General features: G+C 42.0%; 7 protein-coding genes across 9 annotated transcripts in view; 4 read left to right on the top strand and 3 right to left on the bottom strand.

The window, feature by feature from the left end:
• ptk2aa (protein tyrosine kinase 2aa) overlaps window positions 1–15,933 on the bottom strand; it is a gene marked incomplete at its 5' end in the record, with an annotated part of 49,736 nt that extends 33,803 nt beyond the window's left edge. Inside the window, 5 exon segments of the mRNA XM_079176028.1 lie at window positions 2,050–2,076; window positions 15,735–15,773; window positions 15,776–15,823; window positions 15,826–15,852; window positions 15,855–15,933. Coding sequence (XP_079032154.1) covers window positions 2,050–2,076; window positions 15,735–15,773; window positions 15,776–15,823; window positions 15,826–15,852; window positions 15,855–15,933 — 220 coding nt within the window.
• A 2,211-nt stretch (window positions 15,934–18,144) lies between these two features.
• dennd3a (DENN/MADD domain containing 3a) lies at window positions 18,145–39,296 on the top strand. The gene is made up of 30 exons (XM_079175642.1): window positions 18,145–18,235; window positions 21,446–21,556; window positions 22,220–22,375; window positions 22,531–22,666; window positions 23,798–23,913; window positions 24,022–24,152; window positions 24,266–24,377; window positions 24,524–24,643; window positions 24,894–24,992; window positions 25,130–25,249; window positions 25,883–25,998; window positions 26,349–26,504; window positions 26,688–26,784; window positions 26,879–26,982; window positions 27,415–27,620; window positions 27,703–27,862; window positions 28,375–28,531; window positions 28,788–29,010; window positions 30,494–30,573; window positions 31,198–31,377; window positions 31,501–31,671; window positions 32,413–32,542; window positions 32,811–32,918; window positions 35,001–35,098; window positions 36,541–36,695; window positions 36,823–36,889; window positions 37,055–37,127; window positions 37,228–37,346; window positions 37,447–37,584; window positions 37,669–39,296. The coding sequence occupies exons 2-30, from the start codon at window positions 21,476–21,478 to the stop codon at window positions 37,861–37,863; spliced, it is 3,804 nt and encodes a 1,267-aa protein (XP_079031768.1). The 5' UTR covers window positions 18,145–18,235; window positions 21,446–21,475; the 3' UTR covers window positions 37,864–39,296.
• Window positions 39,297–43,397: 4,101 nt separating this feature from the next.
• On the top strand, window positions 43,398–90,185 carry slc45a4a (solute carrier family 45 member 4a). Of its 2 annotated transcripts, none has more exons than XM_079176155.1 (16): window positions 43,398–43,502; window positions 45,294–45,377; window positions 60,252–60,537; window positions 77,685–77,873; window positions 81,121–81,300; window positions 81,483–81,673; window positions 81,850–82,036; window positions 82,289–82,738; window positions 82,922–83,193; window positions 83,272–83,433; window positions 83,586–83,685; window positions 84,181–84,261; window positions 84,348–84,478; window positions 84,632–84,700; window positions 84,812–84,966; window positions 85,276–90,185. In XM_079176155.1, exons 3-16 carry the CDS (start codon window positions 60,270–60,272, stop codon window positions 85,466–85,468), a joined length of 2,628 nt encoding a protein of 875 aa, XP_079032281.1. In that variant the 5' UTR covers window positions 43,398–43,502; window positions 45,294–45,377; window positions 60,252–60,269; the 3' UTR covers window positions 85,469–90,185. The 2 variants fall into 2 exon arrangements, with proteins under 2 accessions (XP_079032281.1, XP_079032280.1); XM_079176154.1 differs by having other exon boundaries at window positions 59,278–60,537.
• A 3,174-nt stretch (window positions 90,186–93,359) lies between these two features.
• LOC306708419 (G-protein coupled receptor 20) lies at window positions 93,360–95,009 on the bottom strand (the record flags this gene model as incomplete). The annotated part of the gene is made up of 4 exons (XM_079176256.1): window positions 93,360–93,944; window positions 94,048–94,180; window positions 94,293–94,549; window positions 94,830–95,009. 4 exons carry the CDS (start codon window positions 95,007–95,009, stop codon window positions 93,360–93,362), a joined length of 1,155 nt encoding a protein of 384 aa, XP_079032382.1.
• A 4,645-nt stretch (window positions 95,010–99,654) lies between these two features.
• cfap20 (cilia and flagella associated protein 20) lies at window positions 99,655–102,050 on the top strand. Its single transcript, XM_079175689.1, has 6 exons — window positions 99,655–99,821; window positions 100,519–100,598; window positions 100,702–100,813; window positions 100,953–101,141; window positions 101,245–101,358; window positions 101,923–102,050. Exons 1-6 carry the CDS (start codon window positions 99,738–99,740, stop codon window positions 101,926–101,928), a joined length of 585 nt encoding a protein of 194 aa, XP_079031815.1. The 5' UTR covers window positions 99,655–99,737; the 3' UTR covers window positions 101,929–102,050.
• A 189-nt stretch (window positions 102,051–102,239) lies between these two features.
• Window positions 102,240–115,629, bottom strand: dgat1a (diacylglycerol O-acyltransferase 1a). Its single transcript, XM_079176444.1, has 17 exons — window positions 115,216–115,629; window positions 113,926–114,013; window positions 110,066–110,106; window positions 109,353–109,438; window positions 108,740–108,792; window positions 107,771–107,876; window positions 107,331–107,459; window positions 106,682–106,756; window positions 106,478–106,581; window positions 106,325–106,363; window positions 106,132–106,173; window positions 105,929–105,973; window positions 105,525–105,637; window positions 105,175–105,240; window positions 104,910–104,997; window positions 104,671–104,733; window positions 102,240–104,588 (listed from the first exon to the last, which is right to left on the bottom strand). Exons 1-17 carry the CDS (start codon window positions 115,470–115,472, stop codon window positions 104,442–104,444), a joined length of 1,542 nt encoding a protein of 513 aa, XP_079032570.1. The 5' UTR covers window positions 115,473–115,629; the 3' UTR covers window positions 102,240–104,441.
• A 1,599-nt stretch (window positions 115,630–117,228) lies between these two features.
• LOC306708085 (TBC1 domain family member 20) lies at window positions 117,229–130,791 on the top strand. Of its 2 annotated transcripts, none has more exons than XM_079175775.1 (10): window positions 117,229–117,427; window positions 118,366–118,420; window positions 119,354–119,484; window positions 119,603–119,683; window positions 120,417–120,603; window positions 120,733–120,834; window positions 123,234–123,375; window positions 124,234–124,418; window positions 125,684–125,793; window positions 126,736–130,791. In XM_079175775.1, the coding sequence occupies exons 1-10, from the start codon at window positions 117,358–117,360 to the stop codon at window positions 126,915–126,917; spliced, it is 1,245 nt and encodes a 414-aa protein (XP_079031901.1). In that variant the 5' UTR covers window positions 117,229–117,357; the 3' UTR covers window positions 126,918–130,791. The 2 variants fall into 2 exon arrangements, with proteins under 2 accessions (XP_079031901.1, XP_079031902.1); XM_079175776.1 differs by lacking the exon at window positions 126,736–130,791 and adding an exon at window positions 126,614–126,646.
• The last annotated feature ends 8,040 nt before the right edge of the window (window positions 130,792–138,831 follow it).

The following is a 138,831-nucleotide window of genomic DNA, read 5'->3' as shown; positions in this document are numbered from 1 at the left end:
AAAGCTTAATGGTACCCTGTGTGTGTGGGTGTGTCTCTGTGTAAGTGTGTGTGTGTGTGTGTGTGTCTCATATAATTTGTGCTCAATCTCCGGCATTGGCCTTTGTTATGAAAATCTGGTGGGAGCAGGGGGTTTTAGTAGGGTGGGCGTGTGTGTGTGTGTGTGTGTGTGTGTGTACTATTGAAAGCCTTTTGTCGGAGGGCCGGATGTCGACATGAATGGGAAGCGCTCTTTTGGGACTGTACCAAATCCTCTCTCTCTCTCTCTCTCTCTCTCTCTGTGTTTATGAACACATAATTGTTTTAGCAGGGGAGGGAAACAGAACACCATCTACTGAATGCAAAATTCAAAGGTGCAGGTAAACCTCAGAGCTGTAATAGCTGCTTTGATGTCTCCTTGCGTGTGTGTTATCAGACCAATCGATGTGTTCCCTCCCATGCCTTGAAGTGGAATTTCAAAGGCTTTTTGAATTACAAACGTATTTAACTCATAAATTAAAACTTGTAATCCACGTCACTCTAAAATCTACGAGATGACTCTTTTGCTGCTTACCCTGAACTACATGGAACAATAACACTGTTTTCATACCTGCATGTTAACTACTCACAATGTCAGTTTTACAGCCCCCCCCTATTGATTTGTAATAGCTTGTAATTAAGTTTATTTGTTCTTAAAACAGACAGTTTACTGTATCAAATGCATTTTTAAACTAACTGCTGCGCCACATAACAAGCAGCACAGATGGATGAGCCTTTATGTTGTTGTTTTATGTTGTTGTCCTTCTGCGTATTTTTGTTTTTACTGTGCATTTATGGTGAGCTATATCTTGGTTTCAAATTAATTTAAAAAAATAATATAACAAAAAAAAAATTCTGTGTCAAGTGATCTTTGCTATCAACCGTTTTAACGTAATTTGATATTTCTAAATTGTATTTGCACATGCACTTGAAATGCATTCCCTTTGGACTCGCTTATAAAACAAATAAATAGCTGAATGAGTGGTCCAATGAAAAGGTAATGCCCTGCTGATGAAGGACACCTGAAAGACGTCACCTAAGGCATGAAAGAACAAAAGAGTCTTTTAATTCGGCTCACAAAACCACCGGTACACACACTGGACATACCTTTAAAACTTCCTGAACAACTTTGCTTCTGTACAGACTATTCCATTGTTATCCTCTCGCTTCCTCACAGCTGAGAACTAATGGGAACTGCAGGACACTGGAAACTTAATTCCTCCACCGGCCAGCGAGGCTTTCCTTCAGTGCCTGATGACACATACATATGCTTCGCTGCTTATTTAATGTCGTAAAACGAAAAGGGTAAAAAAAATATGTATATATATATATCGTCAGGTTATTGAGAATTATTAAACGTTGACTTTCAGCTATCTTCACAGAGCATATTTAGTCTCTGGTATCGACAGTGTGAAGATTAATCACACAGTCCCACTAACTCAATGTTCACACTCTCCCTCACCCGTCTGCACTAATTACACCAACACACCCACATGATATGCCCACTCTGTGTCTGTTTTCTCGCTTGTTTAATAGTCACACACACACACACACACACACACACACACACACACACACACACACACACACACACACACACACACACACACACACACAAGCGTATCTTCTTTGCAAAACCAATAAAACCACACATTGACCTATTTTCATGACGCATGTGTGTAATTTATAAGCTTCCCTCCAATGTTGACTCATGTTGCCACTTTACTACTTATCTGGATAAACAGTAAATGTAAGTGATCTCATGAAACTGAGCCACCTTTAATCCTCTGACGAAGACATGGTTGAAAGCTCCAGAAACAGAGAAGGCCAGTAAGCGGGCGGTGATTGATTTATCAAACTATTCCCACGGTCACTGAATGGCGTTTCACACTAATACTCCTCATTTGTTTCCCATTAAGGAGCCCGTGTGGTGACCCGCGCGCACAACAAACTCTGAATCGGTGAAAGAAGCTTCTGAGTGACCATCAGCGCTGCAGCAGGAGTGTACAAAGCACGAGGGCCAGCGGCTCACCTGTGTAGTAGACAATCCTGGTAATATCTGAAAGACAAACACAGAGATAACGTAGAGTTAGCTGGTGTGTTTAATTGTGAGCCATTGAATAAAGAAAAGCCTTCACTCTGCATCAATGCGTTATTATGCAGAAGGAACATTGTATGTACTCAATGCTACATATTTAATGATCACTATGCATACTGCATTGGAGGATGTGAAGAGAAAAGATGTTTTAAAATGCTAAATAATACACAAAATGCCCATCTGTTTGTAAGCTGATAGTATGTTTGTTTTATGTGTTTTAAATGTTTTTGTGCATCTTGTTTGAAATACTCTATTGCTGCTGTCTTGGTTCCCATGGAAAAAGAGATTTTCTCATTTTAATGGTACTTTCCTGGTAATAAAAAACTCCTGCTCTTAATATTAAGTAGCTCGGTAGACTACACTACATCGATACTACAGCTCCCAGACTCCCACAGGAAGCCCAGGAGAAGCATTTTGAGAACTTGACACTCAGACCTATCGCACCCAGTTAGAGCGGCGATATGTCTGTGTGCAGGAAGAGGTCAGGAGGATAAGTGCCTAAGTGCCTAGACACCCGGATATACACACACAAATACTGGGTGAGCACGCGCACACACACGCACACACACACACTGGGTGAAATGACAACCGGGGTTGTCAACAAAAATGATGTAACGGTAAGAAAACCCACATCCCAAAAGGAAATACCAGAAAGGTGACTCATGCTGTGTGTATTATCGATAAACCCTTTGTAACATGAAACCAGGACACTACAGTTAGTGAGTGTGTGTGTGTGTGTGTGTGAGTGGGATTCAAATACAGTAGAAAGGTTACGACATACTTGTCATGGCGTCAAATGGCCTGCAGGGAAGTCACAATGCAAGTAGAGCCAGCCTGCTGCCCCACAAAATATGCTGGCCTTCATAAGACTTTTCAAGCACCATCATTTCCTCTCATCTCATGCTGCCATGGAGCATCCTTTTTGAGGATTATGTCAAAAACAACCATATATGACCAATAAATGACTAAACCACACCCTAAACGTGTAGAATGAACCGTGATAAACTGATCTGGAGCTGCTTAAGACTCAAAAGTGTCTATAATGACATCTACAGTCGACAGATCTACAGTCGACAGATCTGAACCCTGCACACCCCATCTGTCCCATGGCTGCTCTCGCTGACTATCTTTCTGTCTCTCTTGGAAGCGTTAATGCAAGCTAAGTGCTACGTAGCCTGGCATCTTCATCTGTTGTTACAGTCTAGACTAAAAGCCGTAGGAGACGAACGTTTACACGTCTGAGAAACAAAGAATAGCACCTGAAGAGCTGGGGGGGGGGGACACTTTGCCGTCTTTATACAAATAATTAGTTAAAACACTTTTGTGTTTCATCATTAGTTATACGGTGTTGGAAAGAAAACGTTAACTTTAGCTTGCTCTGTGATTTTTCCTCTTTATAGCACATCCCACAGGAGTGCTAGCATGGTGCTAATTACATACCAATCTGTTTAACAGCCTCCACTGCACAAATATCAAAGAGGTCCATGAGTGTGTGTCTCACAAACACACACACACACACAAAACACCTGCTCCTCAAGCTGTCCTCAGGACCCAGACACACAGGAGGAGAGCAGGTATGTATTGCTCAGATCTACGGAGTAGTACCGCACAACGTAACGTGTTGTTGAAGGTACATCGTGGATAAAGCCCGGTCAGTAACTCCAACCATCCTACTGTGGCTTTGTGACCTAAACAAGCTACTGTGGAGGAGTAAAAGAAAAACACAGAAGAGATCAGGCAGCGCAACAATAGTTAGTTTCATGCCAAAAAAAACTAACAGTTGCTCTTCAGAATGATAGCTCTGTTAGCTGGAAAAGAAAGGAAAAAGAATTGCAGAATTCAATCTGTATTTGATTTTATTCTGATTTGTATTTTGCATTTGTTTAAGACTTGTTGGCACTTTACTGTCCCGGTCAACTAACTGCCATCTCAGCCACATATCTACACACACACACTCACTGTTGGATGTCTCCATGTCTGCGAGCTGTGTATAATTGTACGTTAATCACAGGTTTTTTTGGTCACTGTAATGAGACAGAATAATCCAGAGAGAGTCTGCTATGCAATGATGTCTAAAACGCTGGTCCCACATCAGTCGTTACATTCAGATTCAGTTTGAGGTCAGAGAGTCAGATGTGTTCCTTTGCTGCCGCTAGAGATGGAAACGTTTACTAATCAAAGACAATATCCTCTTAAACTGAGATTAAATAGATAGTTTTTGTCTCTCATTTGACATTAATATTGAAAAAACAAGAGGAGGAAAAGGTGTGCACAGTAGAAGAACAAATTCCCATCATTAAAATGAAATGTTAACATCACAACCAGATGTTTTTCAAGATATTTTTTAGTGAGAGCTTCCATTATATCTGGAGATTTGTGTCCAAAATTCCTTGTTCATGTCCAGATGTTATATACAAGTTATATAGAAAGGCTGAGGCAGCTGATGACTGCTGACAACAGCGTCCTTGTTCGGTAGATGGAAATAAAAGTTCAAGAGAGAAATTTAACAAAACTGTTTCTTTGCAGCTCAACGCAACAGCGAAATATCAAACCGACTCGGGAGGAACAGAGCCAGCAACACTTCTCCTGCAAGAATCAACTGAATTAACCTGATGAGAGCAGTCAGCTGCTCTGCCTCGTTGCTCTGTGTCTAATGGTTAAAGCTGAGCTGGCACACGCCTGTGTGTGTGTGTGTGTGTGTGTGTGTGTGTGTGACCCTATGGACAATGGGGCGTTACTGGAGCGTGCAGTCTTAACGACGCAACACCGTAACCCCTGAGGCACCAATCACACCTGCCAGTCACACTAACACACACACACACACACACACACACACACACACACACACACACACACACACACACACACACACACACACACACACACACACACACACACACACACACACACACACACACACACACACACAGGATTTTTTTTTGTCCTTGAAAATATATTTTGCAGAGACATGTTTTGAGGACAGTTTTGACTTTTAAAGTGACATAATGTGTTTAATAACTCTATATTATGGATGACAAATCAGTGCTTTCACTGTTTTTCATGACTTGATTTAGCGCTTGTGCAATTTCTCAATATTTACATTCAGATAAACATCGAGCAATTATTCAAAACCCATCACACAAACACCATAAAAAAACATGTTGCATGCACGCACGCACGCACGCGCGCGCACACACACACACACACACACACACACACACACACACACACACACACACACACACACACACACACACACACACACACACACACACACACACACACACACACACACACCAGATAAATCCTACACGCTTGCAACATAATAAGGTCACATGAACGCATGACTGCTCATACACATTTATCTGCAAAAGCACACACACACACATTCACTCAAGTGTGTGTAGTTCAGGTGCAGTGATAAAGCTAACAGGCCAACTGGAGCGGCACGCATGTGAATGTATCACACCAGACACACTGTGCATAATGCATCACAACAGATTTAGGACAAGTGAACTGGTGAGTATAAGCTCTAAATGTATTTTCTTTTTCAAATAAATCAAAACACGCCTGACATTAATGACCGACTCATTTGCAGTCCCTGTTGTGGGTTTCAGCCTATATTTACACGAGCATTGAAAGCATGTTTTTAGATTCAGAAGGAAATCAAATGGAACATTAAAACTTGAATTCCTCTTTCATTTTGTATGAGAGCAAACACTAGGGGACTGGTTTACATTCCTAAAAAATGAATACGCAATCCTGATTGGCTGATGAAAGCCAATCATGACTGACTCAGCTCTACGCTCGTGCAAATATATGTATAATTAACTATGATCAAATGGGTTACAACACCTTATAATTCTTCCTATTGTCAAGTTCTTTCATCACATTGATTTTTGTGGAGTTTTTCCATATCATAAACAAACACCAGGTATCTATCTTTTATCATATAAACTATTCATATTGCAATTCTATAAATCACGGTTTCATAACCATTAGAACTGAAGAAGCTGTGATGTCTACGGTCTCCTGATTCCTGCAGTGAGACACGTTGTTTGTGTGAGCATTGAATTATCCTCTTGCGCAAAGAGTGAGTGTGTGTGTGCCGGTTTGTGTTGAGTGTGTGTGTCGGTTTGTGTGTGTGTGTGCCGGTTTGTGTTGAGTGTTTGAGAGTCTTCCCACTCACCTGAAGCGTTGCTGTAAACACTCCATATCTGCCAAAGAGGGCCTAAAGTCAGCAGTGTGGGAGCATTCTGGTGATGATGACCAGGGAGTCATGTGACCCGCGGATACATAACGTAGTTTAACCGTCAGAGTGTGAAAAAAAGTTTCACTGCCCATCCTCATCTCCTAATACCCAGCAACAATATGCCATGTGAGGATGGTTATTCATGCTTTCTAGTTGCTCGTCTTATAATGATGCTTCGGGTCTGATATGGAGGTTCCATTGAGTTACACATGATATGTTCATTTGTATTCTTGTAAAATGTAGTTTGTGTATGTGTGTGTGTGTGTGTGTGTGTGTGTGTGTGTGTGTGTGTGTGGCGATGCTTCTTGTTTAGCAAATTCCCATCAATTATGAACCAAGATGGAAAAATTAAAACATAATGAAATATAATGAAATATAGATGATATAACCCAGAAAAAAAACCCCACAAGGGGGATTGTCCCTTCATGCCAACATTTACACACAGATCACCGAAACACACACCAACACCTACACAAGGAGCCATGTGTGTGTGACACTCTACAGAAGGATGCACACGTGTATGCAAACACAACCCACTAATTTGACAAACATATCATCTCACACACACAGCTTCCCACACACACACACACACACACACACACACACACACACACACACACACACACACACACACACACACACACACACACACACACACACACACACACACACACACACACACACACACACACACACACACACAGAGCTAAGCCGCTTCACTGCACATGTACACTTCAAGTTGAAGCCTCCTACATACAGTCAACCTCTTTCTCTTATCTCCTTTTTTCACACACAAACATGATCTTTCATCAGAAGGGAGGCAGACGGAGAACTAAACAGAATAAAATAATATCCAGAGAAACGCTGGAATGGCTTCAGTTCCGACTGAAAGTAGCAAACTTTCATTATTATTTGATTAATTACCTCAAGTACTCAATCAGCTGGTCTATAACATGTCAGAGAATAATAGTAAATAAATGCCTGTCTCAATTTCCAAGAGCCCAAGTTAACACCTTAAAACCAACAGTCCAAAATCTAAATATGCTTCATATACAATGATATTAAATACAGAGAGGCAACAAACGTAATACATTTGAGATTCTGAAGTCCCAAAATGTTTAGTACATAACAAATTACTGACACGATTCATCAGTTATCAAAATTGTCAATTCAATTGACAAATCATTTCTAACTCCTCCTCCTCATTACTGACATCATCGTAATTGTAACTTCATTAATCAACAATCCTTTTCTATAATACTTCTTGAAACCACTTCCTCCACCTTCTCTTTATCATCATCATCATCATCATCATCATTATAACTAGCATAAAGCTGCACTCATCAATACTTCTATACTGTAAGTCAGACAGTAAGAAACCAAAATGGACAAGCACACTAGAACTAAACCATCAGATACACACAGTTCAGATACACACAAACTCAGTCATCGTGAGTCAAACACTTAAAGGTGGTTTAAGCTCATTCATACATGTTCAAACACACATCCTGAACATACTTTGACACATGCATAAACACACACATGTATGTTTTTTTTAATCTTACCATGGTAGAGTCCTTCCATTTAAAGTCCCAAAGAGAAGAGAAGAGAGTAATCCCCCCTGACAGGCTGCTAAATTGGGAAAAGCCCAAATCCCAGGCTTCTGTGGTCTTTGGGCGAGTGTTGAGATGTGCTAGCCAGCTAACTCAGTACTGATGGCTAATGTCGGCTTAATCTCACTACCCTCCTCCTCCTCCCTCTACTACTACTGCTAGTACGCCGACTCTCAGATGCACAGTGGCAGGAGTGGGAGTAGAGAAGGGGAGAGAGAGAGAGGGAGAGAGAGAGAGAGAGAGAAGGCTTGTAGGCAGCTTATGACTGTGAAAGGGGGGAGGGAGATGCAAAAGGAGGAAGGAGGAGGGGGTGTCTTTGTCTCCCAGGAGAGGGATGGAGGGGGAGAGAGGGAGCCAGATGTACAGGAGGAGGGAGGGGAAAGCAAGGGAAAGATATGATGCAACAACTTCATGAAAAGAAGTGAGAAACAAGCAACTGAGGACGCATAAAAAACAGAGAGAACAACCAAACTATATGGGGACAAAAAGAGGAGAAAGTGAGGAGGAAATGATACAGGGGGGAGAAGACAGAGCGAGAGAGAGGGAGAGCTGTGTTGCCTTTGGCTGTTATGCCTCTCTCTCTCTCTCTCTCTCTCTTTCACAAATACACCCCCGAGGAGCTACTCAATTAGTCATAACGCAATATTCTCAACTCAACGTTGTCCGACAGAAATCATCAATCTTCAGAACAAAACCACGCCGGGAATAACAGTCGGCTGTTCCTCTGACTTTGTGTGGTGAGGGCTGCACATTTAACCCAATTATACTGACATCAGATCACATGCAGGGATACGTAGAGGGAGCTGAACCCAACGGGATACTTCATAAGTTCAATAAAGAATACGTGATTAGTTGAAAAACACTGAAGACAAGTTATAGGATGACGATGTTTGGTCCGTGCAGAAAGCTGACCTTTTGCTGTAGTTTCTACAACTCGTCACAGAGTTTCACCTTTCATTCAAAGTTGTACATGCAGCAGATTGATTATGTACATCAGACTGTCTAATCATAACGATCACAGCATGGAGTGAAAGTACGAAAACAATCAGCAACCTCTGGCGTTTGTAGTGTTTCAAACTGATTGTAAAGAATAAAGACGGGAGACAATGATGGTTGACGATATAAAACACGGGTTAAAATCTTAAGTGTGTAAGAGAGACAGACAGACCGACAGGACGAGAGTTGCTGAGGAGTAAAGCAGATTAATGGAGCACTGGATTAGGAGGCCAAGGAGTCACACACACACACACTTACACACCCCTAGTGCGCTCTGACTCTCATTTAGAGGGAGGATCTGAACTCCCATATGCTTGATCAGTTGGTGTGTTAACGTCGCCCTCTAGTGGTACATGCATTTTCAAGCGACGTCGTCTAGACTCTAGAGAGCAACCCTGTCCCGATGTTCCCTAAATATAAAGGATTAATGTGATGCTCTGCTCGGACTGAACATGAAAACAGCTCATTGTCCATCAGTGAGTTACACTTTGAGAAAGTAAACAAAGCAGCCGACTCCGCTTGTTTATAATCTGGTAAACTTCATAATGCTGCAACTTACTAAAGTTCATAAACTATCCAAACAGCAAGAAAAAAGTTATTATTAACACGGTGTATTTTTAAAATCAGCCTGTGATCGTTTTCTTGTGTTTGCCATTGCTGACATTTATGTTAAAATACTTTAAAAACCATAAAAACATTTAAGCAGACGAACAGAGACGAACGGAGAGAGGAAGACAAGACTATTCTTCAATGAACCTTTGTTACAACAGAGTCCCTGCTGGTGACTAATGACACACACACACAGACACACACTGAGGCATTATACCCACATCTGACCTCAGCAAAACTAGTTAATGGTAACACACCAGACAGTGAATGTGTGATGTCATACCTATGGCTCGTATCCAGGTGTTTCACTGCTGATCTGTGTGTGCATGTGTGTTTCCCTCTGTTCTATTATGACTGTAGTTTCTGTGTGTGTGTGTGGGATCGAGAGAAGAGATGAGGTCATATGATTGGTCAAGCAGACACCTCTCCCTCTCTCTCTCTCTCTCTCTCTCTCATTACATGTTGTTTGTATGACGTAGCTTAGCAACAATTAGCTCTGTTAATCATCTGGTGGCCGTAGCTTCATATTCAGTACAGACATGAGATCAATCTTCCCATACAACTCTTATCTTCTATTTCACAAAATATTGGACTATTCCTTTAACTACAGAAACAACGTCATTTTGTGCCTTGAACAAAGTGCCTTTGGTGTCGGACACATATCCTGAGGTATCAAAACTGGTGGCCAGCTGAACAAATGCACAGTACGGTGCAAAACAAACCTACCACAAGGCTACCGGTGATCTAAGAGAAGTCTGATCATCACATCTTACATACGCTCACGTACAATGATCACGTTTCAGTGTGTGTAAAAATCTAGGGACATAGTGCATCTTGGGACAGTTTCCTTTTGCCTCATCTCTCTATTTTGGTTTTTGCTCTCTTTTCTCTGCCCAGCTTTCTTCTCCTCCCACCTCTTTTTCTCTCTGTGTCTGTATGACAAAGCCCAACAATTACTTCTTTCTCCGTCTCCCTGTGACTCACTGCAATCTAATTACACTGACTGTCCGCTCAAACATGACACACACACACACACACACACACACACACACACACACACACACACACACACACACACACACACACACACACACACACACACACACACACACACACACACACACACACACACACACAGAGAGAGAGGGTGAGGGGCAACTTATAACAATATGTGTGGTTGTAATTGTTCTTCTCTAGTCTACAGTTCAGTCACTGCTTTGCTTTGAGAAAACTGAGGGAGAACAAGAGAGAGGTCATTTTGGTTGAGTCAAGATGTCAGTCACACACACACACACACATGCACACGCACACACTCTAGAGGGAATCGCTGTGCTCCAGTTCCATTCATCACTAGTTGACATGCCGCACCACTGACCTGCATGACCGAAGGTAGCTCGCTTTAAGTGTGCGTGCGTGCGCGTGTGTGTCCTTGTGTGTTGCATGCCCCAAGTTGGGACAAGTCATTAACTACGATGTCATTTCCTGCCATTGTAGCAAATTTCAGTGCACACAGCAAAGAATGCGTCGCTGCACAGCGGTCCATCTGCGCACAGCGATACACTGAAACAACTCTGTTTGGACAAGATTTGAAACCGTGTTAATATATTCTCTTCCATTAAACTCATGCATGTTTTAACAGCAGCTGCAGGAGAGATTATAGACTGTATATACAGTACAAAGCCACCTGCTTGGACAGACTGACATACGATTGCAACAAATCCAACAACTCACACAATCATTAAGTTACTGTTTTAGATTCAACCCCTACAGATTAGATAAATAATTAGGGATGGATCTGGTTTGTTGGGACCAAACTAAATCCCATTAGTATGAAATATTCTGCAGACATTTCATCTCTGAAATTGCTGGCCATGTATCTACAAGCAGATTAGGTCATGTATGTACAAGCAAGGTAGGGAATTCCTTATCAAATATTTGGAAAATGCCTCTGTGGGGAGTTTGACAGCTGCCATATAGACTCTTTAAGGTATGTTATTATATAATATAGCCAATCCTTCCATCACAATAAGGCCAATATCAATATACTGAAGACGGCACACACACAATGAGACTCATAACTGCACATGGTAAGTGTCCACCATCCGGGTATTATTGTCTTAATGTAAAATTCCACCTTAATTAACACAAATGCAACCGCAAGAACGCGCACACACGCACACACACACACATTACCAAACCTAGTTATTATCACAGAGATATTTTCAACTGACAAAACCCAAGACAGTGTTCGCTCGTGTTATCTCAGGTAAACACGGTCATTATCACGGCACAGACACATAAACAAACATGAACACACACACACACACACACACACACACACACACACACACACACACACACACACACACACACACACACACACACACACACACACACACACACACACACACACACACACACACACAGAGACGTCTGAACAGTGCTGCTGCTGCTGAGAGGAAGAAGGCGTTTTCCTTTCAACTCCTGAGGGACGCAGCATGCTTTAGGATGTACAGTAAGTGCTGTGTGTGTGTGTGTGTGTGTGTGTGATTGTGTGTGTGTTGGGGGGGGGGGGGGGGGACACTTCCTGAATGCAACCAATCTAGAAGCTAAGGGAATGGACGTTCATTCAGCCTCCTGTCTCCAAAAAAACATACACACACATACACACATATACACACACACACACACACACACACACACACACACTCCTTTTCCTCCACAGCTGAAACCACTTGCAGGAGGATGCAGGGGAATAAGCTCCACGGAAGACACAGTGGAAGCTAAATTTATGAGATACATACAATCACAGCCAGCATGAACATGAACACACACACACACACACACACACACACACACACACACAAAGTTAGTAACAAATGAAGTTACTGGTGCAAAACAAAGTTCACCATTTGCTTCATTCAACAGTTTTTTCGTGATTTGTTTTTTTCCGTCCTTAGAGGAGTTTGTAAACGCGATTCATAAATATGCACGAGCTGTGAGAAAACTGTTTTGCCCTCCACAGAACTGTAAGTGTACACACACACACACACACACACACACACACACACACACACACACACACACACACACACACACACACACACACACACACACACACACACACACACACACACACACACAGCAGGTATGAAGCAGCCAATTGTCGGGTTAAAAAATTGCCGCCGTGTTTGCTCGGAAACAACTTCTTTAAAAAAATAAATATTCAAACTGAAAACTGAAGAAGAGAGCTGTTCTATTCCCCATCCGTACGAATCATTTTATTTGGTTTAATGAATTCCTCATGACACGCATATTGAGGAGACACATAATCGTATTCAGGACCGACATACCTCCACACACACACACACACACACACACACACACACGTGTCTGCAGCGATTGCTAATATCACTAGTTGGAGTCATTATGAGTCACAACACACATACTGCGATCTACAGACACCAGACTGTTGGCTTTGTTAGTGTTCCCCTCTTTGTCTTTCTCTACAGTTGTTCTGTCTTCGTCTGCTCATCCATTGCACAGAACGAACTTGAGGAGAATACGAATACACACACACACACACACACACACACACACACACACACACACACACACACACACACACACACACACACACACACACACACACACACACACACACACACACACACACACACACACACAAGATTATATAGTAGATGAAAAGTAACGTAGTACCAAAGCAGAGCGAAAGAAAAATAGAAAACAGACGACAAACCGTAGAGTTATCTGCTGCCATGTAAATGAATGCTCCTGTAAGATCTCTGAGTGTAGTCAAGTGTTTCTATAAATACAGGCCTCCTGCACTGCTCTACAATTTACAAACACACACACACGCGCCTGTATTAGCCTGCTGTAGACCAGCCAAAGGTGTCAGTATTTACTCTCTGTGAAACGCATTAAGTTCTTTCTTCCAACAAAAGCTTTAAATAACTTTTCAAAATAAGAAAACACTAAAAAGTAAAGTAGAGGGTCCATATGAAGGGATTTCCCAGAGATGATGCATGTGACAAATTGAAGCAGAACAACATGCTTTTGCGCTTTGTTTCTCGCAGTAATGACATGTTTCTACACCAGATAAAAAGATTACTCTGCATCCATTTTGGTCCTATGGGGCCAAATTAGTAGACTGTGGTTGTAGTTCACCAAAAGTTCAGACAAAAACATGGACGGGACGAGTTTCAATGAAATCAGACAAACTTCACATCTATTCTGACGCACTTAAAGGCTGTTTGCTATCGTTCGTATGAATTAGTAATAAGGGGATCAGTAAGTTGTTCACTGTCCGCACAAATTCACCATCAAAGATCGCTGACAGAAGCAGTTCTGCAAGCGTTGTGGCACTCGGTCACGGCAAGTGAGCTGAATGAATGAATGAATGAATGAATGAATGCTGCTGCTGCAGTGGAACTAAACACTCATCAAGTGGATAAGCTCATTAACGGCGTGAGCCTTGTTTGCTCATTAAGAAATACCATCTCAGACCTGAGGATGTAATTTACAATCAATGACATTTAGACTAATGGTTTAAAGGGGAGACGATTTAGCAGCGTTCATGTGTTTTCAACGAGCATTTAGGACAAATCATTACAACGCTGGCTCGTAGTGGAGGAAGTAGTGTCTGCAGGACAAAAAAAATGAGCTATTCAGATGTACAATGTGTTTGCATTGTACCTACAATGTACCAAAGTGGGACTGCGATGCATCCACAACCCAAACCATGACCCTGAAGGAACTTTGCATCCCCCTATACTAACAGTCCTGGATCCCAGCGGTAAACTAAACACTGCTTTACATTCAGCTTGTCCACGGAATTGCAAATATAAGTGTGTTCCTATTAGTATACTGTAGGTCTGAGGCCTCAGTATAGCCTCAGGATACTGCAACTCATTAGCATATTCTTGCATCTTGAATATGAAGTGGAGGCAAATCAGGCTCCGGCAATCTTTCACCGTTTGTGAAAAGCGCAGAAACACAGAGCAGCATGTTTGTGAGATGGTTCACTTAAACTTTCTAGTATCTTATATCCCTTTAACCATTTTGTTCTGTCAGAGATTATATATATATAATGTTAGGGCACTTTAAGGTTCTCAAGAATAAGAATGAACTACAGCAACAGACTGTCTGTGTTAGCAGAGGCCTAGAATACGTGTTTTCCATGGATTTGATTAGTGGATTCATTGTTTCCTCTATGAAATGTGAAAAATGTCATCACATGTTCTGGGGACCCTGGCTGACGTCTTCAAATATCTTCGTTTTCTCTGAGCAACAGCCCCAAAACAACAAACATATGTTATAATAATATGATAAATGCAACATTACGGTGAGAAAAGCAGCAAATCATCACATTTGAGAAGTCAGAAATTGCCATTTCAGTTGACCGACCACCTGAAACAATTGATTGTTGCAGATTCTTACGAACTAATTCATATTTTGGCTACTTCTTTCAGCTCTGAAGTGCAGGATTACAGTTGTGGATGAATAGAAATAACGTATACAACATTGATATGCACCTGATTAACCTAATAATAACAGCAACATGAGAGGGAGTCTCATCATATCACACACCTTATTAACACCGTTATGTAGCCTTAAATAACTGGGCCGATAGATTAGCTTTATGGAAGTATTCAGAGCACATACGTGGTCCATTAGGGTAGAATGGAAGAGCTCAGTTTGTTGGGGGGGGGGTCAAGGTAATCAAACAGCCTTGAAGTCTCGACTCAGGGAACAGTAAAGCACCTGAAACAGATGTTAAATTTAGGAGCTAAATGTAGGTTAATCCGCTACCAGCACATACTTGCCATAAATTGGAGTTAATGTTTCTCCACGTTCATTCCGTGTTAATGCGGAGACGAGTTTTGGTGGCAGTTGGTCACTCTTCAACTGCTTCAACTTACTAAAAAGCTGAACTACGTTCTCGTTAAGTTGCTTTAAAGCGAAGCTCATGTATTAGTTATTTCCCAAATGTGAAAGGTTTAAAAACTGGGGAAAGGAAACAGCAAAGTGAACGTTAACGCCAGCCAGGGCGAGCGTTGAACAAACCGCATCCCATTACTTTCTTTTAGCTTTTGAAATAATCCCCCAAAACACACAATATCACTCACGTTGACTTGTTCCAGGGGACGTCCGACAGGTTTGTGTTTCTTTACCGGCGGGAGAAGCTGCCAACAGTCGGAGAAGAGTCCGTTATTTTAGTTGTGGAGCTTAGGGGTAGATATAGTTACTGTTTTTTTCGCTCATGCCTATCTCCCCCTTCTCCCTCTCCCGTCGCCTGTTCCTGCTTCCCCTCTCCACATCCAGCATTCCAATATGGCCGCTGCTGGGAGCGACACACACACACACACACACACGCACACACACACACACACACACACACCCACACACACTGAGAGAGAGAGAGAGAGAGAGCAAACTACTCCCTCAGAGGAAAGCCCTGCCTCAGGCACTGCACACATCAGCCCATGAATGAATGAATGAATGTGTAGGTAGGACCTACTTTACATGTTCAAACTATAGTAAGAGCAGAAGTAACAAGTAAGAGTTATGCATTCAAACTCTCACCAAAGTTAAGTAAAAGAGCATCAATATATCCTTACAGTATCGATAACATTATACATAATAGCCTATTTCAGATTCATATACAGGGCATTTACATGATTGGATTGTAGTTATTGATGCATTAATGTGTACATCACTTTAACGCTGCAGCTCTGTGCACAGGTACTAAGACGACACCTCGTGGCCACTACTTGTTACTGCAGTAGTAGTGTCTCAGTAGAGGCTATAACGACACTGACCTCTACACACATGATCGGTTATAACTCTTTATTCTGCTTTGTGTATGAAGGAGACATCCGGTTAGCAAGGCACATCATAGCATAGCAAGTTTTCAGTTTGCTGAGCTGCGATTAACTGTGATGGCACATCTGTTTCAGAGCTATGAGACCAGTGATGTTACTGTATGAGACACTTCAGATGTCTCACTTATATGAGGTGAAAACTGTGCCACTGATGTGATTAATGGTGTTGTATTCATGGGCAATCTCAAAATAAAATTCCTCCATGAAATGAACCTCAATTCTTGTTGTTTTTATTCCATATTATTTACATTTGTAAATGTACATGTTGTTTTGTTGTAAATATACACAATAAACAGTTGCGTTCAAGAATTAATTGTCTGGGATGAATTTTAAATTCATAAATTTACTAACAAGTTTCTCGAACCGAGACAGATGGCGCTCCGCTCACTTTGTGGCGGCCCTTCTCTTCTTCTCCAGCCACTGCCTCTCCTCGTCCCTCTCCTCGTCCCTCTCCGCCTGCTCTTTCAGGAAGTCCAGGAGAGCCTCTCTGGCCTCTTCCTGTGTGGCTGGCTGGCCCGGGCTTCTTCCTCAGAAGGGGTCAGAGGTCGGTGCACTGACTGTGCCACCTGTAGTAGATGTCAGGTTCACTGCAACAACCAGGGGCGGACTAATTGAGTGCCGCCCCTGGAGTGCAGCATCCATTACACTGTACCACTGCCAGGTGGCAGCAGTCCCACTACCGGCCTCTACTCCCTTGCCTGTGGGTGGGTCCTTAAGATCCTGAAAGTAGGGTATTACTCACTACACTGTGAAAGTGATTGTTTGAATGTATTCACAATCCCAAAGAACACCCACTGCATCGTGTTATCTGTTTTTAGGTTTCATAATTGGCCTGGGAAACTAAAACTAAGTGGATTTCTTTAAGAGGAATCAGAGTATGGCTCTCTCAGTCTATGATACAAAGCAGAGAAACACATAGCTACATCGAATTGGTACAGCATTAAAAATACACACTCACATTTAACTTGTGTAGATTTAAAATAAAACATCAACTAGGTGGTGTCACTCTCTGCTAACCGCAATTATGGACATTATTACATGATTAGTATGGCTACAGTTTTCGCCTTGTTTGATCGGTACTGGGCATGATAACAGAGATGAGAATGAAATGAAATGGTGTTAAAACAAACAAACAAACTATTCATTGAGAGGAGGTAAAAGCTGAAAACTTCTCTAATAAAAGTGCAATCGCTGAGAAAAAAAGCATTCTTTCATCCTCATCACATGTTTGTGTGTCCTCTCTTTTACATACAAATATTTAGTTTAAAAGACAAACAAAAAGTAAAATATTCCATTCTAACAACCAAAATATGAAACAATTATTAACAGTTGTAAAGAGAAAACATCACAGCTACTTCATAGCTTGTATTTGTATCACATTTGTGTAATAATAAAGCAGGCTGCATTGAATAAGTAATTATTTCATAAATTTATTTTTTATTGATGTCTTTTCATGTAGCAGTACACAAAACTCACACCAGATAGCGCCGTGGTACTCATTAGCCAGCTCCCGGAAGTGTATAAGAGAAAAAACCTTTTATTTTGAAAAGCGGGAAGTCCTGAAAGTAGCGCTGCCAGTGGCTTTAGTTTGACAGATAGCGGTGAACCACACTGCAACAGTTAGAGACGGTGCTGGAGCGTTTAGACTTGTTCACAGATTTATGACAGCAAGCTGCAGCTAACGTCTTGTGTGTGTGTGTGTGACTTCATCGTGTGTCCGGTGGAAATGATCGAGTAACGTTAAGGTCAGTCTTTGATTCACACGTTGCTGTGTTGCTCAACTAGTCTTATTAAGTCAGTTTCATGTCCATTGACTATCTTTACGGTATTGTCATGTTCCTATTGCTGTTTTATTGCTGTCTGTGTCTTTACATTAACGTCACTGCTGGTGACAGGCGTCTTGAACATCTAAGGTAGAATTAACGTGATCATAACTGTTATGCGTTATTAAAATAAAAGGCTTTTTTTTTGGTTCAAAGTGTTCCCAAGGGAGGAAAGAAAAAGCAGTCAAATATTTTAAAGCCGGTCTTGGTTATACATGCCTCACTCATTTCTTACTGCATGCAAATGTGTCCACTGGCTCATGTCAGGAATGATGAGCTCAAGTTTTCTCACAAACTAGCCACAACCTTGTAAATGTTGTCTGGTTCCCATTTAAAGGGACATGTCACCCATTTTATGAGCTCACCCCCTTCCTGTGACCCAGAACAGCTCTTGTGAACATCCACTGCTCTGTTTGTGATTTTCACTGGGATGTGAAGTCAGAGGAATGAACATATGTCCAGTTTAAGTTCAAATTCCAGTGTCTGTTAACAGGTTTTAAGATCATTAACCTATTTACTGTCCATGGGACTGTGCCGATTTCCAATTTAAAAACTCTAAATTTAGAAAAGGTTGTTGCAAGTTTACAAACACTGGCTGATCTGTCCTGCAGACCTGAAATCACTACTTTTAAAGCTGGGGTAGGCAAGTTATTTTTGCATTATAGGAGAACATCCACAATAACCTTTCAGCTTATTCTAAGTCAAAGTGGTACCGCAGGGTAGGCAGATTTCTGGAAAAGGCAAAAATAAAATAATAAATAACATAAAATGCCAGAATTTAAAAAAAAACAGCCCTCATCCATGCAGCTCCCCTCGCACCAGTAGCTATGTTGCTAACAGTTTAGTGTTCTGCTAACCAGAGCCGTGAGCAGAAGACTAAACTATTAGCGACGTTTTCTCTCCATCTCTGATACGCTTCATCAATATTGTCAGACTCTCTTTTTGATAAGTCCCTTTTCCTTGTTGCTTTGCAGTGAAGGCAGCAGAATAGCAACTTTTTCCGCAGGATATTCCGCCAATGGGAACTTCCTCTCTCTGAAACGACCGAATGATTGGTCAAAGTCTCCCGTCGCATGCTTGATTTTCTAAAGCCTGAAAAACAGACACAGGAGGAGGTGCAGTAGTCTAGTTTTCTCCCAGGCCACTTGAATTCCAATAAGCTGTGAGGTTATTATGGAGCTTTTGCTCTATGATTCCAACTAATAAACTGCCTACCTCAGCTTTAACCACTTCCATTATGGAAGCGGCCGTCTTCCTCCATACCTCTTTTCAGTTCTATAAAAAAACTGAAAAAACCTGCTTACCAGCAACTACTTGGTGAAATTGTTGTCGGGTACATCAATGTAGCTTCCTCTCTAAAATATATGCAGACAAACTAGTTAGTTAAAGCTCCCGGACAGCCTCTGCATGTCTGCATGGAGGCTACCTCCTCAGTCTCACATGCATGACATCTGCCTTTTATTAAGTGTGTGTGTGTGTGTGTGTGTGTGTGTGTGTGTGTGTGTGTGTGTGTGTGTGTGTGTGTGTGTGTGTGTGTGTGTGTGTGTGTGTGTGTGTGTGTGTGTGTGTGTGTGTGAGAGAGATAGTTATAAAACTGCTATGACGGCAGACATAGATTGAGTTTATGAGAAGTGTAAATGTACACACACTCCTACACACACACATGGTTTCCAAAATTAGGGGTTTTCAGGGAATAAATGACTTAACTTTGTGTGTGTGTGTGTGTGTGTGTGTGTGTGTGTTTCCGTGACACAGCAGGGTTGTTAGTCAGAGGCCGGAATGGCCCGAAGGCGGAGAAAGAGAGAAAGAAAGCAAACAAGCGTGTCGAAGGTGAAGAAAGAAAAGCGAGTCAAAACAGAAAAGAGGACAAGACGAGACAACAAGTACGGCATGAAAAGTAGATAAAGAGCAAAGCAGGGGGGTGATATGAGAGACGGTTAGGGAGAAGAGAGGAGGAGAAATGAAACTCATGAAAGAGAAAGGTTGAAGGAAAACTTAACAGAGTGCAGTTTCTCAAGGCAACTAATGGAAGTCATACATTCTAGTTGTGGATCTGCCTTATGTGGATAGGTAGAGGTTGATTTGTAAGGACTTAAAGGGGCGATTTTGTGTACTGTAACAGGGTATTTTTGTCATCGGGTGCGTGGAAAGTAGCTCAACCAATTTCAAAAAGATTACATGTTGTGTTTCGGAGGAGAATACACACAAAAGGGCACGGAGGTTTCCTTATATATGTCATTTAAACCTCTGCACTAACCCTACATATATTCATTTTACATCCCTCTATGTATAGTGTAGTTCCATCGTATTTACAAAGGGCACTGTGCTCAGCTGACATATCTTTGATGGTTAATTTTAGCGTATTTTCAGGAGGGTATTAACTTGAGTTAACTTTGAAAAAGATGGGCAGAAATAGAGATATCTAAAATGAATGGATAAGTGGTTGAAACATCCAGCTGCAGTCAGTCCATCAAGTCTTTTGAATAACTAGACCAAACCTAACTGAAGAAAACTAATTATATAACGTTTACTGTTAAGTAACGTCTGGTTTAAAATATTTTCAGGTGTTGTTTGGCAGTAACTTGGTTTTTCCATCTGTGATTCTGATGACAAATCTGGTTTACTGCACCAGTGACCAAACCCTAACATCTGTCTGTTTGGGTGAGTTAGATGTTTAGCACGTCTTTTGTGTCGCAGTGTGTCTGTGTGTCAGCACACATCTGGAGGAAGTTGCCGGAACTGAGATTTGTCTGTGTGTGGGTGAGTTATCTGCTGTTTTTTTAATTTTAGCCGGTGCTGTATTTTGCAAATTAGATTGATCGAGCTGTAGTTTTGTCATTTGGAAAACTGGAACTCAAATGAGATCAGCGTCTGGTTTGGGAATGTTTTGTGAGTCATGGCCAAAATATGAAATCTTTGAACCACCAACACAGCGCCTTATTCTGCCGTCTGCCGCCATCGCTGTTGTCAGATTCTTACTAGTGGTTCTTTGTAAATATAGTAAGAGTTGGTGATACATATAAAATCTTTTAGCACAGTATGTGCAATTTTTATACAAACTTATCATCATCAAATTTATATGATGATGATCTCATCTCATCTAAATGCACTGTGTGTGTGTGTTTCTTGCAGTGTGTGTGTGTGTGTGTGTGTGTGTGTGTGATGGCAGAGCTCCCGTCTGGACTGCTGGAGGCATGTGTAGTGGTCGGAGCGCCCAGCGATAAGCTTCGAGACATATACCAGGTATGTACACGCAAAACACAAAGACGGATGGAAAACCACTGTCAAATCAAACAAAACAAAAAAGTATGCAAACAAACAGACGTGGGCAGCATTTACACCTTGCATGCTTCTTGTATCAACATCGGCTCACAAGAGGTGGCGACTACTGCGATCAGATTACTGTTACTGAATGGACCGTTTGCACCTGGGCGGTTAATCTCCACGTATGAACAGAAAGAGCATGTTCACGACAGGTGTGCATAGTATCTAACACACACACTAGTGGTAAATAATGAATTAAGGAATGTGATATACCATAAGTATGATTTAAGTTCAAGTATAGTAAAGGATACTGGATGCACTTGTGGTGTACACAGGTAGTCCTAGCCTCGATCTGATTGGTTAGATGCATTTTGATAATTACCATAAAGCCAGTTGTTTTCGCCATCTTGGTTATTTCCTGCCCTTTTCGAATCGCGCAAAACATATTTCAAAATACTTTATTTGAATTACCGGTTCTTCTACTTCACAGCTAAACATTTTAACTGAAGTAGTGAGTTAATGACACAGCTTACAAAGCAATTTATTAAGACATTAGGACATATTTTGAGCTGGGTGTTAATGTGTACAGTGTCTTATTGGTTGCCAAACCTATAACCCTGACTATTTATAACTGTGCCATAGTTTCATCTGCAGAGTAAGTTAGATGACATCCCCCAGCTGGAAGCAGAGGTACTGCAGGTCCACGCCCCGCCATTTGTTTCCAAGGAGACCAACTCCAGCCAGTTGATTGGACCGGCTTTCAGTCGTGTCCAGAGGAGGAGGAGCTTTATCAAAAAGGTAAACAAAAGGAGAATTCATATAGTAATGGTCGATTTGAGACACTTAACATGTGGATAAAGGATTGGGCGTTTCAGATCACATTTTAGCAGGCATCGTTGTTGATCACTTTCAGAAATAATATCCATATTTGTTGTTTTTCTGGTCGTTTGCAGAAGAGGCGAGATCGTGCTGCAGAGGTGTTGCCTAACGGAGAAACAAGCAATCGTACTGAAGCGTCCTCGGCAACAGAGGACATCAGTGTTCCAAAGGATCTGGACCTCATCGCCTTGCCACAGCTCTGCTTCCCTGGTACCGCGTGTTTCCCCTGTGACAAACTTGAACATTTCCATGTTTTGAATTGAGTAACACAATGGTGCAAAATCTATTTGTTCTGTAGATACAACAGTTTGTTATGTTTCCTCCGTAAGTCCGTACGTCAGTGGCCATCTCGAGCAACAAGTCTTTACTTTTTGCCTAGTGTGCTGTGCTTACGTCTTCAGTGCATGTCATTACATGTCCAAACCTTGATTTCTACTGATCCAACCAGACGATGTCATGAGGTGACTGATCTTGCACAATGGTTACTACCGTCATAGAGCACCATCATGGATTGCTGTCTCACTAGAAGTCCGCAATGTAGATTACACACCAAAACCACCCACTGGCATGCAGACTTCTTACCCTTTAGCTAAATATCTTTTATTATAATGTTTCTCAGTCATTATTGCGACTTGGATGTTGATAACTTGGAAGGAAGCCTCGGGCTTGGTCGGTCCAAGGGTGTCTGGGAACAGCAGACGGGGAACCAGAACAGCTGCAGCTAAGCAAAAGCCCGGGTGTGGTTTGTGGAGACTCTGGAGACGTATTTTCGGTTGACCGTAAGGAAGTTCTGGCACACTGAAAGACTTAGAAAGGGAAAGCAGGACTTGCTCAGGCTGTGTTTAGCAGGGGAGGAGAACCCGTCCTTTGTGCAGAGTTTAAAGCCACCGGGGGAAAGACTCCTCTACATTCCTGGCAGAAGTCCCTGAGGTAGTCAAAAAGCTTCTCTGCAACGAGATGAGATGCTGAAGGCTCTGGACAGTGTTTGGCTGTCTTGGCTCACACGCCTGTTCAGTGGAGAGGCTCTCGATTTACCAGTCCATCTACGTTCTAACCCTCTCCTATGGTTATGAGCTTTGGGCATTGACCGAAAGAATGCGATCGCGTACACAAGCGTCCAAAATGAGCTTCCTCCATAGGGGGGGCTGGGCTCAGCCTTAGAGATATGTTAATGACCTCAGACATCCGTAGGGAACTAGGGGCCAGCTGAGGTGGTTTGGGCATCTAATCAGGAGGCCTCCGACGGTGGATGGATGTTTATGTGAATTGAACTCCTATATGACATTAACGTGGCATACAGTTCAACACTGCTTAGAGACTTCTTGGTTTTCCTTTGGATAGGTGGTCTTCAGTTAGCCAATGAGCAGAAAGAAGACAGTTATCACTTCCTGGTTTTTACCGACCTGTTTGGGACCCGGACCCATGGTGTTGTCGTGCAGTACTACAGAGCTATACAGGTACAAACACACGCACACACACACACACACACTCTCACTCAAACAGAAAAACATGTTGAATCCAATGAATGTAGACAGTTGTTTCTCATTGGCTGTCTACCCTGTCAGTCCTGTCAGGAAGGTGCTGTCCAGAATGGCCACAGGTGGAATTCGTCAAAGTCCCGCCTCTTTACACCTTTTGCTGTGTGTGTCATCTCCAAGTTCCCCTATTACAATGCTCTGAAGGACTGCTTGTCATGGTAATCATTTATATTAAACACATCGAGCTGATGGATAACCTGACCGTGGTTAAGATGATTTGATGACGTGTTAAACCCCGACTCTCCTTCCTCCGACTCGACTCGATTCTCAGTCTCCTGGTCCTGTTGCGGCCTACGAGACAAGCTGACTTTGAGGAGACCATAAAGGAATTTTCAGCCAAGCTGTCCCTGGTCCCTTTGCCACCACCTGGACAGCTACATGTGGTCAGAAAACACTTTTCTCTCTCTCTCTCTCTCTGTTGAGATATCTCTCACAAAGTTTCTCTCACCCTCACTTTATCTGTATTTGTCTCTCTATGCGACCAGTTTCAATTGCTAGATCTTAATATGTGTGCGTTTCTGTGTGTTAGTCCTTCAACCTCCGGCCCATCCACGTGGTTCTCCCATCAAGGCAGGATCCGGACAGTCCCATTATCGACATCGACCTGCATCTTCCTTTCCTCTGTTTCACGCACACAACACTGCTCCAGGTAACGCAGCACACAGAGACTGCTCCTGCATCGCATAGAAACACAGGAAGGCGTCTGAAAGTGATGTAAAATATATTTATTTAGTCATACAAAGGTACTTTTACTGTGTTTATGGATATTTCCCTTGAGAAATAAGAGGTAAAGGGAGGTATAGGCAGGTCCTTCATCTCATAAATTACATCATAAATGTTAAAAAACAAGAGAAATGTCTTTGTTGAGGTAACACCACGAGGCCCGTCTCTCTCTATAGGTGCTGTCCTGCCTCCTTCAAGAGCAGAGGCTGGTCTTCTTCTCTGCTAACTGGGCCACACTCACTCTGGTCGCAGAGAGTTTGCTTTTGTTCCTGCAGGTCAGTGGAGGAGGAACATTGTGTCTTACAAATGCAGTATTTGATTTTCTACTTTTGAAGAGACATCGTGTAACTTCCTGCAGCTTCCCCTTAGCCATCTTTTCACCGGTCGCCTGTTCCTCTGACATCTCTTCCAGCCTCTGTCCTGGCAGCAGCCTTATGTTCCTGTCTTGGCGGGAGGAATGCTGGACTTCCTCATGGCTCCCACAGCCTTCCTGATGGGCTGTCACATCAGTCATTTTGCAGAGGTCGCCGCAGTGAGTACCGTTCACCGTCTACAAACTTTCTTATCAGCATCAAGGCGTACAGTCTTGTCTTTCTGACCTTTCATGCCCAAGATGATGGGTGGATTTTGGCTTAAGTTGATATCAAGTTAATATCTAAACTGTTGCTCCTCCCTATACTAGGGAAGGCATAATGTTCTTTATTGAATGGAAAGAATTTTTCCAGAACCAGTGGGATTAATGGATATATACATAGTGCTTTAACTCTGCCCTATAATGTCTTGGCTATTCCCCAGAAAGGGCAAGGCCCTTGGCAGTATAGTTAACATCAGGTTTATCGTGAGTATTATTTAAAATTGCTTGCGTGGAATTCAACTGACCAGTCTTTTTGCAATTGTCTCGTTTGAGCTCCCATACAGTATTTAACAATAGCTGATTCTCCACTGCAGTCATCTTTATTCAGTGTCTTACAGAAGCTTAGTTCACATATTTAACAGTAGCTGCCTGTCAGTCTAACACAGCAGGGCACAGTCAGACTGTGTTGTAATGAATTGTACCCATTGTACCTAGTGTGTGTGTGTGTGTGTGTGTGTGTGTGTGTGTGTGTGTGTGTGTGTGTGTGTGTGTGTGTGTGTGTGTGTGTGTGTGTGTGTGTGTTTTGTATAGGAGACAGAGGAGCTAATTCTGGTGAATGTTGATGATGGCATCATTCAGCCGTCATGGTCTGAAACCATTGACCTACCAGCTATCCCTCTGGCTGCAGCCGAGAGCTTTATGTCAAGGTAACACACACACACACACACACACACACACACACACACACACACACACACACACACCACACGCACTGTAAAAGTAAACTGCTGGCTGTACATTCGCTTCAATCATGGCCAGAAACACAGTGTACCACCACTCTTCGGTGCAGGATCTAGGTTTACTAGAAATCATTTTGCTGCTTGAACCGCCAGTAGAGTAAAGCTGGAACAGATTTGGAACTTAAATTAAATCTACCTCCTAAAATACCTGCTAAATCAAATTACAAAGGGAACACAGTTTTACTAAAGAAAAGTCCTGCGAGTGTGTTCCTGTCTATCCGATTCTTACGTGCTTGGTGCACTGTGTGTGTGTGTAGGGCAGAGGGTCTCCAGCTTCACTATGACTTGGAGCTGTGTCATCTTGGAGCGGGCACTGATGCCAACGCAATGCGATGCCAACGCAGAGACTGGCAGACACGCCTCAACACACAGATCCAAAACATCGCTCTGGAGCTAGTGGTCAACATCTTCAGGTAATGAGTTTCATTTAAACTGCTGTGTTTCATTTACAAATAGTTGTGATTCTATGAAATATAGTGGTCAGTACATGTTCAGATATATTAGACTAATTTCAGTCAGAATGAAACCATTTCTCTCTGTTTCTGTATGTTTTGCCTGATTGTTCCTCTTTCCATCTGTCGTTTTTTCTTTGTCAGGGACGTCCAGGACTTTCTAAACCATGAACACAGAGTTTTCAACAGTGAGGAGTTTCTGAGGACCAGGGAGCCAGCAGACCAGCTCTTTTACAAGAAGGTACACTCACACATTTTTACAAACAAGACGCACACACACACGCACACAAACTCTGTGACAATCTGTGCTGCATGTTTCTCATTGTTGTCCCCAGGTATTAGACACGCATATCTTCCACTCATTCCTGCGAGACAGGCTGAACAGGAAACGGGACACCTTCAGCCGCATGGAGCAGAACACGCGTAACCATGCACACAGGTACCTGCTAGTGTGATGTCATAGCTGAGAGGCAGTGGTAACCAAGCAACTGAGGAGATAAAAGTGCAAGTGGAGTAGAAAAATATGAGATTGTTTCACACTTAAAACAAGTCTATTTTAAATATCTTGTCAATGAAAATGATCATTAGTTGCAGACCAAAAGCAGGAAATACACATCTTTCATATAGTTTGCATATATTTCCATCTGTATGAACTAAGAACTATGAACCCCTCAGGTAATAAAGACACTCATGTAGGGAATAACTGGAATGGGAGATTTGTCGATAGCCAATTAATTACTGTGAAAATCAATCATCTGGTTTTATTGCACAGCCAGCCTCCATCAATGAAAATGGGATTGCCTTGATGTCATGATATAAGTATTGACAGAGATCGTAACTGACATCATGTCTCCTCGGCGTCTTTCTACAGGAACCGTGCGATGACGGAGTCTCCTCGGCGTCCTCTCATGTCTGATCTGTCCAGGACTGGCTACACCAGCTACACCAGCCCTCATGACAGGCTGAGCAAGAGGCTGGGAGCCAGCCTGCCTAACCTGGAGCAACCTGCCAGTGACACTGTGACGTCCATCAGCTCCAACAGACCAGCCTCCCTCAGGAAGATGACGCCGGATGTCGGTCAGTACTGACGGACGAAATGGATTAAATGCAGAGTCAATTAAGGGTCAAACTATTTCTAATTCCCTTTGTCACCCTCCAGGGTTGAAGTCTCCTCAGAAAGCGGTGACGGTTTTCCGCCTCCCAGAGTTCCCCCCTCCGCTGGCCTATCATTACGTCCAGAACTATTACTCTGACATGGTTTCCTCGCTGGGGAAGGCTATTGACGCTACACTACCGGGAGAGTCCGCTCTGATGGCAAGGTACTGTGAGGAGACATAACTGAGAACGCATATTTCAATATCTGACTCACTCAGATCAATTGTTTTACTTTCTGATCCATGAACTTTAGACGGTGACTCACTAAACTTTAAAATAAAGCAAATAGGATGCTGTGAAATGATCTTGCAGGATTTGCTGTTTGCAGTGTGCCCTTGACGGCTTAAGCTTCTGTTTAAACTGGACATTTGTCACTGCGAACCTCAGCCAACCCGGTTTCTAAAAATAGATGCTTCTCTGTCAGATTTCCTGCCGAGTCATTGTTTTTCTTTAAGGGAAGTAGTAAACTAGAACAACAGGTTGTACGTACGCCATGAGTTGTGATATTTAAAAAAAACAAAAAACATTCAGACTGTGGTGAGTGATCATATCATTGTGTGTGAATAGTTCAGGAATTGATTTGAGGATTGCTAAATTGTAAACCAACCAACGACTTCTAGACCACTAAATATCTCTTATCAGACACCTCACCCACTCCATCCGTCTGTCTTTCCAGGTACCACTACCTGCGAGGTTTGGTGAACACTGTGTCCAACAGGCGTCTGGATGCACTGGAGGACTTCCAGAGTCTGTATAAGACTGACTCAGACATCTTCCCTTCTCAGATGGTTAAGTCCCTGGTTGACTCTCTGCCGGAAGCTGAAAGGTTACAGGTCAGTCCGTCATGAATGAGGACATTGTGTTGTACTCTGCTAGTTGTAAATGCAGTTATCTGGATTCACTTCAGTTGATTGCATCAAGTGCACCTGATTTATATATACGTATATATCGGTCAAGTTGAGTTTAAGCAATCTTATTGTTGTTGAGACGTACAACACATTAAAAATCATCTGGCAAAGAAACACCATTTATTGATTGTGATGCTGATGACCACATCGATTAGCGCTGTAATAATTACTCTCTCCACAGGCGGACAAACGGCCAGAACTGAAGCGGCTCATCAGCCGGGTCAAGAGGGACCAGGAGCGGGAGCGCGCGCGCGACGGCAGCGGGTGCGAGGAAGATTCCGTGAAGCGCTTCAAGCTGCCGAAAACATACATGCAGCTGGAGGAGTTTGTGAAATGTATCCAGGAGTCCGGCATTGTAAAAGACCAAGGGACCATACATAGGCTCTTTGATGCTCTAACTGTAGGTAAGTAGTGTACTGCATATGCATACACGTTTGTGTGTGTGTGTGTTATGTGCTATTAATGCACATTTATGAGAGCAGCTCAGGTCCTTTTTTTTGCGTTCTTTTGATCAAACAGGCTCTCCTGAAGAACTTTTCATACTAACTCCAAGTTGCTGCCTAAACATACACACACACACGAACACACACGCATGCTACACCCCTCCTTCTCCCTCTTTCTAGGCAAACATTCATTCCTCAGGTTAATCATTACCTCACCCCTTCTTGAAGAAGGAGACTTGGTTCATGCAGGGCTGTTTGGTGTTGCAGGCGTAACCAGGGCTCCAGTGGTAATTTACTGGCCTTTAGCTGGTGGCTAATGGCAAATATTACGAGTTGCATATGGTGATGAACTGATGCACTGAGCAGACTTGAACACTGTTTGTGCATTGTAAACATTACGAGCAGCTACTAGTAACTAGTGCCAGCCAGCCTGAGAGCCGCAGTGACCTGACAACATTCCTGTTTTCTCAGATCGGGTATGTAAACGGGAAGGACAAGATATTTGAGTCACGTGCACTATGGGCTGAATAATAAGGGGTATTTGTTTTTAATTTAAGATAAGAGCTACTAGGGAGGCACGGTGTTTTAAGAGGGGGGGAGGTGAGGTACTTATTCAAAAGCTGAGGTTTTAGCCAACATTGGATTCTGGAAATCTTTCCTCAGGAAGAAAGGTTGGTGTGAGAGCTTATCCCGCCTTCCACATTATGTTATCGGAAAAAGGGGAATTGACATCCCGTTTGGCGAAATGAGCAAACATCAAGTTTTCCTTTTCCTCTTCTGACCTGCTGGAGAATGAGATACAGAAAGTGTGACGCCTGGTTATCAGCTCCAAAAATCCTACTTGACTTCACTTCAATATGACTTGATTAACTCACTGTCTTCACATCTATCGAAATAACACATGTTTAGATAGAGGTGAGATGTTAACAGAGATTTTGGACAGTTTGAAGTCATTGTCCTGCCGTGGATATTTGAAGTCATAATGAAACTGAATCTAAACTTTATGCTCAGTGGTCATTACCAGATGGCTGTGGCAGATGGTTGGGTGCGGGGGGAGTGCACAGACTACTGTGTTTAGTCATTGTTGAAATGTACAGTGAAGACTACAACCCCCAGCTGCTCACTCTGCAGGCAAGCGGGAAGATCAGACAGCTTAGGAGGGAGTTGGCCCGGTCAGCGACCAGATGTGTGTGTGTGTGTGTGTGTGTGTGTGTGTGTGTGTGTGTGTGTGTGTGTGTGTGTGTGTGTGTGTGTGTGTGTGTGTGTGTGTGTGTGTGTGTGTGTGTGTGTGTGTGTGTGAGAGAGAGAGTATGACGCTGAGCATTTCTATGCACTTTCAGCTCATTCAATCATTTCTGGGTAAATTATGATCGATATCAAGTTTTTCAGTGTCACAAGTCATACAGGACGCCTAATGATGAACGTGTGTGTTTGTTTGTTGCAGGTCATCAGAAGCAGGTGGGTCCAGAGTTGTTTAGAGTCTTCTACACCATCTGGAAGGAGACTGAGGTCGAGGCCCAGGAGGTCTGTGTGTAGGCTTTACTTGTAACAGACAACTTAAAAGGCCTCAATTCTTGAATATACGGTTTCAACGGTACCAACTGCAGAGGTATTCACATTCACAGTGTAGTGGTGAAGTGTGACATCGACGGATAATCAATCGCGTTGTGCTTGTCAGCTGATCATAATTGAAATTTGAAGCTTATTTTACGTCTGCCAACAGGCGTCAGTAAACATCTAGAACTGTGATGGTGTTGTTTTGCATTAGAGCTTGTAGTAGTTTAGTTTATTTAAAAATGTATATTTTGTTGAAAGGAAGGAGTTTATTTTGTTATTTTAACTGCAAACTGAATGAATATAATCTTTCCAACTCAATTTCTCATCAACTAAAACCCATAAGAGCTTATAGAGATAGTATTCATTGTTAGTGCTGATACATTGAATCAATGGATTTGATTTGTTTTGGACTTTTTAGGGTGTGTGCAGTTTTACAAATTGTGTCACTGTAACAATGCATACATGTGTTATTTTGAACATCAAGGCCAATAAAGACACATTCAGAAAAGCCGCTGTTGAAAAGGTTTTTCCTCGACCAGCGGACAAGTCGGTGAAATCAGCTGACTGGTTGTTGTGTGATTTTTTTTTCAGGTGTGCTTGCCAGCGTCCGTCTCGGAGCACATTGAGCCCAGCGAGTGTGTCTTCAAGCTGTCCTCCTCTGTCAAGACGAGCCGCGGTGTGGGGAAGATCGCCATGACTCAGCGACGGCTCTTCCTGCTGACCGACGGACGGCCGGGATACGTGGAGGTGGCACAGTACCGAGATTTAGAGGTGAGGCAAAAAGGAAGGACAAAATGCCCTTTTTGAGTCTGGGGTTTGAACTCTAGGTTTAATCGAAGCATGTTGATCCTGCATCCTGATCTCGGTCCTTTTCTCCCTCTCTTTTTCCTCTAGGAGGTGAAAGTGTCCTCGGCTCCCTTCCTGCTGCTGAGAATCCCCAGCCTGAAGCTGCGTGTTCAGGGCAGGAAGGAGGCGTTCGAGGCCAATTTGAAAACAGAGACGGAGCTTTGGAACCTGATGGTCAAAGAGATGTGGGCCGGGCGCAACATGGCTGACCAGCACAAGGTAAAGCTGCCACTGAGGGGTGAATGTGAGTACCTGTGTGCCAGCGTATGAGCTGTACATGTGAGGGATGAAGGGTGAATCGGAAAAGAGAGGAATAAGTGCACGAGAAAGAAAGATCATTTGGTGAGTTATCATGTGCCTTTATTACTCATACCTTGGCCTTATCTAGGTTTATGTTTGTGTGTGCGTGTGTGCATGTGTGTGCGTGCATGTGTGTGTGTGTGCATGCTAATGCCAGTCATTGTAAATTTCACTGACCTTCAGTAGGTGTGGTTGAAATTCCCTGAGGCGTAAAGGAACACAAATACACACTTGAACAAAGACCGAGGGTTTCCTTTGTGAAACCAGATGATGTAACTGTAACACCTCAGTCTCTCACTCCTCTCATCTCTCTCTCTCTCTCTCTTTTTTTTAATACTCTCGGTCTGTCGCGGTGAATAAGCCGCCGCATTGTCAACAAGTCTGGCAACATTGCACCAAGATCTAAACCAAATAATCAAGACATCTTTACCTCTGATTTATCTCACCAAAGCCTGTTTTCATTTCTAATTAATTCCGTGCTGCTATTCACACCCTAAAATGAATTTTCTAGACTTGCTTTAACATTCGTTAATTCGTTTTTTGAATGTAGATTTCTTTTGTACAATCTCATTGCTGTGCCTTTCTGTGAAGCACCGTCTACTGTTTTGCAAGGATGCATGTCAAGTTGTGGTGTGATTGTGAATGGATCTTTGTCTCCAGGACCCCCAGTACATGCAGCAGGCTCTGACCAACGCCTTGTTAATGGACGCAGTGGTGGGCAGCCTTCAGAGCAGTAAGGCCATCTACGCTGCTTCCAAGTTGGCTCACTTTGACCGCATCAAGATGGAAGGTGGCTATGATTGTTGTTGTAGATTCTGTCCTGTTTGCTTTACTTTTACCAACCATTTCATCAACATGGAAGGCATTATAAGTTGAGTTTGCTTTGATTCAGTCTGGATGCTTCTCTGATACACTAAAACCGTTGTTATTCCTAATGTAGGCGGTGGTTAATGACTTGATTTTGGTTGCAATTTGCAGTCATTTAAGACTGGTTCCAGGCATCCACCGCCTGTGAAAGGTTAGTTAACTCTCTTCAACGTTGGTTTGTGTGTCTCTAGTGCCGATGATGGTCCCCAAGACAACTGCAGATACGCTGAAGCACAAAATCAACCCCTCGCTGGAGCTCGCTGCACCTCAGGCTGTAGATGTACTCCTATACACACCAGGTAAAGCCTGTAACCAGGTAATCTCCTCTGTTCTCACTGTCACTGCGCTGACAAATCTCAGGTTTCTCTCTCTCTCTCTCTCGCTCTCTCTCTCTCTCTCGCTCTCTCTCTCTCTCTCGCTCTCGCTCTCGCTCTCGCTCTCTCTCGCTCTCTCTCTCTCATGGGAGTTTTACAATCCAGAGTTTCAACTGTGACACCAACTCACGGTCCCTAGCAAACACACTCACATGACCTTTGGTTTGTCATAGACTCTCTCTCACTCATTCACTCTCTCCCTCTCTCTCTCGCTCTCTTACTCACTCCAACATAAAAAGAGAGACCGTCATAAAGCTGCACTCAAAGTTTCTCAACCTCCGGTCTCCTTTACAGGAAAACAAAAGGAAGTCAGCCAGAAATGTAGGAATAAATAAGTTGGGAAACTTCTCATTAAGGTTAACGTGTCATATATATATATATATATATATATATATATATATATATATATATGTATATGTACAATTCAGTCTTTCATATGGGAGCTTTGAAACAATAGTAAACATGTCAACATCAGGTGTGATGTCGTCTCTCTCTGGGAACAACCGTAGTAAACGGTAAACTTTTGGCCACGTTGTGGCTTGTAATTCTACAGAAACATCTCTTAACTTTGCTGCACCGCCACTCCACAAGAGAGTAAAAGCAAGAAGAAGCTCACCTAGAATGTACTCCTCGTAAAAGTGGCAGTGGGTTTATTTCATGAGATCTAAAATGCTCAGAAAATGCAGGAACACAAAACTAAGTGCATTTAATGTGGAGAAACAAAGCTTTACAAAATAACAGGCTCAAAGCCCATGAAGCCCCCTCCCTCCCTTTGTAATGATCTGCTTAGCAGTGAAATAACTGAGCCAAAGAGCGCAAAGTGTTCAACGAGTGGAGCTCACTTAGAGACTTAAATGACTTACCGTTGTTATTCCTAATATAGGCGGTGGTTAATGACTTAATGACTTAATGACTTACGGCTATACTTGATAAATCTTGTAAAACCTGAATGCGGAAACTTTCACCTAAGACACAAAGGGTCACCAGATTTCAGCACATCTGAACACCTCTGTGAGATTTTGGAATAATAGTCCGTGAGACAGTGCTCTCCACAAAACACAACATAAGTGAGCATCTTTTAATAGAATGGTGTTCATCCCTCCAGTAGAGTTCCAGAGACTGGAACAACAATTCACCAAGGAGCACTGAAGCTGTTCTGGCGGCCCAAACCTTTTCTAAGACAAAGATTTTTATTTGAATCTGTCACCCATCAGGAAATCCCAGCCATCACACTTGACCTTAAAACACACGCATTGTTTACTGTTGGTTAGCCTTTAGAAACAGTCCTCTGACTTCATTATGCTGGGGCAGACAGACTGGCGCATTGCGTGGCAGGAAGACTGAGAGGAAAACATCTTAAAAAGAACTACAAAGCCATCGGCTTCAGTGGACCCGACCATATGGGGCCACTTAGATGCCCGGCTGGTGGCAGACTGACCCCCCGGCACTTAACACACTCGTACTCACATATACAGACTCTGTTCAGCTCTTCTGTAGCAGTCAGCTCTCAAGATTGCTGTTGGTGAAAAGAACAAATCTGGCCATTCAGACCCCCACCCCTCCCCTCCCCTGCCTCTCTCTGACGCTCCCGTTTCAATATAGGTCACTGAATTGAATTCCTGGCGTACGGCCAGTTCACTCCTACTTCTCTGCCCCCTCTCTCCCGCTTGCTCTCTCTCTCTCTCTCTCTCTCTCTCTCCTTTCCCCTTCTGTCGCTCCTCCTGCGAAACACAGGATGCTACTTTCTTTTTCTTTCCGCCAGCGGTGCTTTTTAAATAGCGCTGAATACGTTTCGAGGATATCTGACCGTTAGGTGAAAGCCTGGGTGGAGTCAGGCAGCGGAAAAAAAAAAATAGTTTTTGAACACGGAGTGTTTCCATTCCAACTGTCGGTCGACGTTCACATGTCCCTCTTGGCCTCGCGAAAGGGCAAACACTGGCAGCTGTAGGTCACGAGTGTTGCGATAAGGTTCTGTGAAGTGACTGACAAATACTACATGTGTTTCAGGTCAGTTATGGGTGTCTGTGAGCATGGGGAAGGTGATGGTGTTTGATGCCTCCAGCTGGTCCCTCACACACACCTGCCACGTTGGAAATGCAAGACTGGTAATAAAAACAGACACACACACACATTGTACACACGTTTTAAATTCTGCCCAGGAGGTTCTGACTAAACAGAATCAGATGTTTCAAACCAGAAGCTCTCCACGTGAATTGGGAGAAGTGCTCTGAGTTTCTCAGAGCCATAAATACTTTGTATCTCTTTTTCACAATTCTTAGACTATATGATTTAGACAAAAGGTTGAAACATGGACGCATTTGAGAACTTTGGCATTATTTGAATGAAAAAAACACAACATAATACAAAATATAAAACACTAATACAAAATGTGTGTATATTGCTCACAGTAAGATGTTGAGATTCTAATTCTTTGGTAGTTCTTCTGTCTCTTGATGCTTCACTCCTTCGCCAGCAGCACATGCATACCACTGACATCGGATACAGATCACACTGTTTCATTATTATCTTCAGAATTGCATGCACATGTTTTGAGGAGTGTACAGTGCGTTTTGAATAGTTTTCATTCCCTCCAAGACCAAAACGTTTTTTTTTTTTGCAAAAGTCGACTTTCTCAACAAAATAAAAGAAGTGAAAGTTGGGTGCAGCGCCTTTTAAAGCTCGTTGGAGAATGTTCAACGTAAAAGAAGTTCAGGATGAGAGTAAGGTTTTAATGCTCGGTGCTAATCACTGACCTCTAGCATGCAGGTCACAGTCACATGAAATATGTTAACGTGTGTGTGTGTGTGTGTGTGTGTGTGTGTGTGTGTGTGTGTGTGTGTGTGTGTGTGTGTGTGTGTGTGTGTGTGTGTGTGTGTGTGTGTGTGTGTGTGTGTGTGTGTGTGTGTGTGTGTGTGTGTGTGTGTGTGTGTGTGTGTGTGTTCTCTAGACCATAATATTTGCACACAGTCACTAATGGGTCACATATTGAAGCATTTGGACATTGCTCTTACTTCTACAGTAGTAACCTGAAGCATGACGGATGATTTAAAATAGCAACTGATAAGGAAAATTACAAGCAGATTTTTGTAATAAAATTTTTCCCCCACATAGATTTATGTTGGTTAAGTTTAAAACGGTAGAAACCGATTATGGTATTAGATGCACTGCTGTAAAGAGGACAAGCGAAGTTTTGTTTATGAGACAATGCTACCACCTAGTGGAGACTTTATGTATTGCAGACAATAAATATATAAATAAATATTTAAAGCGTGACGTCTTCAAATATTTTGGTTTGGGGAGTCCAAAAACCAAGCCCAAAACCCAGAAGTAGTCAACTTTCCTCTCACATGAAATAAAGAAAAGCAGCAAATACTGTATGTTGCCTCCTCTAAACAGCCTACTAATTCCTATTATTCATCCAAAATGTTTTCATATTTAGTCTTGAAACCTGTGGTTCACTCGTGTGTGTGTGTAGACACCTGGTTGTTCTCCGTAGCTGAGTGCATTCTGATCGGTAGCGTGTCTTCCTGTCTCTTCCTGTTTTCAGAACTGCATGCTGGGAGTTGATAAGGACCAGGTCTGGATGGGCTCTGAGGACTCTGTTATCTACATCATCAGCATGGTGGCCATGGTCTGCAACAGACAGCTGACTGAACACCGGGCGGAGGTCACCGGACTGGCGCTTGACACTGAAAAATACGGGTAACACACACACACACACAACTTTGACGAGCACTATTTCACCGAGTGTCTATTGGATGTATATGTTTGTAGTTAATGTAGGTGCCCTGTCTTTGTCCGACCTGTAACACGTTCATGTGTTATTCAGCCAGAAGGTGGCGTACTCCTGCAGTGCAGAGGGAACCGTCATGGTGTGGGACGTCTCAACCCTCCAGGTCAGTTTCAAACCAACACAAACCAATCATTGATCATTAGTTTACCGGTTCATTTCCATGTCATCCCAGCAGCTGCCGATGACTGCTCGTCTCTGTTCTTCTTTCCTGTTTCAAACGCTAAAGTTTCACTTCATAGTTATGGTTTTTGTGTCACCAACCACTCAGGTGAAGAGGCACTTCCGCCTCTCCTGCGACCGCCTGCAGTCCGTCTACAGCTGTAACGGGACGCTGTGGTGCTGTAAGTCTCACACTCGCTCACTGGAGCATTACAACAGCAGACATCAGGGGCGATTTTGTGCAATCAAATAATCTCACCGTCTGTCTGTCTTTATCTGCAGCTTCCAGGGACAACATAATGGAGGTGTGGAGGAACGGTTCATTGAAACATCGTCTGACTCTACCAGAGCAGCAAAAAGGATCCATAGCTACATTCAGCTCTGTACTGCTGTTGCCCGAGGTACCACACTCGCACTTTGCTCTCTCTCCGTCTCTGTGTATCGGTGTGTTTTGTGTTTGAGTGTGACCCTTTTTCCTCAATGTGTTTGTGTGTATGTTAGAAGGAGGAGCTGTGGAGTGTTTGCGTGGACTCGGGAGAAGTGTGTATCTGGCACATTAAGGACACGACCAAACCGTATCACCGCGTGGCTCTACAGGACTGCACCGGATGTCACTGCATGATCAAAGTGAAGAACCAGGTGAATACACAGCACTGATGAACACAAACAAAACACTTTAAAATCAGCCTAGGAATGCATTACAACCCCCCCATTTCTCTCCAGGTATGGGTCGGCGGTGTTGGCCGCAGGTCCACCAAAGGGAAGATTTACATCCTGGACACGGAACGCCACCAGGTGCTGAAGGAGCTTCACGGCCACAACGACAAGGTGACGGCGCTCTGCTCCGCGGAAGACCGGTACGTCCTCAGCGGAGCTGGCAAACAAGACGGAAAGGTCGCCATCTGGAAGGTGGAGTAGAGTTGACTCTCTGGAAATGGACTAAAGTCGGGAGCCGTCGCTCTGCTTGAACTGCTCTGGGACGTCCTGTGAGCTGACGAGCTTCAGGCGAGCTTCAGAATCCGGAGTGAAGGTCTGTGATTGGAAAAGCGGATTCAAAATCACAAATCCCCTCAACTTGCCTCTGCGTCTCATAGATGTGAAGGAATCACACGGGGGATCATGTGAAGCACCAGGTTTACATGTATTGTCACCAACTGAGACATACTAACAGTACTAACACGTTATTTTTTCGGGATCATGAAGGACAAATGAAGACTGAAAAAAGGAGAAGTGGCCACAAGTTCTGCTGGATATTTGTTTTTATCCAAAGTGCTTCACTTTGCTGACGTTTTTTACATTGTCGTACCATGCCTTATGTTAATGCTGCACCCTGTTTTATATTGAATATGATCACACTTTTTTTTATTATGTGGGAACATTGTTTCACTGAGCATCACCTCCAACTGTGTTGTTTGAGGTGAGTTTCCACAGCTCAAAGGAGTCAAACTACCCTGAAAACAAACCTCGTATGATTGGAGATTTCACCAATATGTGGGAAAGAAAATGTTTATTTTGATAGAGGGTATTCTTTAATGGACAATGTGTGGCGGAGAGGGACGGGAAATATGATGAAAGGGGGATACCAAGTCGGGAGCTGGACTCAAACTCATGACGTGTGTCATGTTTCAGAGCAGCTCGAGAGGAACAAGCCTTGTCCTGGAATCTGATAAAAACACACCAAAGGACCAAGCCCGCAGTGTTTTTCTTTATCAAATACTTACCTCATTTTTCACGTTTTTACATTTTCTCTATTTATTTTCCTACAAGATTAGCTTTACCTGTGTTACCGGATGATAGCTTTTAGGATAAAGGCAAGATGTTTCTACGTACGGACTGACAGGAGAGATAAAGGTCCGGTCAAACCTACCGGCTATGAAATGCCTCATGATATTAAAAAACAAGTTATATATAACTTTAATTCAAAAGGCCGGGCTGTGAATTGCTTCTCATGTGTATTTGTGTCCTGTCGACGTTTTGTGATCTATGCATTTTATACGTATTTCTATCTCGTCATTATTTCAATAACATTATTTGTATAGACAAAGTGAAACAGAATAGACTGAAGTTTTCTTGCACATTCCTTTTTCTTTCTTTATTTGTTTCTTGGACTTTTGAACAATCGGAAGGAGGCATACATCTGTTTTTCTGTCCTGCTAAACCACATTTTAACATCACAAATGGGATCATTTTGGTTCGTATCAAAGGTTCAACTTCATGTATTTGTACACTGTATGTAAAAGTGGTGAATGTGAACATGAAATGCATTCCTTTTGTAAACTAAACTGGTGACGATGAAAACGGCTTAAGACTTCAAATGACACTTTATTATATCTTCAAGACTGTTAACAAGATGTTCTAATATTTAACCAAAAGTGAAGTAAATATACATTTTTATGAAGAAAGGCTTCAGTTTTGTCTCTTTCTTTTTTTTTGCTCCCAACAATCCAACAAAGTCATCTCAACAGAAAATTGAACCCTGTCCATGTGTTTCTGCACTTCCCAGAGTTCCCCAGAAGAGGGGGCTATTTGATAAACTTTCTGATGAGAGTTGATTAAAGTTCAGTTTCACAGATCAAAACCCACAATATCGATACAACAGAGCTATTTTCTTTAACAATCAATCTGACAATTACATTATTGGCTAAATTACGAACCCCTCGGTTTATGAGATGTAAGGACATAGTGACATATCCTCGTTTGATAAATGTAATAATGCAGGCCAAGGTAGCATCTTCATTCAAAGTATTCAGGTTTCATTCACATATGCAGAGGTTGAATTCATAGTTTGCAGCAGACAATGTTTATATGTTGATGGTTTTGTTCTCATGCAGGTTACAACAGACTGGATAGAAGAAGAACATGCTCCATGACCAGGAAAACGAGAGAGTGCATTGAACATAACTGTTTTCTGATTTCTTTGCTTGATCAGCCTTTTCTACTGAGGACTTCATGATTGATTGTAGAGCGGAAACATTGGAACGATTGGAAGAAACTCGGGGCCCGCAGCCTATTGGAACATCTTCCTTCGTCTGTCTTCAACTTCTGAAGATGATGACGCTGTCGCCGTGCGACCACTGAACGACGCCTCCTTTTTGCACATCCAGGCACTACACAAAGGTGAAAGGTCAAGTGTGTGGTGTTGACTTTTGGACCTTTTTATGGTTCAATTGTTTGTAGTTTCAGTAGTTCGCTCCACAAAAAACGACAAAAAAAAGCAATTTAACAACTTGTGTCACCATGCATATAGGAATGTAGTTGACCTACCAGCAAGCTGCTGCAAAACGTAGCTAAACTACTATTTGTTTTGCATTTAGTTCACAACGTCTGATCCTTCAAGTAGCGTACTTGTGGTTGTGCAGTCCTGTGCAGTTTGTATTGGTATAAATCGGTATGTTCATGTGTGTGCTTGACATTGTTGCGTTACATAAAGCCATAAGCAGCTGTTAATCTCTCCCCGGGCAGGTCCACTCATACCTCGGCTGCAATAAGTTGCTCTCTGTCTCCTGCAGCTTTTAATCACTTTGCTTTTAATCCATAAATGTTTACTTACAAGAAGCAAGAAAAAGAAACACAATTGCTGTTGCAGCAACATAATAATACTTTTTATTGTCATGGCACATTTCATACAGACTATGTAGCTCAAAGCTTTGTATATTTAAAAAAATAAAATAAAAACGGAGGCATGTTTTTTGCACTTTTCAGTGCAATCACAAAATGTCAACAGATGAATAAACACAGGAAAACATTTTACATTTAAATTAGACATAAATAGCAAAAGAAATGTATCGACATAAAAGTGATATTTTGAAAGACAGCTGTGGAACGCACATAAAGTGGTATAAAAAAAGGCTTTGTGAAATACATATGTTTTTAAATGATGCTTAAAAACATCATCAGAGGTTGCCTCTAATGTTTCGTGGGTAGGCTGTGAAAAAAAGCTGCAGCTCCAATTTTCTTTGACGAGGCGTTTTGAGGAACTGGAAACCCAGCAGTGGAGGATCTAAAGGGTTCGGGGAGGAACATATCAACTGGGAGTCTGTGATGTAGGCTTTCCTAAGCCGTTTAGAGCTTTGTACACAAGTAAAAGGACTTTAAAATCTATTCCGGAGGCTGTAGGCAGCCAGTGCAGCATAGCTTAGACTGGAGTGTTGTCTACTTGAGATGAAGGCGTGCATTCATTTGTTTGCATTTTGCTGAGTCATTAGAGGCCGTACTTTCGCAATGCGTCTCAGATGGATGAAGGCCACTTTGGCCACTTTCTTAATAAGGGGCACAAAACTTAATTCAGAGTCTGAGATAACACCCAGACTTGTTATTGTTGAATGAGGTGAGTTAGATAACCACGTTTCTCCAGTAAAACATCCCGCTTGTATTTGGGGCCAAGTAATATCATTTCCATCTTATCCTCATTCAATTTGAAAGTTATTACTCAGACATGTGTTTATTGCTGATAGGCAGGCAGTGAGGGAGCTTCAGGCATCTTCATCATTTGGCTCAACAGATAGGTACAAGTGTGTATCATCAGCGTAGCTATTGAAGTTACAACATTATGTTGAAACACCGAAATCATCCATGCAGTTTGTCTCTCAATACTTCCCCGTCTTTGTGTCTCAGCTTATTCAGTCACTACCATCACTTTGGCATGTACAGTCACAGGTTCAATTCCAATAAGTTTGCTGCACTCAATTTATTATATTTTTAAGTTTCTTTTTTCTCACGCAGGTTATGACGGAGAGAAGAAGAACATGCTCCAGGATCAGGCAAATGACAGAGAGCGTTGTCTCAGGCACATCAGGCAGATCTTTAACTCTAGATGATGATGATTATTTTAGGTGTTTATGTTTTAAACCTGTCATAGGTCTAGAGAAACAGCTGTTTTCTGGTTATAAACCTTCAGTCTCAGTTGAGCGACACAGAATTTGTTCTCAACATCAGGGAACGTCACCCATTGCTTCTGTCTCTTCAGTTTCTGCCCGTGTTTTCGTTCCAGTTCTTCCTAAAATTAGGCTTCAGAAACCAAATCATGTAGTCAGTATATGGATGTTCATACACAGGGAGAAGCAGAAGGAGATCCAGAACCTGAAAGCCCCATTTGGGTGCACTTTGTTGCTGTTTGTCAGGATAATTATGGTGTTACATAATAAAATGATGGCTGTCATCCAGGAAACTTAACTTACCTGAGCTGCAGGGGAAAATCAGAGAGCTCAAGACATATGTGTTTATGCCTTTGGAGGCAGGGTTCACCACCCAAGATAGTTATGTAGCCATAGCATGGGTGTGTTTTAGCAGTGGAGCCGGTTTACAGACCAGAACTGCAATCAGGTTTCTACAGACTTTCATTTTACTTTGTCTTCTTTTAAGGAGTGAGAGCAAAGGAGAGCAACAGCACGCCGTCTGTACATTTTGGCCACATTGGGATTGGAGTCTTTTGGTATTTGTCTTTAACAGTCTAATTCATTTAATGCAAGAAAGACTGTGGGTATACACATGTGACTTTGTTTACTGATCTGAAAATAATATACATATTTTACTAGTTGGGGAGTGTAGAACAGTAAGTGTTATAGTCACATAAATAGCCATTATTCAGTAAAATCAATTCCGGACGGGTTATTATCACCAATAATTTTCTACATAAAGGGTTTTAATAAGGTCGGATAAAAAGGACAAAAAAGCATGTATTATTTTCACACATACAGAGTTGAGGGCGTGTGAGAGCCCCAAACAGCAGGACATAAAGAGTTAAGAAAATCAACGATGGAAGAAGTACTCAGATTACTTACCGACAAATATAAATATCTTTATAAATAAAGGTCTCGGATTCAATAGTGGTGTAATAACATTTGTGCAATAGGCCACTTAAGCCTTGTTGCTGGTGAAGAGGGAGCTAATTTAATGTTATCTATCATAATTATTGTTGTTTTTATTGTCTTGTTGTTATCGTCGCTGCAGTCTATTTATCGTCATCATGCCCACTCTCGGTATGTGCTGGCAAGAGGGTGTGTTGTTCATGCTCTTGTTCATGTCCCTGCTGCAATCTTGCAGTACATTGTCCTTTTTTGTTTGTTTTAATGTTGTTTTGTTCCGTTTGTATATTTATTGTTGTATATTTATTGTTGTAGCGCAAGTCTTGTGTATGTTTTGAATCTGAAAAGTAACATTTCCCTCTAAAATATAAAGGAGAGGTCTAAGGATAAAATGGATGTACTCAAGTTGAGTACAAGTAACTCAATATTGTAACCGAATAAACGTACTTAGCTACTACTTTCTGTCTCCGAATGTGTTTCACGGTATTCACCTTTAGAACTCAGCCTCTCTGCACCTTCTCGCGCTGCCGCTGTTGCTCCGCCCCTTTATGCAAAGTAGCCCTGACGTCGTCGGAAGTCAGCGTTACGCTTCTTCTTCCGACAGCTATTCCTTTAAAGGCGTATTTAAAGCCCTGGCTTCAGTTGCAGCAGTAACGGACAACCTATGCAACGAAAGCTGCTGCAGAGACGAGCGACTGGCCGACCGCTCAGCGGACACCAACACGGAGCCAGCGGCTGACACAACCCGGCGAGGTGAGATCCGTGTCGGGGTAAAAACACCGGCGCAGAGAGGCGACGGATATTAAACATTTTGTACCCGAGGTTGGTGTGCTCCGGCAGGCGGAATACACAGCATCTCAGGTTGCTGCTGCAGAGCGAGCAGCAGCAGCAGGAGGAGGAGGAGGAGGAGGAGGAGGGGGGGGGGGGGGGGGGGTGTGGGGGGGGGGGGGGCATTTACAGTAGTTTGTGTAGGCCCGTGTCAAAAACAAAAAAAAGAGAGGCTGGAGCTGCAGACAGCCTGGCTCAGGTCAGGTTGCGCAATTAGGTTGCTCTGATTATAAAGTGTTTATAAGTAGGATTTCTACATGGTGTTTACATGTAAAGCAGGTTTTAAAAAGACAAGAGGCTCAAGGTTGCAGTTCAGACAATAAACTAAGCTTCATTTCTTTCATCTCTGCATATTTCGTAATTAACCAGGGGGGTGCAGTTGACTAATAACACACATATGACTGTGTGTCATCAAAACAAAAGAGCTAGGTATATATTTTGAATTATGGGCTTGGCAGCATACCGATTAAATATACAATATGAGGAGTTCCCTGCTGTTGTCATCAACTATTCATCATCGGTTCATCATCGGTTCATCATCGGTGGCTGTCGGTGCGTGTCGGTGTCAACAGTTGTGTGTTGTGGTGCCCTCAGCCTTCAGTGAAGGCTTTAATAACAACAAAAGTCATTTAGGGCTAAAATGATTAGTCGATCAATCGATGCACCATCCGAGTTTGTCAGTGTCCGACCCCTGGGCTTTGGGAACCGGCCGATACCGAGTACCAGTGTATCCGTGTTTCGTTAAGAAGCTGTCTCACTGTGTGAAGGTGACTGAGGTCATTCTGTCATGTGTGAAGCAAAAGCATCAGGCTTCATTTAAACAAGGCCTCCCGAACTTTGCAAAACAAAATGTGACAAATAAATACATGGAAATACATGGGAATGTACAGCATTTTTGTTTATTAGAATAATTGGTATCCGAAACCAGATCGCCTCATTGTCACCGATACCCCATTCAGATATTCGAGTGCATCTCTAAAAAATTATAATTATATGAATTAATTAATCATTAGAGTAGTTTTTTCAAGCAGACCAAAACTAATACTGTTGGTTATTAGATGTGTCTCGGATCTTTGGGATTCAGGCTGTTGGTCGAAAAATCAATTTCAGTTTGAAACGGGAACATAAAAAGTGTTGTTGCAGTCGTATAAACGTCTCCTCTGCTAGTTTGCTTTAGGAGAACACCACAAATATTATTTTATTTCCCTTTCATCTTTAATGTACATCCTTTTTGATACTATTTACATGCTGCTTGAAGGATTGTACACACTTTTCTGTGGTTCAGTGTACTATTTAGTATCTGCGCTGGACAGCTGCAGCTCCGTCCAGATACTGGTGCAAAGAGGCAGAATGATGGGAGAGAGACTTTGCGTTTAGTGTTTTGCTGGTTTGTGTGTGTGTGTGTGTTCTGATTTATTGGCAGCCACTGATTTATTTTCATGCTTGTGTGCGTGAGAGGGTCAGAGCGGACGTGTGCATTTGCTGTGGAGTCGGGTGCTGTATCGATCCAATGTACTGTAGCCTACAGTATGTTATCGCTCTGACTTCACCCGATTCTACTTCTTATTCTGTTTTGTGGCTTTTGCTTATTACATTTTTTTTACATTTTTCTAATCTGGTTATCTTTGTTTTGATAAGTGCTTAATAAAGGTAATATATCATATTACTGTATTAAAACCTGACTAACTGTGTCTGCTTGGTATTGTGTGTGTTCAGGTACGACTGCAGGGCTGAAAAATTGCAGCGTGGACCACATCGTCAACGTCTCGACGACATTTATGACGCTTTCAAGGCCTTTTGGTGAGCCTCGCATGCACAAACACTGAGGAGATAAAATCTTTTTTTTAATTTGATTCACTCTTAACACTGAACACAAGTCCTCCTTCTGTCTGTTGTTTTGCTGTTTGGTTTCGTCAATCTGCACAAAAACATAACAAAGATCTAAAAAGAGCGATGTAAATATCCAGCAGATGCTCTTCCTCTTTTTCCCTCACATCTGATGTGTTTCTATTCTGGTGAAAATCCACAGCTAGCACGCGCAGAACAAAACTGAATAGAAGTGCAGTGTGTGTGTGTGTGTGTGTGTGTGTGTGTGTGTGTGATGATCTGATGGTTTGGATCCAGCTGACGGGATGACACTTTCACAACTGTTGACGCCTTTACTTTAAAACTCGCCGTCTCGTTGTGTCGGCCCCTCGCTTTCGACATGTTGCGACGCAGTCGTGCCTGAGACCGGCAGGTTCAGCTGAAGTGAAAGCAACCGACTTCCTCTTCACGAAATGTTTGCTGACTATCATCTGACTCAGCGGCGGGTTATTACCAACGACATGTAGCCAGACACAATTGGTCACGAGCATACGGTCACATGCGCACACACACACACATACACACTCATGAACTTAACTGTGCATTTGCACAGATATTGTGCAAACAGAGCCCACAACAGATGGCCCCATATGCATACATTCACAGAGAAAGGCTTTTGATCGTTTGCCCACGTACATGTATTTTAATATTTTGCATGCAGAACTGTCAATAATGTCTTCGTACGCTCATAGAAAGGGTCATAACTGCAGGTTCTCTCCATGTATTACACGCACAATGCTGCCTACCAGTCTAACAAAACACACACAAACACACTTTATGATGGACAAGTAGGGACGTGCTTGAGGTTCGCAACTGGATTATAAACAATTTTGTGCGGGAGCTTGACTTTTGGAAAAATTGGTGTTTAAGAGGTCGAATTGTGGCTCACAAAACGCATCACATTCCAAACTGACTTGTTGTAAGAATGCTGTTAAATAGTGTGCTGTGTGCCAACACCAGTATGCTCCCCGTGACTCCAGATCTGTTTGTTCAACGGTTTCCACACAGCATGACGGAGCTTGAGAGTCTCAGTGGGAGCCCACGCAACTGGCAGGTTCCTTCAAAACAAGAAGGTATCCTGCTGCACAGAGATTTTCGACTCTGGTCATGCAACCTCCTCGTCCCTTGAGTCCTCGCTCACGCTCTGCTGGCAGAGCTGTCCGGTAAAGGCCGCAGTGCCACACAAAATGAATGAAACACGGAGTGATACTGAGATCACTTCATTAAGTTAACTGAAAACATTTACTGGCCAAAAACATCACGGAAGAATTTGATTTAGTTTGAAGTGTTCCTAACTAGCACTGTCCCTTCTTTTCTATTTGCCTTTCTCTGTCCATCACACACACACACACACAGACAGACAGACAGACAGACAGACAGACAGACAGACAGACAGACAGACAGACAGACAGACAGACAGACAGACAGACAGACAGACAGACAGACACACACGCACACACACAGCTGACTTTGTATCCTTTGTGTGTCGTCTCACTTACATCAGTGCCATCAATAGCCTCCCTTATCTCTATCAAATCTTACACACACACATACGCACATGCGTGCTGCTGCTACGAATGCTGTTGTTTTGTTTGTTTGCCATTCAAAGACCAAAGGCCTTTACCAAGTCTGCTAGGTTGTTTACTTCTCTAGGTGGGTAAAAAAACGGCACACTTCTTAACTTGGGCTCTTAGCTTTGCCGAACGTTCTCTAACAGCAGGCTAACATCGATATCTAGGGAAAAAGAGGACGGTTTGATTCATCATCGGTTCAATAGGTTTGAGGGAGTGTGCGTGGTTGGTTGGGAATCTGCAGGCAGTTGTTTGGGTGCAGACTATCAGGAGCACATCCTGCATGACTGGTTGGTTGTCTAGTGGCGGAGGATGGTTATCAAAGTCAATATCAGATGGCTGTACTGTATTTAGCTTTGCGTTGGAGGACATGCTCTCAGTAGCCAGAGAGACTGTCAATAACACAAAACGTCTTCTAAGAATAGAGACTTTCCACTTTGTTTGCTGGCTCTCCTGTCAGATCTCCTCCACCCGGCCTTGTCGACCATTTCTCTCTTTTATTTCTGACCGTTTCTTTCTTCTCTTGTCTTCTCATTTGTGTCTTGTTTCCAATTGTGGCTTCAGCTCCAGTGTTGCACCGCTTCCATCCTGCAGTTAGTCCCAGATGGTTTGAACTTGTCACAAAGAAAGCCGTGTAAGTGCAAAGATGCGTTAAACTTCTTTTTTTTCAAACGGATGTTCATGTTATCGTGTTTAGCGTTTTTATTCTTGTCATTGGAAACAAGAGTTGACAAAACTCCCACATCGTCTAATGTAGTTGCTCTCCAGCAGCTGCAGTTTTCAAAGTCAAGAATTAATGTTCAATGTTGAATATCTTACACCAGCTTGGAGGAACAGTCCTCAGAAAGTGCTAAAAAAATGAACAAAGTAATCCGGTCAAAGACTTTTCACATACTCTAGGAACTTTGAAATAGTCAGTTAAATCGGAAAGAAGAAGCTGGTAGTGTATCACCATTAACTTCTTAAAAAATACCTCTGGTGTCAAATTTAAACATTGTAGTTTACACTTTATAGTTCTCCCCGTCATTTAGTGTCAAATATACTGTTCAAGGTTTAGGTGTGAAATCCTTTTTATAGATCTAATCATCACATGTGAAGAAACAACTTATTATTTCACCTCCAAAGTCGGAATGCAGCCAGACTAAACAAGCCAGCACCAGTGAGAACATTGCAAGTATAATGACCTAATTAGAATAAAGGAGCAGTAAATCCGATTGCCTTGCTCAAGGTCACCATTATGCGTTTTCCCTGCCATGCCGAGATTTGGACCAGCAGCCCAAATGTCTCTGCACAGCTCGTAAAATCCTTCTCTATTGCACTTTGAAACTTACAAAAAGGCAACAGAAGTTACGGCAATGGTCAGATGAGCTCAGATAGCGTGAAAAGCTTGAACAAATTTGGCCTCACCACACGTTTGGAGCCACTTGGCCTCTGCAGCCTGTGGTTACTTTTAATACCCCGTCAGTTGTGAAACATCGGCACTTTGAGCCAATTTTTCAGTCATTAAAGTTCTCTCTTTGTCCAAAGTCATTTTACCCCGAAGGAGAAATGTCAGTTGTAAATCAAATAATGAAACTTGTCTCTTCAAGGCGTCTCTTTGAGGTTTTGTCCAATCGCCGTTCCCATCTTCTCTGACTCATCCTGTCCCTGGACAAACGGATGTCCCGCTTGCCAATTAAATTACCAAAGAGCTGAGCGGGTGCTAGAGATGGCACACGTATCTCTGTGTTGTAGTTAAAGCTGAGGTTTTTTTAATTGTTGGTGTGTGTTATGCATGACATACCCGACATGGCATTTCACCGAAATCTGTTTATTTTTGCTGTGTAGTAGATGTTTGTCAGTAAAGCAGATTTTCAGACCAATTTTCAGACCAATTTTAACAATTGACTCAACAAAATGTCAGCGAAAAGGGAAAAATGTGTATCACAATTTCCCATTGCCAAGGGGAACCTCCTAAAATGTCTTGTATTGTCTGAAAACTTAAAAAGAAATCCAAAGATATTTAGTTTAATATCTCAGAAAAATATTCCCATTTGAGAGACTGAAACCAGTGGATTGCAGACAGACAGGTAGTCCAGTATCTAGGTGTGACAGTAATGTCAATAACACTAGTAATACTGCAGTTAAGCCTTTATTATGCAACTCAGTGTCACGTGTCAGTTGTTTGTGCTGTGAAACATCTGATTCTCTTTCATTCTCTGTCTCCGTGTGTCTTGTTATGCAGTTGTGTTGTTTCTTTCGTGGGATCGAGTCCAGCCACAGTGACGTTTTACTGCGGCCTCCCAAATACGAGGATTTGCACGCTCATGAAGCACTTTGGTTTAAACGCTCCACCACCTGTTGTTAGGGTGTGTTTGTAAGGGTCCAGTTATTGGTTTGTAATGCGATATTTTGATTGTTGTTGTGCTCCGTGTTTATAAAAAAAAATCTCGCCAGTTTTTGGTAAAAATCCAGCGTGATGGTGAGTCACCACACTCTGCCTGATGCCAGATGTCATCATAAAATCATGTTGCAGATGAAAACAAGGTTTGGAATAATGTTTTCAAACATGATTCTGAGTTAAACATGACAACAAGTCACTAGACTCGTTACTTTTTTTATTGTTACTTCTCATATCATGTTTTATTTTCGGGGTAATGTGCCTAAACGAAAACTTTTTAATATTTTCAAGGATCTGTGACGTTGTTGGACTTCATGATTGCTTGGTAGACACCATATTTTCTTTTTAGTACCCTGCCGCGCATTCGGGGTGGAATATCTCTACCTAAAGTATTGATGTACTACCGATACTAAGCCTTGTTTTTGGTATTTATATTAACATCAACAGCATCAATAACCATATCCATCTCCCATCGCATCACATTTTCAACCACCGAATTAATTCCAATGTTCGAAATATAACAATAGTTATAGCTAAAGTTTCAATTAATGAAAACAACGTACCTGCTTTTCCACTCTTGAGTTTTACTTTTTTTAATTCGAGGCGTTCAGCGTGCTCCTGCAAAAAAAAAAAAAAACGAGAAGCGCATAGAGGGGACTTGCTTGACTCTCATTGATAACAATTACAAAAAGCTCCCCCGGGGTGCTTCGAGCTCTGTCTGATCGGGGGTCAGGGCGGGTAAGGCCTTCGCCAACCTTGGGGTAAAAAAACAAGAAAAAAAACATGGCAGCTGGCTCACATATGCTGACATCTTGCCAAGATAAATCAGACACGGTGCGTTTGCAGGAGTGTGAGCTGCAGGTTTGCTGCGATTGTTGGACACAGTTCGGTTTGCATCGTAACCGAAGCTAAATGTGTTCCATGTACCAATCCACATTCCTGACCTGCTCTGAAAGAAACATGTGAGGAGAGGAGCTAAACTAAACCCCAAACAAGAGACAAAACTAGACTTTCATCCCTTGTCCCATTGCAACAATACCTTCTTTTATTATTGATGGGTGGGAGTTGTTTTCACCAGCCTGACAACAGGAAATTATGGAGAACAAGATGTTCCTCTGTGGTTAAAGCAGCGCCAATGCTACCAAATGGTGCACCAAAGAGTTCATTCTAATGTTACTGTGTTAATAATATAAAGATGTAATGCTGTATCATATAATCCCTTCTACAGGGCCAGTTTGTTTGCATGATAATTGACAGGTTTGTTGTTGTTGACGCAAAAAAGAACCTGTGTGTGTGTGTGTGTGTGTGTGTGTGTGTGTGTGTGTGTGTGTGTGTGTGTGTGTGTGTGTGTGTGTGTGTGTCAAGCAGTTTGATGCTGTTGATGTCAGTTGGCCTTTATCAGCATCAAGCATGTGTGTATGCATGAGGAGTGTGTGTGTGTTTGTGTGTGTGTGTGTGTGTGTGTGTCAGCTCTACAGTGGAATATTCCATTAGACGTGTGGCAGAGGTTCAAACTGGTCTTGCGTGCTCCTCCTCAGCAGTCCTGTTCTGTCAGTTCTGTCATAATTCTATTGGCTTGTTGTCAAACAATATGTTTATTATTGAGGTGTGGTGAAGGACAGGTTTAGAGTTAAATTTTTGTTTTGATCGAAGAGAGGCAAATCTATAGCCTGTGACAGATAGACTGGGGATGCACTGATACCGGTACTGATATCGGGCCGATACTTACTCAAATAGCTGCATCGGGTACTGATGACAACGGTGCCGATCAATTCAATTCTACGTTTGTATAGAATATACATTATATAATGAGATTTTAATTCCTGTTCAAGTTTTGACCACTTTGTTGCTGCGTTAAAAGGGTCCTCACATGATATGTAAACCCTGTTCATTTAGCAGATTATGGTCCATGATTTTATTAATACATTTATTATTTACATTATGTTTTTACAAAGTTTGTAAAGCAATGTTTTGAAAGTCTGATGTTGCCTTACACATAAAACAATGATCCCAGTCACTTCCACACAGGGAGGCACACAGCTTATTAAATATACACTGGTACCAGATCCATACTCCGTATCGGCCCAAAGTCAAGGTCTCGGTATCGGAACTGAAAAAGTTTGATGGCTGCTTCCCTCTGACAGACTGTGCTTTGGTCGCACTGATGGCTGGAAAGAAGAAGAAACACACCCACCAATGGCGAGATACACCAAGTAGATCTATTTCACCTCCTTACACACTCTTTTAGTTTCACTGTATCTCTTGTTGTTTGTCTTGCTGCGCCGTTGTGGGTTAAAACCTCAGGAGGCTGTACGGGGGGGGGGGGGGGGGGGGGGATAGCCACACATGCATGTAAACAGACACACACACACACATATGCACAGTCTCTCTAAAAGGGGGCAGGCCCCCTGGGTCAGAGAGACAGGATGCACGTGGGAGGTGCAGTAATGTGATGTTGGGTAGGGGGTACTCTAGTCAGAGGGGGCACAGATGAGGTTTGAGTTTGTGAGTTATACACACACACACACACACAGGACTGTGTGTGTGTCTGTTTGTGTGTGGTGAGGGTGACACTCAGCCAGTAACGTGACTCCGGTGTAGAGGCAGGCCAAGGCTGCTGTCAGCAGCTTGTCAAAACCTCACTGTAACCAGCTTCAGACGTTCAGACCTGCAGCAGTTACCACAGCGTTTTAACATTAGGAGTCTTTAGCATGCTAGTTGTGCAATAAAAAAAATAGTTTATGGGCCAGCAGATTATGTAAAGATGACACTAGAAACTACATTGACATCAGCTGTCTAGACGGCAGTGGATTTAAATAACGGTGTGTGAATGACCTCCACAGACGGGACAGTGTTCTGTTGCCTACAAACTAATAATGTTGTCTTTCTTAGAAGGCTCTGGTCACCTTTGAGTGCTAGCTAACCTGTTAGCCCTTGCTAAAAATAAAACGCTAGGATGACTGAGCTATTACTGGCTGCAAAGCTAGCTGACAACGGCACACAGCAGAGTCCTCGCCTCCGTCTCCTCGCCTCTGTAACGTCTGCCTGTGTTACGCTAGCACTAGCCGCGTCTTTCTCAAACCGGCTTTGCAACGCCATAAAAATAGGCCCGAGCCACATTCAGAAGGCTTCAGGTGTCATAATAGACACACCCCCATCGGTTGCTAGTGTGAGGGGGAAATCAAAAATGTTAAAAACAAATATACACACCACAGTGGCATCCAGACTGGATGGATGCCACTGCTGGTTTTGATACTGATGAGGTTTCAAATGCATAACAATATGCATAGAATGGGTTCATGCCTTATGTTTGTTAGCTCTAATGCTCTAATGAAGCAATACTGGAAGGCTTAGAATAGTTGGAAAACCAGATGTTATCGTTCCAAGACGGTTCCGTCTCATTATTTTAGTCAACCAAACGTTACTGGATTATTTTCCCTGTGTTGGAAGCTTTGCAGCCATTTGGCCACTTGTTTTTCTTTGTCCTTTTTGCTAAGTGGAAGACATCGTAGCAGTGAGACATTTTTTTGACAGTGGTTGAAAACCAGCATTAAAAGCAGAAACGTTTCTTTTTGTGGTTGAACAACATTTTACACAATTTTCTTTTTTGATAAAGAGTTGATATTTAAAAAAATAGATTATACACTTGATCTCACAAAGGTATTTAAAATGAAATTCCACTGAGTTATAGAAGTCTCGTTCTTAATGTAAGTCTACGGGAAATAGTCTTTTTGGGCCTCATGATGACGGACTTTGAAAATTGTAATTCCACCGTTTGGCCAGTATGTAAAATTTGCTGCAAATCCCCGCGCTCTTTTTATGCTCTTCACTTATTATGGCTAGATTGACTTGATCGACCTGCCGGCAGAGTTCACTATTGTCCTTGAATGCCTTCAGAGTTGTCACTCCCAGTCACAAACTATGCGGTCGTGGTGTCGTCTTGTCATATTATCAGCCACGATGACCAGAGGGAGCGAAGACATTTAGCTTGAGAGGAGACAGCTGTGAGGTTATAGAGCTGTCAGTGGGAGGTTCTCCTAAATGTTTTGGTATCTACACGCTTGAGTGTGTGTGTGTGAGAGAGAGCACGTATGTGAACAGCAGGTATGTTATGTCATATTCATACCAGCCAGTGCAGTGATATAAGCCCTGTGTTATGGAGTAAGGGATTTGTCATTGACGATAGTGCATGTTGATGCACATGTACTCTCCTGTACTCTGCACTGCAGCAGCAATGCACCATAATGCACACATCCTCTCTCTCTCTCTCTCTCTCTCTCTCTCTCTCTCTCTCTCTCTCTCTCTCTCTCTCTCTCTCTCTCTCTCTCTCTCGTTCTCATTCCCTGCCATCTGCCTCCCAAAGCTGGGAATATGGTTATTTTTCACGGGAATATCACCAACAGCATGACAATGTTAAATGTTTGTGTGCATGCTTTGCATTGCAGTGCGCAGCCGGTTGTGTTTACATTGTTGTCTGTGGGTGTAGATGTCCAGGAACTGTCTTCTGTGCTGGCTGCCGTGTGTGTATGTGTGTGTGTGTGTGTGTGTGAGTGAGAGAGAGAGAGAGAGAGAGAGAGAGAGAGAGAGAGAGAGAGAGAGAGAGAGAGAGAGAGAGAGAGAGAGAGAGAGAGAGAGAGAGAGAGAGAGAGAGAGAGAGAGAGAGAGAGAGAGAGAGCATGCAACTAAAGACTGAAGAGTCTCTGTACTTGAGTCACCGTATCTCAGTAAAAGACAGAAGACCCAAAAAACGAAACGTTTCTCAGTTACATTTAGAATGTTTTCACTCACACACACCTACACACACCTGCACACACACACACACACACACACACACCCACACACAAGCACACACTCACTCTGATTATAGGTCTATACACATGTAGCACCACTCAATTGTACTATTGTTTCTGTGTGTTTTGTGCATGTGTGCGAGTCCGTAACATGTGCTCAGCTTGTATAGAATTTCACCTCATCTTTTCTAGGAGCCAAAATAAACAACGTACAGTTTCACGTGAACGCTGAGAGGGAAAGAGGCGATGTGAGGGGAGATGGAGAGGATGGTGTTAAAGAAGGTGAAACAAAGACAGCAGACGCAGGATGGAGATGGAACAGGGAAACAGGTCAAATTAAGTTAAATACTTGCACAAACTAGATTTTTATACAATAGATGAGAGGAAATAGAGCAGGAGGGAGGGAAAGGAGATACCTGTGTCTCGAGGGACACACACACGCACTCAACACACATAACCCAGGTCTATTTAAGAGAGTGTTTATTCTCGTGCCTCAGAACAGATTACCTGCGACACCGGCATGCTCGACCTTTCTCACTTCATCTACTTCTTGCTTCTCCTTCATCTTCATCTTCATCTTCAGCCCTCTCTCTGTTTCCCTTGCATGATACAGGTAACATAAGTAAACAGACACGTCTCATGCCTGCTGCAGGCCTGCATGGTCTTGTATGGCACATCGTGTCGATTGGGCAAATAAGCAGTGACTTGAATTGTAAAATGCTTTGCTTGTGCTCCTGTGCTACCCGTTGTGGATACCCTATAGACCAGGGGGGTCTCAACAGTTTGTACCTTAAGGCCCACACCTGATGGCGAGGAGCACCTTCCCAAGCAAATAACAAAAAACACAAAGTAAACTGGGCTGTAAATATGTGTTACGCCTCTGTCTCTGTATTCAGGGTCATATTTGCTCATCACACGCTTTGAAACTTTTTTTTTTTTTACTGTCGCAGGTCTCCCAGTGACAGCGTATGATACCAGATTACATTATTTCCTGTCTGTTGGGAGGTTCTTTGGTTTTCACCGATGATCGAGCTCACAAATACTCCCGTTATGCTCTCATACTGACCCAAATGAAGCGCCGGCTCGGGTCAGTGGGTCTGTCTTTGCTTGAAGAAATTGTAGTGAAGTGTCTCTTTTTTTGTGCAGTATTAAATAACCCCTCCCCTCTCTGTCCATGCACACTGCACACAAACATGAACAGCAGTATGTGAACTTGATCCTGAGGTCCTCAGCCTTGTAATCTATATCCAGCTCTATATGGGTCAGTGCTATGTAGAGAGTCATGTTCACAGAGTGTTCACGTACCTTCCTGCTGTGTGACACCGACATCAATGTCCAGTTTACAAGCTGATGGAATAAGTCGGATGATAAGGACTTGACAACCGAACACACAAGGACTCACTAATTGATGCACAACGATGGAGAAACACAAAATCTAGCGCTGCATCGATTATCTTCTTTACGGAAACCAAAGAAGAAGAAATCCAAATCCACAGATATTCCTTTACAATGATATATGAGATTGATTTAGGGTATTTCTTTAAGCAAAAAAAAAAGAAACGAATTCTCTGGTTTACACATCTTTTGCTGTTTTTTGTTAGTCTTCTCTGATGTTATTCTCAGTGGAGTACTCCGTTTAAATAAGGGTTTATTTTGCACCCTTTTGCCTTGATTGACAGATAAATCACTCAGCTGTAACCACTTACTTGTCCCTCTCCATACATATTTCCTGGCTTTAGATACTTGACAAGATGGTGGCAAGCAGAAAACCCCATTTTGCTGCAGCTAAATACATTTTGTCCAACAACCTGCTCTCCAGAAATGGGTGATGTCACGTATTGCACAGAAGCACAGGAAACATGCAAACCATTTTTTGCAATTCAAGTCACCGCTTATTTGCACATCGACACGACGTCTGCTTACTTATGTTACCTGTAACATGCAAGGGAGACGATGGAAGAAGAAGAGAGACGGAGACGGTCGACGAAGTGGGAAAGGCTGAGCTTGCCCTGGTTTCAGGCCGGGGTCGCAGGTAATCTTGGCACCACAATAAACACTCACTAAAATAGGCCCTGGGTTACGTGTGTTTGCAGATCCAGAAAGCTTGTGTGCGTGTTGATCTGCGAGAAACGACACACTCTTAATTTGTCCTTGGACTTTACAGGCGACTTCTACATCTAGTTACTTACTTAGCCTCCATCCTGCTCAGAACAACTGAATGGAGCTACATGTGTATAGATCTATAGATCAGATAGCATTCACTCTGTGTGTGTGTGTGTGTGTGTGTGTGTGTTCAGGGCACAATATACTGAGGCTAACACTGCTCTACGTTGTGTAGAGAAATATGTAGAAAGCCCACAGTGACTCTTTTATGTTTTTTTAGCCCATTGACGCACATCCCATTAGTTGCAGAGATGTGAAACTTTCTTGTGAACATTTACTCGATTTTACTCGATCTATATCATCATATCTGTCACAGCTGTTCTCAACTGTGTTTGTGAACAGAGTTGGGGGAACGGATTGTATCACCACGGGGTTTAGCCTCAGTGTCACCAAAACGTTTCTCAAGAGAGGTTTGAGGCTTCCAGTTTGGCTTTTTTAACTACAACAGACAAACAACAACATAATAATAACACCACAATATGCTTATTTAGAATAACCAAATTGACCATCATTTATCCAATCTATTTTAAAAAACAGTTAACCTCCTCTGGAAGCTCGTGCCATGCTTTTACAGCACAAAGTGTGAAGACGTTTTTTCCCTTTTTAAGAGACACTTTGTTGTTGTTGTTGATGTTAGGACTTTGTGAAACATCTTGTCGTAGAGGCTTTTGCCAGTTCGGGAGCTTTGGTACATCGTGTTCTCTCCCTCACAGTTGGGGGAGGTTATGTGGTCGTCCTCTCATTTAAAATAGTTTGGATTTTTAATTAGTATGTATTCATAATGTATATGTCTTACTTTAAAGGAGGGGGCTTGTTATGCAATCTGCTGCAGTGTGTGTGAGGTCAGGTGAAGAGGGGTGTGTGTGTGTGTGTGTGAGTGTGTGATTTAAATATTCATAACCATCTTGAGTGCATCATGAATGTTAATGGAGACATGTGAGAGCTCTGAACATGGCGAGGAGAGATGAACCAGAAAAAGTAAGAAATGGGCGGAGATACAAATATTTTCAACATCTGCCCTCTTCGATCCGTCTGTCTCTTCTCGCTCTTCATCTCGTCCTCTTCCTAACTTCTGTTCCTCCATTTCTTATTCCTTCCACCTGTTCAAACCCTCCATCCTTCCCTCCTTCTTTTCCTCATCTCTTTACCTCCCCCCCTTTCTCTCTCTCTCTCTCTCTCATTTAGTTTTCTTTCTAAATCTCACCCTAAGAGGCTTGATGAGGGTCTTAGCACTGTTATGTGTGTGTGTGTGTCGTTCACGTGGCAAGCATTAGTGTGTGTTGGGTGTGACAGAACGTGTCGTCTCCACGGATTATAATCCGCTGGCCCGCTGGACACAAAAACACACACTTTGGAGTTTATGTCTGTAGGAAATGGTATTGAACACACACGCAGTCTGTCTCTCTCTCTCTCTCTCTCTCTCTCTCTCTGAGGCGTATTATTAGCTGAAGGCCTTCATGCCTTATTCTCCTCTCTTTTTTTTCTTCTATCCACATATCTTTCAATTCTTCTCACCAAGCGCACACACAAGCCCTCTGTTTTGAAACAGTAGTTCAACTTGAATACGTTTCTCATAAATGCATCGCATGCTTTCATCCCCCCCGTCCAGTTTGAAAGACTGTCCGAGTGTCTGCGAGGATGAATCATGTGCTCGAACCAATTACACTCTTTAAAAATGGACTCTTTTCATAGGAGCGTGTGCGTATCTTGAGTTGTGGTATCAGCGAGTTGCTACTCTCACACAACTCGCTCTCACAGATTCAAACCCACGTGGGTTGGCTTTGCCCAAATACAATACGAATACACATTTTCTCTCTTGCCCTGATGGCGTCATGGTCACACGAATAGTTTTGGTTTAGTTCATCCAGGTTTTGAATTATTGTTCTCTTACATTTCTGCCTCCGGGCCAGTACAGTAAATATTACTCGTATTTTGGTTTCAGTTCTGCAGCATGTCTATCCCGATAGAATGACTCCTTTTTTATAGATTATCCACAGACCTTAATGTCGGAAGTTTTTATTTTCAAAACTTAGTTTCAATAAAAAAGAAATGCTCACGGCGTAACCATGACATTGTTTCTGCAAAGACAAGTTGCTGTTTAGTTTTTAGAAAGTGTTTTACAGTACGTAACATTTAAGCTGAGGCAAAACTGTCGCAACTCTCTGCACGGACAGCTATCACAAGAGGCGAGTAAGACGTGAGCAATCTGTTTTTTCACGCACAAAAGCAACGGTAAAAAAACACGGCTGTAACAGAAATGCTGCGTCTCAGCTGTGTGGGCCATGGGGACGGCACCTACAGTCAGTTCACTCATCGAGGCTCCACAAAAGACTGTGGAAAAGCGGCTTTTAATTAAATAAAAAGTCAAATGATGGGAGTTGTCTGATAGAGTATGTTAAATAATATTTGTGAATTACTTGGAAAAACAACTATTCTGGACGGCAACATGTTTCAAGCGTGCGATCTTCCTCAGGCAGCATTGATAAAGAAATTAAGGGTAAAAAAACAGCTGACGTATGATGCTCATCAAAGCAGCCACAGCCAGTGTTTACTATAGAAGCCCGATTGTCCTTTTTTCCAGCATTTACGAGCATCAACTCAACCCGAAGGATCGTCACGTACTGGCTGCTGTCTCTTCACCTCTTCTTCTCTCTGCTTGTGTCGAGTGATGCTCTGCCTTCACCGAGTACCTCCATGTTGATACACCTGAGGAAAAATACTGTTATTTTTGTATTTATGCAGCAAAGTGCCCGTCCTCTGGTCAGTGCATGAAAGTGAAGTTGCTGTCACAAATACTGATGTTTCTTTTCTCTTTTTCTTTTCTTTTTCCCCCCGCCGGTCATTTCTCCTCCCGACCAATGGGACGCCTGCGCTCTGGTGCTGTGCCTCTCCACCTGATGGGTTGTCTTCCTGTTGGTGTTTTCCTCCAGATTGATCAGCCAATCGATGGGGATTTTCAGAAGAGCTCCGCCCACCTTTGCTACCTGCCTTCCCCCTCCTCTCCCCTCCCCCAGTGGCCTCTTCCTAGCCCCCACCCACTCCGTCATCCAGCCCTCAATCCAGCCCTCTATATACAAAATGACTCTGGAACTTACTGAATGGTCTTCTATATGGATTTTTACAGCTTGTAATAGACAGTAGGAAAAAGAGGGAGAAACCTCAATGACAAAAAAGCCATAAACGCGGACACACTACACACACACACACACATACACGTGCACACACACACACACACGCACACAAACTCACTCTTGGAATGTACCGCACACTCTTCCTGTGAAAATTCAACAGCTTCCATTATTTCTTCTGGATTTCTACAAGCCTTTGGAAAGCTGATTTCGTAACTTTTTTTTTTTTTTTTTCCGACTCTGGGACAAAAGCCGAGAGGAGGATTAACACTTGTTTAATTTAGGCTGCAGTGTTTGTGGAGGTCAAGTTGTTTTTAGGACAACTTGTTCAGAGGACTGCTGATTGTTTCCTTATATTTGACATTAACATGCCAGATCTATAGATCAGGGTTTTTTTTCTTCATTGATTTGGTGTCCATAGCCTTGTTGAGTTTTAGCAGGACCCAAGATTCATTTTGTTACCTTTAATGCTGGGACACTGTCTGTTACAGGGCTTTTAGTTTTTTTGATAGTGGTGTTAGCACACTTGAACACCCCTAGCTGGCGATTATTCTTTGAAAGCACTAATATATAACCAGCAAGTTACTACCACAGGCTGCAATTTGTAGCTTGTAAAGATTGTAATTCGGTAGCTACCAGTTTTAAAGTAACTCCGAGTGACTTGTTACGAGTAGTTTGAGGAAGGTGGGAAGCAGTATTCTATTGTTTTGTCAGCGTGTCAGAGGGGGTGCACTTGTCTTCTCATTGCGTGCATGCCCTCCAACATGCCTCCCCAGAACACAGAGGCCGACGCCATGCAGGTCGGATCTCTGGTGGGCGGGGTTAACGCCAAAAACACCACGGCATCGGGCTCGGACGAGGGCAAAGGAGGAGCAGGAGGCGAGACGGATGGAGTGGGAGGCGGAGGTCGAGGAGCGGAGGAGGCGGCGGCGGCGGCGAGCGAGGGATCGGTCGAAGGCATACCCTTGAAGAGATGGGTGATGCATGGGGCCGTGATGTTCGGCCGGGAGTTCTGCTACGCCATGGAGACGGCGCTGGTGACGCCCGTACTGCTGCAGATAGGTGAGTAAAGAGTTCACATACACACACAGGTTTACAGTGAATATTCAGTTTTACATCTTCACATTAAGAACAAAGCAGAGCATCTCATCCTCACCTAGCAGGCGCCTAGTGGGCCGTCTGTTATACGGAGTCAACATAAAACATTAGTATCAAAACTAGGCCTGCATCTAACAATCAATTTCATTATCCATTCATATGCCCCCTATTAGCTGTGTTAAATGTCAGAAAATAGGGACAAATGTCCGTCACAATTTCTGAAAGTTCAAGATGATGTCTTCAAATGTCAGGATTGCATCCGTGTTAATAGGAATTAGAAGTCATATTTAGAATACAAAGTGCCGGTAAACTTAATATAGTTTGTGATCGGGAACGGGGAGTCATGTTGTTTGTCCTGACGCTGTTCTGGCATTTAAGAGGCGACCGTGGCAGCTAAATTTACGCCAAGTCCTCTTCACCTTGTTCAGATGGACTTCAACTTGATCTGTCTGGAGATTAGCTAGCTTGCTGTCTGACACGCACACACACACACACACACACACACACACACACACACACACACACACACACACACACACACACACACACACACACACACAGAGACAGACGGACAGACATCCAGTCGCAGTGGGCTTACTGTCATTTGCACCTAGCATCGTCTTTGACAGAGAATTCGACAAGTGTCTGGAGTACACTGGAGCCCTCAGGGGAGATGGAGAGGGTGTAAAGAGTGAAGTGGAGGTGGGAGGGAAGAAGGGGAAGAACATGAGAGTGAGAAGGGGAGGTAGAGAGAGAGAGAGAGAGAGAGAGAGGGAGATAAAAGGCTGAAACAGCCGTAACCTTGTTTATAATTCAAAGTCACTTCCCATGCAATCCCCCCTCCCCTCTCCCATCCCTTCCCTTTCTCTCCAAATCTCTCCTTCGCCCTCTGTGGCGTAGTGTGATCTCCTAGCTTACATAACCAAGGCGACATGAGTGGCAGGACGCTCTGTGGCCACCGTGACTCCTGGCTGGCTCACCCAGGATGAGCCGCCACGGGGAGAAAGGCTTTGAAACGTTTCCAATGTTCTGTTATTTCCAAAGGAAGGTACTGAGATCTGCCAAATGTTAAAAAGAAAGTGTCTGAATTGTCGTATTATGTCATGGCAGCAAAAGCCATGGTCAGCATTAAAAAGTAATGGTGGGATTCTTAAAAACAATGAAATCATAATCACCGTAGCCTTCTATCAGGCTCGTCTCCTGTTGTAGTGTCAGACCAGTGCTGTTGCTGCATGTTTTTGCTCTAATTTTAGCCCTGGTTGAGCTGCCCCAACCTATTTTTTTCAGATCGGGACGTGTCTGAGCTGCTCTTAGTAGATTTTCGAGCCACTGAGAGGTACAACTGCCACAGATTAGTCCACTGAAATGAATAATACTAAACCAGACTGCGCAGTGATTTTGGTGTCTCGCTGAGAATCCTCACTGGTTCGGAGAGTTAATCCAGTCATGTTTGTCTTTTCATCTGCTAATTGGCTGCTGCTAAATCTGACCTTTTTACAGATTGCCTTCCATCCAAATGAATTATGAAGTAGATGGCGTTCAGTAGAGCTCAGTGCAACGCGTTTCAATTCTATACTAATTAGGAGATGCACGTTACTGTGCCTGAAATGTAGCAAGGTACAGGAGATCTGTTCGGATTGCAGCCATTGTTCAAGAGGACAGCACATTACGAAAAGGCCACTTTTGCAGTGCTTGTGCACATACATTTGGGTATCTGGAGTGGCCACCAACCTACAAACCCGGTCAGTTTTTTTGGTGGGACGCCTGAATCAGCAAACATGTGATTCAACAAGCCATTCAAATCAGCATTTTAGAAAGATTTGACTTCCTGTCCTGAGCAACATTCTTTGCGCCACTCTCCAGTTGGTTTTGTCATGTGAATCCATTTAGAAGCGATATGTCTTAATGCATTTCCCAACACAATGGCTGGTTTTGTGCAGATTGATTCATGTCTGTAGCCTGCTAACAAACAGGCCTAGTGAGATGAAAACAACACCCCCCCTCCCCCTCCCCCCCTCCAACCCTGTGGGCAGGAGTCCAAGTTTTAGGATAACAAATATCGACCCCCCCCCCCCCCCCCTCCATGTGGTTAATGCTTCATGCGTGCTGGAGACTGACTGTAGCTACTGGAATTAGCTGGATAGCCGGCTGGTTGGCTCGCCCTGAGTGAAACCATTGTGTGTGTGACCCCACAGCACTGGGGTCAGAGAAAGGAAGAGTTTATTAGAGTGTGTGTGTGAAGCACACACAGTTGGGTCAATGAGCCCATGTTTACAAAACCCAGAGAAAGGAAAATCTTCTACCTTACAAGGTGTGGAGAGCATGCAGAGCTCTTTTCTGTTCTGTACCGATGTACGAGTACCGATGGACCAATCACATGACACGCCACCTTTTTTTTAAACTTCGTCTCGCTTCTCCTTCAAACCGGTGAGACAGGCACAGTTAAAAATAAAAGATTGAATGCAGCTTAAAGTGAGGTAAGAGCGAGGGAGAGGTTGAGTTAGTGATGAGAAAGGGATTAAGAGAGATGATGATGAGTGGAAAGAAAAGGAGTGGAACAAGGAGGAGGCGGAGCGCGCCGACGGCGTGTTTTGTCGTTGTTTTTCGGTTAGACCGGTCGATCATCGGTGTCAGTGATGTAAAGATCATTTCAACAAATATAACAAAAGATGTTTGTGAAGAACATTACCGACCTGAGCTTTAATGTGGAGAAGTCCCTCTGTGTTACTATTGCCACCTAACATTTTATAAAACTTGCTTGCATGATGAGACAATTTTAACTTTAACAAATGAACTTGTTAGATTTAAGAGTTCTTGATTATAGTGCAGCAATGTATCTTATATTTTGATTTATGTGATTGTCATTCAAAGAATTCTTAAGACAAGTTGACTCTCTGTTGGAAACAGGTTGAAGGTGACCTTATAAGAGCGCCTTTTCACAATTAAGTCTTGTTTAAACTTAATCTCTTTATTTTGTTTCTGTTTGACTAACTGGCTGTGCATGCGGCACTGCTCATGCCACCAATGTGATACCCAAAACAGTCCAGGGCTGGCAGCTCTGCAGCATTGTTATCCTTCTTTGGAGGCCTTCTTGGCCTTACTAAAGGAGATTACTACAATCCAAATGTCCTCCTATTAATTCAGGTTGTGTGGCTGAAAACCTCAGCTTACTGTAATAGTGTCTTGACCGTTACATTATTCAATTTCCTTGGATGAACCAGCCACAGTTTAACACACCAGCGACAGTAATATTTGCATACCGAGACTGGATGATCATCCAGATCCTGATGCATCTTGTCTGATCAATTTAGTAAGTAGATGTGTCCTATGATGCTGACAGAGTTGGTCTTAATTTCAGGCAGAGTGGCCCCCCCTTCCGCTATAAAACACTGCAGGAAACCCTGAAGTTAACCAAATGGTAACTAGATCATGGTAGCATGTTAGCATGTGGGCTAGCACAGTGGACCAGTGGCCTTCTGGCTTTTGTCATTTGCAAAATGCTATACGTTTATTTTGTTCTGTCGCATTTTAGCAATTTTAGCTGCCACATCCAGTGTTTTTTAAATGCTAACATCAACGACTCCATTGAATTTGGCTACATGGCAAATAGCATCCTACAAAATGTAGATTTCCACGTTGCATGTAGGCCTAGCATGCTATTCATTGTGCAGCATATCAGTTTGATCTTGCATTGCTAGCATCCCAGGTAGGCTAATCCACTGAGTGATCCTGTCATGTTAGCCGGTCTAATCTAGCAGATGACCTTGCAGACGGAGTAATACAGAGTTATATAAATGACTGGCTTGATGTCACACTGTGACGAATCGCCATAATCTGACCCAGACTTTCATGGGACAGAGAAGCTGAAGGACAGGTGAATAGATAGAATAACATGTTCATGTATACGAGGAAGCAACAGATGCAAGCATTTATCAAGGGGCAGATGAAACACTCTATGTGGGATGGGAAAGAGAAAAAACATCTTTTTAGAGTTAAGTGAGAAATACGAGACACTCGTAGTGTGAATTGTATTCTTGCCAGCTTGAGAGACCTTTTTAACCGCAATCTTCGGTCCTCCGTTTGTCTTTCTGCAGAGAGGGAGAGAGACAAACACACCAGTCTAGTCAGTTATTAAAAAGCCATCCTATTTATAGCACTTTATATAATGTCTGCAGTAACTTTGTTCATTTATTAATGTTATTGCTGTACACACACGTGGAGACACAAAAGGTTTTTAGAGAGGGTTATTTGCAGCATTTATATCACCACTGCTGCAGGTCGGGGTTATTGGTGTAATACTGATACAATGGGCAAAGGAGAAGGCAAACACCAACATTAGTATGCGATGATCGATGCCAGTGGTTCCCAAACTGTGGTTCGTGGGACATGAGGGGGCGCGCTTACCGACCCGGGAGACTAACGTTCATCATCGCCCTCTCAGCAGTTTCCTCCCGCAGTCACAATTTCTCCCGTATTTCTACAGATTTATGACAAATGCTGTTCCCTTTGTGTTATCAAAACCTGTTTCTGGTTTTACACAGCATGAATACGCCTTACTGTTGTCACCCGGACAACAATACAACACCAAATGAGAGCTGCTCACAACACAACAAGGTTCGAGTTGCGTTCGTCACTGGGCTCAGCAAAAATAATTACAGTACTTCTAAATTTGGGCTTTGCTCGACGCAGAAAAACGAAATATTCTGTATTCTTTTCTGAGAATCAAAAGCGATAGCTATGAAAAACATGGATTAGTGGATTATGAGAGCCTTTACTACATGTATTTAACATAAAACTGCTGTTGCAGTTTACTTATTTATTTTTAAAAGTCACCAGAATGCAGGAAACAAAATCTCTGAAACTCAAATCTTTGGTTGTTTGTGTTTGTGAAGTAAATGCAGAGTCGGCAGAAGCTTTAGTCTTAAAGACAAAGCCATGTTCTGTGCGTTCGTGGGGTGTGCATGGTTTTCCATGCAACAGGCGATAAGCTAGGTATGTGTGGGCTATTAGTGTAAGATATGTGAGGCATGCAGAGCTGAATGTGTGTGTCTGTGTGTGTGTGTGTGTGTGTGTGTGTGTGTGTGTGTGTGTATTTGTTTGTCAGCACATTGCTCCCAGCTCTCCCCCTCCAGGGAGGTGAAGTCATCAAAAACAAACCACCACAGAGCTCTCAGGTGATGACGGGGGACAAAGAAACATCAGGGGAAGCAAATTCTTCAAACAGGGGCTGCAAATAACAATTATCACCATACATGTTGTTGTTATGCTATTGTTTTGCTCAATAAACAGTTTAATGAATCCTTCGCTCTATTTGTCCCAAAAGGGCAACCGGCTGTGAAACATAAACATATCATATATAAGTATGTTTCTTTTATTTTTTAAACCATTTAAAAGTAAGTTAAATTATGAGTAAAATGATAGAATATCATGAAGTATTTAGACCCCGAGGAGTCGTTCTTCATGAAGAACGACTGCATCAGTTTGTACATGGATCAATTCATAACCACAAAAGAAAACATGCCCTCGCTCAAGTCAATACACTCGAGCACTTTGTTGCTACAGCTTCAATTGATCTGGTATGACCAGTAGCGTATTGGTCGCTATGCTAGCAAACCATAAATATTACTTTATGACTTTGACATATATGTTTTTCATCTCTTTTTGCTTTACATTTGATTATAAAAATGATTATTTGGTTGAATATTTTGATGAATAAATATAATAATTATAATAGTTTAGTAATAGTAATAGTAATTTTAGTAATTGTGAAGTGACATTAAAAGGATCATGAGTCTAAATTGTGATCAAGTATATTAATACATTGACTTGTAGATTACTTGAGTTTCCATGTGTTGGTGTAATAAGTCGGATGTTTGTCCATCACAGATGTCTTGTTTAAGAAGATTCACACGGCCTCCGGAGGCCCAATACGGGAATAGATCAGACGTAAACACAGCACCCTCACTGCATTAACACTTCACCTATTCGGCTCGTTCAAAGCATCACAGCCAGTAACCTCGGAGCTCTGCAGTGATCTCAGCACAAGGTTTATGGGACATAAAGCTGCTGCAAATAATTCTCCTCATCCAGAGTGTTTGAATCTCACAGCGGCACTCTTTCACGTTATAAAACGATTAATCATAACGGCGCCCTGATCCTCAGGCTGTCTAATGACAAATATCCATCCAAGATAAAAATGTGATAATAATATCATCTAATTATCAAATGTTTACGATAGCTCTAAAATGTTGTGCAAAAATACATAGTAATACGTAATATTAGCCACAAAATTAGGTCCAAATTAAGTGTATTGCCTTTAAAATATACGCTCTTTATTAATCATTTATGTGTCCATGTCACTTTTTTCTGATTGGAATTAGTTTATTTTTCATAAAGTACATAACAAGTTGGACTGGTAGTACTGCAGTCAGTCAACCAGACGAGAACATCTATAAAACCGAACTCACACACACACACACACACACACACACACACACACACACTCACACACAACGGCCTTAATAGCAGCCAGAGAGAGATGTAGCAATGGCTGTCCTCAGGCTTATTTTATGTGTGTATTTAATAACAGGAGAGTAGAAAAACATCTGCCATTGCTCACTTTGACTGTATATTTAGCTTAAAGGAAGGATGGATGGATGCTGACAAGACTAATCTCGTGCGGTACAGTCATGTCTCTGACTAAAATGATGAACGTGGGAGTAATTTAAGTACAACAGATCTGTTTGCTCGCAGAAAAGTCGTGGGCTGTTGTCAGATGTTTGTGGGCTCTCACTAGTACTCCATGTTTGCAACAGGAATATACTATATATATATATTTTTCCCAGGAAGGTATTAAAGGTCATTTAATTATCTCCATTTGCTTGTGAGATCTGAAACGCAATACAAATGAAGGAAGAACCTTTTTATATACATTTTTGAAAACATTACTTCTAGCAACATTGCCATAATGTATGTTAAACATAGTGACGAATGCTAAATAAGTCTTCATGGCTAAAATACTGAACAACAATGATGCAGGAAGTTTAATTATTTGTTTGATAATTCAACAGACACAATTCACTTTTATAAACATAGACTTCAAGATCTCAGTTTTGTTCTCTTAGCGGTAATTGCAGGTGTGTCTTTTTGTATCTCGCTGTGTGCGGTTTCGGATTTCTGCCAGGAATGTCGCCACAGACACCCAGCTAGTAAAACTGCAAACGCATGAGCTTTCACCAGCCGGCCATCGCCTGCATCAGCAGTGTGTTACGTCATCCAGCGATAGGTAGTTAGCAGACATTTACTTCAATTAAACTCTTTCAGATTATCACTTTAAAAAAAGGACTTTACAGCAAATGTTCACCTGTATTTCTCTCCCCTATTGTATTCCAATTCAGCCAGTATTTCGGTTTATATTGCCTCTTTGATCTGGAAAAGGTACGTAGTACAGTAGTAGCAAAGCTTATGATGGTGACCTGTTTTTACAGACAGAAAAACAAACCACACGGGAATCTATACAATCTATACAAACTCGGAAAACATCAGAAATAAATCATCAGCTTCCTCTGGTCCTCCCATCTTTGATATTGCATGAACTGCACCAGTTAAAACATATTTGTAGGTTGTTGCGATCATTAACACACATTATGATAGCAAAATGGAAGTCTCATGGATATTTTTACCATCAACCTTGTACATTTTTGCCCATTGTCCATTAGGAGTTGAAGGGAAACTTCATCATAACCAATTAAACCTTTTGCATTTTGAATTGACACCTGAAGGCACCACTATAACGAGAGTCTTTGCTGAGCTACGGTATTTGTGGTTGCATAAGATCACTGGCTGATCGGCCTCATCGATCGCTTTTTTTTGGTAGTGAAAGGGCAGCCGGTGGTGCTGTTTGCAGCTTCCTGTGTGATAGGTTAGTCTCAGTCTGAGGGCCCGCCTCCCTGCTGTCAGTTACATATGGTTCCTTTATTAATGGTAGAGGCATTAAAATAGAACTGAATGAATACATTTGGACATTTTTTGGATCAGCATTCACCAGATTTGACACCTTAAGTAGCTTACTCAGCTTCAGTCTCTCCTTCTGTCTGTGTCTCTCTCAGTAGGATGCAGCCAGTTTACTGCAGTGGTGTTACATAACTCTGCTGAAGCAGCTGTGTGTGTGTGTGTGTGTGTGTGTGTGTGTGTGTGTGTGTGTGTGTGTGTGTGTGTGTGTGTGTGTGTGTGTGTGTGTGTGTGTGTGTGTGTGTGTGTGTGTGTGTGTGTGTGTGTGTGTGTGTGTGTGTGTGTGTGTGTGTGCGCGCGCATATATGCTTGCTTCATGCAATTTTAATGCCACCTTCTACATAGAAAGAATGTTGGTGTTTTGTTTTTTTACCCCATATACACACAGACAGACACACACATTTATTGGATTACAACCGCCCTGTTTTGTGTAGAATGAGCTGAATAGACACATTTAAGGCCACTCAATGTAAAGCAGGTTTGTGTGCAATGTAAAGCCCATCCTCTCTGTCAAGGATGCACACACACACACATTCATAATAATAATATCTTTATTTATATAGCACCTTTCATCAGCTTGACAGAAGGAACGTAAACACAACATATAAAACCATCAACCATCAGATAAGGAAAAGCCATGACTGGCTTCAGTTCTTTTTATGTGCAATCATTTCCAAATTAATGTAAAAATAAGCAATTTGAAGCTACAGTATTTGAGGTATCATTGTCTTATCTCTTCTTTTTTTTTTTTTACCACCACTATTCTCCATTCTGCATTGATTGATTGTCAGTTTGTTGTTGTCCGTTGAGCCACACATCGCTCGGTATTTCACTCTGCCAGGTACTTTGTTAATGATGACCTTGCCTGTGCAGCTTGTTGAGTCTGTGTGTGTGTGTGTCTGTTATGTGATTGATGTTCTTGCCATCTCTTACTTCTGGGGAGTACAATGACTCACTCCTTTCTTCCCTAACGCCTCTATCTCTCCCCTTCCTTCGTCTGCCCTCATGGGAGCGTACACTTTGGCTGAGGTTAGCATGTAGTGCAATCTGGCACCTTTTTTCTATATTTGCTTTAGTCTCGGCAGCGTTCACTCGGTTTCACAAATATCTGCAGAGTATGTTCGGTAGAAAGCGGTTAGTCCGGCATTTACGGTGCCTATAAAATGTTTGCACCCTCCGTGAATTCGAACTAATGTCTTTTTTTTATTTCACCACTTTGAATCACTGTGGATTAATGCAGCTTTTTACACCCATCACCAGAAATAAATGATGGTTTACGTCAGGCACAAAAACAGAACCAGTCTGCATTTGTCGAGTTACCGGAGCTCCTTCAGACCCGTCAACCACATTCATGTTCTTTTTTTGTTATTTGGACACATTGTTGTTTTTCATTTTGTTTTATTCAATAGCACCGCCGTCACTCTCTCTATCAGAGATGTTCACTCATTATATTATGTTAAGTCTGTGTCTATTAATTAAGTGGCTGCTGAGCTACTGGCCCTATAAACGTTCGTTGTAAAGGCCAAGTTTTGAACAAAACAGTTTGTCCAAGAGGATTCTGGGAAATTAAGTAAATGATTGACTATTTACTTAATTTCCCAGAATCCTCTTGGACAAACTGTTTTGTTCAGGTGCAGAAGGTTAAGGGAAAATGGGTTCACTGTAACCTTAAATTAGAGCAGAAATGTCTTCCCCCTGTCACACACAACTAGCTTAAAACCCCAATCTGGAATAGTTTGGACCATAAACATTTGAAGTTTCTCATAAATGTTCCTCTTTTGTTCACAAATGTTGCTGATGTAGCCGTTTAACATGGATCAATACTCAAACACCTGACCAAAGTATTGCTGGTGCGACAGCTTTATGTTTGCATATATTTTAGATCTCTGATTGTCCCTTTCTAACAAGAGGAGTGTACAGAAGCGATCTAGTTAGTTGCAGAGACACAAATGGGCCTTCAGCCTGCAGCTATGTTGGCATAAAACCGACAACCAGATGCTTATCAATAATAGAATATTGATTTAAATATTTCAAATCTGCTTCCAAAGTCCTTCTGTGGCAATTCTTCCTTATCTTTCCTCCTCTCTGAGCGCTACACCTGACTCAGTTCACATGTTTTGTTTAGTCAAAAACACCTGCTTCCTCCTTTCCTTTCCTCGTGCTCTCCGTCCCCTCACTCTCTCGCTCTCACCCTCCTTCCTTCCTGCCCACTTTCTCCCCGTCGTGACCTCTGCCCTACTCTCACTTTCACACCATTTCTCCGGCTCTTTTTCGGGACGCTTGTCATTTTTCTCGTGGGTTTTCTCACGCCGGCGCAGGATATGGAGGGATTGTTTTGTGTTTATGGGAGAATGGGAATGGGAGGGATGGGAACAGAGAGAGAGAGAGAGAGAGGGAGGAGAGATGAAGGGAAAGAAGGAGTAAATGAGGTGGATGTTTGTCAGTTCTTTGGGAAAAAGTCAAGATTGTTGAGTTTATAGGAGCTGGAAGGAGAAAAGACTTTTGTTTGGAGGAGTGATGGGAGACTGGAGAGAGAGAGAGAGAGAGAGAGAGAGAGAGAGAGAGAGAGATGAAGAGGTGTAGACGTGAGGATAGAGTGATGGTGGGGTTTGTTTACTGGATAAGAAACACAAAATTGTTATCATCATGGGAGGTGAAGTAGAGAACTCAGAGATAGGAATGGAGGGGTTAGAGAAAATATCCATTCCTCATGGCACATGATTACAGCTTGTGAAAGTGAATTTGTACTCACCGTGTACTTCAAATGACTCAGATAGTGGTTTGAGAGGCTTTTGCGAGTCAGCATATTGGACGAAGCAGTTGTGCATAATAAATATTAAGAAGGAAATGTATTCCAGCAATGTTTTATATTTTCTATAACCACGAACTATAACCAACAAGGTGTTAGTCCGTCTCTCAGCGCTTTTCTCAAGCCCATTTGTTTTCTACTGAAGTCACAAATCTTCAAAAACAAGTAAGAAAATGTTAAGTTTCATTGAAAAAAAAAAAAAAAAAAAGTTAAGTCATTTCCTAAAACAGCTGACACGGGTAAATAGTGCATTTGTAGGGAACTACTTTCCGCAGTGGATTAACATTGAAAAGTGTGTAATAACGGCAGCAGGATTGACTGAAAATAAAGCGCTCATGTTCATGGTAATAAATGAACTTGTCACTCAGTGCAACAACGTGACTCACTGATGTGTTTTTGATAGTTTGTGGACAACAATGGAGCCCGATGGCACAGAGGGAAATATATTTAAGGCTTCGGATACAGAGACAGTAGTAGAATCAATTCATTCGTGTTTTTTGTTGGTTTTGTTGGTGTGCGTTGCATTAATCATAGTCTCTGTTTGACCATTTTGTCCCAAACAAATATTAGATCATATCTCTAATCAGTTAAATGTGATTATCCATTAGTCCAATTACAGAATCATCTGGTCCTGACTCTCCTCCGTCAAAACGGATGGAAATCTGATGTGGCCACTAATAAGCCCCCATATCGTTTTATTTTAAGATTAAAGTTGCAATGAGTATCTTGTCTGCGGATTGGATATGCACTTCAATATTTATGTGAGTTTCTAGCGTGTTTTGACGTTTCCAGAACGGCAGAATACAGAGGGAACTTTCTACTCATTCATGTAGCTTCAGGAAATAATTTCAAAACTAATCGTAGTGAAAAGTTCAAAAACAGAAATACACAAATTCTTGTTCAGGAATTCCTGAAAACAAGGAAAGGACTGTTGTGAATATTTGCAGGAGGACTAATATTAACATCGACTAATGTCAGACGTCCCTTTTAAAGAAGGAAACAGTGGGCATCATTTGTTTGAAATTATTTAAAAAAAAATGAAAGTCTGCGCGTAAATACAGTAGATAAAAACTTGAGTATGTGTTGTTTTAAATGGAAAAAGCTATCGCACGATTGATTTCAACATCAAATTCTGGGTCATGTGATTCTTAAAAGCAGAACCTTCCCTGCTATCTGAGTGATTTTTTTGTTTTTCACTTAATAATATCTTTTATTCACACAATGCGATTTTGAAATCTAAAAATTAGATTGTTGTTGGAACCACAGAGTTTTATTCTATTATTTCTGAGTGGAGGCGCGACGTGGAGAAACGCATGAAGTCTGCGCAGAAGTTGGTATGAATGGACAGTCTGTACTCAACAGTCACACACTGAGCTCCATATTTAGTGTGTTTGTGTGTGCGGAGGAAATGTCCATAGTAAAATGAGCACTTTGATGATAGATGGAGCAGATTGTGCATTTTTCTTTCCCACGATCAATCAACAACAACCCTCGCCGTCTGCCGGCCTGAATATTAACCTTTTCCGTCCGTCTCTCCATCTTTCCGGCTTTCTCCCTCTCTTTTCTCTCCGTTTCCTCCCTCCTTGTCTCACCTTATCCTAACCCTTTTTTTTTACATTTCTTTCATCTCAATCCTTTCTCACACTCTCTCTTTACTCCATTCATTTCTTTTTCTCTCTTTCTGAAATACTTCCTGAGTCTTGATTCTCTCAGTATTGTTCCTTGTCAATATGTGTGTGTGTATGTGTGTGTGTGTGTACCTACAGTACTAGGAGTGTGTGGGAACTCAGTTATTATGGTAGGTGCGTCTCTGTGTGTGTGTGTGTGTGTGTGTGTGTGTGTGTGGGAACCGAGACATGTCTTTATTTACTAGCTGTGTGTCTGTGTCATTTGTGTGTGTGTGTGTGCGTGCGCGTGTGTGTGTGTGTGTGTGTGTGTGTGTGTGTGTGTGTGTGTGTGTGTGTGTGTGTGGGGGGAACAGTTTTCCTGTTTTGATGTTGACAAACCTTCAGACAGACAGATTCCTATCTGCTGCTTTGTCTCCTGTTTTATGGTGGTGCCACTGTTTGACTTTAAACAGGTATTGTGTATGTGCCTTTTGCTGAATGTGTGCATACTACTGTCTTAAATTTCCGGTTGTGTGTGTGTGTGTGTGTGTGTGTGTGTGTGCGTGTGCGTGTGCGTGTGTGTGCGTTTGTAAGACAGACAGTAAGGGAGAATAAAAATAAACCGAGGGAAACAAAAGTTTTCCTTAGTTTGAACAAACCGCACAACAGGAAGCCCCGTGTGAATGACGCGGCCATATTAGGAGCCAGGAAGTGAAGGTGCTGGAGTCTCCGCGGTGACAGGGGGGTCCGAAGACCTGGTCACCACGGAGACAGGGGTCAAGCCTTGTTTATGGCCCGCTCATGAGAAACGCAGAGGTCGACAGTCGTACAGGACCTGTAAAGTTTGGAGCGAGGGCAAAGCGCCAATGTGGCACAATGCTAGTAGATGCACACCATGTGTTCACATTGTTGCTCTCCCACCACGTTTTTTTTTTATCCTTTCTCCACTGCTGGCTAACGAAGAAAGGCAAGAAATAGTCTTCATAAAGAAACATGATTACCCGGCATGTATAATTCTTTTGTAATACTCTCCATATACCTGTGTTCCTGTCGTCATTTAAGTTATAATACTTGGCAGACGGTGTGAAGTGCAGGCACACTAAACCGTTTTGTGCAACATAGTCTGCATATGTGACACATGTGTTTGTTCAGTGACCCATGACCGCACGAGTGCCCTCTAAGTTTGACTGTCGGACTTCATTTAAACAGATGGGGAAAATACCAAGATGTATCTGGCAGTTACAGAGGAGAAACCGGTTTTATCAACATGAAAATGACCATGATTGCAGCAGGGAGGCTTTCACATGACGGCATGACGCAGCATTTTGTAAACAAACAGACTCCTTCCCAAACTTCAAAATGCTGACAACAGCACATCCACTGTGTGGAGCCGTGCAACATTTCCCTGAATTTACCAACCAAATGAGCCTCTTATGCTGGATGTTACTGCCTCAGTCAGCAGGTAAAACGATCCAGAGTCACACCTCAGACGCCGTGTTCAGAAACGTAACTGATTGTAAAGGTCTGTTAAAGGGTCTGTGGAGGAGGTGGGGACATTTTACTAAAGCTCTATATTGTTAGATATCGCGGCGCTCCCTTATCGATGTCCATGTCATTACAGAGGTCTGTTGTATGAAAACGCGTTTAAAATGTATTCGATGTTGCCTAATGTCGTCTCAATCACATTAGCTGCTATCAACTCGCTCTTCCATCTCTATTGTTCACTGAGGAATGAAATATCAATATATTGATCTACAGCACTCTGTACTGTAGATTTAATAACAAATATAAGGGGATTATGGCTTGAAATCACTTAAAGGGACACTCTCTGAATGGTGCACTTTCTTTTGCTTTTTACAGTAAAACAAACACACAAATACCCTTTTAGAAATGAGCGTAGAGAAATACACTTTTATTACTTCAACATCTTAAGTCAAAGATGTATTTCCCAAACTTTAAGCAAAGCCATTACTCATTATTTGAGCCACCCTTGGCTGCCGTACCTTCAAACCGCAGGTGGAAAGATTATCAAGAGTGGGACGGACTCCATGAGTAGATGTTTTCAGAGTCTGTCTCTCGTGTCTCCATATGAAAGGGATAGTGTGGTGGCCAAATGACATTTAATGTATTTCATTTTTATATTAAGCTACAGTGAGACGGTGATAAAGTTCAGATTTAATTATATGCGATTCAGCTGACTTCACTCAGCTAAAAGACCGTTTTTTTATTGATATGTAATCACACTGATGGGTTAGGCACTATTGAGTTATAACAATATTATTTTCATTGTGAGGAATGTTTTAACTACGAGTTCAATGGACAAGAACAGACTAGCAAATATCTTGGTTTATCTATATCCTCGGGCAATGTGTGTTCAGTTTCAAAATGTGAGTGAGAATGTGAGTTATAATTGTCCTTGTGATGTTGTTTCACAACTAAAAGTGGTTAAAGTTATTACAAGGTTTTTGAACTTGGCCCTGTGGACAGATTGGTGAGCACCACCGCTTTTCTGTATGGTATCACAGGGAATCGGACCTGATGACAGGCATTAAGAATCTATTATATAATATATAATATATAATATTTTCCATCTTGAATTAGTTTACTGTAACAGCTGTACAACTACAACCACAATACTGGACCCTGATTGGCTGACGACACGTACCTTTGTCATTCAAACAAGGCAAACCTGCTTATGTTGGGAAGCTCTGTCAGTAAATATCTTTAAAAGTAAATGGTGTCAGAAATGTGTCATATTTGTAATCATCTCATAATCTCATCTAAACTTATATAGTCTTGCTTTTCAACCCCCATCTTTCCCATCAGTTTCTTTTATAGAATTTACTGTAAAAAGATGCTATAATACTTCCTATAATACTTGTAAACCTCATAAACTCTAACTCTACAGTATGTGAATATCCCACGGTGATAAAATGAAATAGTTTTATTTTGATTATTAAACATATCGAGCCACATATTTAGCTCGTGTGTGTGTGTGTGTGTGTGTGTGTGTGTGTGTGTGTGTGTGTGTGTGTGTGTGTGTGTGTGTGTGTGTGTGTGTATATAAACGGGTTGTCCCTTGCCCCGACAGACACCTTTTGTGAGGTTGTATGAGGACCGGTTTTGTTGATGACAGGTTTGTGTGCGCAGGCTCTTGTCTGACGTTATTAAAAGCTATTATAAAATGTTTACTGAACACTATTTCCGTTATATTGTTCCATCCTGTGTGTTTACAGCTAAATGTACAAAGTTATTTCATCCATTCTAATTTGAGATCCTGTTGTGTGTGTGTGTGTGTGTGTGTGTGTGTGTGTGTGTGTGTGTGTGTGTGTGTAATCTTCACCTGGTGTTCGGCGATGGAAAGTTAAGGCACAACTTAATTAAAAATGTGCTCAGTAACAAAGGCCCATGGACATAACAGTCTAAGTTAAGGTCAAGTCCAATTAATTTAATTCAGGAAATGGATTTTAAATTTAAAACACTCAACAAAGGCTTGAGAGTCTCCCCCCCCCCCCTTCATCAGTATGACTTTCTATTACTTTTCATGACCTCCTGCTTTCAAGTTAATACGTTTAAATCAAGTCTAGTTTAAGTTTAACACTTTAAAAACGTTTGTACTTTTCAAAAGAAGCAGCACAAATAAGTGTATTTCTTTCATGAACACTATAATCCTGATGGACAGGATGGACAGATGTTGTTTCTTTTGTGTCACAAAAGCCCACGAAACGTGATCACTGAGACTGAGACTGCTGCTCATTTTCTCTGCATTAACCAGCACACAGGAGTGGACGTTGTTGTCCTTTGTTTGATAATCCAGGACGAATGTTCACACAGACCCTCCTGTTGCGTACAGTTGCCGTGGCTTCTCTCCTTTTTATTTTCTCCCTCTGAGTGCGTTTTCACAGACAGCGTTGACAAAGGCCGCCTCAAGTTTACACTTAAGTAACTGAGGCAACAACACAACGGTCAACTTATGTTGCCGTATACTTCACCTGCAATGACTGCAACAACATTGTTACCAAAAGTAGCTACTTTTTGTTATCATATTCTAAATAAAGTAAAAATGAACATCACAACAGCAGGACAGTGTTAACATCATTTTGATGAAGCCAGACATTGATTATGTTTGACTTATTTATGAAGTTTGACTTTGGTAAAATATATAAATTAGGCAATATTCTTTAGAATTGTAATCCCGAACATCACATCAATTATTTATGTTTTATCGTGTTGGTTTTAAAAGTGCATTTTTTTAATTTACTTCACATTACTGTTTTCTTTTACGACGTTAACCTACGACTCACTGGGGGCCACTGATTTTAGCTTTAGCTCTATCTGGTGCAGTGAATGTGTTGTGCATTGTCCCTATTAGAGAATCAATAAATTATAAGAAGAAATCACTTGTTTTGCAGTTTCGCATGAATCAAATGCATAGCCTTGTTTTTGTAATATGCAAATATTCAGTTTACTTCAAACCAATCAAATAAAAAAACGATGCCTCTCACTCCTACAAGATGCTACTTGCACCCCCTGGTGGATGAGAGAAGAACTGCACGGTCAAATCTGTTTATTGGTTATCTTCGAGCATCTGTCTCAATGTGGATGATAAACAAAGAGCTCACACCTCTCGCTAGCTGTCAACATCACTGTCTATTACTCATATCCGTCCGTCTGTCTGTGTGCAGGTCTTCCAGAGCAGTACTACAGTCTGACGTGGTTCCTCAGTCCGGTCCTCGGCCTTATGTTCACTCCTCTGATCGGCTCGGCCAGCGACCGCTGCACTCTGCGATGGGGCAGGAGGAGACCGTTCATCCTGGCTCTCTGTATAGGGACGCTGATAGGAGTGGCACTGTTCCTGAATGGATCGCTGATCGGTGAGTGTTTATTATTCGATATTTATATTGTGTGAATGGGAACTGAGAGAGAGAGCACATCAGCGCTCCATTTATTTCTGCTCTCTGGGCCCTTTGATCAGCTGCAGGCATCGTGTTCGTCGAGTAAACTAATGTTTCCATAGTGTTTTCAGAGGGAAAGGCTATTTGCAGTGCGTCCCTATTTCACAAAAACAAGGGGGAGTAACTAATACATTCTCTTATCTTTTTATTGAAATGATAGTTGAAGATCATTTTTGTGGAATTTAAAGGGGTTACGGGCATCATCACATATTTAAATTGCAGGTGAGGTGTGAAAATGTACTGTTAATGTTTTCACAATAATTAACTTTTTAGTTGATGCTTTTTACTTTATTATAATTATTATTACCCCTCAAAAAAAGAACAGCTGTTTGTTTTTCTTCAACAAAACAGAAGATGTCAGGGGAGCGACATACAGATAGAATCACACTAAATACAAAACACAAGTGTATCTATAAATCATGAAGCATGGCTGTTATCTAAACCACTTGAGACTTTCACGGCCTCAGTGGGAATTGAACCCCAAACTCGGACAATCCAGACGCTGCTGTTTTACCCATCATGCATTAGTGCCACAGAGGAACTAAAAGAACAGCACGGCTTCTTTTAGCATCACGTGCCGAACGCTTCCAGGTCGTGTCCTTGTTCAGATACTGGTGTTATCCTCAGTCTGACCCTCGGCTTATTACGCCATCCAATGGTCAAGGACACATACAACCAATCCAATCAATCAAATTGATCAGTTGTCAATCATGCCTCACAGGTATTGATCTCTGGGCCAACTACATCACTATAGTTCCGGTTGTAATGTCACTAACCATATCTGTCTACACACACACACACACACACACACACACACACACACACACACACACACACACACACACACACACACACACACACACACACACACACACACAGACAACAGCAGTGTAAGGTTTGTGTCTTCAGCGTATCGGTGAATTTATTGATGATGACAAACAGTTGTTTCAGCTGATTGGTGTTGCAGTCAGTAGCTTTAATATTTGTTATTATCACAACTTTCTTGTACACATGTAAAAAAAAAAAATGTACCATTTGTGTTACACAATAACAGAAATTCTAACATATTGTGAGAAAGAGATGAAAGATAACCACTGACCGCCAACTCTTAAGTTTTACGTCGCACAGTATTTTTTGTTCTTTATAGTATTGACCTGTAAGCTTTGGTCCAGTTATTTATCTCGGTCTCATGGCATAAAGACAGAGCACAATTAAGTCCCGCCCACACTGGAGGGGGAAACATCGCTCTCTGTTGCGTGTTGTATTGCGTGAAGGGTGCTATCAAACAACAGAAAAATGCATTCAAGCTGCTGTGTGCTGGAATGCACTACAAACAGGGTAAAGAACCCAGAACTAAGTTTTTATAAGCTGCCAAACCGAAAAACTAAGCATTAAGGCAATAAGAAGTGAGGCATCAGCAGAATGGGAAACCTGTGGGATCCTGACACTCTGTCTACACGTGCAGCAAGCAACAATGTTAATGTTAGCAGACTACAGTAGCTTGCTAACTTCATCATCATCCATCTTCATTTTAGTTATCAGCTGCATCCCTGGTAGACGTAGGGTGCTAAAAATCTAATGTCATTAGCTCGCTGCAGGCATCTTGTGAGCGCTTCAGCCCTTGGTTGCATGTATTCTCTACTGGTACAACTGTATAGTTAGCAAAAACTATAAACATCTTTTTGTCTCTGAATGTAACTTGTGTATCCTTCATTAGTATCTTCTAATTAGGTGTCTTTGCAACAGCAGGTGTAATGTTATTGGTTACCACCTTAGTATTTCCCACAACAGTCGGTTGTTGTTATCGGTCTTGAAATCCCATATTGGTGCGTCCAACCCACACAATATAATATATTAGAATGTGCACCAAAGGGGTGAAAAATGTACAGAGCAACAATAGCCGACTTTAAATGTCTGTAAATAAAATTAAGTGAAATTAATTGTCAAAGGAGTTATAAATACCAAGAACGAGAGCTGTGTGAGATGTTTTCTGTCTGCAGATTGTATTCTGTTCTACCGCCATTCTTCTGCACAGAGGTTGGCACTCAGGTCGTTTTAGGGCACCTGAGTGTGTGTGTGTGTGTGTGTGTGTGAGAGAGCACCTTGCCAACGGGGTCGACATGGGAAAAGACCAGTAACCTGTAAAGGGGAAATGAGAGATTAAGAGAGAGAAAGTGTATGTTCCATGGTTATGTATATATGGATGTGTGTTGACAACACAGTGTGACATGGGAAAACTGTAGTAACCTGTGTGTGTGTGTGTGTGTGTGTGTGTGTGTGTGTGTGTGTGTGTGTGTGTGTGTGTGTGTGTGTGTGTGTGTGTGTGTGTGTGTGTGTGTGTGTGTGTGTGTGTGTGTGTGTGTGTGTGTGTGTGTGTGTGTGTGTGTATATGTGTGTGTGTTGACATGGGAACACAGGAGCAGGCAGTTCACAGGGAAATGCTTCCTGTTTGCTTCCCCCTTTCCACCAATCACAATTCACTTCCTGTCTGTCTGCCTGGCTCTAGTGAGTAGTGCCGCTCCATTGTCCCACACACACACACACACACACACACACACACACACACACACACACACACACACACACACACACACACACACAATGCTGTGCCTTCTATGAACGTTTGTTTCCCCAACGTTAATGGATTTCATTGCAAAGTCATGCTGCGTCACTCACTCACTCACACATTTATTTACATGATCCTCAAGCTTTCCCATGTCGCTCTGTTGGGTTCATACATTCATACCAGTTCACACTAAGCCCTCATACACAAACACACATTGAGCAGCTCGAGGGCAGGACTGGGTCTCAAATGTAATGAGACACACAAGGTCACACACATCATGCAAAGCAGTATGGGAAATGTGCAGGGACCCATTTGTGTACGTCTTTGTGGTGGCGTGCGGCTGTTGTAACTGACTAATCAGTTTAACTTTCCAGATGTGTGTTATATTTCACTTCTATTCAATTTCTGTAGATATTTATTAGCCTTTTTTAACAATCATTGCGTCTAGAACTAATTCACCCATTTAAATATACATCTGCCTTATTTTGTATCAACATCTCTTTCTGTTATCTGTTCGACAATCAAACCGTTTTTATTGTTGGTTATTTAATTGAATTATTCAATTATAACTGTTTGTCTATTCATGTCTTTCTCCATTAGGTCTGTCGATGGGTGACGTGCAGGGGAGTCAACCAATAGGAATTGTTCTTACTGTGCTGGGGGTGGTAGTGTTGGACTTTAGTGCAGACGCAACGGAGGGACCAATCAGAGCGTACCTGCTAGACGTGGCGGACTCGGAGGAACAAGACATGGCGCTCAACATCCACGCCGCCTCAGCAGGTACAACTGACTTCTGACACACTTTCACAGGATTTTAATATGGCAATGGTAGCTTTAACTGAACTGACTGGAATGGACACACATTTAACATAAACTAGCACTTAGAGAGAAATATGCATCAGACACAATCCTTTTCTGGTTATGTCTCGTTTGAACGTCTAAACTCTTGTCCATGCGCGCAGGTCTCGGTGGTGCGGTCGGCTACGCCCTCGGAGGTTTAGACTGGACGCACACCTTCCTTGGAGCAATCTTTAAGTCCCAGGAGCAGATCCTGTTCGTCTTCGCTGCCATCCTCTTCTCCGTCTCTGTGGTGTTACATCTCTTCAGCATCGATGAGCAGCGTTATATGCCCCAACATGACAGACTGGATCAGGTACAGTGTGTGTGTGTGTGTGTGTGTGTGTGTGTGTGTGTGTGTGTGTGTGTGTGTGTGTGTGTGTGTGTGTGTGTGTGTGTGTGTGTGTGTGTGTGTGTGTGTGTTTGCAATCTAAAATGTAATTGTAGTTTAAAAAAAACAAGCCTAAGACTTTGGTTTTCTGTCCTCACCAGGAGAGTCCGGATCGCACCAAACTGCAACCATCAACCAATGGCAGGAATGGACTTCTCGCCCCCAAGCTTGAACTGATTGGAGAGGATGAAACGATGGACAGCTACGACCTCTATGACCCTTATGGAGACAACCTGTCAGAGCATGGGGATATGGACATGGACTTCCTAGAGATGGAGCTTGTGAGAAGTAAGTTCATAGACCCTTGCTTCTTTCACTGAATCTGAACGACATGTTTTACCCTTCAAATCCAAACAAATTTGTAAAAGGAAATCCAATGTGGGAGGGTAATATCTGGTGGTCCTTTGTTTTCAAGGCTCAAAGAGCTAGGAAAGAAAGCAATGACGCTGTGTTGCCATTGCAGTAGAAAGGTTTATTTCCTAATCAAACAGAAGCAAAGTAGTCTCTGTCCTTAACTAATCTCTCCCCGTCTGTCTCCAGGTAAAAGTGACAGTGTTCTCGCCATGGCAGACGCCACTCTCGACCACCTGGACCACGATGGGTTGTACCTGTGCCACTTAGAGCCGTCCATCTTTGCTGACCGCCTCTCACCCTATAAGGGCTCGCCTCCTATGACTGGCAACTCCTTCAACCCGAACCGCAGCACTCCGCCACCCCGGTTTGGCAACATCAGACGCAGCAGCAGTGTAGGAAGTCAAGACCTGCTCCAAGCCAACAACCACCAAACACACGCCACCAGCCCCAGAATTTCCCGCCTCTCCGCTTTCTTACAGGAAATGGAAAATGACGACGGTCAGGAGGCGTTGCTGAACAACCAGCTCAACGAGCAGCGGACACTGAACGGGCGGCTGTTAGCCAGTGTGACTAATCCTAGCAGCACCAACGGGCTGAGCTCTAAAGGACAGGCACATCGGGCTGGAATGGTCAAAGGTTTGTATTTTCATGTCATTAAGGAGATGAAGAGCTAGATGAAAGGAGTGTACTTTAAGGCAATCCCATGCCAGTGTACAAAAAGAAGGGGAAAATGTGCTACCCTATTCTCAGTATCTTTAAGGTTTCTTAACCTGTGAATAACAATAATAAACCATCACTTAATGTTGATCCTTATTCCAGCCGCCAGTACTGGAGCCCCCATGCGGCAGTCACGTCACCGTCACATCTTCTACCGCCAGCCGTCCTGCACCTTCTCCTACTACGGTCGAGTGGGGAGCGACCGCCACTGCTGCCGTCAGGCCCACGCAGCTTACCTCATCAAGCCGTCTCGCAGCATGAACGACCTGTACGATGTGGAGGCCAGACACAGGAGGAGGCACAGACAGAGGAACGGACACCGCAGCGGAAACACTAACTCCTCCAGCGGGGATACGGAGAGCGAAGAGGGAGAGGTGAGAAGGAATTGACCAACCGTATGACCATGACAACTCTCGGGTGGTGTGTTGTCTGACCTGGTCTGCTGTCTTTAGGTTGAGACCACAGTGCGGCTGCTGTGGCTCTCCATACTGAAGATGCCTCCGGAGCTGCTGCGACTGTGCGCCTGTCACCTGCTCACCTGGTTCTCCATCATTGCTGAGGCCATCTTCTTCACTGACTTCATGGGTCAAGTCATCTACCATGGAGATCCTACCGTACGTGAAACAGCAGCTAAACACACACACATATATATATATATTTCTCTGCATTTACCTTAAGTTCAATTTCTCATTCAAGATGAGAGTGTGTCTCTGCCCAGTTAATCCACAGCCCAGTTAAAAACTAAGCCTGTTTTTATCTCTCTCAGGCTCCTCTTAACTCTACTTTGCTGGAGGACTATCACAAAGGAGTTCAGATGGGATGTTGGGGACTGGTTATATATGCCATGACTGCTGCTACGTGCTCAGGTAACACAAGCACATATGAATGCACATAGTCTTATGCACACACACACATACTTCCATCTTGGGTTGCCAACTGTCTTAAAGGAACAGTGTGTAGGATTTAGTGGCATCAAGTGGTGAGGTTGCAGTTGTCGTCCAACTGAACGCCCCCTCCGCTCACCCCTTCCTTCCCAAGTGTGTGCTAGCATCTACGGTGGCCTTCAAGTAAAGTAAACACGTTCATGGCGCCCTCGAGAGCCAGTGTTCGGTTTGTCCGTTCCGGGCTGCTGTAGAAACATGGCGGTCCAACATGGCGGACTCCAAACACAATGACTCTTAGTTTCAGGTGATAATACACTAATGACAACATAGTTATGATAAAATATTGTATTTCTACCCATAAATCCCCCTTAATCCTACAAACTGTTCCTTTACAGAAGCCAAGCTCTCGGGCTGTAAAGTGCTCTTTTATTTTATTTAAACTCTGTACTAACCAATCCACTAATCTACCTTCTCCAGCTATCCTTCAGAAGTACCTTGACAACTTTGACCTGAGCATTAAGGTCATCTACATCATGGGAACACTTGCATTTTCCATAGGTATGAACCACATAACAGAATAAACTAAATAAATGAGTGAACTGCTGATAAATAACATTTTTTTTTTCTTTTATTCCCCTCCTTAGGAACAGCTGTTATGGCAATCTTCCCTAACGTGTATGTGTCCATGGTGATGATCAGCAGCATGGGCATAATCTCCATGAGTATCTCCTATTGTCCTTATGCTCTGCTGGGACAGTATCACGAAATGAAAGAGGTAGGGACATATTCAACTTGAAAATCCTTGTTTGTTTGTTTTTAATATGTAATATTAACCTGCCAAGAGAATCATTCTGTATTACTGTATGTGAAAAGCTATTTTTCCAATATGTAGCTTTTCATTAACTGTAAGTGTGTCTGCCTTTTGCAGTACATCAGGCACAGTCCTGGTAACTCCCGCAGAGGCTTTGGCATCGACTGTGCCATCTTATCCTGCCAGGTGAGTGATATTGTCGTAATGAAATCTTTGTGCCGTAGTCTTATATGTATGTGTACATGTGCACATACAGTATACGAAAAGACTGTTATTTAACCGTTTGCTATTCTGCAGGTGTACATCAGTCAGATCTTGGTGGCCTCCGCTCTGGGTGCTGTAGTAGAGGCTGTTGGCAGCGTTCGTGTCATTCCCATGGTGGCCTCTGGGGGCTCCCTCCTCGGATTCTTCACCGCCCTCTTCCTGGTCATTTACCCGACTCCAAACAACGGGTGAGTTCTGGTCTTTTTGCTGTCTTCAAAGAAATAGTTCGACATGTTTGGAAATACACTTTTTCACTTGCCGAGAGTTGGATGAGAAGGGCGATGCCACTCTCATGTCATTACGATAAATATGAAGCTGCAGGCAACAGTTGGTTAGCTTAGCTTAGCACAAGACTGGAAACAGGAGGAAACAGTTAGCTACCCGGCTAACTGGCTCTTGGCAAGAAAGCAAAAAAGCACATTGCCCAGATCGTCAAACTGTTCCTTTAAGCCCAAAAACACCGTCCTAACAGATGTGATTTTGGTTATGATTGACAGGGATGGGGAATCCGCCAAAGCTTCGAAACGGTCCTTGACAAAACTGGAAAATCACAACAGTAACAAAGTGGCTGTTACAGTGGTGACCGAGAAACCCAGCTTCCTGAAACTCAACAAGAAGGGCAAGGCCACCACCACCACCACCACCACCACCACCGCTTCCTGTCACATGGAGAACGAGTCAGCTCTGTGATTGGCTGGCTTAAGTCGACGGACACGTTGCTGCAGAAACAACAAAATTCACTGAAAAGATTGCTGATGGGAAGACTTTAGGATATTGCCGTCCGCGTCATGCTGGAGTTCACAGACACATTGCAGAGAGAGGAGGGCAGTTGGCGTGCGTTTGGTCCATTCTTGGTGTCTCTACTTTCTTTGACAGGCTTTTTCTTGATTTGCTGAAAAAAAACGTGGGACCAGTGTCACACCAGGACAACAAAGCATTCTGGTCCCAGTGCTGATTCGGCCATCACAGAAATTCTTTACACTTATCCCTCATAAACTTTTGACTGATCCGTCGGGGTTGTCCAGAAGTGGTTTTAAGGAGAGGTTGTCTCTGTCTCTCAGGGCCTTTTAGAAGGTGCTACTGAGCAGCCGCCTGGACAAGACAATTCAGGGGACTTGCACACATATATATACATACATACACGCACACACACCTCTTCATCTGTGGTCAACACAATCGAATGAACACATGAAAAATGAACGTCGTTGACGAATATTAGTCCTTGAAGCTGCAATCATTCAAAAATGCTGAAAATTGTTCTTCCTCGCCGTGGAATCGGCTTGATCGAATCTGCTGTGATGATGCCGACGAGATCGACAAGAGTGTGTGTGTGCGAGTGTGTGTCTGCTGACGTTTTCACCAAAATATACCCAATAACACGTCTCGGATTTGCGGGACTTTTTTCAGCATTCTGCAACAGTAGCTTTAAGACTCTAGAGACTTCTGCAAGTGGCATTTCTGAAACAAAGAGCCCGGTGCCTGGCTCTTGGTTCTTTAAAAATGACTCTTTAATCCCCAGATTGATTGCAAGTGTGTGAGTGTTTTTGCCCCTCCTCCACGTGGCAGGAGTGCTGAAGTCTTTAATTTAACCTTCACTCCAGGGCAAAGTTGACAATAGGCTCTGCCTGTACATTGAGGGTCAAGAATACAGATGTGTATTGAGTGAGATTACTGGGGGGGGGAAGAGTGCAGTTGCAATATGTGCAGTATACAGGGCATTACAATCCCAAATATTATTGTCATGATTTATTGAGGGCCCAGAATGATTCTTCTGTTTGTTTTGAATAATCTAGACTGACCTACATGCTGCATGATAGAGGAGCAGAGAAGAGACAAACCAAACACCAGAGAAGAGGAGAGAGATGTGGAGCCGCTCTCTCTCTCTCTCTCTCTCTCTCTCTCTCTCTCTCTCTCTCTCTCTCTCTCCCTCTGCTTTCTTGCTTAATCATTTTAAGGAAATGCTGTTAGCACAATGTTTGTCACTAGCTGCACATTTGCTGAGCCATTGTTTGAAATTGTGTTAAAGAGCATCCAGTAAGAACTATTTTGAAGTCCTCTTGGGTTGTTGGACGCATTTGTCTCAGGACACCAGCAGGACGCTCCTGGCGCTCCTCTGTTCCAGTGCATCCAGTAACTCTACCAGTAATCTGGAATTGGACGGAAGAATATTAGAATGGGTCCTGGGTATATTAAAAGAAAAAATATGTAATGTAAGAGAGGCAAAATATATCCTTCTAGTTCAGGCTTGTTATGTGAGGCTCGGTGGAGGATTTCCGCTCCTGGTCTAGGTATCATGGTTCCACTGTACAGGGCCAAATATAAGTATAATATAGTATTTTAGATTACATCTGTGTGTTGTACGCTGAATGGATAGTTAGAAAAGGATAGAGGGATGACAGGAGGACTGGAGGAATGTTCAGCATTCAGACGTGAACGTGCTATCGATCTTCTCATCTGTGAATTCCCAAAATGCCAAACTGTTCTTTTAAATGTTTGAACTGAAGAAAAATGTTAATGTTTAAAGATTAGGAAATACATGTCTTAACTTGATCCAAAATAAGACAATGGAGGCAGATTTTAAATTTTCCGCAGACTTAAAATGTATTGAAATCAAATTTCTGCTCTTGAAAACTAAAACTTAACAGACTTAGCGACTTGAAAAAATCCACCTTTGCCTTCTGAAAAATTACAAAATATCAAGAATAATTGACCAAAAAAGCCCCCAGCCTGCCCAGAATACATTTGATCCTGAGCCGAACATCTTCAGGTTGTTTATTTGACATGAGGTGAGAGATGCTTCTCCGCGCTGCGTGTGCTGCTTCATGAGGACGTGATGGTGGATGAGGAAGAAACTGTTGAGTTTACACAGTGATGAGACGAATGGGCTGATTACAAAAGTATTTTATTAAAACTCATGCAAGTTGTATAAAACTAAACTTTTATTAACACTGAATGATGTTGATTGTAGACCAAAAAGGGTATAGTGATCTTGGAATGTTTTAATAGCTGACAATGCTGGACATTTAAAAAAAAAGAAAAAAAGGATTTAACACTTTATTGTGTCTTTTGTTTTCTGACAATAATAGCCTCTGTTAATCAGCTGGGAAGAGGTCTGTGTGAGGGTGGTGGTGAAATCCTGCATCTTGTCAGGGGGAAAGGTTGTGGATTTGGGTCGGTTGTCCTTTTAGCTCAATCAGCTGAAACATGCAAATTGAAAGGAATCGAAATGTAAATTGCAGTGACTTGAAAAGAACATTTTATTTTGGTGTGTATTAGAGCATTTAACAGAGAAGAGTATTTCTATTTTTGGTTTTAGAAGTGAATTCACTCACCGATGACGTGGTTATTCTTTTTTCTTTCACTTGGACGGGTGCTGGTGCAGAGTTTAATCCTGTTTCTAACAGAGTAGATTCCTTCCATAATTTCAGGTACATTCATTCAGTCCCAGAGCAGAGCAGAGCAGAGCAGAGAGAGAAAGAGAGTGTTTTGCTTCCTGGGTTGACACTGCTCTGGCTGTGGTGCTGGGACAAAAAAAAAGAAGAAAAAGCAGGGATGGGACAATGACAAAAGACGAGGGGATACAGATGCAAAGAGTTTTGAATGGCTTCTGTAACCTCTAGGGCAATAAAATAGTCTGGATTAAATAATGGATACACAGGGGCAGTGTAATGACAAACATGAAGATAAAAAAATAGCTTTGGGTTTGGGAGGTTTGCATGTGACAACAGCAATATGCATGTGCGGAACACCAAAGTATGACTCTGTACAAATCACTCAAGCTCTTTGTTGTCCTAACAGGTCAGGGATGTATTTTCTAATGCATGGCTGGATGTTTGTGTCTTTTTGTTTTGAACTTAAATGTGTAAAGAAAAACCAACATGTAATATTTAACGCTGAAACTTTGTGAGCAACACTCCTTGTTGAAAGTGTAGGTGAGAAACTCTAGGCCTCGAATACTTGAAGTGCAACTTTAGTGTTTCTTTTTCAATACAGTGGTAAGTCTTTGATTTTTTTTTTCTTCTTTTTTTCTTAATGTCCCAAGCCTTTTTATTTACCGCAGACTCTGGAATGTTCAGACAGCAGCATGGCCTGCTGGGAGATTGAGTTCTTACCTTTTTGATTCCATCTTGTGACTTAAATGTTAAAAACAAGGTCAATGAATGTGAAGTGATTTCAGCTGAAATAATTTTTGTTTTGATGTTCGACAAGCCTGACATTGCACAGAACTTGCACATTATTAAGTTAAGAAAAAAACTAAAAACAGTAGAAGTGTTTTTTGCAAAAGGAAGAAAAAAAACTGTTGATATTTATTTTTTAGAGCTTTCGTGTCCGTAAAGGACACATTTCACTTAGTTTCCAAAATCAGTTAAAGCTATTCTAATTGCTGTTACGGGAGATGTTACACAAGCGGACTGGATTGTTTGTTTGTGTGTGTGTTGTGTCTGTGTGTGTGAGAGAGTGTGTGCGCATGTTTGCAGTCGTCTCACAGCTGCTCACATGTAAAGCGAGAGGCAAGAGTGTGTTACAAATGTCATCTCAGTGTTTGTTTTGGGTTCATGTTCTCTGTTCTTTGCAATCACCTGGTTTACACTTAACTCTGGAATCGATGGCTGCAATACCTGAGGTTATTTACGAGTCTTTATTTTCTCTGTTCTGGTGTTTTAACTCAACTAGAAAGTGTATTTTTTTTCTTTTTTTTTCATTTTAAGGCACAGCCACACGAGAGTTTGGCCTTTGCACTTTTTCAGTGGCAGCCATGTTGGCTCCACGGTCCTGATCATTGAATGAATGTGGCGACGTGGTGATGCTGCTTCATGTTCCCAGCCAGCAGCTGACAGTGACAGCAGCAGCGTGGCGGCCATGCAGTTACAGTCCAACCTGGCCAGACTCAGTGTGTGTGAGTGTGTGTGTGTGTGTGTGTGTGTGTGTGTGTGTGTGTGTGTGTGTGTGTGTGTGTGTGTGTGTGTGTGTGTGTGTGTGTGTGTGTGTGTGTGTGTGTGTGTGTGTGTGTGTGTGTGTGTGTGTGTGTGTGTGTGTGTGTGTGGCTGGCTCTGCCTCCGCCTCCGGTAAACTGTTTAATGACCGAGGAGAGAGATGCCTATATACTTTGATCCTCACAGAGATTAAATCTAGAAGAATACTTAAAGAATGGGAAAGCAAGTATGCGCAGTGTACTATGTATAATATGCCTTGTTATTTGAAAAAATAAGATGTAAATATACATATTTCTCTTTTAGTTTCTTCTTTTTTGCTGCTATAAAAAAAGATGATTATTTTTGTTAGTAGTTTTGTTTTCTATATAAAGACTGTATATATCTCTATGTTCTGTAAATAAGCTTGAGCCTTCACATGTAGGACTCTGGATGAACACTGTATGGAACGCACCTTTAAAAATCTGTTCAGAATTAAACCAAAAAGGACTCCTGTCATTATTTAAGATTTCAAAACGGACTTACAGCTCAACAAAGTCCTCTAAACATGTTCTGCTGGTGGAGGAGTGAGCAGAGGGTTTTGTGAACGAATCAAGATTACAGTATTGGAAACTCAAATCATGTGATTACAAGCTCCACATATATAGTCCTGCATGGAAAACTATAAATTATAATCACATCACACACAGTCTGACTTCTTAGAAGTTGCAGTAAATGTACAGTTATACCCAGAAACTCCAATATTAGATGAAATACATGTTAGACAGTGGGGAAGCAAACATTGCTTGACATTTAGATATACAACTTCATCCCAAAAAAAAAACAATTAATCTGAAGTTGAAATATCTGGCCTGATCTGATTGTTGGCGCTCTGCAGGATTTAAGTCGATGTATTAAAGAGGATTTATGTGTACATGAGAGGATGGAGACGTTCAGAAGGATGGAGATAATGTTGACAGAAATGTTATGACGGACTTATTACCGCTTTAAGATATTTGGTAATTCTCTTACAGACTTTTAAATCCATTGATTTTATGTGACTGCTGGTGACGTTAACCTGCTTGTCCGCAGTTTCGAGACCACTTCTTTCTTTTGAGGTAAAAATGTCTTAGCTCAGCATCTTCAAAGCCTCAAAGCAGCCTGTACTGGTTTCCCATGATGCCGTGTGGTCAGACTGCTGAGAGAGGAAGGGCAGATCAGTAAACTTTGTTCCTGCAGAATCAGTTTTCGCTCTCACACACTCAGGGTCACAGCCCCTCTCTCTCTCTTTCCATACAGAGACACCAGAGAAGGAACCTGAAACTTGTGTGTGTGTGTCTGGTCAAGACTCATGTGACCAGCTGATGGCAAATGTTTGTGTGTGTGTGTGTGTGTGTGATGTACTTATGCAGAGGTATAACGTTACAGTGCCAGAACATCATGTTAAGTGAACTGTAATGACCTGCTGCCCCTTTAGAGGGATTCAAGATAATTAACACTCACTTGTAATGGCTCCTATTGCTACCATGACTGAACAGCTGTTCTCTTCTTACAAATTTAAATCAAGAGATTGAATCCTTTTCATATACATTTACATCTCAGTTTAGAGGACAGCAGCCGAAGTTCATGTTGGGTAATAATCTGGATAAAATGTGGTAGAAAATGTCACTTTTTGAGAAGAGGACAATATCTATGTCAAAGCTTTCTACTGCATTTTGGGACAAAATATGTTTGCAATTTTCAAATTTCATTGCGAAAGAGATAAAAACAGCATACACAGATTGCACAGGTCAACTTTTACATATTATACTGAACTCCACCTACATGTGCCCGAGTACAAATATCAGATTATTTTTGCTTCAGTTCTGTTTTCATACAATTTACTGTTCTATAATATCCCAGTGAGACGGTGCTGTGGTGAGACACTGTCCTCTGGTGGAACAAATCGGATTCTTACCGTCTTTCTGTTACACAATAATATTTACATTTTTGGCATTTTGAGAAGAAATGTAGCATTAGATAGCAATTGGAACTGACTTGGACCTTAATTATTGCTTTAAAATAGTTGGTGATGCATAGAGAGTTGAAATATGTCGATTATAATTATGAGATCAAAAAGGTGTGGAAATATTCCACAATTCAGTGCTTTCTCAAATTTACACGATGAAAAAAATAAAGGTTAAGCTTTAACTTTCTAAAACAAGGCAAACAATTGCTGTATGTTCCTGCACACCTCGCCTAATCATGTCCTCCAAAATGTCAGAATGGAGACATTTGTTGAAACTCAGTGGTTTGTTTTTCTTAATTCCCTTTAAAGTCCGTGTGTTAAGAGATGTATGTCTTCTGTGTGACGTCACCCTTCCATTTACACAATTGAAAAATGATAAACAAAGAGCGCTTCACTGCGTACTTGAGAAACTAACGGTTACAAGTGTTTATACTTCTGAAGAGAGCTTTGCTTCCAGCTTATTTAATGTTTTCACCATGACTCTCTCCCGTTGCTTTGCTCTCTAACGCTTTCATTCCGTCTCTCCGCATTTTAATGCCGTTGACGTCATATTTTGAATAAATGTTTCTGCCCTTCGCTTTGGCTTTAAACAGCAACACTGGTCAAACATAATGAGAAGAATGGTAAGACAGCACACAATTGAGGGTTTCCATTTAAAAGGCTAGAATCTGGCTACATTACTTGGTTGAAACTAAAGACCATATTTGCATTTTGGCCTTCACAGGGTTCAGTGAAGGTACAGGCAGGAAACATGGACGGAGAGTTTAATGGTTATATGGCACGGCTTTAATTACAGTCCTATGTCCGAAATAATTATAATTCTTTTCAGTTTTACTTCAAAATACAAAAAAACATGAGACAAGTCAGTACTTCTCACTACAACCTATATGATCTAATGCAATCAGGTACATGTTTATGAAACAGTTTTTGTCAGTACAACTATATGTTTATTACTGCGGTTGCAGTTGTTGAACTGAAATGTGTGACTAATATCCCCCCCACCCACCCCCTCCCTTAACATATTTGAGGATGGCAACACATTAGAAACACCTACATTTAGTCCAGTTCAACTGCAACCTCATAATAATACAAAAATAAACATTTAGCTGAATAAATGACTGTAAGTGAACATCAATATCTTTGTAGAGGTTGAATTTATGGCTGAGTTGCATTTGATTTTACAGGTGTAGCTCACATAGTGTGGCCAAAATTCAACTTTTTACATAGTTTCATAATAATCCACAACGCATGAGTTGGCAGAGTAAACTCTAATTCTAGATCTTGCAATCCTGCGTGAAGGTCATTTTTTGTTCACAAAAGTGACGCATGTGGTCTCTCTAACAGTACGAGCTCATCGGTTTCACAGCAAACCCATCCCTTTGTGGTCCAGTATTTGTTCTCACCAGCCTCAGGACAAAACCCAAACAAGGAGAAAAGACATGGTGAGATAAAGGAATGTACGGAGAGAGGCAGCCACTGAAGGGATGTTTTTATCTATTTTCTTTTCTCCGTTTTTTTACATCTCTCTTTGATAACTTTAGTTTGTTCTTTTCCAGCCTCACAATCTCTCTCTGTATCTGTTTATCCATCACTCTAGGTTGAGTCTTTGTCTCTGGACTGTTACACTCACAGGGGTTGAGGGGGGGGGGGGGGTCACCTGTCTTTAAGGGGAATGTTCCATGTTGGTAGCAGAGAGGGGAGAGCTCGTGAGAGTGAGTGTGGCCACGCTGTGAGCTATCGCCAGTGCTGTGCCTGGGCATTTATTCACTGAATTCCTCTCCCCCTCTCCCCCACTTGTGTGCCCCGCCTCCCCGTCCCCCTCCCTTGCTCCCCTCCTTGTCCTCCACACTCTCTTGAAGCTGTCCGTCACAAAGCAGTAAACCACTGGATCCAGGCAGCTGTTCAGGCTGCTCAGGGTGACTGTGATGTGATAGGCAAGTACATGCCCCGCCCCCTGTCCTATCCCCTCCCCTCTGACTTTGACCCGGAAGTAAACCAGCACCTGCCGGACGTGGAACGGCGTGAAGCAGAAGGTGAAGACCACCAGGACGGCGGCCAGCAGTCTGACAGCACGGGCCCTCCTCGCCCTGCTCTGCTGGGGCATCGGGCCGTGGCTGGAGGAGAGAAAACAGGCGACCCGCAGGGTGAAGCCCACCACGGCCAACAGGGGGAGCAGGAACTCCAGGATGGTGAGGTAGAAGAGGGCCGGGAGGAGCACACAGGAGGAGCTGAACTCCAACGCTGTGGTCTGCAGAGAGCAGGAGAGAGATCCCAACACGTCTAAAAGCACTCTTTCTCCTTTGTTCCTTTTAGGATGACTATGTTGTGTTTGTAGTGCATGTAGTCCTCACCTGGAAAGAGTAAGTGACCACAACTGCGATGAACCAAACTGTGGCGCTGACACACCTGGCTGTCCCTGTGGTCCTGCATCGATGGAGAGTACTGGACACGTGGACGACAGCGAGGTACCGATCTATGCAGATACTGATGGAGGAGGGGTGGAAGGGAAGACACAGAGAGAAGAAGAGGGTAAAAGTTTTGTTTGCCGATGGTTTCTTTTCATTTTAAATGTTGGATGAAGGAGTGACCAACTCACCTGGTCAGAAACAGTATGCTACAGTACATGTTGACAAAGTAGCTGAAGGTGTGAACGTATGAGCAGGCCACACAGCTCCCTCCACTGTGGTACAGAGCAATGCGAGCGGGCAGCGACAGTGCCACCATCAGATCAGCCACGGCAAGGTTTATGGTGTAAACCACAGAGGCTGAGGAGTGGGTGGAGGCCCCACAGAACACATAGAGAGCCAGACTGTTGAGGACCACACCAACCACCAGCATCAGACCGTTACACACCTGCAGCATGGAGGAATGGAGTCCTCTGAATACAACTGTGGATATCATACAGAGTCCGGTTAATAAGCAAGGTGGCTATACTTCACACCCGTTTTCTGAATAAATGAGTCTATTTTTCTCTCCTTAACGCACCTATTTAAAAAAAAAAAATCATGTTTCCTGCATAAATCTTGAAAAAAAAAGGCTTTATATTACATTTTAATCTTTCATCACAGCTGTTGTGGGTTGGAAAGTGGACTAACATGATCCCTTCTCCTACTAACGGGGAATCCTTTCTTACCATGAGAGAAACCCACACAGCGTAGAAGTCCTGGTACAGCTGCATGTCCAGGTGGGCTAACCTATGCAGGTAAGGTGCCCCCCACCGCTGGTCCCAGGCGGTGCAGTTAGTTGGGTCAGGGGTCAAGAGGGGCTCAGTGGTGGAGGTGGTGGAGCTGATGTTGGTAAGAAGGCTCTCCATTGGTTGAAAAGGATGACTGAATGACAGGTTTGGGATCTGAATGGCAGGAGAAGTGAAGAAAAAGACAAGAAACAACACTTTCTGATTTATTCTGAGAGGAGGAGGCTATTATTGAGAAACAAAGGGACGGTTTGGTAAGAATAGCAATGCATCATCTGCATACAGGTCAATTTTGTGTTGTGTTTACTGAGTTGAATTCCTTTGATGTCAATATTAGCGTTTCTCAATTGGCAGTTATGCAAGTCATTATAGCAATGAAACGACGTTTGCATCATTTGTGTCTTTGTTATAGTGAAAATATAAACTTGATTAATCTCCCCGGTTCATTTGTTTGTAGGCTAAAAGCACGTTAGGATTGTTTCCAAACTCGTGCTGTTGCTGTCCACTTATAACCAGTAATTTAAATGTATAAAAGGAACTCCCATAGTGTTTGTAAGGGAAAGATGCCTCACACTTACACCCTGGAGTCAGTCGCATTGTATTATGAATAGACTTAAACAGCTCAAGTCTAAAGTGATGAAATGTGCTCTCGTTGGATTAGAACAACTCAACATTTTTCAGCTTGGTGAGCAGACACACGCGTACTAAAAACTAAAAGAAAGAGTAATGACCCCTGGAGATGAAAAGTGGTCAACATCAGCAGGAGTTAATCCAGAGGGAGAGACTTCAGAAATCCCCGTCTTATAAACAATGTCCTCTCGTACTGTAGAGATGACCGAATCCATCTTCATACGCGCTCTAAAAGGATGTGACACTTTCAACAAAGCTAAGTGGTGACCTCGTGTGTTAAACACGGTGTACCATATTGATAGGAACCATGTCAGTGTGAGCTGCTATTTAATACACAGCTGACACAGGTTGTGTTGAACACGAGATATAGGTTTGTCTTGAACGAGTCACATAAATTTGATCAATTTGACGCTTCCTGTTTAAGAGAGGGGAGGCTTTAAAGTCCCCAACGTGCAGATGCTGCTCTCTTTCAAGAGGTTTAAGGTGAATAACTATACAATAAGCTAACAATAGACCAATCATTTTAAAGGAACTCAGGTTTGGCTTAGAGGACGTGAGGAGAGATAAAATGTTGGAAAATATAACGTGCATCTGAAGCGGAAAGCTACTAAAAAAAGGCAGATATGTTGCAGCGCGTCGGTAAATTTGTTCTGTAACTATCTGAAACTACAGTAGTTTCACAAAATTCCAAAACCGTTTTGGGGCTTTCAGACTTATTACATGGTCTTCATCTGCAGTTGGAGTGTGCTTATTTGTGGTGAAGATGGATCTGTTGACATGTGACCTTAGAAATATTGGTTTGATCAAAGTGAAACGACCCCAGGAACCAACTTTATGCATGTTTTCTTGGCTTTCGATTCTTAGCTGCATAGATTTCCATCTAAAGTGTGCTCAGCTCTTATGTGAAGTATTACGTAAGACAGAAATGTAGTGGGAAATTATCAAACACGCAGTACACAGTATAGTTTTATAGTTTCTAATTCACATCAAACACAACTATTCCTGTCTCCGTCGGGTTGTGTTGGCTATTTAATAAAAAAAGGACTCATTATTAGCAGCTTACGCACCATGTGAATAAAACATGTTTAATTATACTGCAATTAGTACGACTTCAATTTCAGGTATTAATCTCAAATATAACATATATATTGTAATAATAAGATATTTCAACAAATTGTTATGTTCAGTTGGATTGCAGGTGAACCAGGGGCGGAGTCTTGCCTACCAGGCTCCTGCTCTGATTTATTTTATTTATTTTAGTTTATTCAACTTGAGGCAAAGTCGTAAATGAGTTTACTTGAAATGAGGAAAAGCATTTGAAGGGTTTGAATGAAACTTCAGCAGTTTGACACCTGAGAGAAATGTCTTTTCCCCCACTTTCAATCCAGACTTTGTAACTTCTTTCTTCATATAAAACAAGGGAGATAACCAAATGGATTTCCCTGTTTAAGGTACTATTTGACAGACACACAAAAATGTCTTTCCTTTCCTTATAAATACCAGAGATGGATGAGCTCCTGTTAACACGTCCTGCCAAAGAAGGGCTTTCCACTGTTCATCATCATACAGACAGTCGGATAAAACATGGCCGAGGGCCTGGGTTAAAGGACAGATAGTTTCCGACACGCTGCGTTCTGGTTCCTGATTCAGCCATTTCTTCTACATGTCATGCTCACGTCCAATAACATATTTGTGCAGATGATTGTTACCCAGCACTCAGCTTTTAAGAGCTACGATCGTATAAAATTCAACCATCAAGTCTCCAAATCTTGCTTTAACCTAAACCTTAAATCAGTAAATCCCAACAGGTTTAGACAGAATAATAACATTCACTAATGACTGAAAGCTCCTGTATTCAGAGAAAAGCTCTGCATGTAAACTATAAGCACTGCTTTAAATAGAGGCTGTTGTTTCCTCTAAATATCAGCGCAGCGCTTATGGTTCAAGGCATCCAATCCCTAATGAAGAATGAGCTAAAAAAGCAGCATTTTAAGTAAAAAGAAAGAAAACTAAACAGGTTAGAAAATACTTTTCTGAAACATACCTTTAAAGGAGGCAAAGAGAGTGAAACAGCCCTTGTCCAGTAAATCCACCCAAAACGTCTCAACGTAATGTTTATATTCTTCTGATAAAGTTACAGAGTTGCTGTTCCACTTCTTCTTTCTTCCGTTGTTCTCTATAGGTTCTGTAGGAGACAAGTGAGTGAGTAGAGTTGGGATGTGCACCTCTCTGGGCGGGACGATTGCTCCAGCAGAGCAGAGTGCAGAGTCAGGAAGCTGGACCTCTCATAGTCTCTTTCTCATGTCACCCCCCTGTCCCACAATGGTGCAACGAAGGAATAAACACAATATGGAAAAGAATGCAGTAGAAAAGAGTCTTCCTCCCCTGTACTTTCCTTCTATTTTGATCTTCTTCCACCGCTCCGGATTTGGAGGGAAAGAGCTTAGTATCAAAAAAGGACGACAGAAAAACAGGCAAAAATAGATAGAAGTACGTATATTGAAGGCAACTAGTTGGATTGGAAATAACAGGATCTGAAATAATAAGTAAGCGACTTGTAAATAAAAAACATTATCTTGTCTTTATAAGACAAAAGGAAGGAGAGACCGGAATGGACTATTTCACTCAAGTAGGTTTTGAATACGTTTATTTAAAGCTGTCTCCGGGGTGGTCCCACGTTGAAAGGGTCTGATGGAAAAAAAAGTCCTTCTCCACCTGTGTTTGTCTCTGCGTAAATACCTGACTCAATTAGAGAAGAGAGGTTTCTGTACATGTTTTTACAAAGCTGCCAACATGTGAAGCCGTTTAATTCAATTTACACACACAGTTCTAGGAATAGAGAGAGAGAGAGAGAGAGAGAGAGAGAGAGAGAGAGAGAGAGAGAGATAGGAGGTCTTTTGCATTTATTTTAACAGAGATATAATATTTGGAGTGAAGCAGCACCTCATAAAACACAGTGACATAAACAGAGAGATGGCCACCACTCTAGAGCGTGTGTGTGTGTGTGTTTTTGTGTGTGCGTCCATGTGCATGTGTGTGTCAACTGTGTACATTACATGTCAGAATGTCAAACAAACGGTCGTAGAGCAGAGCTGACCTGAATACTAGTGAATGAATTCATCTTCAGTTCATATGAAACTAAAAAGGGACTGATGATGTCTGTTGCAAAGGTCCATGCTAATGTTTGATCGAATGTTTTTTAGCTTGTTCAAATATTTGAAATCATTGTCAGATGATCTATCCCAGCTTGTTTAAAGTGCTGGAGACAGAGAGGAGGATGTCAACACTTTAGTGGGGTACACTAACAATTCAACATATAAAAGTCAAGTCAAAGTTGCAGGCCTTTACCAGCCAGTGAGGGTCAAATGAACAGAAGCTATTGAATTGCATTATACAAAGTAGTATCACTGAGGATTTAAAGTCTGGATTTTTCTGCTTCTGCTTCATCCCTTTGACAATTATTTTACTTTTTTTGTCTCCAAAACTTTAGGGAAGTGCAGTGCAGAAATAAGACCATATTGACAATAAGCAGGAATACATTTATATAACATAAATATTTCTTTAGTATGTCAAATTATAATGCTGCCAAACGCTGGGCAATAATTAATGAAAAGTGAAATTAAGGTACTGTGGCATGCAATTAGGTTTTATTAAAAATACTAGCTCATCATTGTAGCCTGATATACAATGTGAAAAAAGCATATTCAAATATTATATTATAAAATATAATTGATTGTCATTCACAATATGTATATCAAGCGCTTGGTAGTATGTATTCTATGTGCATCAACATTTCTATGATTTATACAATATTCAGTATACTGTACATCGGTCAGGCGTTTTGTTGCCAAGGTGACCGATTTGCGTCACCATTTAATGACCGGCGGGAACAACGCAAAGAGCTTCTGTTCCCTAGCAACACTAAAATAATGGAGAGGTGAAAACTCCTAGAAATAAAATGTCAATGTGAACAGTGCTCTTCTTATTTTATGTGTGACAATATAAAAATACACAAGTCTGGTTTTTATTTATTATTTAAACAAAACGTTGTCATCTCTGGAACCGGAACGGGTTTCTTTTTTTGTACCACACGGAACCGGTAGCGATGGGAACGGAAACCAAATATGTAAACAAACGTCACGCTTGTTATCTAGCAACAGTTCTAGTTAACCTAACAGACTAAAACACACACACGACCGTGGACCAAACGCTAAAAAGATGTTCAAAAATACTTTTCAGAGCGGATTCTTGTCTATCTTATACAGCATCGGCAGCAAACCGCTCCAGATTTGGGATAAAAAGGTGAGATATGGAGCGAATATAGCTGTGTTAGCTAGCCGTGCTAAAGCTAACTGGCGTTCCGTGTTTTGGGCTTAAAGCTTAATTGGCTGTATTATAACTGCCGTCTCTGTTGTAGTGTGTTTTGGATGCAGTGTTGAAACAGCCGAGTGAGCTTCTGTTGGGGTACGTTTCTTATGAAGCTTCCATTGAACATGTGATAAGTGGGGCTAATCTGCTTCAGCAACAAGTATAAATACATGTATTCCCTGTTTAGTTATTACGATGATGATGATTTACACAATGAATCACATTTATTGTATATATCAGGCTACAATAGTACTCTCAATAGAGTAGACGTTGATGATTTATACAATAAGTCACATTTATTGTATATATCAGGCTACAATGATTTTACGGACTTGTGGTGCTGATGAAACATGGAAATGTTGGTCCGAGAGGCTTTTTTGTTGAGCACATTGAGCCGAGCATGTCTGTAAAATCAATACAGGCTTATGGTGTGAGCTGTTTTTCCCAAATCACGTTTTTGGGCGTTAATTACAGTACCACCATTTGGCCTATTGAAGTCGTATTTTCTTGGGAAGCACTTGCACATCAATTCCAATTATAACGTTTCATATTTCTGCCTCGTTCCAGCTCACATGAATTTAAGCCGTTGCGACGACGACAAATGAAAAATGATATTTCTGTGTGTTCACAGGTGAAGAATGGTCACATCAAGAGAATCACGGACAATGACATCCACTCCCTGGTGTTGGAGGTGGAGGGGGCAAACGTCAGGTGAGTTTATGTTCAGCTGATTCTTCAGCTCGGGTCAACCTATTCAAGCACTCGTCACCCTCCTTCATCTCCCTTGTCTTTCTGTTTCATCTACTCCCTGCAGTACCACGTATATAACGTGTCCCGCAGACCCCAAGAAGACATTGGGCATCAAGCTTCCTTTTCTTGTTATGATAATCAAGAATCTCAAGAAGTATTTCACCTTTGAAGTCCAGGTAGGGTAGGCATTCCTGCAGATACAGACGGCTTCCATGTCTTGGTGTCAGAACAAATGAATGTGTGACGCATATGTACGGGTTTGTTCCTTGCAGTCACCAGATTTTTTCGTCCCATCTTTGAAAAAAAAACGTTTAGGTGTTAGATGATAAAAACGTTCGCCGGCGGTTTCGGGCAAGCAACTACCAAAGCACGACACGAGTGAAGCCGTTCATCTGCACCATGCCTATGAGGCTGGACGATGGCTGGAACCAAATCCAGTTTAACCTGTCGGACTTCACCAGGAGGGCCTACGGGACAAATTACATCGAGACGCTGCGTGTACAGGTTAGTGCACAGACACGGACGAGGAACCAGCCGTCTCCTGATGCACCTGTGTGACTGTGGATCCTCATTTCTGATGCTAATTTCTGAACCGTTTTCCTCTCAGATCCACGCCAACTGTAGAATACGCAGAGTTTATTTCTCAGACCGACTGTACTCGGAGGACGAGCTCCCTGCTGAGTTTAAACTCTACCTGCCGGTCCAGAACCAGAAAGCAAAGGTGAGACGTCACACACACACACACACACGCAAATATACACAACATATAACCGCACAATTAATAGGGGAATGAATATTTTGGTATCTTATGATTCAATTAAATTTCTATTCTTGGGGTCACGATTCAAAACGATTCCAGATTCAACATCAATCCTCAATTCAGTACATGGGGGTGCTAATTTCAGGATCCACCGTGCTAATAAATGCGGTGTGACAAATAATGGCTTTAAAGCAGAATAAAATGTGTACACGATTATGAAATGTTTGTATTTGAAAAGGTTATATCAACCGATTGTATGTAAACACACAAAGGCAAAATTTGACATTTATTCATGCTAAACTTACACTAATAAACACTTTTTATAAACATTTTTTAGTATTTCCCAATTCTCATTGACTTAAAAAATATAAATAAACGTAAACACCTCGGATGCCTGTTGCTGCTACTGTGGAAATGTTGCTGCTACTGTGGAAACGTTATTGAAGTACAATATAGAATACACATTACAGTGATGTTACTTATGGATTTTTAGAAGTTTGCCTAACACTTGTTTGTTTCTTGCAGCAGTAGAGATGCCGGTCCTGCTCTATTCCACCAGACCTGTCTGTTTAACTATATTATTTTCTGTTTATTGTAAATTTTGAGTGCCGTCTTCTGTTGCTTTCTGCAAAATAAAGTTTTTTATGGACTATTATCTGTCAAAGTTTTCAATGCTGACTGTAATGGTTTGAAGATGATATTATCAGTTTTCTAGGACTAATAGTTTGTGCCACGCATTCTACAGCAGCCATGTTACATGCGCTAGAAAAGATCATAACCAGTAAATGTAGGATACTCCACTGTTAACCGCTAATAAAATGAAGGCTCAATAGACGGGTCCATTCGTCATATATAAATAGTCTTTATCAAATGACACACATCATTTCATGTGAAAGGCTGTGAACATGATTTGCATTCCCAAAACAAATAATCTTTGTTTCACTTTGGATTTGTGTGTACAGAATGAACAGATCAGTAATACATTAATTTAACTATATGTTGCATCACATAATCATTCAAAAGCAACTAAACACAGTTCAACTTAAAGATGCATCGTCAGCATTACATACTCGTATTCCAAGAGCAGACTTAGTGCAGTAAAAATGTGGAAACAGCAAGTGCTACAGAAACACAGGAACACGAGCTGGGAGAGGCAACAAATCCTCAGAAGAACTCTGATCTCATCTCACGCTAAACTCACTTTATAGTTTCCTTTTTCAAGAAATCTCACAACAGCATAAAGTAAGACAGAAATAAAAGTAAACAACTTGAGTAAATATAATTTTCGCAGGAGATTCATACAAATGAGAATAATGTGTTGTAAAATTTTAAATTTTAGACTTTGAGTTGTGTTTACCATTGAATGTGTCCAGTATTTTCTGATACCGACTGATTTTATATCTGAAAATATACTGAAACACGCATTTAGTAGTTTTTTTTTTTAACAGTAGGCACTTAAATGAATTTCAATAAGGAATGCTAACACAGTATTTTTGATAAATGGTGTTCTAGTATTAACCTGAAATGTGATCAATAAGGAAAGAAAAGAAAGGCTTTGATTCATCATGATCAGTCAACTGTCACTATGCATTTGGAAAGCAGTTCACAACATAAAGTAAAATGACACAGTATCTAACTTTTATAGGTAATATCCTTATTGGCAACTTTTAAATTGGGTCAAACCAAGAAAAAGAGTCTTTAGAATTTAAATACTGTTTGAAACTCATCATCACCTCTGCAGCTGCTGTTTTACTTTGGAAAAAACCTAAAAGTAAGCCAAACTTATACGTCAAGCAAATCACAAAACATACAAATTATTTCAACAAAACATACCTCCCTTGCATGAATGACATAACTTAAAAAAAGTATTCAAATCTATTGCTTTAGTCGACAGCATGCATTTCTTTAAAGTGCAAAAACATTCATTGGTACAAATCAGTAAAGCAACTATTGCATTAAATAATTGATTTAAGACAAAACTAATAAGAATTTGGCACAACATAAATAAAGACACTCACACGGACAAATAAAATGAGACAAGTACAAAATAAACCATCTGATAAGTCAAATGCAACACAAAAAGACGCAAGTGCCATAACAAATAACACGCCTGTAGCATGTACAGTTACACGAGGGGCTTGCATTGATGTTGTTTGAGACGGAAGAGGAGAGGCTGCCTGGAGGTCCACAACTTTACAAATAAAGGTCGCAAAAACTTCACTTTTTAAGCATCTTTTCCTTCAGTTTCTTGTCTTTAATCATTCTTGTTTAACAAGTCCTTGGATTATACATTTCTGTAATACTCAACTACTGCACTGCATCAATGTGTTTATTTGGCTTCATCCTTCCTCTGCTGCCTTTTGGATACAAGAAAAGAAGTGACTTCTCAACCACCGATGTGGAAACGACACGTTCACATCAGCTCCGTGGTGGCAGGACCCTCGTCCCTCCTGTGCTCGCTTGGCAGTGGTTCACAAATGTGCACACATTTTCCAAAACTCGAGGAGTGCTTGGGTTACAAGAAGAGTTTCCACTTTTAAAGTTCAAGAAATAGCCACTAATCTTAGTTTGACCTCATGAATCATCAACCGCACATTTACTTTTTAAAATTCCAACAACAGAAATCCAAAGCGCTATTTCACTTTGGGCCCAGGATTATTTAAAGTTGAAAAGTCCAATGCTGGATAGATATTAAGAGCGGGTGGTGACTGCGGATCCCGAGGTCAACACATGAGGCCGACTACAAAAGTGGAACGCTGCTTCAAAGCAAACACTTCTCTTGTTGTGAGAATCATTTCCTGGCATACTGTGGTTCATTTCTCTTTAGTGCAAAATTCAAGAAGTCAAAAACTATTTTCCTGCTGTTGCTGCTTTTCACGGACCGGTTCATATTAACAGGGCTTTTTTTTTATTAAAGTCACCTTAACCTGCTCTACATTCACTCATTGAGTTGTCCAGCAGGCTTGCTGTGCGTGTTTACAACATGACTCGTACTTGTGTGTGTGTGTGTGTGTGTGCGTGTGCGTGCGTAAGTTTGTCCGGCACTATGTCGTGGTCCCATGATGAATGACATAGTAGTCATGGACGTACATCAACACAGCGACAGGCTGGCCAATGATGAGCGAGATCCACACAGCAGCATTGCCATAGTTTCCATTCAGGAAACGACCCACGAACCAAGCCAGAGGAACCTGAAGGGATGAAAGTTCAGAGGTCAGAAGTGTGTTTGCCTACAGCAGCGGAGAGAAAGATGGAGGGTTCAATGCTCCTTACCTGAGCCATCATTCCCATAAAGGCCCACAGTCGAAACATCTTCAGAGGAATACTCACCATGTACTGAGGAGAGAAATTAAAATATCAGACACAGAACTTTTTTTTCTAAAAAAAGATGTATATGCTGCACACGCATTTTTTTTATTTCGGCACATTTATGATTTAGCCGTCTACCTGCAAGCCAGCGCCTCACAACTGTCAGCTAACAGATGTTGAATTAACAGATATGTAGATTTTACCTCGTGGAAGAAGGCAGATATCAGGAAGACTGCAGTTTGAGCCAGAAACTTGTTGACTCCCTTCCTCAACACTGGCTTATAGAAGTGTCTGTAACACACAGAGACACGCAACGATTAGGCACCCGGCAAATCACACTGATCTCTAAAATGTGGCGGAAAATGTGGCGGAAAATACCCCGAAATAAATCTTTGGGATTTTATTTCACAACGAGGACATGAAGCAGACACGGTTTCAATGCTGAATGAATAAAAGTCTGGCGCTCACCTCAGACACCACTTGTGAACCGGAATATTCCAGTTGGCCCAGAAATATGTGACGGACTCGGAGTTCCTGAAATGAACAACAATGGCACAGTTTGAGAATTGGACTTCAAGATAATTGGTTGTTCTGAATGACGTCGACATAGCTTAATGAACACGCTTGCATTCCTGTGACGTGCGACACATGATCCACTTAAATTTAGGGGAATCACAGCTGACAACATGTGAACTTGCTGCGTTACCCTCGAGATGCAATGGGACCGACGCTGACTCAACATGTTGAAAATGTTCACGCGTTTCTTTACAGGTGTGCATGCTGTATTTGTGTGCGCATGTAATCATGTGTGAACTCACCACCAGTCTTTGTAGAACTCTCGGTCTCCAAACTGCAGCAGCTCTGCCACAAAGTTCATAGAAGAGTGGAAAAACCAATAGAAGAATATTAACCATATCAGATGGTTAGGGACCTGGGAGAGGAAGAGGGGAGGAGGAGGAGGAGGAGAAGAAGGGGGTCATGGGAGATTTTAGGAGAAGTGTCTAGATAGTTTAGGTCACACCATGGTTGCGATGTGGCTACCTCTCCTCTAATACACATGTGAGACAGTTATGACAAAGGGAGACACGCTTATAGTTAAATATGCAGGATTAAGTGGTAAAAGTGGTGTTTTTTTTTCATTGTATTTATTGTTTTTCATTAGAGGGTTATGACAGGATACAATTGTGTGTCCAGTGTAACTACAGAACCTCATGATACTCACAGCTAACTTTAGGAGGCGCTCTACCATCCTAGAAAAGTCCATTTCCTGTGAGAGACACAATGACAACTTTCTTATTGACAATGTCAAGACAAAACCAATTACAGTCTACGATCACTGGCTTCTTGCTCTCCTGAGATCCCCTTATCGTCATACACAATAAAGTGCAGTCGTGTGTGTGTGTGTGTGTGTGTGTGTGTACACACCTGGAATGGTTTCATTGAGTTCTGTATGGTGGGAACCATCCACTGGAAGACATAAATGAAAATGGCTTTGATTTAAATAGGCAAATATTTCCATGACTTTCTGTTGAACCTTGTGTTTCAATGTGTGTGTGTGTGGAGAGTATATTCTGAGTACTTGTCTGTGTGATTTAAGGTGTGTTAATGCTCAACATACCTGCTGTATCAATCCCACCAACAACTGCATGAAGAAAAGCTACAAGAAAGAGTGAGTCAAAATGAAAACATGCATATTCTCATTTCATTTTCCAACATCCTCAGTTGACACCAAGAGCATTCAAATGAAATGTGTGTTTGTGTTCCCTCTCACCATTTCAAAAAGCCTTCTCATCAGGAACCTTTTGCGTATTCGAGGTGACCGTGGGAAGTTCAGCTGGTAGCAGAGAGTTGGAGCACAGACAAAGTAGTACATGTCTAAAGACAACAAAAAGAAACAAAATATTCATTTAGGATCGTTTATCATTATTGTATTAAAAGCTGTGGAGTCTACCGCCAATGCGGACATCATGGTTACCTCTGTGGGTGAGGTTGCCCGGATAGGAGACATGAGGATGAACTGCTGAACCGTTCGATTGTGCCACGGACGGACCTGAAACACACACACACACACGAGAATGGAGATAGTAAGTAACTGGTTCTTTAAGTCTCGCCAGCTCATTTCATTGACTACCATACCCATGTGGTTCTACAACAACCCATCAAACTACATTATAAATACAACAGACAATCATGTTGGATTTTAAGGATGTCTCTGTGTGTGTAGTCTGTTTATCCCAGCTCCTACAGTGAGGAGATAAAGTAGCGTTTAGGATTAAAATAGCTTCAAAACACACAACTTTAATCTCTGTCTGTGTGCATGACCGTGGTTGCCAAAAGCTGCAGTTTGTCTTGTCACCACTAAATGGCAGTAGCAGCTCAGTACTAAATAAAAAAAAAAAACAATACAATCCTGTAAAGTGTGCGCTGACATTTGTGTGTTTGAATCAAATTTCTTTAGCCAAGTTCGTTTGACTGCTAGTCTGATCTGTTGGCCGCTAAACTGCTCTTAAGTGCCCTGCTCAAGAGCCCCTCTGACCTCTACATGTGTGCCTACTCACACTCTCTAGATAACGTTTGTTCAACAGAGTGTGTGTGTGTGTGTGTGTGTGTGTGGATATACTTACATGAGTATGATCGTGTTAGTCTCTTGGCTTTTGCTTGTCTAATTTCTCGACACCACCTGTTGGTGTCTTGGTAGGAGTACAGCTTGAGAAACAGCACCGTGTAGGTTACCAACGAGAGCACGCCACCAACTGACACACACACACACACACAGACACAGACACACACACACACACCGGGTCATTGACTAAGAGCAATACATGATAGATGAAAGGAGCGCTCTGGTGTGTGGGTGTAAATAGATAGGAAGCTAAAAACAGTTTATTGGCTAAATAGTTTTTTTCAATTATAACTTTTGACATCAGTGATGATTTAAATGCAATTTCTGATGCAACAGACCAATGCAGTTTTTGTGGTAGTATCAAAACACACACAAGCATTAATGCTTATTCTAAATGTTTGTCTCATGAACATAGACTGTGAACATGTATTTAGTATGTACCTGGGGTCACGGAGGTCACGATGAGTACAGTGGCTGCAGGGAAGATCAACATGGATGTCAGGTTAACAACATGAAGAATCAGTCCTGTCTTTTGGGAAATGGTACCCTAGGAATGATACAATGAAAACAGAAAAGAGTCACCGTAAAACATTTGATCCGACTGTTGATGTGCTGTCATTATTGTTTCCTTTAACCAGAAAAACAGCTTTTTCACTGTGCAACACGAGATCTAATGAGGTTTTTACCAATAAAAGATTGCATCTGTCGAGTTGTTTTAGGTCAGTGTTCGGGAGAAGAGCGGATTTGTGCATAAATGAACGTCCTGACTGTCATTACTGTCATTTCCGCATCATCTTATATCATCTTGAATCAGTAAACCAGACGTTTGAAGAGGAAACTTTGTTTTATGCTGGTGTTGACAACATATACACGTGTAAAATAAAAGGACTAAAGGAAGAAATGTTGCTAATTTATTTGGTGACTAATAAAATCTCCTGCGACCCACCTGTGGGTCCTGACCCAGTCTTTGGCAATGACGGCTTTAGATCACATGTAATCTAATCTGAACCAGGAGTGGTGTTGTTATCAGAGTTAACAGCACGTATAAAGAGGCGAGGTGCTGCGATGCCGACTTTACACTGTCGACTCCAGGATGTATAAAGCACCTCTTTCAGGCAAACATCCTTGATGGGAGTTCCCGCAATGATAAATATTAAAAACAAACCTCAACTCTCTTTACAGTTCATCTAATAGCTCAGCAACCTGTTTCCCCCAAAATCCCTGAACAAAGTTCTAATTCCAATGTCAGGTGTTTGGAATCCAAACAAAGGGCGAAGTCGAAGGTTTCAGGAATTTACAAAAGCAGACGGAACCGAACAGATCGGGCAAAATTTGCAGTGTCCAAAATAGTAAAAAAAGGAAAATGTGTTGCAAGTAGGAAAACGTATGCAAACCATTGTCAACACTCACCACAGCCAGACGCCTCTCTGTGTACAAGGCTGCTAAGATGAACACATTGGACACTGAAACACAGGAGAGACAAACAAACAGACTCCTCAGATACAGCATCACATGCATGTGAACCATAGTGGGAGGTTGACTTTATGTTATTACTCCGTGTAACACAGAGATCGCTCTAATGATACCCTGCCCAGCCCTGCCGAGGACAACTACGTCCATTCACATTTGTATTGACTTGTTTTACTGCATTGATGAAGCCGGTTGTTGCCGGAAAAGAGACAATGTCAGGAGTAAAGAATCAATAAACGGCTGTGCTGGAATATTCAGGACAGGATCTCATGCTAACAATGCTTCTATATGCTATCACTGAGCATCTGGCTCGTTAAATCTGCATCACATCAGCCATTCGATACGCGGCGAGGCTGTAAAACATGTTTTATTACAGTCAACAGAAACACTTTCATGTCACAGTGATGGAGACTAATGTTTCCTCATTTCCATATGGGATGTACAGACACCTCCCTTGTTGGCCAATAAGTTCAACCTGAACACCAACCCTAAGGGTCACAGAAGGACAAATGGCTGTGAGTCAGTCAACAGACGTTGAGGAAATGCTCCGTACCAATGATGAGGCAAGCTGATGGCCAGCTATAGGGGTCCTTCAAGAAGAGAGACACGACTTGGATCGGGTCCACCAAGATACCATACCTAGATAAGAGAGGAGAGGAGTGAGATTATTGATCCCACCAGTCATCATTTAGAAATGCTTTTGTGTAAAATGGTTAAGTGAGGTTTAGTTTAAGGTTGGTTCTGTCAGTAAAAGGTGTAGTTAAGGCAAAAAACTGTGATCTATAACAATTGGATAATAAAAATTTTAAAAAAAGGATTGAAACCCAGAGGAACGTCAGCCAACATAGAAACTGTTTTATATCTAATTGTATAGGAATTTACAATGTTTCAGACTACACTCCTCTTACTGTAATTCTTTAGAGACAAACAAACAAAGCCCTGAGCACATGTGCTGTTGGATGAACGTTAAATGTTTGAGGACATCCAGCTCCTGTTTCTATTGATTTTGGACAAAAAGTGACAAATGAGTGTAATACTCAACTGTAATACATACTGTAATGTAATACTAAACTAGCGGGCCGTGGTGAGGTGGCGACACGGCCGGTGGTTTAACCAAATATGGCAGTGAGTTGCAACAGCACCTGCTTGTGTATCTAACGTTGTGTGTGTGTGTGTGTGTGTGTGTGTGTGTGTGTGTGTGTGTGTGTGTGTGTGTGTGTGTGTGTGTGTGTGTGTGTGTGTGTGTGTGTGTGTGTCCATACTCACTTTATTATGTTCTCTAAGAAGAGGCGAGCGTTACTCAGCACCTGGACGAGAGGAACAAGCAACGGGAGCCAATGAGCGTAGTTCACAGAATAAACTTTGTTTACCCAACAATATATTTAGGCCCCCCCCCCCCCCCCCCCCCCCGCCCCGCTATGAATCTGGCTCGGCTCATGATTAGTCTGCAGATTTCCATGTGTTTGTTTGTGCGCGTTGAGTGAGTTATTATTCAAAACACAAACAGCAGGTTTTCTTCTTTTTTGATGCGTAGCAACTTGCAGAAAGAGCAACAAAGAGTTTAAAGTTGCACGGACATATCGTCACGTTCAGTTTGAACAACTGAAGATAAGATCCGTTTCATACCTGAAGTTGAGCAACATGTCCCGGCTGCCATCACACCTTGATAACTGTCTCACCCTGCTTCTGCTCACTCTGTGAACTGTGTCCAATAAAACAAGTTTATCACTGTATTAAAGTTCAAGGACTGAGTCCAGCTTTAACATCGGCCATCAGTTATCGGAGCTTTCCGAGATAAAAACTAAACCACCCACTCACTCAACAGGTATATGCACAGCATGTATACATTTATCAGATCATGCAAGTGGTGCGTTCAGTGCACAGGAGTCAGAGAGACGGTTTAACATAACGAGGACAGAGAGAGCACGACACGCGGTAAAAAGGTCACGCAGCAGTGATTACGTGCCATGTTGCCCCATCGGCCCACTCGCCTGCCAAGACCCCCGCAGCAGCAATGTGCTTTTGATTCAACTATGTCTTTTGTCCAAACCAGTGACCTTTGCTTCAGTAACCTTCAGCGTGGCCAACAGAGGACCAGTCTTGGGAAAGAGGCCTCTCCAGAGCATTTAATGAAATCTGATTTGGCAATTATTCAACTGTACAAATGTGTCCTCACTTGATCCTGAGCAGAGAGAGGTCAGTGTGTGGGAGACGGCAGGATTCAGTGTGTTGCTCAAAGACACTTCAGCAGGGGGGCTTTTAACTGAACACAGGCTGCCTGGTTAAAGAACTATTTCTGTCCAGCTGTAACTACAGTTAGGAAGTATTTCTACAATCCGTTATCGGTCTTATGGTCAGTAATAGGAACGTTATCTTGTATGAACAATAACTTTACTTTTGATTTGTTGACTCAAACCTTTTAGCACCCAAAGATCAGATTATTTATACTCCGAGTTAAGCACATTTTCTTATCTACTTCTCTTTATAATCATTTACAATTTCCTCAGTAAAAAAACAAACGACAGACTGTTCAAACATTTGTCTTTTTTCCCAATTTCAACAACAAAATGTCTATATTTATCAAATAATCCAAGTAATATAAAATTCCCAATATATAGACGCAATTTATATTCCCTTTGAATAATCTTCAATATGTTTCTTAAACAGGTGTGATACTGTGTGAACCAGATGAAATACGACAGTAATGAACTTGTCTCAGCTGTATCTCGGTGTCCCGTGGATAGGAGCGACGTCTCAGATTTGGTAAATTTAAAAAAAAGAAAGAGCTGCCGGGGTCGGCTGAACTTTAGGACCCTGACAGACAAAGCCTTTAAGCTGACCTGAGAGAACTGGCGCCAACAAAGGCTGAACCAGCAAACATTTTGCATTGGCAAAGGTCTTCTGTTACAGGTTTTCCTTCAACACAGCAAAGACTATTGAGGACATGCGTGTATGCGCTGTGCTCTAATAACTAGTCAGCAGTTTGTAGAAACGTCTTTGTTGGTTCACTCGCACCAATCTTAATCTTCTGAACGTTGTGCATGTGTCTTGTTATTGAGAGCTTTTTAGACCTTGAAATGTATTCATCCTCCAAACAACAAAACAAACAAAAGTTCAACAAGATTATACATGAACACTTACTTCACAAGCACTTTAAGAGAACGTAAAGAAGAAGCGTGGCTGTTTCAAAAGGTAACTTATGGATTTTTTTTAAATTGTTATTTTGCCGACCGCCCACATTTTAAGGTTGTGAATGAACTGAATTAGTAATATTTCTAAACACTTTGCCTTCAACATTGAAAATGAAAGAAGTAGAACAACACATCTAATGTCTCATCTGTAGACACATGTGCTCCTGCAGCTGATATTTTAGGCATTTAGCCGACGGTCCTGGTTATTGGGGACAAACTACACAACTAAGCTTCTAAATGCACGCGCGCGCGCACACACACACACACACACACACACACACACACACACACACACACACACACACACACACACACACACACACACACACACACACACACACACACACACACACACACACACACACACACACACACACACACACACACGACTTTGTGATTCCACTTCACACTCTTACAGCCTAATCCTGAAGGCTTCCTAAAACGGTCAGAGCCGAGCGATGCCGTCCCTGGTGACCAAAAAGTAGAGGACGTGGTCGTCACAGATGCATTTTCAAAGATAGAATTAATCCTGTCGCAGAACTGCAAAATAAGGCCTGGTTTGAAAAATAACCCTCGAAAGACACTACAAAACACACACACACACACACACTGTGTGTGTATGTATATATATATATATATATATATATATATATATAGTACACAAAAGCTGGGACACATAACCCTTGTGCATTCGACCATTTAAGTACATATCCACACATGCAAAGCATGCACGTGGATAGAAACTTGTACTTGCATTTTCATTAGGATTCTGGCGGACTGTATATTTGTATCCTCCACGCTATTAAAAGACTAACAGTGGTTGAACGTTGAGAAGCTCTGCAGGGTGCCTTTCGGAGACGCACACAGTGGAATCAGCAGTAGGAACAGGGCAGAGACTGAAGAAGAAGATCCTGCTGGCTCGTCTTAACAGGAAGCTCCTGCTAATTGATGTTCTCGTCATACGGAGTGCTTGTCTCGTGTGTTTTAGCATCCGGCTCTTGTTGCTGCTTTCAAGTGATTCTTCTCAGCTCATCCCAGCAAGCTTAAGATTTGAAAGCGTAAACTAAAAAGGTTTTTTTCAGATCTATAAATAAAATTGTCTCTGCAAGAAGATTCATCTTTTGGGTTCATGTTCTATTTTAGAACTTCAGTGTGAGAAACAACTTTATTGGCCAAGCGAGCGCACTAACTCAGAAGATGCTGTCAGTGAACATCCATCAGGCATGTTATTATTTAGTAGAACATGTGACTTTTCAAACCAAGGATTTAAAATTAAACCATATAATGCTGATTGATAGGGGTCAAATCCACAAAGGCACTAAAATACCACCCCATAATAATCCCTCTCCTGCAATTTAGGGATGATTGAAAATCCCTCCATTGCATTCATATTCAGAATATTCCGCGGCGTGTGCGATCAACGCATGAACCGTCACTTCAATCCTTAGGATGTCGACTGCAGGTGTACCAGGACACCCTCAATACAAGTGCAGCTGACGGAAAGTCTACTTCTGATGAGAGTGAAAGCAAACTCCCTGAGATTAAAGTAGAACCAATAAAAACCTCTTAAATCAAAGTCGTATAAATAAGAAATGAGTGCAGGAAATGACAAACTGGGCCACGAGGGTGTAACTGAGCACGCATTGGTGGAGAATCTACCGAAGAGAGATAACATGAAAACAACTTATCAGACTTCTCACAGACACGTGTCAACATGGGTCCAACTTCAAAATCCCAGGAGGATGTGTACTTCACGTTCGTGCAGCAGCTTTATATACAGTATGCGTTTGTGTGTAAGTGACAGTGAGAGACAAAGAGAGGTGTAACTGGTTCTTAAAAAAAAAATGTCACGTTTTCATCCAGAGTTCCCGGGTCATTGCTCGTGGAAGTCGCAGCACATTTTCAGTTGTGAATGGACAAAACAGTTCAACTCACCAGCATGACGACGCACCAGTTGAGGATTCCTCTGTAGTTGCTGTAGCCACTGGCTGAACTTAAGAGAGACTCCTGGAGGACGTGACAGCTGCATGGAAACACAAAGTCAACAGTTTTATTGAGGATGGGGTATTTTTTTTTTTAGGGTTGATTAAGCTCTTTGCATTCCTTCCTGCCCGGTTTATCTCCAGAAGCTCAGGGATGAAACCATTTGGTACGTCACTCCAGTCAAACCTCTGTTCGGGAAAGATTCAGCGGCATCTTCAAAAATCACACACACACACACACTACTAGAAATGTTATTGTGCACAGTTTATTTTGACGGAGGCTGCATAATTCAAACTGAAGTAAAGAACATTCATTAAGAGGAGAAGGGAGGATGGAGGAGAAGCAGAGGAGAAACGGGATAGAAAGATAAGGAGGGCGATAATTCAGTATTAAAGAGAGGAAGGTGGACAGCGAAGACGTTTGAGGTGAAGTACAGAAGGAAATGAGCATATAAAGAGAAGAGGGGTTCATCAATGAGTGCCACGACACTCACGGCAAGACAAGACCTGCAGGAGTACGTGCAGACTGACAGGCAGCAAGCACAGGATTGCAAAAGCACACGCCATTGTTGTTTGTTACAGTCACTTTATTGCAGCATTCTGGTGTTGCCCTCATGATAGCAATCTTTATATCTTTAAATTCAAGAGTGCGAGTGAAACACCAGCCAGACTCTTGGCAGTTCAAACCAATAAGTAGAGGTGGCTTCAAAAGGCGAAGACGTATCTGTGGAAGTGGGCGTGTTACCATAAAATATTTAGGATAAAGGTCGGGCTATTATGTCTCCTCTCACAAAGTCTGTTTTCACTCATACCCCCCCCCCCCCCCCCCCTCTCTCTCTTTCACAAAGTAAAAGTACATGTAAAGCAGAGAACCTGACACAATACTTTCCTTTACATGTAAAAAATAAACTCTTTTATTCAAAGGAAGGTGTTGGACATGGAAGATGAATTTCCAAATCCCCAAAGCAAAGTTAACTGCTAGTCTATTTAATAGAAGTATGTATGAAAAGTATGGAGTATGAGCTTCTGTCATATATATATGCTCAAAAGGGCCACATGTAAGTGGCCCCTTTGAGCCCCATGTGATCTAAGGACAAACGACTATCCCCCAGTGAAAATGTTTAATACAAATGAGTCACTTCTGTCTAAATGACAACTACTTCCGGTCATTTAAAGCACCGTTAACGTGTGTTAGTATGCGTACACGTGACGGCGGACGTCTGAAGTAACAGCTTAACGTTACCTGAGTCTCTCGTTAAAGTCTTCCACCACACTCCTCTGTTTCTTCGGGCTGTTCTGGAGCTGCAGCTGCTCTGACTTCTCCATCTCTCCGTCCGCCGCCTTCCCGTTGACACTCGCATGCCTGGACACCTCGTTTGTTTTGGCTTTAGCGGAACACGGTGGAGGTTTCTCCGCGGCATCGTGCCACTTGCTTCCGTTGGAGATGGTCGTCCTCCTCCGGCGGCTTACAGGCCCTCTCATCTCGGCTCTGTCGCTCATTGCAGCGGCTTCAGTCACGCAGCTACTACCTGCCTGACATCGCTGCTCAACCTGCGGTCACCTGTGTCTTTGTTTCCATCCGGAGACGTTATATCAACAGCTAACGGATGAATAGCCTCAAGTCGTGTCTACGCTGGTGGTTATGATGCGTTTCATCACCGCCACGGCTCAAGTTGCAATTGTCATTAAGGTTGCCAGATCTGTGTTTTTAAACTGACATCCCCCTATCGAGCCGATGACCCAATTCACTTCCGGATTGGCTGCTTCACAAAATACTGAAATGTACTGGGTGATAGTGGCATGTATCATTGTAAAATGTTTAACTCTTTGCCACAACAGAGCTATAGAAGATTTTATACATTATTCTATTGACCTTGAACAACTACACGCCCATAGTCCTTTGACAGGCTAATATATGTATATGTGCCTATAGTTTATTAATCCAATATTGTTATTTTTGTTTTATTATATATTAATTGATTAACTAAAAGGAACATTTTAAATATTTATACGTTTTTTGTTAAAGTAATGTATATTTAGTAGAGTCTTGGAAAATGCACCTGATGTTAGACTCACACCAATCACTGAATGACTTTTTTTGAATGACAATTAAAGTAAAAATACAAATATTAAGTATAAAATGCACAATATATTCAATAAAAAATAACAGAGTAAAACATATTAATATAGAAAATGCACAGTAGCCTATATACAGTTAAATAGTATAGTATTAAATTAACTAACTAAACAGTAGTGCAACGATTTACCAGCAGCAAACAAACAACAGTGAATACATAAAGTAGAGCATTATAACAAATGCAGGACCCACCCATTAGTCCTATATACTTTGAAGAAATTATTTTTGCAATATTTGTTCCCTGTAGAATCACAACTAATCCAGTTTTGGCCTTCTTGCAGACTGGAGATGAATTTATGCTTTTACTTAAATGTGAAATTTGTTTGTTAGGATCAAGGCCATATAGGATTTGGATTTGCCACTGTAAACAATTTGTATGCCACCGAGAGGAAACACTCAGGATTGTTCCGCTGTACCGCTTCTATATGCCCTAAAATGACCCGACATCCAGGAAACTAGTTTTGCAGAAGCAAAGCAGTGGCATTAGAGCATTAATGTCACCAATATCAACAATATGCATATATTTAATGTAAGTACATGCAATGCAATACAGTCATGCCTTCATAGATCCCACCATTGCACTTGAATCAATTCTAATGGATTAAAGTTAATCAGAAATAACCCGTATGTTAGAGAATATGACATTAAAGTGTTGTGTTTTGTACCACTAGGATTCTGCAAGTGCTCAAAAGCGTTTCTGTTCTTTTCTCGTGGCTGTGTTTTTGAATTTTAGTATTTTTTCACACTTAAAATAAAAAGTACACAAATACACAATATGCACTATTGTCCATGTTATCATAACAACATAGTATTATTTGTTGTCCATAATAATGTTCCAAGTTATCTACCAGCTGCTGCATAGAGCTTTACTGTCGCCTTGTGGTAAAGGTGAACATATTCAGAGCAAGTAAGTGTCACTAACCACATTTCAAAAGAGCGACGACAACCACAGCCCACTATTGCTCAAACATTCGGACTACAAAACTACAGTCAAGCCACCTTGTGGTGCGGGTCGAAGCGGAGCCAATGGCATTCATGCGCTGTGTCACATGTCGTTTCTGCCCAATCAGAGCGCAGCAGAATGATCTCAGTTCGGTTGAGTCTTTTCATGGACAGCTGTTAGGAGAACCGTTCAGGTTTAGCCAGATATCCTCCCTGTTTTTACCTGTTTAGAGACGTATTTTATATTTGCTGATTCGCTTATGGCACAGCACAGACTTCGTCATTCGGTAATCCGCTTTTAAAGGGATGAAAAGGCTCAAGAGGAAGAAACAACACGCAGGAGTTGGGGTGAATGGGAATGGATCTGTCACAAGAGGTAAGCAATGGCAACAAACAGCTAACTAGGTAACTGTTGGTGTTTAATAACAGTAGACGTAAACACTGACCAGTCGCACAAAGCTAGTTCTAACATTAAAACGAGCCTTGCATATTTAACGTTACTTATAAACTGTACGTGTAGCCTACTGACAGAAACCTGGCCTGAAATGCCAGATGAAGTTAAAACTATGACTGCAGCCAGCTGACACAAACTACAAGACACGAGTCACGAGTTGTCCTTTGTTGTCCTAACATACCTAACATACCTAACCCTGTTGTTTCAGTCTGGTCAAAGTAAACATGAGCTCGGCCACCTGTCTGCCTGCGTGGCAGCCAGTCAGACAACTTGGCCAACTTGGATAGTTGAACATGATTACGTCATTATTCACTGTAACAAAAACTAAATAAACACACACACACACACACACAAACCCTGCCATCTGTTGTGTTATTACTCAACTCTGGGTTTTGGTTTTGCCCTTCAAGTCATTCAAACACGTATAGCTTATTTTGCATAGCACTTTCACAACGATGGTCATGTGTGTGACTCATCATTGTGGCGTTATAATGGCATTAAAGAGGAGTCACAGTGTTAGTCAACAGAATCACTCAAGAGGAAGGAAACTCCTCAATTACTGTCTGTCTTCAAAAAAGCAAGTGCTACAAAGAAAGCACATGTCCTTGTCCATGTCCTCATGCGTGAATTACAACAGCTACATTTGACCGTTAATGTGTCTCAACACATTTATTAATTGCGTGTTGATTATTTTTGTATATGTGTTTCATGCATGATCTCTCTCCTCCCTCGATGTCTTTCTTCTCCTTTTTATCTTTCTCTCTCTCTCTCCACATCCTTTCCCTTTCTTTTCCTCTGTATGTGTCTCCATCCTTCTTGTTTGCTCTCTTCATCCTCACCTCTGTGTCTTTCTTTTACAGAAGCAGATTGTGGGAGGAAACAGAAGTTGGCTGAGATCCATCAGGCTTTGCTCAGGTAAATATATGCTAATTATCAGTGCTACAGTTTGCTTGTTTAGGATGCGTTCTCTTTCTGCAGTCCTGGTATCCAGTAATACATATGAATTCATTTTTATTCATCACATTTTCTGTCAAAACACCCTCTCGGATGCTGTTATGTTTATTAAGTATTCCTCATCCAATTTGCAATCTTGTTACTAATGAGACCCTTTGATTTTTGATGAAGAATGTAAAAATACATAACATTTACCAATTGCATTCTAGAAATGAAATATAACAGAATTTGTCTTTTAAACACCAGAACAGTGAAGGAACTCAAGACACTGAGTGTTAAGGTTTGCCCAGTAGATATGAGGTTTTCACCCAAAATGTGCCTTGACGTGCCTGTATTTCTCGAAAGTCGTGAGAGTTTCATTGTACAAAATGCTTCCATTAGCAGAAGAGCAAAGGGCCACAGGATGTGGTTTCCCAAGTGGGATTGCCCCTCCCTCTGCCTGTTCCACAATTAGATGGTGTGCATTTATCCGTAGACGGTGACCTTCGCCGCTCCCTGCTAAGCTAATTTCACACATGAAGATTACTCGCATGTGCCCAGTGGAACAAGTGTGACGAGAATCATGAAGACATTAGTGTCGGGAGGCATGTGTGGGACTTGATGGGGAAATGTCCGAGGAAAGCTCATGCAGGATTGAGCCGGCGGATTTCTTTTGTGAAATCCCGTTTAATTGCACAAGAACAAATTTGTACAAACATTTTAGATATGTGGACACACATCATGTCATCTGAATTCTGTCATATATATAAATATCATTAATGCACTACAATAAGGAAAATGACATTTTGTCATGTCGTTTGTTCGTAACATGTTACTATGTCAACGTGGAGATGTTGCTGTCTACAGTAGTGCGTCACACTGACCCATGTCCTATTCCGCCTTTTGTTCTTGCAGTGATCCAGTGGACATTGAGTCCCTGAGGAGAGCAGCAGGCAGTAAGGGAGGACTGCTCACTGATGAGCTAAGGAGGAAAGTCTGGCCCAAACTACTGAACATCAACGTGTACGATCTACCACATAAACCTGGTTAGTGGTTGATTGATGCTAATGTTTACTGGGTTGATGCATGCTTCGCAATACTGCAAAATACTGCTGCTAGTACTCATGCTGACAACGATAATGATTGCATTTCGTATTGGTGTAGGTCGAGATGTGAGGGAGAACCACAAGGACTACAACCAAGTAGTCCTGGATGTCAGGAGGTCCATGAAGCGGTTCCCTAAAGGTCTGTGTACTGTGTTTGTGTGTGTGTGTGTGTGTGTTAGTTATCTCTAAAGATAGCAGCATCGCTCACAGTGCCATTTATCTACCTGTACTCCTGTACTCCTGTACTTACAGCGACATGCAGAGATCTGGAAAGGCTTAAGGATTAATGAACTGAGTAAAATCTGCAACGGGGTCAGATTCTTATGTCACAAGACGCCTGCGTTGTCAGCCAAAACGCACAACGTTGGGAAAGCAACAGAGAAAAGTGTCTTATCTAACTGAGAAGCTGTCAGTTCACTCTCAGTTAATTGTGGTTTTGACTTAATAATCTTTTCTGCCAAGAAGAAGTGAACATATTTCGGAGAAATTAACTGAAAAAGCAGCAGGGACTGAGGGAAAGCTGGATCAGAGTGTTAGTTTTGTTGATCTCTGTCTGTGTACTACAGTAAGCTTTTCAACATATGCTGGATTTGATGTCATTTTGCCAGTAAAAGGTGCAAGAAAAGTAAGAATGATGTTCTTTTGGGAAGATAAACTTGATGTTTTATGCACATGTTGTGCAAGGAAATCATGTTGTCATACCACAACTGGACAGTGTTTGGTTTTGTGTAGAACCCGGGCTATAAGCACCCGGACCAGAGTCGGATAACTTGTGTCAACTTATTTATAACGGCGACAATCACAAGCATTTTCCAGGTTTTATTTTTGTCTATTAAGATTTCATTTATTTGTGATCCCTGGCTCTCCCTCAGGTATGCCAGCCACAGAGAGGGCGGTGCTTCAGGAGCAGCTGACTGACATCATACTGGAGGTTTTGAAACGCACCCCTCAGCTCCATTACTACCAAGGCTACCACGACGTGGCTGTCACTCTGCTGCTGGTAGTCGGGGAGCGCATGGCCATCGCCATGCTGGACACTCTGTCCAATCACCATCTCAGGTTGTACTACTTAAATCCATTTATCAGTCAAGTTAAACACACAACTATTTTATTTTTTTTACCAATTAAGTAACTTTATCTCAAATTGTTTTGCAGTGATAACTTACTGACTGTTTTCTCTGTCTTTAGGGATTTCATGGATCCTACCATGGACAGCACCAAACACATTTTAAACTACTTGATGCCGATATTGGAACAAGTTGATACGGAACTACATGACTTCATGATCAGGTAAACATTCACTCGCACGTAGTCAGATTACAAAAAATAAGTAACTATAAACAGCCCAGTGCAGTCAGATCATAGTGAGGGAGTTTTATTTTAACTTTATTTACATTGGAAATGAAAGATGAGCATTTTGAGTAAGTGCTTCTCTTGCGTTACAAGATCAAAGTCCTCCATGTGGCCTTAGATTAAAAAAACAATATACACAAAACAGCATCCCTCATGTTGTAGAATACACACAGTACCTGTAGTTTGTCCAGCTGTAATATGCTAAATGAAATTATATGTATTTAAAATGTTTTGAGATCAAACACATTTTTGTGGCTGCGTGGGTGCAATATTTTCAATCCAAATTTTCAATTTGAAGTAATCCAAAAGTAATGAAAAGTATCCAGATTTCATTACTTTTAATCCAATGATTTTGTTACAAATATTGCTTTGTTTTTGTCTTCAGTAACCGATTTCAAAGTATTATTTAAGTCGCTTTTGAAGTAATGTAAGTAAAATCCACTAGAGGGCACTAAAGTGTTGATTTTCACCAGTGAGCTTCACAGAGAGACAAATATTTGAGTGTTTTTGTTTGTGAATTGGAGCTCAACTGAAAATGCATCAGTGGTGATCTCATTGGGGAGTTCCTGTGTCAGATGCTCCAACAGCTGTTTCAGAGGCTTCTCTGTCCCACCAAGGTGTGCACCACATTTACCTTTATTTGTGAAATGTAATCATCCAAAAATGATTCATTATCTTTTTGCAGTTAATTGAAGCAACAACTAAAGTATTTTACAACATAACCAGTTACTGTTAGTGAGGATGGGGTGTGTAGTGAGGACTAGGACGATTTGAGATGTTCTGAGTCAATAAATTGTCCTCGAGGTGTGTGTGTGTGTGTGTGTGTGTGTGTTTCTGTGTGTGTGTGTGTTTCTGTGTTTCTGTAGTGCCTTCGCCGTCTTGTTGCCCGTTCATAATTGATGCTGTGCTGGCAACTTCCATATTTGCAAATTACCCGTCTCTACTCAAATACAAGCTCACACAAATAGAAAAAGCCCAAAAAAACAAGACATTTCACCGGCAGGATAAACAACACCTGACTTCAAAGTTTGGAACGCACTTGGGAAGCACTTCCACTTCCCCTTACCTGCCTTCTTATCTTTTCCTCCTTTCTTCTTTGCCTCTTCTCCCGCCCACTTCATTTGATCTCTCTTATGTCCCTCTTGTGACTCATGCTCCCTGCCCTTTGCTCCCTCTCTTTACCCCTCCCCCCCCCGTCCATCACTCCACCCACTCCCGTTCGCTTGTCACTGCCTTCCCCTTGTACTTATTCTTCTTCCTCCCTGAATGTTCCTATCTAATATTTATCAACAACCTCTAAGAGTATCCAATTTACTTGAGACTCTGTCAAAAATAACTGTCTATTTATGTCTGCACATGACAAAGAGAGACCGGGGAAGAGCACAGGAGGGTTATAAACGGCATGTGAAGATAAATAAAATGTATTTTTCTGAAGAATTCAGGCCACATCTAAATAAATTGCTGTGGTCATGAGAAAATCTTTCAAACAAATCATTCATGACTCTTGGATTAAGTAATTTCAGTTCAGTTGAATTCAGTTTACGAAATGTATGGAACGTGCTGCTCGTGTTGTATGGCGTCCTCTGCAGGTGCTTTGTCATGTCTGAGAAAATAACCCCTGTGATGTCATTCGGGTTATCTCAGGTTCAGCTTATTAAAGAGTGAAGGCATTACTCAGGGAGGGTTTAACAAAAAAATAACCATTGAATTCAGCATATGTGGGGTTTGAACCATACTAGGGATTAATAGTCAGTGTCTCAACCGCTCTGCTTACACCATTATCTTTCTATTCTTTCTCTCGTGAGAACCTGTCAAAGTATTATTATTTTTGGGTTATGGTTGGCCGGATCATACCAGTGCATTTTCTCTTTACATTTTACCCGACAGACTAAGAGTTGCTTATACTGTACAGCAGTGCACACCACCAGGCGTACCATTAGTTTTCAAAGTAATTTCCTGCCAGCCATGGTTTCCATTCATTTCTATTACAGTGTGAAAGTCAACTCGGAGGGATTTGCACTGTGATGGATTGTGATGTGATGAAACCACTAGCTGCCTAGAAGATAGGGGGAAAACCCATGTGTATTACTCCTAAACTGTATTTTCTTTTATTTCATAACTGCATTTTCATTTAATTCTGCTCTTGTAGCATATTTTGTGTTTTCTGTTCTGTTAGTAACTCTGTAACTCTCTGTTGCATATTGGCCAAGACACTCTTGTGAAGGAGATTGATAAGATGTTCTGCTTAGATTAAAAAAATAAAACATTTAAAGCCCGTTCTGTGTGTTCCTCTGTGTATGTTTACGTCCCTTTTATATGTTTGCTGTTTCTCACAGATCGGAGGTGGGAACCATCTTCGCACTGTCCTGGCTCATCACGTGGTACGGCCACGTGCTGTCAGACTTCAAACACACCATGAGGCTCTACGACTTCTTCCTGGCGTCGCACCCGCTGATGCCCATCTACCTCGCCGCTACGGTGAGAAGGCGTAGAAGCCAACAGGAAATGAACAAGAGGCAGCGACTTTGTTTTGTCAGTAATCCAGGACGCTCACATGTGAATACATGCTGCCAAACACACACACACACACACACACACACACACACACACTCATATACTCATGCATACAGTGAGGCAGAGTACTGTGAAGTCACTAGACTAGTTAATTAGACACCTCCTAATGAACAGATGAGAGAGAGAGAGTGAAGGAGGAGGTATAGCGGGAGAGATAAAAGAGGAAAGAGAAGGACGAGGACTGCATCAGGAAACAGAATGACAAGGAGAGCTGACTGATGTTTGACTGAGAAGGAGAAAGAGATTACAAAGGAAAAGCATTTTTATACTTGTGACTTTTCCCCCCCCTTGTTCCTCTGGGTGCTAAAACACCAACTGTTTTGGTAGAAATGTTTACTGCTAGAACATGTGTATGTGCAGGTGTGTTTGTGGAAAAATTACATTTTGTGTGTGTGAATGCATCCTGTTTTTAGGTGTCTTAATTGAGTGTGAATAGGCCTTTTTAAACAGAAGGGTTTTGTGGTTGTTGATTAGTGTGTACATTTGTGCACATTTTGCGTGTTTGTAAGTGTGTGTGTGTGTAGGGGCTGGGCAGAGGGAGAGTTCTGTTTTGATGTGTGTTGAACAACAAAGCAGAATGTAGTTCATGTTTCCTCCAAGGCTGAGAACAGCGCACAGCATGGGGGGGTTAACCCTTCATCTGCCTATTTCACTGCTGAGCACTCATTCTGCCTCACTAGCATCACTGAAGCTTCCCAGTGTACAGTGTGTAGAATCCTATCACAGCTTCAGTGTGTTTTTAACCCCTCCTCTCCTCCTCAGATTGTGCTGCACAGAGAGAAGGAGGTGAAGAAGACGGAGTGTGACATGGCCATGGTCCACCACCTCCTCTCACGCATACCCCAGGACCTCCCGTACGAACATTTGATCGGCCAGGCCCAGGACCTGTTGGACCGGTACCCTCCATCTCTGCTGGCCAAGCGGGCAGCGCTGCAGCCTCGCAAGAGGTGAGGGGACAAGAATTGAAACACAAGATGGCGAAAAATGATAATGATGTTACTACTATGCAGTCACATTAGCTAAATGAGGCGTCATGCTGGGTCATACTTGAGTTATAATTAAATACAATGCACTTGTTGCGTTCGGCCAAAGCAAATGAGCAAAACATACTCATGCTGTTGTCCGTCAAGGGCTGCAAATATTGGTTATTTTCATCAGTAAATTATTATGTTTTTACGAATGTATTTATTTTGCATATTTTGCCTTTTTATTGGCCTGTAAGTGTAGAGGCAGACTGGAAACAGGGAGCGGGAGGGACGTACGGCATGCAACAAAGGTCTGGAATCTAAACGGGGACGTTGCACTTAATGATTCGCTTCAGTAAATCAGATGCTGATTAATGAATCAAAGTCTACAAAACATAACAAAGTTATAAAAAAAATGCATATATAAAGAGATATATTCTCTTTATATGACTTGATTAGAACAAAAAAAAAAGCTGGAAACGGTAAATATTTGGCAATAAATGGCTTGATGATCAGTCAATTGTCAAAATTGTTGTCCATAAGTGTTCTGTCAATCAACTAATCAATTACTTAACTAATTGCGCCTGCACTTTCTGTTCTCAATAATTTCATCAGAACACGTAACACTAAAGTAAAAGTGTAATGTTTTATAGAAATATTTTGAGGTTGTGCATTTGAGTGTGCACTAAAAACACATCCAGTTCCAGTGGTGCTGCTGCCATAGGCAGGCCATCTAGTGTGTGCGTGTGTGTGTGTGTGTGTGTGTGTGTGTGTGTGTGTGTGTGTGTGTGTGTGTGTGTGTGTGTGTGTGTGTGTGTGTGTGTGTGTGTGTGTGTGTGTGTGTGTGTGTGTGTGTGTGTGTGTGTGTGTTATTATTTGTTATTGATGAGGAAACACAACTACGCCTTCTCCCAGTGTATCCATGGTCTCACAATCAGTCTCCCTCTCTTGGTCCTTCGGTGTTACTAACAGTCATTGAGGAAGTGACATCACTGACACAAGGCCTTGACTAAAAGATGTCCCATAATGCATTACTCCCATGGCTTCCTATATTCCAAAGCTACTGAGCCGGCAGATCTCTAAAATTCCCTTCACCTGTCTTTATCCATCAGTTGATCCCTCACGTCATGTTCATCATGTCATTCCAGCTGTCCGTGCTTCACCTTAGATCTGACTCTGCTCTCCATCACCGACTAACTCCCTCTTCCCTCTTCCCAACCTTCTCTTCCTCCGTTTTCTGTCTCCAGTCTGTCCATCAGCACCTTCCAGGCGTTTCAGTTCTCCACCCTCCACCAGAGGCCTGACTCTGTTCTCCAACGCCTCACCAAGGCCCGGGGCTCCACCCACTCCAGACACGGTAAAAATAGTAACTGTAGTCTTATTACTGACTCTGGAGAAGGATTGCACACATACAGACGGTACAGTGAAGTAAAAGGGACATTTTGTTAGATGCTCTTTGAAGTCGGAGGGAAAAAAAATTAATATCGACTTTGAGATCGTAAGAACAAACATTTCAACGCAAATATCAAAAATTGTTTGATGGAGCCACAGTTGCTTTTTTCTGTTGCCTTGAACACAAATCTTCAGAACAAGGCAATAAATATGTCATCTCCCACAAATGCTGCCCCCCCCCCTTTGGGCCAATCAATAACAAACACATGATGTAGCACCCCCATCAGACCAATCAAGTGCAAATTTAGATATGCCAGAACAGAGCAAAGCGATGCTTTATTCCCATTGGTTTTTGCGAGAATGTGATCAGTGGCGTCTGACATATTGTCTGTGATGTACACGCAATCAAAAATATGCTTTAACATTCCCCTCAGGCCAAACAATGTAATATTGAAATTGATGCACATTATTCCCCGCAGTTTCATCAAAATTCAATTAGCGGCATCCAAGATGAAGTGCGTAACGCACAGAAAGAGCACCTCCTAATTTCACTGTGGCAGACAATGAATGGGAGTCCGTAAGAGACAACCTGCTGTCTAAATGTTAAACAAGAGTCGAATGTTGGCTGATGAGGGTGGAGTTCATAACTATTTGGGCCTCTAGTTAATTAAAGTGAGAGTGCTGCTGAGCTAAAAGGCATGGAGCAGAATTGGTTGTTTAATACTTGTGCCCCCTCCTTGTCTCTACTCCTTGTGTTTTGACATTCCTTTTCTTTTCAATCCCAGTAACATAATGCAGCTTGATCCTCCTTTTGGTTCAGCTTCCAGTGTTACGACTCCTCGTGACCTCTCCGTGTGTCCGCTCCTCACTTGTCTGACCCCTGCTCCTTGTTCTGTGGCTCGTATAGCCTCTCGACCCTCAGGTCAGGAAGCGGCTTTGCCCCGGGACCGAGGCCAGCTGCGGGGGACGGGGAACCGGATGGTGAAGATGGCAGTGTGGGGGCTGTCCGCCACGCTCGGGGCGGCCGTGTTCGCCGTGGCTCAGACAGCTATGGACTGGGGACCCGAGGTGTTACTTCAACTGTTCTGACGTGGCGGTGGGGATTCAGACTGTTAGACACACACACACACACAGCAGACACACATCTGCTCTTAAACAGTATAACAACTTACAAAGACGTCGAAGACTTGAAGCTCCTCTCTCCTGCTGTGAGGAAACCTTGGAGAAAAGCAGGAATAGGTCAGTTATGTTGGTGCCAAACAGGTTGTTGCTACACAACCATTATGAACACATGTTCGCCACTAGCCAGCCTCGGGATGTATCCCAAAACCCATCCCCACGTGTGAGCATGGATGGGTAACTGAACGAGCCTCTGACCTCTCGGAGCCTCTGTGTGGAGTCGCTGCTAACATTTCCTTCTGAAAAGACAATCAAACCACCACAAAGAGACCAACAAAAATGACCAAAGAGAGACGTGAACGCGTGGTTTGCAGTCGCTTTGTGTCCCTCAGTCCGGGGCATCTACTCTTATGTAGGAGGTGTGGCGGGCTTTAACATGTTTTCGCCCAGGGCCCCATCGTCTCATTATCCATCCATGCATGCGAGACACTAACACGTCTTGCTTTTGCAGGCTGTTGCTCTCACGGTACCATCGGTGTAACATTTTACGCGTGTCGCTGTGCGTTTAGCTGTTAGCTGATTATTTAGCTGATAAGTCGCTTTGAGACGGTCATGCTTGTCTCGCTGCGTTTCTGTTGATGGTGTTTTAGTGAGCTTGTTGGATCTGCAGCCGTATCTGAGAGCTAAAAAAAAGTGCCCGTAGCCGGCGCGATGACACATGAATACAAATTATTAAAGAGCGGTGTTTTCTGCTGAAAGCTTCCAGTTATGAGTGAAGAAGGAGAGGCGGGAGAGAAATGGGAAAGATGGCGGGAGAGATTTTGCCTTTAAGCCACTTGTATTAATTGCTTTACTGCAGGTGTCAGCGAGTTACATTAACAGTAGAGCTTTCTGCTGCCCAAAATGTGCACATTACACACAGTTAGCACTCTGCACTCAATGCACACAGTGGGGCTTTTGCAGATGCATTGAGGCATCAGATGCAGGAGGCGATGAAACACACATTTCTTTTAATATATCGTTTTTCAACATTTTCTGTGGCAGTTTTCTAGATGTTGTGGCCTACTGCTGCTGAATGAATATGCAGAATACACCAGTACTTTTACATTCTTAAAATATTTAGCAGGGTTGCACTAACATCCACTCTGAACAGCCGTCAACAGAACTACAGGACACGGACTCGGTTCTTCTTCTGCATCATATTTCTCCTCAGCATTTTACAGATGCAGTGATTATTTTTAACACATGTGATAGAAGAAATAGTGTTTTTATTTCACACACCATGTAGATCTTGTTGAACCAAACGTACTCACTGAGTTTTAGTGCCTGAATAGTGAATATTAATAAAACAGGCGGTTTCCAACTGGGATACATATGTACAGGGGCACGGGGGGGTTCTCCAAATAGCAATGCATGCTCCATGTGTCGACTTATATTTTGAAATATTTATCAGCTTTTTACTAGCATGTTGCTGAGTTGCATCGGTTAACACGAATTCACCTGAGTCTGAACCCTCCGCTCCTCTCCGTCATCAGATGTAGATGCCTGGCATGTTTGCACAGTCAGTCTGTGAAGTTTACCCACGTTGATTATCGCCGCTCTGTAGTTCACGAAGTCAAACCGGTATGTGCTTTGTTGTGTACAAACTACAGTAGTAAGAGAGAAAGTCACACTTCAAGCCTCGGGGGCGATCTGAGAAGGATTTGCAGAGCTGAGTAGTTAACAAAACAGTCGATCGCCCCATTGAGTGGTTGGTTTCAGGCGTTCTTCAGAAAATGCCAATAGCTGTCATTCTATTCGGGAGTCAATAAATCAATCAATGGCGTGTAACTCAGGTAGTCTGCTGGCCTGCGAGCCAGTTCAGACATCTGGTCAGTCAGTAACCTGTGGTGGTTGTTTTAAAAAAAGTCTGACAAGCTGTACGTCATGTAAAACATGGCGTGTGTGTGCGTGTGCGTGTGTGAAAATGTGCTTAAGTCACAGGTCAGTTCATTTCTTTTTTTTCCGCTTTTAACTCGCTGGGCATTCTCTTTGTTATTTTTGTTTTTTGCTGTGGTGCTCAAAGTGCATTGATATATATATATATATATATATATATATTTTGTCGACAGTCTAATTTATTTTAAGAGCAACAATCTGATTGGCTATTCATGTATTGGTTAGATTTAATTGGATTTTCTGAATGTGTATTTAAGACGAATATGTGGGGCTGTAAACAATTATGGTTATTATGGTTTTGTAATCGCCCATCTGAGGGTTTGTGTTTTTTAAAGGGGATCCAGTTATTTTACACATGAAATACTGTATCTGGTCAGTCATCTTGAATCAGACTAGAAGTTAAAGAAAGATGCTTAGTTGCTGTCTTGCCAAGTGTTAGATGAGAAGATAGATACCAGTCACAGGTTGGTTGTACGAATTAATCTTCTCAACTCTCAGCAAATAAGCATAGTTCCCAAATTATCAGACTATTCCTTTAAATGTTTTGGCTCATGTGCCAGCTCACTTCTTAGGTTAAGATCATAAATGAATGACATTGCAAGAGGAACATTTACAATCTTTTGGTGCTTGGTCGGCACTCTCATTACACAAACAGCTCATTCTGCAGTCAAGTTAATATTCTTACTACTGGCTGTACTTTTAAAGTGATTGCATGTAAATGTGCATCTATGATGCTTGGAAACAGATGATTGACAAAAAAAAAATCTTTAATTAATTTAAAAATAGCATTTATTGCATGTATTCGGTGCTTACTCTTGTTTGGCTGCACAAATATGCAGGGAAAACCCCTTTGACCAGGGTCTGTGATCTTCAGACATAAGTCAAGATGCTGCTGTGCAGTTGTATTATCAGTGCCATGTAGACCTATATACACACACACACACACACACACACACTCTCTCATACTGGGAGAGAGGGGTGGCTTTGCCAGATCATAATGAGGATTTAATTCCTGCCCCTGGCTCTTGGCGCGCTAAAGACACTTTCTCCTTGTCTTTTTTTTTTTTCTTCTTCTCACACTCAAACACTGCTCAGTCTGGCAGAGGCCTTAGATGAAAAATGATTGAAGCGTGTTTGTTTTGAATGAAACCAACCAAAAGCTTAAAGAAAGACAATGGATGCCGTCGAACACATGTTGAAAGTTGACTTTGAAAACGGTTTATATTCAGATGTCGGCCCTTAAACTTCATGAAAAACCAAAGGAAGTCTTCTAGAAGAAGTAAACATAGTAGAAATAGAAGATACATCATTTTATTTGACTGTAGTGCAATGATTTACTTTTATTAGCTCTGTTGATAGTAGTTCACATTAAATCAGTACTTTTTAGTTGCATCTTTTTAATCTTTTTGTCTTACTTGATATCAGCCCACATCTACAAAGATGTTGTGGCAAATAACATAAAATAGGAAATAGAGGAATAGGAGTTATTTCAACAGTAATTTGACAGCTTGTCATTGGGTTTGATGTGAACCAAAAACACACTTTCTGTAAATCAAAATAGCTTGAATTTCATGCCAAATTATGAATTCACTGTGGTGTGATGAAGAGTCTGAAGTTGAACTCCCAGTGAGCTTGTGTCGAGCCTCTCTGTCCTCAGGTCTGAAAATCTCCCAAAAGACTTGATTACACCAAATGCTTTTACAGATAATAATCTAAGCCCATAATAACTTGTGTGTATGTATAATTTTTGTGGGCATTTTAATGCATGTTTCTCGTACTATGTGTACCAAACACTTGGTACACACATATCAGGTTCTTTGCACCGTGTACTTGTACTGCAGCTGTACTGAGACACTTCTTTGACAAATGGATGAAGATGGTTTTGTCTATGAGGTAAAAACAATGAATAAACGATAAAGAAAACACTTCTGGCTACAGTGTGAAAGTTTATTTATATATTATTTATTTACAACAACAAAATAAAAACTGCTAGCTTTTTAAGAAGCCTGAACAGCTACTTGGATTAGCCTGATGTTTCCGGTTCAGAGGATTTCCAAACTCATGCTTTGGGTATGCAGACGCTCAGTTTTTGGATGATAGTACACCACATGTACACACAACATGTATGTATGTATGTATGTATGTATGTATTTTAGTGCTAAAACAAATAGTCGATTAACAGAAAATTAATTGACAGGTATTTTGATTATTTATTATTTCAGCAGAAATGGCATTCATTCTCTGGTCGAAGCTTTTTTTTTTTTTGCTTTTGATGATTTTAAACTAAATATCTTTGGGTTTTAGACGTTTGGTCAGACAAAAAAAACTAAATTTGAACACATCACGTTGAACTCTGGTATATTATAATGACCATTTTACAGAAAATAAACACTGATCGACAATGAAAATGATTTGCAGTCTTAATGAATGTAGAGTATTGTGAAGAATTCAACTGCTGTTTTTGTCACTATGCAGTTCTCAAGAAACCAAAACAAGGACATCCCCGTCTATTTGTACTGTACAGCTGTTGTCTTTTCATAAGCTCTGTTAAACTGGCCTCCTTGGAGAAATTAGGTCAGATATGTGTTTGTGTGTGTGTGTGTGTGTGTGTGTGTGTGTGTGTGTGTGTGTGTGTGTGTGTGTGTGTGTGTGTGTGTGTGTGTGTGTGTGTGTGTGTGTGTGTGTGTGTGTGTGTGTGTGTGTGTGTGTTTGGGGAGGACAAGGCTGCGCATCTGTCCGTCTGACCTCCGGGGAGACAACCAGAGATAGAAAGCAGCATCAGAGACATGGTGAAGCAGAGAGGCGAGGGTTAAACAGGGATGAAATGAGCCAAACATTTATACTGCAGAAAAAGACATCTGGTGGACGTGTTTGAGGCAACCGAGAGGTAGCCGAGGTCCTCAAGAAGACATATTTAAGCGCAGTCCCGAGAGGATTTCTAATGAGCTGTAGTGGAAGTCAGTGTGGGTCAGATCAGAGTTGAGAGCAGATGTGGAGAGGGATGGTTTGAATTTATGCACAGAGCTGTCTGGAGGAGTTAAAGCCCCTAATTTGAAACCTAAATGACGTCTGCCCTCCCTAAACACACCAACACTTTTCTCTGAACCTCCATGTCGGCGCTCACCCTGAACATCACTGAAGATTTGTACATCTTTTTGTAAATGAAACCTTTGATTTTGGCTTTCTGTGAGGTTGCATAAGCCTAACGACGATCTTTGCGTGAGTATGTTTGTGGTGACTTTAGCTTAGAGCACACAATCGAAAAACGCAAAGAGTAGAGTTTGGTAAAGAAAGTACTGTAAGTGTGTGTGCAAGCAGAATAAAATACTGCATATCTGTGATTGTGTCTGTGTGTGTGTCTGTGTCTCAGTCTGTGTGTGTGTGTGTGTGTGTGTGTGTGTGTGTGTGTGTGTGTGTGTGTGTGTGTGAGTGAGAGAGACAGAGAAACATTGGGCACACTCGGGACAACAGCTGCTCCAGGGGTCTGTCTCATGTTTGTTTTTTTCCTGATGACACACACACACAGACACACACACACACGCACCAAGTGCCACCAATAACAGCAGAAGCAGCACCTCGACTTTCACCGCTGACCTTTATTTTAATTCATTCATTGGACTCAGTTTTACAAACAAAATAAGCTCCATGTTGCCTGTTTTTTGTGTGTGTGTGTGTTTTTAATTGATTGAGTTGATCTTGTCCCCGTGGGTTGCGGCCCTGGAACTGTGCCAAACCGTTAATTAATTGGCTACATGGTAATGTTTCAAAAATGTAGGAAAATCAGTGTTAATTATCTTTAGAAAAGTGACATTTGGGATGGTCACAGTATGCACTAAAGCCAGACCCCGATGAACTGATACGTTTCATGATTTCCATTTTGCTTCTCAAGAAACAGAAAGTGAGCTTCTTGGGAACTCATATCTGTGAGAAGCTATGCTGATACTACTTTCACAAGTTATCGTCATTACCAGTTTCTAACTTGTAAATAGCACCCAACTTGTAATTATAACTGTTTTTTTTTTCCCTTTCCACCAACTTATTTGGAAAACTATCCAGCTATGTAGCTGCTAAATGTTCCACTAGTTGCTAACTTTGTCCGTCTGCTGCTGTGTACAGTGGTTTTAAAGATGTTTGCTGAAAACAGCTGCCTGCTGCTGCCTAAAACTACACCAATGAGTGCAGTGAAAGTGAACCAAAACAGTAAGATTTCATGCTGTAAAACCAAAACAATGAGACAAAAGACGCTAAAACAGTATGTACTGCAGAGTCAGGTTGATCCGTTTTTTTAATGTCAAAAATATTGATTATAGAAGCTTTAAGTATTTTAACAAATCAAAGATCTTACGGAGGTTGCCTTTTATTTATGATAAATGCTCCTTTTTGGCCCTGAGAGAGCGTTGTGCCTTCATCTCGCAGCTCAACAAATCAAAGAGAGGCAGTACACTGATACACTTTAACATTTTGACCACATCACATTTGATTCACAGTGAAGCTGCATCAATCGCAACGGCATTTGAGACTGGATTTGCCCGCGCAGAGGCACAGTCAGACACACACATGCATACCACACACAAACTCTTTGTCTGCAGCCCTTTTTCTCCTGCTCTAGTCCTCCCTCCCACTCAGCCCTTCACTCTGTCATGGATCAGAGAACATGTCCCAAAGTGCTTTACAGGCAACACGCGTGCAGCATGTCCCTGCATGCTGATGTGACTTTTACAGCTTTACAGCAACCTTGTGCAGTAGATGTGTGCGTGAACATCCGGCAGTGACCACGAACGTGTGAAGGTTCGCCGTTACGATGTGTGGCCGTACATGCTCTGACATTGTGTGTGTGAATATTTTAAATGGAGCAACCTCCCATGTTACCTTGAACACTGGTGGGAATAGATGTATGTACCCAATACTTCCAGATTTAGACGCTGACTGATGGGTAAAAGAAAAAGAGTGCACAGGGTGAAATAACACACAAATCTTTTTACGTAGCATGAAGTGAGAACTGAGCAGTGATAGACTGATAGTGTTGGCATCATTTTCTAAGTCTTTGTCCTTTGCAGTTTATTACAACATGTCTTATTTTTGTAGGTTTGGCCTGTATGATAATGTTGTTCTCACCAAAGTGTCTGCTGAGATCTGCAGGGATGTCACTGATCCAACTTTCTCTCTCATGATTCTGATTCTGAAGCACGGCTCCAGACTAACTTTTGGTTCATTGGTTGCACCGGTGAGCCTACCTTTTCTATTTAGGTGCACCAGCACAAAATGTATGCGCACCCACAATTTTTCCCTTTTGTCTGTTTTGGCACTGCAGTAGTTCATTTTAAGCGTTCCGCTTTTGTCAGATAATTGATAACAGTAATAATGGTGCAGATAAATGTTTTACGATATTTCTCGAGGAGGAGTAGCCTACAGGGCACGGTTTCACACAACCTACACACACACACACACACACACACACACACACACACACACAGACGGATCTAAATGCAGCGTTGCCAGATGGGAAATGTTTAACTATCATACCAGAGGCTTAAAATTAGCGTTTTGTGGGAAATTATCATAAGCGAGTTATAACCATGAGAGCAAATATGCGTCAATGTGTAATTTTACACAACACGGATTGAGACGATTTATTGAAACGCCTACAAATCTACCCACGTCAGTGTGTTTTGGGTTGTTTTTTTTTTAAAGCAAATCAACCAGAAGCCTGTTCATGTTCTACATGAAAACAGTTAGCCAAAAGCTAAGCTATTTAAATATATGACTAGGCAAACACTCAAATGAGCTTTGCACACGTGTCACACTTGTAGCCTACAAAAAAGAGGTCTCGTGAGAAGATATCCCTAAACACCGATGTAAGATTCATCTGGAAATTAATTAAATTAGACAGCGCAGACTAAGGTCAAATTATTATACATTATTGATCGCACATTGTACAAAAGGCATTATCATTGCTCAAATACAATAATTATCGTCCATCTGGCATATGTCAGGCGCACTGGTGCGACCAACGAAAATGTTTAGACTCACTTGACAGATTTTTGGTCACATGGACCTCAACTTAGAGTATGTGCCGATACCAAGTACCGATTCAGTATCGGGGGTCTTTAAGGCGCGGAATTAATTGAAAAAGCTTTTTTAAAGGTTCCATATTCAGGATTCAAGAGAAAGTATCGGCATGTAAAAATATAAATGTCAAAATACTGTGGCAAATAAATACAGTAAGTTGTGGAACTAAATCATAATAAACCAGAGAAAGATTTCAGAAGCATCCAGCAGGTGTGATTGTGCAAAGGGAAGCATGTCATATTCTTATTACTTTGTAACAAAGCACAGTCATATCACTGTGAATCTCTGATAACCCCGGGGCCTCATTAACCCAAACCAGGCCTGGTCCATACAGCTCTATTAATACCTGATACTCATTACTTTGTATGTGGTTTGGGGGGGTGTCTGCGTGGACACTTGGGACTGACCTCCTGTGCCTTTCACACATGACCTCTCGTCCTTTTGGTCCCATGGCTTCCATTGGTCCCAACCTCTGCTGACCTCACCTCTGTTCCCATGGACACCGGAGGAATTAGGAAGAGGCCCGTCGAGTGTTGGGTCTCTCTGAGCAGGTTGTGATAGTTTAGTTTAAAGGTTTAAGGGCCTTCACTCGCTCCTTTAGGTGAGCTGTTCCAAAGTGGTGAAAAGATCGTTTCAGAAAGTCTGATATGGGGCTCTATGTCACACAATTTTTATTTCATGCAAACTTTTCAAAGCAGCTGAGCAACTGCAGATATTTGTTTTTGTACCCTGTTTATTGATTTCTTTAATCCACGAATGCTTCCACTTAATAATCACGACGATGACCAGCTTCTCGACCCACTTTTAAAAGAAGCCGAGTAGCAGTAGTAGTGTTTTCAGTTTGAGCTATGTTGTGTGATTGGTTACTTTAGGTATCATGCGGTAATTGGTTGTAGGTAAAGGAGAGGGCGGGGTTAATGAGAAACAATGGAGAAGAAGCGGGAAGAGAAAAGCAGCACGAAGAGATGGGAGAGAGGAGAGCGGATTAAATAGAGAACGGGAGCATTAAAACAAATATAAAATGCATAAATAAATATAACTCACAATAACGCTGAATCAGTGGGAGCCTTGAGCTTGTTTCTCTGCAACGAGACGGTCCCATCTGGGGGTAATGGGAGACAATGACACCCAAAGTGTGTTCCTTATGTCCAGTCTACTTTGTTTTGTTTTGATTGCTGTCACTGCAGAAAATCCCGCTTCACAAAGATTGGATGTGTGAAATGGAAGCAGGGTTTTCAGTGCTTTTGTGGCGATCTCAGGATATTCAGCCTTGATTTTAATCCAAAACACCAGCAGAGTTGTTGTCTCAAACATACGTTTAAGGCCGCCGTCATTTACAATCTCTAGCAGCTGATCCTCCTCTGTCGCCTCATATTATGCAGAGCGGGTTTGGCGCGTCAGAATTACTCCTGATATTTAATTAGACTCCTGATATTGTCTGTTAAATTAAGCTTTCTTTTTCTTGGAAGTTGTAGGCTCTTCTTCTGTCTCCTTGGTGGGCCTTTCCCCCTTTGCAAAGAAGCTCTCCAAAAGTGTTTTACTCATTTTCGCTAGTTTGCGGGCTTAATTTTTGAGGTAACGTATCACGTGACCGAGACAAGCGTCTTGCCATGTGTCAAGAGCCACAGGCGGATGAAATTGCAAGAGAATCCGGTCATTTCTCAAAATAAAACTTAAATAATATAATATTTATTCTTTCTGTGCGGCCCGGTACCGGTCCGCGGCCCGGTGGTTGGGGGCCACTGAGTTAGACCACGTGCAGTTTTCATGTAAACAAATAAAAAGTTAGTGTCAAACTGTTTGTGTGTATCGCTCACCAATGCGTGCATGCATGTGCATCCTTGTGTGTACAAGATGAACAAAAATGCCAGTCGATGAGGTGTTTTGGGAGAATATATCTTCACTGAAGATATATTCTGAAATATATGAAAGGATTCATTTTGAATTTGAAGATAAAGTGCTGTATATTTGCTGTATACAATAAGCTGAGCATGGCAGCAGCAGTGCCAGGGTTTGAGGCTTATCTTATTCCCATTAATGGAAAAGGTGGGGTGATATTCTATATTTTTGTTAGGGTCAACAAATCGCATAAAACAACAATGTGTAAGTCCCGCTCTCAATAAAACATTAAAAACAGGCCACAAATATCTAGTTCTAGTTTTAAAGAAAAAGGCTCAGAATTTCCTAAATCATCTGGGAACTGTAGTTTTTAGCAAATAAGTAAATAGTGCATAAGTGACTTTTTTCAGCTGCAGACTTTGTGCTTTAATGAGTATTTACACCAGCAGATGTGGGATTGAGTTAAAATAAACTACAGTGTGTGTGTGTGTGTGTGTGTGTGTGTGTGTGTGTGTGTGCTCATGTTGATAAAGGAACATGTCTGCTAGTGCAACGGTGGCACAACAATGGAGCTCAACGCGACAATAATTGTTAGTAGAATCAATTTAGTTGTTGAGAGTGTTGCCTGCCTTGTTGTCTGGCACGGTGCAGTCCATCGCTGTGCTGATTTTATGTACAGCAATGAACATCCTTCAAAGGTTTACGACAGATTCCCCTGTGAAATATTCACAGGCTTCGCGCCAATGTGTTAAAGAAACCCTATAGGTTCTTGATGGCTTGTTGTACGTATGAAAAACGTATTTTCCGTGGTGCTCAACAAAAGCTGATCTCTGTTGACTGATTTCACAGTTCAGCATTTGGTTAAAAGTATCTTCCCTTTTCTCCGCTGACTAATTTAAGATGTGTCATAACTAAGTCGTGATGTCTTGTTAATCTCTCAAACTAGCGTTCAGTGGTTTGGGCCTGCTCAGCCTTCAACCGTTCTATCAACCTCACATAATCTAATTTACACACACACACACACACACACACACTACAGACAAGAGGCTAACAAGAGACTGAGAGTACATTTTACGCTCAAATTGGATCTGTCTGTGTCAAGTGTGTGCAGTGCACGCCGCGGAGAAGCACATCTTGGGAGGCTGTGAAATAAGTTTTATGGCGAGAACGGATCAATCTGTCTTAAGTCACAGGGATCTATCTCATGTCCCTCATTTGAAAATGCCTGGCAGACAAATGTGTAGCGCTAGCAAATGTCAACAAGCGTTCAGTGTGTGTCTGTGTGGGTGTTTGCGGGTGCGCTTCTACCACAGTGAGGAACAGCAGGGTGACTGAGTGTGCATTTTCTTTTCTGTGTGAGTGTGAGTGCATGCATACAAGTGTGGGTGTGTTGTAAGAAATATGAATTTGTTGGTAAATGTCAAGAAGTTGGCAGTCTAATGGCTGAGCTGACAGATGATCCATAAAGCTATAAAGTGATTGGTTTGGAGATTCTCATTCATTCTAATGCAACTGTCATAGTGGTTGAATGTGTGTGTGTATGTATGTGTGTGTGTGTGTGTGTGTGTGTGTGTACGGCGTAGCGGTGCAGTGTAGTTGCAGATTTATTACACCCAGAATGGACTTGCTTGTTGTGTGTTTGTCACTTTCATGTTTCAGCTCTTCATTCTAACTGAGGCTGAGTATCACTGAAAGATATTTTAGGGGTATGTTCACAAATATCTGCAGTTACAGCTCCGTTATGGGCTTTGTCGTTAAAGATGATAAGAATAATGAACATTTTCTTAATGTCAATGCAAAGTTATTGCTCCCCATTTAAGATTTTCTCGATCCGTCGTAATTTGCCCCACTAATGATGAATGTTGTTTAAGGAATCAACAGGCTGTACAATGAAAACCAGCACAGACAAAGTAAAAGCTGATCCGGCTCAAATAATTGACTTTGTTTCAGAGACTCATGTCATGTTTTACAGGGTCAGTTCACCCAAATCACTCACAACACATTTTATCACTGACCATCTGTGGTATCTGTCCATGCA

This window comes from Pholis gunnellus, assembly GCF_910591455.1.
Source record: "Pholis gunnellus genome assembly, chromosome: 16".
NCBI lineage: Eukaryota > Metazoa > Chordata > Actinopteri > Perciformes > Pholidae > Pholis > Pholis gunnellus.
Note: the sequence above shows the minus strand (reverse complement) of the source record. Positions and strands in the feature narration are given on the sequence as shown.

Coding starts and splice junctions, on each gene's coding strand:
- dennd3a (XM_079175642.1), top strand. CDS start 21,476: ATGGCAGAGCTCCCGTCTGGACTGCTGGAGGCATGTGTAGTGGTCGGA. Junction 35,099..36,540: donor ACGTTGGAAATGCAAGACTG/GTAATAAAAACA, acceptor TCCTGTTTTCAG/AACTGCATGCTGGGAGTTGA. Junction 36,696..36,822: donor CTTGACACTGAAAAATACGG/GTAACACACACA, acceptor TGTGTTATTCAG/CCAGAAGGTGGCGTACTCCT.
- slc45a4a (XM_079176154.1), top strand. CDS start 60,228: ATGCCCTCCAACATGCCTCCCCAGAACACAGAGGCCGACGCCATGCAG. Junction 83,194..83,271: donor CGGAGAGCGAAGAGGGAGAG/GTGAGAAGGAAT, acceptor TGCTGTCTTTAG/GTTGAGACCACAGTGCGGCT. Junction 84,701..84,811: donor GTGCCATCTTATCCTGCCAG/GTGAGTGATATT, acceptor GCTATTCTGCAG/GTGTACATCAGTCAGATCTT.
- cfap20 (XM_079175689.1), top strand. CDS start 99,738: ATGTTCAAAAATACTTTTCAGAGCGGATTCTTGTCTATCTTATACAGC. Junction 100,814..100,952: donor ATTTCACCTTTGAAGTCCAG/GTAGGGTAGGCA, acceptor AAAAACGTTTAG/GTGTTAGATGATAAAAACGT. Junction 101,142..101,244: donor TCGAGACGCTGCGTGTACAG/GTTAGTGCACAG, acceptor TTTTCCTCTCAG/ATCCACGCCAACTGTAGAAT.
- dgat1a (XM_079176444.1), bottom strand. CDS start 115,472: ATGAGCGACAGAGCCGAGATGAGAGGGCCTGTAAGCCGCCGGAGGAGG. Junction 107,460..107,770: donor CGTGACCTCCGTGACCCCAG/GTACATACTAAA, acceptor TGTGTGTGTCAG/TTGGTGGCGTGCTCTCGTTG. Junction 104,589..104,670: donor TTATGGGAATGATGGCTCAG/GTAAGGAGCATT, acceptor TCATCCCTTCAG/GTTCCTCTGGCTTGGTTCGT.
- LOC306708085 (XM_079175775.1), top strand. CDS start 117,358: ATGAAAAGGCTCAAGAGGAAGAAACAACACGCAGGAGTTGGGGTGAAT. Junction 120,604..120,732: donor CTGTCCAATCACCATCTCAG/GTTGTACTACTT, acceptor CTCTGTCTTTAG/GGATTTCATGGATCCTACCA. Junction 120,835..123,233: donor CTACATGACTTCATGATCAG/GTAAACATTCAC, acceptor TGTTTCTCACAG/ATCGGAGGTGGGAACCATCT.